This window comes from Ambystoma mexicanum, chromosome 7q (genome assembly GCF_040938575.1).
Source record: "Ambystoma mexicanum isolate Mex_15411 chromosome 7q, UKY_AmexF1_1, whole genome shotgun sequence".
NCBI classification, from domain to species: domain Eukaryota; kingdom Metazoa; phylum Chordata; class Amphibia; order Caudata; family Ambystomatidae; genus Ambystoma; species Ambystoma mexicanum.
In genome coordinates this window covers 715,996,052-716,140,230 of record NC_090941.1, presented here as the reverse complement: position 1 = coordinate 716,140,230, position 144,179 = coordinate 715,996,052, and positions in this window count along the sequence as shown.

Sequence of the window (144,179 nt, the reverse complement as noted above, 5' to 3'; positions counted from 1 at the left end):
AATAAGAGCAAGAGCGGGGACTGTTGGGTTACAGATACAGACCACAAGTGCAGGGGAGCCAAGAGGCAGTGCAGGATTGCCACAGGACAGGCAGGGACTTGGGCCCGAATTCAGAGCTTGACCAGGTGACCAGTGCATAGATTTCTCGAGTCTCCTGTTTGCGGATGTGCTGCCGCTGGCCGAGTGCAAAAAAATGTAAGGGGGCCTCACCAAATGTTTTGGCCCGGGCCTCACCACATTTTCTGACAGCCCTGGCCGCATCAGAACCAATCCATCAGTTTCCTGGTATATTCAAGAGCTCTCTATCAACAAGCAGGAATTTCAATCCCCCCAAGTCCTTACATTTCATATAAAAGATCCTGATATGCGAATCCAAGACTATTTTTTTCACCAGCACATTTATGGCAACCTTTAACAGGAGCAATGCTCTTATCAGAGCACTCAAATACTGCTTGTACTGCAAACCAGAGCCAGAGGTACCAGAATAATGGGAGAGGTCTAAGTCTATTAATATGTTCTTTATCAACAAGATCGATACCATTACGATCCACATGGATGGCTCCAAATCCTCTAACCCCCCTCCAAATATGTACCCATGTGCTATTCAAGCCCAAGCCGACTTCTTTTCCCTGTCACCCGAGAACCCCTCATACATGCTTGCATTCTTAAAACTGACCTCTTCGATCGATGACATCCTCCGGGTCACCATTCTGAAAAGATGTATTGGTCCTACCCATAGTGCTATTCTTAGCATAGTCATCACCTCTCTCATTGAGGGTCCATTCCGAGTCATACCAAAAACAAGGCATATCAGCCCACTCTTGAAAGAACCCATCCTTGGGATAGAAGAACTAGCAAACTACCGGCCAATCACAGACCTTCCCTCTATTGGCAAAACCATCTAGAAAGTAGTTGCTAATGAACTACTTACAGAAATCCAATAACTCAGTTTGCTCCAGGATTACCAATCCGGGTTCTGCCCCAAATGCAGCATTAAAACAGCCTCCATTTAGGTGGTCGACAATGCCCTTCATATTATTGTCAAAGTGGACTTGTGCCTGCTAGTCCTCCTGGAACTCTCTCTTGTGTTTGACTCAGACAACCATTACACACTACTCAGCCTCATATCCTGAAATGGTGCACATTTGACCTATCTGGCGGACCAGGCCTTCTAGATGTGCTCTCTCAGGCCAGAATACTACTATGTCACTTTTGGAGCATCTCAGGGTTCCATCCCCTCTAACATCCTTTTCAACCTCTATATGGAACCACTGGGTTCACTCCTAGAGGACACCAATGTCCCAATACACCAATATGCAGATGATAGACCGTTGTACCTAAAGGCCAAGGGCTCACAATATTTCAATCACTTTTGTTCATCCATGCAACAATGTAATCAGGGGCTACAAGTGCCTACTTAAATCTTAACCCACCAAGATATAAGTCATACTCCTGGGCCACCTCTCCAAGCAGGATCCCACTCAAATGTGGTTGGTTGAAATGTGCATGGATGGGGCCAACCCTCACCTCACCCTCTGAGCAGAATCCTTATGCTTAATTGTGGATAACAATCTATCCATCCAACAACACATCACGAAAAAGTTCAACCGGATTGATATCAGAGCTCTCTACTCCACAAGACCAAAGCCTGCCTCCTGCCAAAGGACTGTTCAACAGTGGTGCAAGCCCTAGTGATCTTGCGACAGGGAAAACCATCCTTGCAGGTCTACTGGCTTCTCACCTGGGCCCCATCCAAGCAGCCCACCATGCTGCAGCTTGTCCAATCACTGGCTCTAGGAAATTTGACCACATTACCCCCACCTTGCACGAATTACACTGGCTCCCCATCTGTGGCCCAAAATCGCTTGCATCCCCTAAAAGGCAACCACCAGTGGTACACCAGCCTAACTGAATTCGAAACTAAAATCAGCACACATTCAACTCACAGTAAGACCACGGCAGACTGGAAACTAGACTTGCTCACAAAGAGAAAACTAGGATACAGCCCATCTCATGCTACGCTCCAGTCGTCTGGATCTCAATCCTGGTGGAACTCTGGACTGCTACAAGTCTCCTTTAGTTTAGGAAAGAACAAAAGCCGGGCTCTTCAAACAACACATTGGTGTAACCTAGTTTCCGGCTATCTTGTGCACACCGCCAACGCATATTGTGATACGATAATTAATACTAATGTTTAAATGATGAATTGTTACATTTTTCTTTTGCAACCTATTTTCATTGCATTTTGTAACAGAACAGTCCACAGTATATACAATACACCCCATGTCACAACATTGCTCATTAGAAATGTCCCCCCACCTTACCCCTTCTCCTTAGCCCCCCACAAAATGGCAGCTGAAAGGCCTAATCAATCCAGGACGAGACACAACAATTTTAATCTATGCCCACCAGTTTTAGTCTATGTGGGCACCATTGAACTCTAAAGTCCACCTTCAAAAAATCCAAGATTTTGTTTTGAAGGGCATAGGTAACCTATTCAAGAGCAACTAATTCCCATATTTTCCTCAGCCAATCTTGGAAGGTTGGCCCGCCCCTTTTCCATCTCTGAGCTATCAGCATTATTGCTGCAATTATCAATACCATTAAAGCTCTATGCCTGGTTTTCGAGACTAGTACCCATGTCTCTCTCCCCAATCCCAACAGAATAACTCAAGGCTCCGGTCTGCAGCTATCCCTGAAAACAGACGACACCGCATCAGCCACTTCCTTCCAACATGCACTAGGTTTAGGGTATTTCCACCATATATGTGACCATGTGCCCTTTTCCCAGCAACCCCTCCAAAACCAATGTGAAGCATTGGGATACATTCTCTGAAGTCTATCTGAGGTATAGTGCCATGTAAACATCAGCTTGTAACACATTGCCTGTATTTGTATGGATTTTGCTAGTCTTGGCATGTCCCTCCAAAGCCTTTGCCCTTCCCCCTGCGCAATTTCTTCCCCAGGGACCTCTTCCAAATGCTGCATATCTGCCTATTTAGTTTGGCTGCCCATGTGAACAAGGATCCGATATAAGGCTGTAGTTCTACTGTCTAAATTTGATGCCCAGTGTCATAGCTGAAAGTACTGCATTTGCTCCCGTTCCCCCAGGGATGCACTTTTCTTAAAGTCCTTGAAAGCCTGGATCTCCTTTTCAATAAACATATCCTTCAGTTTGAGGCATCCCCCTGTTCAGTGGTCGAAGTGGTTGGGAGCGATGCTCCTCTACTTTTATTTTTTTTAGTTTTATGTTTTACTGTTGCTATACTTTTATTTTAAGAATAAACTGTACCGAATGGTTTAAATTGAAAATATAAGTGTATGAAGAAGTTGAAACTTGCAGTTCAGTGCTAAGCACTGAACATTCCCTTAAACAGCAGGTGTGTTTGTTTGGGGGTTTATATTGCATGTGGGAGGGGGGCGTGGTGATGAAGTTTGTGGAGAGCAGGGGTAGACCAGCAGGAAGCATAGTTCCACTACTTCTTTACCACTGCCCCTGTTTGCCATTTTTTTAAGGCCCCCTGCTCCATTCCGGGCGAGAATTGGAGATTATTGAACAACGTTGTGAAGGGACGGGGAAAGGAAGTGGTGCTGTGCTGTACTTCCTGATCAGGCTATCCTAAGTGTCTTCCACCAGCTTAGTAATGTGGATAAGGTCCACCCAGAGAAGCCTCAGCATTTCGTGTAGGGGGTGCTTCACTTATGCTCGATCCATTTTGACACATAGTTTCATATCTTTGCTAAACCATTCACTGATGGTACAAATCAGAAGACACGGAATCCAACATCGCCTTTCTGCTTAGTAGCAGTTAGGATCTTGCACAATATTCATGGTCTCTTATCATTCCACACCTCAGTTATTTTTTGCATTATGGCAAAGAAGGACTTGGGCACAGGCAGAGCTTGAAATATGTAGCGAAACATGGCAGGATCACCATTTTAAGAGTGGCAATGCAGCCCATCCAAGAAATTGTACGCAAAAGGACGTTTTCTGAGTGCACTCTGTCTACTGTAGGGGTGATCATCACCCCCAGCTACTTAATCCCTTTTGAATTCCACAAGAAGGGCGATGATGCTTGGAACTCAGCCTTGAGGGAGCCCTTAACTGACAGGTTCAGAATTTTGGCCTTCCCTATATTAATCTTTAGACCCGCCACCTCCCCAAATTCCTCCAGCTCTGGAAAGACCCCTTGAATCAACCTCAATGGATGAGCTAGCTTCAGGAGCATATCATCCACGAAGGATGCTACTTTGTGTTGCCCATTCCCAAAGGGTTCTCTGATTCCAGTACAACATGGAGCGGAGGTTCTAAATATGTAGCATAAAGTAATGCGGATAATGGGCACCCTTGCTTGGTTCCCCTCTGTAGCTCTAGTCTATCTGAGAAGCCCCCATTAATTTGAAGTCTGGTGGAAAGGCCAGTGTTATTTGCTATTACCATCTGGAGAAAATTCTCCCCCATCCCCATCTTTCTCATGATCGTAAAGAGAAAGGACCATTCCACCCGGTAGAAAGCCTACTAGGCGTCGGACGAGAGAATGATTACCGGCATGCCACTCTTTTGTACTTTCTCCTGTAGATGAGCCACCCTTCTAATACTGTCAAACGTCTGGCGGCCTGAGAGAATGCCTGACTGGGACAGATGGATCAGAATTTGCATTACTGGGTCCAACCTGTTTGATAATGTTTTTGTGAATATTTTAGCATCCACATTTATTAAGTCTATGGGTTGCTGGGAGCCAGACCTCGTAGGATCTTTGTTGAGCTTAGGGGAAGGACACCCTTAGCTTCCTCTTCCGACTGGGTAATTCATCCTTTTGCCCGTAAATGATTAAACAGACTGGTGAGATGTGGGGTTAACACTCGGCTGAAGGTATTGTAAAAACCCGCTGTAAACCCATCTGGTCGTGGGGACTTGTTAATGGGGAATGCCTTGATGACCCTCTGGACCTCTTCTATTATTATTATCTCTCGATCAATCTCTTCAGCTATATCCGCTCCCACCTTTGGCAAATTCATTTTGTTCAGGTAAGCGAATTGCAAACCGTCATTGGGCCCGCTCGAAGAATAGTGTAATTTATAAAACTGCTCAAATTGCATCATCATTTCCTCCAATTGAGTCACCTTGATTGACTGCTCGTTTACAATGGAACGGATCCATTTTGAGCCTGCTTGTTCTCTCAAAGTCCCGGCCAGTATTTTATCCCCATTGTTGGTGCTTATGCAATAATGTTGTCTTGCACGGAGCAGGGCTTTTTCAGCTCCTTTGTATGGAGCAGATGCAACTGCCTCGTTGCCTCCCCATACGCTTTATAAGTCTCTCTAGACGGGGCACTCTGTACCCTATGTCTACAATATTCTACTTTTTCCTAGTTGGGCCTCCAGGGCTCTCAGCTGTTTCCCCCTTTGCGCTTTAAGTACTATCAATTCCCCTCTTATTGTTGCCTTATTTGCATCCCATCTCACCACTTTGGTTGTGGAAAATGTGTCGTTCTTAGCAAAGAAGATGGAAATCCTATTTTCAATCTCTCCGCTATGGATTGAGTCCCTAAATAACTCGACCGGGGCTTTCCATCTCCAAACTAACTGCAACGCTATCGGGAGAAGCGCCCGTATGGAGACATCTGCATGGTCAGCCACCACCACTGGCCCCACCTCTACCCTCTCCACTTTCCCTAGAAGAGATGCTGAGACCCATATATAATCAATTCACGACTGGGATTTGTGGACGTTCGAATAGAAGGTGAAACTGTGTTCCCTCCCTCGTGTTTCCCACCAGACGTCTCTAAAGAACATTTGCTGACATTTTTTATTCAGGGATCTAGACACAACCCCTCATCCCTGAGACCTTTGTTCTTTCAAGCTGTAGGGGCCACTTCAGATTCAAGTACCCCATGCATACCATCTTGCCTACTGCAAAGTCTTCCAAAACCCAAAGGAAATCATTTATAAAGACTTTCTGCCTCATATTTGGGGCATACACTGAGGCGACTGTTCACTTTTGCCCTCTAATAGAACCTCTTATTAGGACATAACGGCCTGCACTATCCCCATGACTACACTCCACTTAGATGTAATTTCCCTCTTTGACTGCCAGCAGAACTCCTGCTGTTTTTGTAGAGGCTGATGCATGAAATATTTGCAGGTAGAACTTTATACGTATTCTACCCTGGTCACATCTTACTAGATGTGTTTCTTGCAATCACGTCTGGGTTCTGAGCTTTGACAAACAGCTCTAGCTCTTCCTCTTTAGAGGGGACTTGAATCCCCTAATATTTTGTGTCAGACACTTGAATGCGCCTCTCTGAGTGCCCACTAGGTTCCCTTCCCTTCTATCTAGTCTATTGATGCTCATCCTTCCACACCACTTCCTTTCTCGCCCCCCACAGGTTGAGCCCCTCCCTGCCTTCTCCCCCTTGCAATTTCCCCGTTAGTTCCCTGATATAACATCCCTACCCATCCCTGTGTACCGCTCCCTCCCCCCGGACCTCAATTAAGCCCCCCGTTCTAAAGGCCTTTTGGCCCTGGTGGTTGGACAAGATAGAGCAGATCCACCCCCGCCCCGCTCCTCTGATACACATTTCGCCACCTATGTCAGCTGCACTGGAAAATAACCTTCATTGTCCCCCCCAACTCCTCCAACACACCTCTCTCTCCTCTGCTAGACATTGCGCCAGAGACCCCCAGATTAATTCTTCTCTCTCCTTCTCAGAGGGGGCCACGCAGCATTCTTCTCTGACCTCACCACTCTACTGTGGACCACTCCCAATTTCTCTCTCTTCTTGTGAGTTCAGTCCAGGGAGGCCTCTCTCCTTGGTGCCCCTCCAAGTCGATCTGTAGCAGGGCGCAGCCTTCTTTAGCAATATTATCCTACATTGTGACCCTTTCCACACAAAGGTAAGGCCGAACAGGAAAGTACATTTGTAACGGATATCTTGTTTGGCCGGTTCCCTTACCACCTCTGCCATTTGCCTCTATTTTAGCAGCATGCTTCCGGCTAGTTCTTGGAACAATTGGGCTATGCTTGCCTTTAAAGTTCAGGGGCTCGTTCTCTTGTGCGGCCTGCAGGATCCACTCCTTCTGGGGATATGAAAAAAGAGCCACCAGCACGTCCCGCGGATGCTGTTCCTGTCCACTGACCTTCCGTCTCATTCTGTGCATTCTGTCAATGGAGATATCATCCTGTTGGATGTTTTCGGGTATTTCTGCAAACAAGGAGTCTGCATAGGGTCCCTTATCTCTTCCGGAAAATTCTTAATTCTGATGTTGGACCTTCTGAATCTGTTCTCGAGGTCCTCAGCTTGAAGTTTGAGATTCTGGGACAACCTACTCAGGTGTTTGAGGAGTTTGCTGTTCTCTTTGACCTCATTGTATGACTCTTGCAGGCCACGCTCTAACGTGTCGGCTCGCTCTCCCAGAGTTGAGATTTCCTTTTTCAGGCCTGAGACCATTGAATTCAGGTCGGCTCCCACTAGTTGAAATTGTGCCTGAAAAGAAGTCATTGGGGACTCTTGGAAGTCTTTGAGACTTTGTTGAAGACCCTGTCTGGTTAGACCTTCTGTTTTAAGGAATTTTCGCTGTTTATTGGATACCACCATTGCCTCTGCTGGATTTCCCCCTCAAGAAGAACCGCCAGGGCTCCAAAGTCACCAAAGGGGACTGGATCCAAGGAATTTGTTCTTCCTACGGTGCCCCCTGCTGGATTAGCACATGGCTCCAGTATCCACTCCCTCTCTGGGCTATTTCTACCACTTTTTCTCGCCGGGCTGTCTCGCCTCTGCAGAGTCAGTCTGTGTCACACCTGACTGCGTCCTGAACCATCGCTGGTTTTGGAAGCACCTCAAGACCTTTGCTTTCCTTCTGACTTCGCCCTTCCTCTTCCCTGTTGATGTTTTCTCTCTCGCCACCGTGCACCTGGCCCACCCTCTGTCTTCCGGGCCCAGGTACCTGCTCACCTTGCCACCAACCCGCACTGCTCACGGGCAATCCCTGCACTGGGGTCTGTATCTGTAACCATACAGCCCCCCTTTTTTTCCTGCACTTATCAGATATACCTTCTCTGCTGCCTCAACACACTTGAGACTTCTCTGGCTGCACTACCAATGTTTGTTGCCTTTATTATTTGTTTGTTTTATTATTTATCTTTTTTCCTTTGCTATGCACTCTCCACTTCTCGCCCCTTCCATGCACTTTTTCTGTTCCTTCTCCCATGCACTTGCACTTTCTCAATGTCACTGGGCCTAGTAATATCATTGCTTTTTATTTGTTATCCCTTGTTCCCCTCCCTTGCCTTGTCACGCTCTGAAATACTTGTGTACGAGCGGAATACTAAATAAATATCATATACCCTTTATCGCGGAGAGTTATATGTGTCATGGGTCCAACCCTGCACGCATCCCGGGGTTATTTCCGCCGGCTTAGATTGTTCGTGCTAATGGGGAACCCAAACTAGGATCTCAGAGTGCCCCTCACCACCTCGTCGATGCTTAGGACACCGCCCGGGCCCCCAGCTCCTCCGTGGGCCAGACCAATCCTCCATCCTCCGCTTATTCTCCACTTCAGTATTTTTGCTGTTCCTTCAGCACTTTTCACCACTGATCCGCCAGTCACCTCTCACCTTGCTCTGTTGGGTTTGCGAGGCTCAGCGCCCCCTTTTATGGGCCAGTTTATTTGTGCTCGGTCTGCACTCTGTTGCTCCATTGCCCATGCTACCTGGGGTCACCCAGGCACTGCCCCACCACTGACAGCTGTGGTAACCCTGGGGTGTCTGCAATCCAGGCTGTGCCATCCTCCGCCCGGGGCCTGTTCTCTGCTCTTACTCCACTATGGGGATCTCCTGGCTTCCACCAAGGGGGCCTCCTCTTGCTAGGGTGGAAGGGTTGGCATTATAGGGACACCTCGGTCCACGTATTGGCTGGAGTCACCTTATCAATTTGGAGGACGTGCAGAGCTCACAGGAACACGTCTACTCTTACCGGCAGCCATCTTGTCTCCAACTTGTTACATTTTGTCGACCAAATGTGCTCTATGACTTGTTCAGCACACCTGTACTGCTGAGTAGGGTTTGCTCTACATAAATATGTAATAATAATATTAATAATGATATTAATAATAATAAAAACAATAAAAACATTCTACCATCCATGGCAAGGTCATTAAGACATGTTCAACTCAAGTGTAATGTAGTTGAAGGAACATGATGCTAATGCCTATGTGTGTCTTGCCTGGACTATATCCAATCTCTCCTCGACCTCTTTGCTTTCAGAAGTAACATTTGAGTGTGGTTTGGTGCTTAGGATGGCACATTTAAATGCATAAATATATAAACATTTGTTTGTGACATAATTGAAGCACAATGGAATTGCCCCATTGCTGATCATTGCATTTAGTTATTGTTGTTTCTCTATGCAATGACCAGCTTAAGTTATCGATTATGATGTTATTTACTGCTTGCTCGTTTTTTGTTCTAGTCAGAGACATATTTAGTGCAAACATACTTTCTATGCTCACTAGTCACCTGCTGCATGGGTCTATACATTACACTTTTTTTAAGAGAAACCTCTACATTACCTGTGTTTCTGGTACTCTGCAGATAGCGTTTCATTGACTTATGTAGCCAAACCTATTTTGGAAGTAGTTCATTCCCTCCTTTCTTCCTTGTCTGGTTCTTGATCTAAAATGGCCTATAATTAATAAAAAGCAAGTCATTGTACACTGACAAAGTGGCTTTTGGAATCTGATGATCACATTTACTAGACACTAAAATGTCTTGTTCAACTGAATGTCAATGTAGCATCTAGCCGTTGCACTTAATTTCACAGTTAAAAGCTTAAGATTTGTCAATAAATGTTAACTTCGACTTCTTGTGCTGTCGTACCAAAGACCAGGCTGCAAGGTACATTTTCCTTGATTATCGCAATACAGTGCATGTAAATTAAATCTTCTTGATGGGCTCCCACAGACCTTCTTTTAAATTGTGCTTTGTGGAACTTGAGTAGACCTGTACCAAATTGGTCAATTTTGCTCCTACAAATTTAAAAATAATTCATGCCAAATTTCTGCAATTTCCTTGCAAAGAAAAGCCCACACAAAATAGTTTTGTCAGATTAAAAATACAGACAAGTAAACAACCATAACCTCACAGCGCAATTGGGAGAAAAGAACATCATCCACAAAAATATTATTTTAGATTTATGTGCAAATTTTATATTTCAAATTGGGTACAAATCGTATTAATTAATGTTGCACATTTTGTTTTGAAGGATTGAAAAACTGAAAAGATTTGAACACCACACTTGTGAAATGGGAAGAAAGAAATCTGCCAAAGTACTGTTTATATATTTTTTTGATAGTTGTGGTCAGCAAATATGTGGAGTGATGACAGTTTCTGAAATGTGGAATCTTGAAGGGCTGTATATTTCAGAATGCAGTGATACTTCAAATCAGAACACTAATATATGGGTAACTGGGATTAACCAATGCAATCATGGCATGCATAGACACACATTCACCATACCCTCAGACATACAAATTACCCACACATGAATACTCATACAAGCACTCACTGTATAGGTAGGATTACAATTATAATACAAAAATGTAACTTGCGAATAAAGAGCATTTTTTACAAGTAGCTTTATTCACACGGTTTTACCAATCATCACAGAACTTTTTTAAATAAATGTATAGACAATTATTTTCATTACTATGTTGACTAGAATAATATTATCAATGTCTTTTTATTGAAACAGCTCTTTTTTAAAATCATTTCACCACTAGCAAATGCTTTGTTTGCAATTATAATACATCAGTGCTGCTGAATATTTTTCTTGTATTTTCTGTTATTGTCATTTATTAAATTGTTGATTTAATTAGCTTGCATTAGGGGAAAACAAAATAAAATATACCTCGCCTTCATAGACCTTGCACCGGCTTTTGATACCATAGACCGTGCTAAATTATGATCTAAACTCAAAGCCTGGGATTGTCCTAAAGACGTTGAGGGAGGCCATTGGCGACTTGTAGCCTGAAACATAACTTTGAGTAAGATTGGATACGAGTGGATTGCTCTCGGACCTTATACCAACTGGAAACGGCCTAAAACAGGAATGCCCTCTCGCCCCGGCACTCTTCAGACTATTCATATTGGTTATTCAGAACACAATGGCTAAGGTTAGAAGTTTTGCCCCAAAAATTGACAGTTGGAGAATAGATTGACTGCTATATGCGGACAATTTGGTTTTAATAGACCAAACTTCCATTGGACTACAAAGACAATTGATTATCTTGCCAGATTATGTCAAATCAAACGGCCTAAAAATCAATATGGAAAAATCCAGAATTTTGGTAATAGACCCATCTAGTTGCATCAAATCGTGCACGCATTCATGGTTCTTGAACAACAACAGACTAGTAAAAGTTAGCTCACTGGTTTACTTGGGGATGGGCCTTAACGCAAGCGTGAGAGATGCTCTGAGAGAATTAAGCCTGCACATTAAGGCAAAAAATCTCGCAGCACAAGGGCAAGTGATACTAAGAAGGTATTGTTGATTTCCAATACTACCATTAATTATCTTTTATCGGATAAAGGTGGTCCCTATCTTCTTTGCACTGTCTGCCCATTTATGATCTGTTCTAGAGGGCATGTTTTGGAAACAAGTCTTCTATATGCCTAAAAGCACGCCGATTCAAGTGATCCGGATGGAACTGGGCCTAATTTCGCTTCATGAAATGGTGGCATGGAAGTCCTTATCCTTATATTGGAAGGCTATTTTACCAAACCCCATCCAAGGCTTTAAAGTGCTAAAAGGTGCGATCAACACAGGTTCTGAATTGGTACTGAAGGAGTGGAAGGACATCTGTGATGCGATCTTACAGAACCCACAGATGTCAGACAACATCTTGGTCACTAACCCACTCTTGGTCAAACTGAAACTTTGGATGCAAGATTGGATTGAAACTCAATCAGAAAGACAATCATGAAAGCTATTTGCGCAGCCTCTCCCTGAAGCCCGAAGTTACAATTCAATGCCTAAATACCTGCAAATGTTCCCAAATAGTCACTATCAAGCTCAGTTTTTGAAATCCGACTAACTCTATTTCCAACTCGCGAAATCTTGGGAGCAAGGGCGAGAATGTCTAAGCCCAATCAAGAATGCAGACTGTGCTGATGGAAAGATTCTATAAAATCCTTGCAGCACTTGGTGCTTCTCTTAACAGAACTCAGAGCGAAGATGTTGGGGAAATTCTTCCATGAGCAATCCTCGTTTTCTGTGGAACATTGGTGGGCCATGCTGATGCAAGGATCACTGACTTTAGCACTGATCACATTTTTAAAGGACATTTTTACATTAATGGGAACATTGAAGCAATCTGAGACATTTATACAAGTGTAATTGCTGGAAGCTGGACTCCAAAATGAACATCAAATTGAGAATTTGGACAATAATGTTTCTGAAAGTCATGGGCCAAAAGGTGTGTTTCAAGCCAAATGCTTTATTAAAAAAACAAAAAAACAATTAGCTTACATTTAATGATTTTTTTACCTTTTTATTTATTTACTTTAAGTTGTTTTTTTCTGCTTAATTGATTAATTTATATTTTAATTGAATATACCAACAATTCACATACATGTTGAACATTCATATAATGGTCTCATCAAAAAAGTATCATCATCAGGTCTTTCGGTTTTGAGCGTTTTGAGGCTATAACATTTTGACTACTGAGCATGAGAATAATACCACCATTGATTTATTAATTCAAAATAAACATTTTGTTTAAATGTAAGGGTTGCCAAGTAGGATCAACTAGTGATGCTTATAAAATACTTAATAAGTAACATTTGGTATTTCAAATGTTTTGCACTGAGATACAACAATTCCAGCATTGTTTTCAACATATCATTAAGGTGTGTTATGTCTTATAACTTTTAAAGAAAGAACATGGCATTTTGCTTCAAATTAAAAGCGTTCAAGTATTATGTTAAAGTGGTAAAACAATTGTTACTGTTAAACATTTTTTTTTTAATTCTCTTTGATTATTATGTAGAAAGGCTTCACTTGGGTTTCCACCTTTTGTTTCTGAAAACTCAATCATCCAAATTAAGTTTTTGCTGTATTGTTTTTGCATTGTTTTCCAGGTTTGCAACTCAGAAATGAATTCACAATTGCACAGTTTCATGAAGTGAAGCACATTGAATTTTGCCAAATTTCGCCCAGCGGAATGTAAGCTTTGCTCACCCCTAAATTCAGCATATGTTAGGAAGTTTCTGGCACCCGCCATCAAGCATTTCCAAATGTTTATTGCTGCTTATTAGACAGAGTTAATGTAATATTACAGCTAAACTAAAAAATGGGGCTGTGCTGGGGTTGCAGTATCACTTTGTCTTGCATGCTCCTGTTGTGATATTCAAATATAAAAACAATCTTGCTGTACCAATGACTTTCACCATATTTTAAGAAATCTACTTGACTTTGAAATTCGATGCATAGCAATGTTATAACACTTAAGATAGTTCATTAGAAAGGCATCAAAACTTCTACAAATTCAACACATTTGAACTGCCACCACCATGGCCAAATGCAGCATAAATGCATCGGGTGTGGCATATCCAATAAAGAAAACAATTAGTGAGCATTTCATCAACTGACAACCATTAAAAACACTCAATTTGATAACATGCAATCTACGTTTATGGCAAACATCCATTATGAACAATTTGGCCAAAATCATATAAAACATTAGGCTGCAAGTTATTGCCATGCTGTTACAGTTTGGGTTATGTTCTGTCCATATTGTAATGTGGAAGGTGAGGTTAGGCCATAGCTATTGGCCCATTTATATGTTAGAATATATAGTGGGCACAGTCAAAGATTGTGGCCACTGGCCAGTATTGTGCTAAAGTCCATGGCTAGTGCTTGTTCCGTGTATATAATATACAATGGACATTGTTGAAAGCTGCATCCACTGGTAAAAGCTCAAATCTATGGTTGGTAGCTTGTTAGTGTTTTAAACTATTCAGTGCATATAGGTGAAAGTTGTGACTACTGTCCATAACTGAAGGCCATGACTAGAACCCATTCATGTGTTAAAATATAGTTGGCCATGCACACTGACCATGACTGAAGGCCATGCTTAATGCCATTTACTGTTGTAATATAATTAGTGATGTCAAAGTTAAGGTGGCTTTAGCTGAATTACCAGGGTTTTGTTGCATTAACTTCATACCTTAACGTCCCTGCAACTAAAGTTTTTCCCTGAATTTCAAAGGCTTTGATACAATGTATTGCTCCGCTTAACGTCGCTGTAACTAAAGGTTTTCCTTGAATTCCAAGGGTTTTGTTGGTCCATACATAATTAACATTAATAATACAGACCTACTCCTTATGTGAAAGAACGCAACACAAAATAGCATTTGACATTTAAAAAAAGTAATGAACAGCAGAATAATAACCCGAGAGGGGAAATGTTCAGAGAAATTGCTGGCAAACTATAAAAAGGCAAACTGCAAACCCAGCAATCTGTTGTGAAATATTCCCTGGAAAACTAAATCCCAATACGAAACAAGTGCTTGTGGTCTTGCGAGTAAGCGTCTGCACTGGGAACATGACAACCTGAGTAAAATCATGGTAGCCAAATACTTGAGCAAGCTGGCCAACCTTAATAAAAACCAAGGGGTTGCGTCCGCCCTCTGAAAAAACGTTATGCTCTTCATCCACATGTGTCCTTTACCTGTGCCCTGAAAAGCAGCCCCAATCAGGGGAAAACAACTGCACCAGTGTTCAGGATTGCAAACTCTATTGCCACATCGTGGGCAAATACTCATGACTTACTTGCCCTCTCACCATTTCCCCTCTTTACCCCCATGTCTGGGTTTCAACAATACTCTGCTTTATAAAGCTAACTTGAAAAGTACACATACCATAGTGTAACTCAAATATATGAATCCTAATAGAACTATATTACGCAAAACGTGTACAATTGTGGCATTATTCCCCCCTGTCTTGACTGTGAGACTACAAATACCAGAATGCAATTCAGCAAAAGGCAACAAAAATTGTTTCTTCTGAGTGCAAAGCTTTCAAGGACTGACAGTAGCCGGTTTAAAAAAAAGAATGCAGATGCCGTGTGTTATGTGATATTTAAAACTTTGAGAACTCCCAATATTTTTAGGCAATGCGCAGTGAAATTAAATTATTTTCCATGGAGCACACACTTTGGTTAAGCAGCGTTCTCCAAGCAGTACACCCCTTTTTGGCGTCATCATTATGGCATGGGCCAATTTGGCATGGGCATTCCGCCACAGCGCCCTTTTCGGTGTGCCTCTTTCAGCGCGAAAGTCATTCCGGCGCCGTTATTTTGGCATGAGAGATGTTTGGACGTGGCTGCAATGTCAGCTGTCAGCCACGTCTTAATGCCCTCATGCTAAATAAGATCACAGGACTGCACTGCAACAAACTGCAACAAACCTCGCCACCTCCCACTTGCGTTGCTTTCCTTTTAATTAAATTAAATTAGTTTAAAAAAACATACAGCCTTGGTGCTTCATGGGGCATACATTTCATACTTAGCCTATAATTTAATATGTTCAATGATAAAAGGCTAGGTATGAAACCTGTGAAAATCCAAACAATTATATAATTGTAGCATAATGGTTAAGTGCTGCGTTTCGAACTCCTTAAGGCCAGGGATCTCTGATAGCAGTGTTCAGCATAAATGTGATTTTTTAAATTTCATTTTTTTGTTTTATAAAGATGCAGATGCCGTGCGTTATGAGATATTTAAAACTAAGAAAACACACGGCATTCAGGACAGGGGACTGTCTGCCATCCAACTGGGACTGACCTGATTAGTTTCAAAGCGAGAAATGTTCCAGCCCCTTTAGGCCATATTTCTATAAGTGTTCTTCTAAGTGGGGAGGAATATATTAGGCACCCCTTCCTCACTTTGAAGAAAAGCAGAGTTTTTCCCAATTACTGCAGGAATGCAATCCCCAGTTTTGCTGTAAAAAGACCTATTTTTTATTATTGACTGGGAGACTACAAATACCACAATGCAATTCGGCAAAAGGCAACAAATTGTCTCTGAGTGCAAAACCTTCAGGTATTGACAGTAGCACTGTTTAAAAAAAGTAAATAATTCAGATGCCCATTTGGTCGTCCATCCATGCAGTAACTGGGACTGACCCTGCGTAGATTCAAATTGGGGCTGACCCTGCTTAGGTTCAAAGCAAGAAAAGGGTCGGCCCATTCCTCTAAGTGGTCTTTAAGTTTGGCTCATTTATCAGGCAACATGGTCTGAGGAGGTTGGCCCCTTCCTCACTCTGAAGCTAAGCAGCATATGTCCTTGTTACTTCATGAATGGGAGACCTGGACGGCAATTGAGTCACTGGCCATGGCCTTTGGCCATAGTCAGTGATTTTGCACCCCCAAAGTCACTATCTAAAAAAGTTTTTTAAATGTAACTGCGGGTACCGAACTACACATACCCGTGATTATCTGTAGTCCTTGGTAACCTCGGAAATAGCCGCGAATATCAGAAAAACAGCCAGAAAAACAAATGCTTCCCTGCCGCCCAGGCCATCACCAAGTGCCCCCCTCATCTGTGCCAGCTCCCCCGACTCCCCAGACGGCCTCCTCATCTCCCTTGCCCTCTCCCTTTCACCCCAGAGCACACACTGCTTCTGTGATGCAGTTTTCTTTCAGATGTCGGCTATTCGCGGCTTTAACCGAGGCTACAGAAAGCTTTGTGTTGCAAGCTTGGCCCCTGGACGCCCTCCAACTCCCAAATTTCACTCAGTGCTTTCTAGCCATCCCCCCACCTCTACCCTGATGGCATTTTTGACCTGCAAATAGTTTTTTTTACTGTGTTTCATTTTCGCATAACCTCGGCTATAGCCGCGAATATCTCTTGCATCGAGAGAAAAACAAGATGGCGGTTTTTTCATTTCTGCAAATCATGATCCTGCAATGCACCATGGGAGATATAACTATATTTTTGGGGGAAAGGGGCACCCCCTTCTCTGTCAAATTTTAAAATAACTACAGCACAGAATAACCCCAAACTATGAATGGATTGCGAGTCAACGCTTCTTGCCCAAGTTGTTTTTGACCTGTTCCAAATACATCCAGCGGTTTAGGCTGTGCGCTTTGGCAAAAACTGTTTTTGACGCCTAATAAAATGTTTTCTTTTTTAACAAATCTTTACGAACATTTGCAGACTGAGGGGCCCTGCAGACTTTTAATCACTTTAGAAATTTCAGTCACATCCGTTACTCGAATCACAAGGTATTAACAATACAATTTGGAGGGGTTCCCATGTGTCTCCGACTGACCTTAACTGTAGTGCAGCGACCGCTGCCTTATAATATATATGTATGTACATAGATGTTTGCATTCATAACTGTTACAGACATATGGATATATATATTCATTGAAAAACATTGTTAAGGGGACGTATGGGTTAGGTTGCACTAATAAAAACCTATGAAATTAATTGAAAATAACTTTGTTAAAGGGGGTGTTATGGTTGCAAGGTAAAATCGGAAAGCCAAAGAAATTTGTCAGTTATGGTAGGCTATTCAACCATAACTCGTGCCACTGCCATGCATTGCTAAGACTAACATCCACGACATCAAAGATGAAATCACAAATGTTCACGGACATTGTAGAAGAAAAAACACCAGATTTGTTGGCTTTTTCTGGACATATCCCATCCCATCCTCAACACTTCTCACCTCCCTTGGGATTGTTTAATTTGTTCGACAAGTGTGATGTTGTGTTTTTGAATGTGTTTTTATCACAATGTTCACTGACTACAGGCGCAGTTCACAAATCCAAAATGGCATCCACTTTAAATGTTTTGACTCACCTCATGTTTCTCAATTGACCGATCAGCGGCTGTGTGCGATGTCCGTGAATATTAGGCGAATCCCTGATTGGCTCAGAGGCATCCGTGGACACCAAATCATGAAGTGAGTCCACAGACCAGATGGAGATATCCCAAATCTTTTTGACTTTCTATTTGGGCATTTTAAAAAAAACTTGAATGGGTGGATTGACACCAAATACGCAAAAGCACACTTTTGGGAGTAGGCTGCCGCTCCACGTGCAAGGTTGGTGCAAATGTGTCCAACGGTTTGGGCTGTAGCCCCGGGCAACATTTCTTTCCATCTACCCGGATTTCAATAGTTTTGGGACTCAACTATAACATTTCCCCTCTTGATGAAACTGCAACAAACTTTGAAAAAAAGTCGGGTCAATACATTTTTGTGCAAAGGTTTGTGCAAATTCATCAAATGGCACCAACGTTAAGCTGCCCAAAAACTGCTCTTCCAATGGGAAGGGCAACTTAACCATAAATACAGGGAAGCTACTGCAGACATTGTAATACACACAAATGGGCCCGATTTACCAAGGAAGATACGAATCGTAAGTCCAATTTACGCTCAAAATCAGTCGCAATTTACAGGGAGGAAAGGACTTGGGACTAAACAACAGAAAGGCAGAAGTCATACATCAATGCAGAACTTCCGTCAAATGCGGAAGTCACACCAATATGAAACCATGTGAACAACATCAAAAACACAGTATATTTAATATCAATGCAAACCAACTACCAGAAAATATCCAACAATACCCACAATCACCACCAAGCCACCAGTGAGGAGACAGGACATGCAAAACACAAAACAAACCCCGTAACACACCAGTGAACACATCAAACACACATACTGCCACATCATGCGTGTAACCAATGCAACCATCTCAAAAATAAACAACTCCCCCATGAAAAACCCCACACAGTGCTAGCAAACAAGACACACCTGAAACCCACACACAAAACCAGCTGCAGAACATACCACGCAAATAAGAACAAACCAACCACTAGAGCGACAATACACATCAGCACGCACAGCATGACGCAACATGTACCCATATACAGGCACACAGCACCACTCCATGCGCCCATCCCAGGAAATGTATCCCTGTGATTTGGGGATAGTGCCCTATGCGTAGCAATGGCACAATGCTGCAGTCGCAGCCACTGCCGCACCCCAGCCGAGGAGGACGAGACAGAGGGAGCGGGTCTTCCGCACAGTGCTCACCCTCTTTGGCATTTCTGATGCTGAGGTCTATGGAAGATATTGCTTCCCTCTGCACGTCATCATGGACATGTTGCAGGAGTGGACGGGTGCTTTGCATCCCACCACCACGTGGCCACATGCCATTGGGGCACATGTGGACCTCCTGGCCACCTTGCACTTTTTTGCCACTGGTTCCTTCCAAAGGGCCAGTGGCATCACTGCAGGCATCTCACAGGCCACTCAGTCATGCACCCTGCACCATGCCGTGGCATGCATCATATTGTTCTGCCAACGCCATGTCCACATGCCTTTGACCCAGGACAAACAGAGACCGGTGGCTTGCTCATTTTATGCAGAGCACCGATTACCTCAGGTCATCAGTGCCATCGACTGCGCCCATGTCGCACTGTACCCTCCACAGGACTTGGCCGACATGTTCTGGAACTGGCACTGATGGCATTTCAACAGCGCCCAACTAGTGTGCAATGCCGCTGGTCTGTTCTTGGACGTGTATGGGTATTTCTCAGGCTCCGTCCATGACAGCCACATATTCAAGGTTTCCAGCATCCATGCACAGTTGGAAGCCAAACACTTCGGGACATGTGGCTGATGGGTAAAAAAAAAACACACACACACACACACACACACACACACACACCCACACACCCACACACCCACACACCCACCCACCCACCCACACACACCCACACACCCCCCCCTCCCCCACCCCCACCCTCCCCCTCCCCCTCCTCCTCCTCCTCCATTGAGCCTTACCTCATGACACCCGACAGGTGGCGTGTCACCATGCAACAGGAAAGCTACAATATGGCAAGCAGGGGCATCGTAGAGCAGTCCATAGGCCTCCTGAAGTGAAGTCATGATTCAGATGCCCAGATATCTAAGGGGTGTATGCCTGTACAGGCCACACACTGTGTGAGATCATACATGTCTGTTGCAACCTGCATAATATTGCAGGTGTACATTCAGACCTAGTTCCTGACCTTAGGCCACATCAAGAAACCAGGCCACCAACCTGTGTGGAGGGGGGGGACACCCAGTGCAACAACAGTGTGAGTGAGGGAACGGCTGGTCAACAGCTTCTTCGCATGAGCACAAGATGGTGCCCATGATGAAAGGATGAAAATTGCCAGCACTGCCTGCCCACACTCACTTGCCTGAGACACCGATGGAAACAGACATACAGCCATGCCAACATATACCAGATCTGCAGGTTTCACACACACAACCCCACACTTCACGTCGACAGAATGGGTACATACATAGAACCATACCTCTGCACCAGTAATGCACATCCCCAGAATCCCATCAATGGAGGCCATGTAGTAAACGGGAATCAACAGCAACATAATTGCAAACATACCACCATGTGGCCATCAGCACCACTTGATCCAGCAACAGCAGCCACACGTACACCCACACCAACACACATCAGCACACATGACATGTCACATATAACCAGTGGTCTGCATGCAGCACCCATAACAATGAACAATTGTGCATGGCACATTGTGACCCCAACACAGTACACTCCAACAGAGCACATACACTCCCCAATGCCGTGGCCAAAATGACACACCAAAGGACCAACATGGACACATTGGTCAACTTGTCATGCCGTGCAGAATGTGGAGTATACCCCATCCCCAGGCGGAACACCTGCCTCCCAAAGGTGCACAATGACCACATGGAACACTGTGTCTGGACCTTGGGAGGCAGACACGATGGAACATGGTCTGGAGAGATGACACCAAGCACACAACGAGATGCAGTAGTGCCACCAAGTACAGAGTGGGGAGGCAGACACATCATCCCTGACAGGCGGGTGGTGGAGGGGGCACACAGGTGAGATGAGTGTGGATTTCAGAAGCCTGTCATGAAGGAGCAGCAGGGGATGCTCAGATGACTTGAGGCCCGGTTACTGCAGGCCACAACAAGCTTGACGTCAGTGAGTATCAACTCATGCAAAAACAGAGTACACACTACTCATGATGAAACTACAATGCTGCCCACAGTGAGGGCCGGCAGATGCACACAGCATACCTATAACACCTGGCATGAGAGAACAGGGGGAGAGGGCACCACCTGGAACAACCTTGACACACCAGAAAGGCCCACCCACCCCAGAGTAACGACTCCACCTGACGCAGATGTGTATGTCCTGTAGCACAACCGCGGATGACGCCACTCCATAAGGGTGCACCTCCCACATCCATCCACCCAACATTACAGCCCATGACCAAGATATTAGACGTGTGAACAGCAGTGCATCTACCCAACAGTTGTAAGACACAGCCCCAGATGACCTGTCGTTGACCTCCATGATACATCAAGCACCACATTATAACATGACTATGTTTTCAGCTACTCTGCACATGAGCTAATCAGCAAGTAGCCACGTGTGCGCAAGAGCAGCAGTATGAGCAACAAGCACCATGTACCACACACCGACAACTTCATTGCACCAATGGGGTTCATACACTTTATTTCAAATCTCGCACAACACATTACAGAGGTAGCACGAGTGTGTCTGTCACCATGCATAACACAGCATGCGGGCATATAAGCTCATTAATGTCACTGCACATGATCAACACAGAGCCACCAAATAGAAGGTGAATGGCTGTCACTTCTCAGAAAAATCTATCTTCAGGGACAAATATGCCACAATGGCTACAGGTTGCAACCCTGCATCGTATCTAGGAACAAAGAGAGGGGAGGCACAGTAATAGGCCAAAATGGGACATGTGATACCATCCCCACCTACAGCCAGCAGCAAGAAACATGCATGGAGCCATACTAGTAAAGAAGTGCGCTTACATCAGATGTAGAGGCTTCGGAGGATAGACTAGTGACGACATCCCTGCTTTCTGCACAGGCCCAATGCTGGCCCTGTAACACATAATGGCATATGTTCATGCAAGTGCTCACAATGCACACAGTACTCTCAATGTACCCACCAGTACTCCAAATTTATCCTGAAGCGGAAAAGCCTGATGTCCACGGTACACCCCTTCCAGATCCTCACTTGGCAAGAAACCGGTTGGATGGGACTGTTTGCACATATTCGTAGGCATCTGTCGAAGGACTCATGACCCTCACACATTCTGAGGAACCACCGAATGCACAATTCCCCACTACTCTAATCAGTAGCGGTAGGCTGCAATGAAAAGCGTGTCCTTCACTGTTTCAGAAGAGCCTTTCAACCCACAAGGTTGCTAGAAACAATGCCCATTCACCTTATCAACACAGCAGGCAAGTACAAGGTCAGTGTCTACCCCCAGGATGTAGGCAAGCCATGGCAGATGTGCACAGGAATGATTTGTTTGATTTGATGCTTTTATAACACGCTCCAAACAGAATTAACTGCATCTAAGCACGGGTGTTCATTAATTTGTATTGACCTAACCATTTGATGCTCTATTCAAGTAGACAGCAAATCATTGATAAATTAAACAAATGGATGTTTAACATTTTCCAAAATAAGGTAAAAAATGCAATGCTTCGAAATATGAAGCGGCAACAGGTTACACAATCTTGTACCATATTTAGAAAAACACCTGTTACCTCTATACACAAATGTAGAAGGTGAGATCACCAGTAATTACTTGTCCTGGGATTACAAATGGCGCTTAGGCTTATAGACAACTTTCTGGTAAGGAAAACAGGAGCCAGGTTATTAACGCACTTAAATACCAAACAGAGTTTTGAATTCAATTCTCTGTTTGACTGGAAGCCAATGTAGAGAGCGACGCAGAGGAGAAATATGGGTTGCTACTCTGAAATTTAGCTGAACAGCCACAGTCTGTGCTTTTAGAAGTCGGTTCATTTGTTCATCAGGTATCCCCAGAAAACGTCTATTTCTACAGTCCAGTTTGGAGTTGACCAATGTGCTTACCACGACTGCATGGTCTTTCTGATTGATAAATGGGAGAACTTGATGTAGCAGCGTGAGGGGAAAATGCGATTGAATCTTAGCTCCTATCTGATCATCGCAGCCCAGATTGGACTGCCATAGACATCCCAGAATCTTACCCTTAGTCAAAAAAGGCATAGATAGTTCCGGTAGACAAGGTGGCAGGGATAGTGAGAATGATTCTCCAACAATTGTTTAGGACCCATTAATAGCAACTCAGTTTTGGTTGGGTTCAGATGAAGTCTATTAGTGGCCATTCACTGGCCCACTTCTTTAATACACTGCATCATTTTTGACAGAGATTCCAGGGTTTTGCTTACTCTCATATATATATGGGTATCATCTGTGTAAGAGTGATAACCCAGATCATATTTTCTAAAAATGCCCATCAATGGTTGTAGGTAGGGACTGAATAGAAGTGGTGACAGTGATGATCCCTGAGGAACCCCACAATCGAGTTGAATCATATTTGAGATATACCGTGCCATTTCAAAGCATTGATGACGATTAGCTAAAAAGGATATAAAAGAAGGTAACGCATGGCTGGAAAATCCAGCCACTGTAGTCAGTCTGGACAATAACATATTATTGCCCACTATGTCAAACGCCGTAGACAGATCAAGCATGACCAGCAATGTGAGATCCCCTTTATCTGCGACTTTAAGTATGTCATCCTACATGGCTACTAGAGCAAACTCTGTGCCATGAAATGGATGGAAACCCGATTGAAAAGTGTCAAGCAAAGAGAACTTTTCAATATGTTCTTGAGTTGGAGGGATACTGTTTTTTCCAGTATTTTTGATGGCAGGAGTATACCACCGGCCTATTATTTGGAGATCATTAGGATTCAAAGATGATTTTTCAATAGTGGAGAAATTGTTGAAATGTTCAAAACGTCACGGAACTATACCTTGCATGAAAGACAGATTAACAAATGTAGTGATGAATTGGATGATATGATGAAATCAGAGTTAACTACTCTTCTGGCTGTGAAATCGCTCCCATTGCACTGTCTGTATACACTGGTGCTTGCCCAATCTTCTTCTGAATATTTTGTATCTTGTTTATAAAAAATTAATTCAATTTGTTCACTTTAAAGGTCAAAGAAGTTATAGGAGAAGAGGCACTCCAAGGAATAATAAAATTGGAGATGGTGGAAAAAAGTTCTCGAGTTTTATTCAAAGAAATTGAGATTTTACTCTGTTATTGGCTTTAGCCTCGAAAATAGCTTTTTTATATAGTTTAATTGCATGTAGCACTTTTTCACAATCGTCAGAAATGTTTGATTTCCTCCATATTCTTTCCTGTTCACAATGTAGTTGTTTCAGATCGGAAAGCGAGGTTGAATACTACAGATTGGACCATTTTATTGGTATTCTTGATTTATTAGGGGAAGAAGAATCACATACTGATTTCAAAATATGTGTACCATTATTAAAGAATTCATCACACCGACATTGATCTCAATTACTGCCAAAGCAGTTGCTCTATCGGGTCCTGGCGTTTTGAGGAGATCTTTCTTACTACAAGTCTTAAATACTTCTTTATCTTGATTAGTAATGAACAAATTCCTAGTAGTAGTAAAAGAGATACATCTAATAAAATGATCTGAGCAGAAGATCGTTTCAGTATTATCTATCTGAATACTTGTGCCATGCATTAGTAGCACATCGAGGTAGTGCCCATGTTCAATTGAAGGCGAGGTAGTTAAGAGGTGTTATTCATCACTATTCATAATTGTCATGGTCATCGGGCCTGGACACAGACCTTACAGGGTCACACACGCAGGGGGCCCGGATGGAGACAGTCCTGGCGCTTTTGGTGCCAGGCTCATAAGGAACAATAAACAAGACATTCATTTGGGTCAAAAAATACCTTTAATATGGACATAGCACTTCATTTTGGGTGCACCGTGTATTTAACATTGGAACTTTCCTCTTTAAAGCAGCTCCACGTGCACACTTGGGTGGGGCTAATTGCTGTTGGGTTGCCTGATATGTGCTGAATCACTAGGAGTGGCAGGCAAGCCAAGCCTAGAGGGTGTGCCCACGAGCACAGCTATATAAGCTGCTCTGATCCCTGAGGCAGACGCTTTGCGTTATTCTGCATTTACACGCAGCATAATGCTCACCGCCGCCTGGGATTCCACTTACCTTTAAGAAGTCCAGTCATCTGCTTCCATACTTACCAAGTGGGGGATCCTGCTCTCACCTGTGTGCGTCTTTGTGGTCATCTGTGCACATCTTCTTCTTGGCACTGCGGCTCACCTTCATCTTCCGGAGCGCAGAGATCATCATTTGGGCATTGCGGCTCACCTTTAAACATCTCCCGGAGCGCAGGCATCATCATCTGGCACCACGGCTCATCTTCCATTCTTCAGGCACGCTAGAATCTTCATCCTGATACCGTAGCACGACACGCTCAACCCGCAACCGCAGCACCTGCAAATAAAACAAAAGGCACGGTTAGACATTTAACAGACATTAAGTTTAAGGTCGCGCTACCATCAAACCACACGATTTTCCTTAAACCATCACTTACCAGTTGTCGGACATTGCGATTTCATCCATATTCATCTCGGCCACATTCCGCATCTCCACAGCTGCTGTTGGGCTGCAATTCCACCTATTTGGAAGAAAGCAGAAGAGAAAATGTTATTCAGGAATTAGCAACATTGAGAGCAACAATACCAAGACAGAAAATAGAAAGAGGAAAAGACAAGAGGCATTAAGAGACACTTACCACCAACCAGGAGGAGCATAGTCGCAGCTGTACTGGACTATACCTATTAGGGATCAGTGAAGCAACTAGATCGCATCCACAAGCCCCCCTGCCAGAAGTAGCAGGACGGAGAGCTCATCCTCCATACTTACCAGGTGAGCAAATTGTATGTGAAACTAAAACCACAGTACAGGGAAAGATCCCCAGGATTTCATAAGTTGACAAGGAACAGAGAGCCACTTACTGGTCTGGAGGATGAGTGGTCACAAAAGACTTGACCTGAATGAGGAACTGTGTCAGTAGTAGCAAAGGTGAAACCCCAGAGGGAAAAGAGCCCCTTTGAAGAATTAAAGGATCTTTTTCACAGAATCACCAAAAGCCATTCCAAGAAAGACTTGCTGAGGCTATAAAATCCTGTCCAGGAGAAGGGAGTCCTTTTCCTGGACCCCTCTTTTTCTTTGAGTCTTTTTGTACAGTGGTAGGGACAAAATAGGGTAGTTTGGGATGGAGGACAGCATATTGCTTTGGACCCTCTTACTGACGACGAGCACCCTAGTTAGATTTGCGTTAGGAAGGGCAAACACTATAGTGTTAGGGATTGACGGACCTTTTTTCTTTATTATTTAAATATAATGTATTGTTAAAATGCCACCAGTGACTCTGTCTCCTTCTTCTGACCTACCACATGTCCAATTAATGTATTTGATAGAATCATCATGGGGGTCCATGGTGTGAAATTGGGGAGAGGGTGCATCATCAAACCAGGTCTCTGTGATGAATAAAGGATCCAAGTTGTGCAATTCCACCAGATCCAGCAGCTCTGGTCCATGAGCTACATCTGATCTAGTATTAATTAGAGCTGACTTTATTTGAGTAAAAGAGATTCCTAATTGGGTGTTTATGGTTACAGATACAAACCTGACATTTTGTTATCCCTGATTTAGTTCAGTGCCCTCAATGAGCTGCAGCCTACATTGTATCTAAGATATACTAGTATATTGCTGGAGTAGCAAATCATAATGTTAAAGGTATAGACACACGCAGGCAGAATTATCTTACCAGATATCTCAATCAATTGCACGGCACCTAATTACCTCATGTTCACACACCATTCCTTCATCCACTTGGAATACCTTGCGTATGACCAGTCCACTTGGGGAACCCACCGTCGCTGCACGTACTGACTCGCCCACGCCTGGACACCACACAAGAAGACGTAGACCTGATGTATGTACCCATCCATTGGCACGACCCCTCCATGCCTGAGCATACCACTTACAAAGGTCACATGGCCTGAAGGGCACATCATCGATGGAGCGGACACACTGCCTCCGGCACAGGACTACTCACCTGATACATGTGGATTCACATGTGCACCATGAAGCAGTCACACAGATGAGCCAAGCGAAGGGGCACACGTCGGGAAATTAACACACATGTCACCCATGTGAATGACTAGTGACGCCATGCCACTGGACACACTTTCCATTATTATGTGCAGAGTCAGGCCCTACATCGTCCCACACACCACAGCCTACATGGCACACACACACACATTACAAACTGGACACAAGTCATGGATAGCACACGGATGAATGTGTATTGTGAGTAACAGCATGGTACATAAAACAATGAGGAGTAAGGTGTACATGGGCAGTGGAAGAATGGATGAAAGGGGAGTGCAGGTAAGTGGAACATTGACAGTGAAAGTGTAGTACGCGAAGGGAGTCTCTGGCACAATCGGTCAACAGAAACGTGGTGTAAAGCAACTAATACACAAAGGATACAGTAGAGGGAGAGTGAAATAGGATGGACATGATCCTGCTGAAGCACTGTCCCCCACGACTAAGCCTCCAACTCCTCTTTCTTCACCTCACCATGCAGGGGCCACTGGCCTGGCGAGATGGAGGAAAATGTGAAAGAGGTACTCGCTGTGTGTCGTCGCTGGCCACCCGAAGGCAAAGGAGGAGTCAGGGCGGTCGAGAGCACTGTGGACCTGTGAGCTGAAGGGGCTGTCTATGTCCATTAGAGATGATGTTGGAGGATGCTTACAGCATCTCTGATTGCCCTCACTTCCCCTCTGTCTGCAAGCAATGCAGCCTTCAGCCTTGCAACCTCCTCCCTCAATGCCCTCTGTTTCTGTGACTGTCTCTCCCCTGCTTTCCTTACCTCCGTTGCCACCTCCTGCAACTCCGCCCTGGTGCCTTGCAGGACCCCCAGAAACTGTTAATTGAAGTCCACACTGGCACCTCCAGGTGTGGGGACCTATGCCATGGTGACATGCGGCTGGTCCTCTGAAGGTGCAGTGGCAGCGGTCGCTGGGGCGGAGACACTGTCCTCCATAGGTGTACGAGCTGCAGCCAGCACTGATGGTCCATGTTGCACAATGGCCAGTGTGTGCATCCCATCAGCACCCCACACAGGGCGGAAGGTGGTAAACACTCCCTGTGCACTTGTGCTGGCCCCAGCACTAGTAGTGGGGCAGGAGTCACAGTGGGACAAGGGTGTGGCACAGTCCAGGCTGGAGAGCTGGGTGGGGGACACATGGATGGGGAGTGGAGGGACAGGTGGAGCAGGAGGAGGCACATGAGCCACAATAGATGGGGCCACCATTGTCCCTCTGGGGTACATGGCCATGGACACTCTGCCTGCTGCCACTCTTGTGCCTCATTTAAGAAAGGCATGGTGTCAAACAGTAAAACAGACACAAGTGATCACAGTTCAATGGTGTTTATTGAACTTCAATTGGGTTTGAAAAAGGCCTATCTAATCCTAAATCTAAAGATGGTGGCAAGCTACGATTATCAAATAATAATAACACAGTCCTAGTCGAGTCTGTCAAAATAAAAAGGGCCTACACTAATAAATAAATGTGTTGCCAATCCTTACTTCTGAATACAAATATGTGTGAAACAATATTATGAAAAAAAGAAGTGTTTAAGAAATGATATGTCAGGATATTCAAGCCATTGGCTTCCCTTCCCCATGTTTTCAGCATGGGACAAGGCAGCACACTCGAGCTTAGCACACTCACTGGCTTCTCTAGCATGAGGATGCAGTTCAAAACATCACCATCAGGGCCTTCTGTGCCAAATTCTCTTTGCCATTCAAAGTCTCTTATTTCAGAGGGCCTGATGTAACACGGCAAACATTAAAGTTCCTTTCTTCTTAGGATTTCATATATACAACTTCTCTGTGATTTACTGTTCACCTCGGGTCCCCCCGCGCCGGGCTCAGACCCACTTTAACACAAAACCCTCAATTGGTCTCCCTCTGCCGGGCTCAGACCAAATTTCTCTACTTCATCAAAATGGAAGACTTTCGACTCTGCGCAGGATTTAGCCTGACCCGTCGCAGGACCACTTTGATTAACAATTACTCATCATTCTCTTATTGATATGACCCTTTTCTCAGTTCACTTTTGCCACCTCTCGGCTGGATACCTTACAGAGATCTTCAATTGAGCACCCACGCAGTGCCAGACCACACTGTCAAATGTATTTTATCTGGTGCTTCTCACCGCTTTCATTATAGACGCGGGAGGGCCCTAGGTATCTCCAATACACAATGCAGGATTCTTCAGCCTGGTCTCCTGGTCTTACACTTTCTATTCTCGAGGCTTCTGGAAAATAATGGTTCCTTATCGGAAAGGGTCAAGGGAACTTCCTTCCTTGCGATCCCCTTCTGCGTTGCCTTCTTCCTTTTCTTGTTCAGCTGCCGCCTCGAAACTGCGGTTTCCTCGTGCTTTGCCTGGCTAAGAGTGTGCTGTTGTGCTCTGCCTTTTATCCATGCCGGGAAGCTTAATGGAAGTCAGGTGTGTGATGGTCAGTAATTGCCAGACCTCGCTTGACCATTGTATTGGGACACGTCAGGTATACTGCTCTGGTGTTAGTCTGTTTTCTCTCATAGAAGGGTGTCCGTGAGAAAGTGTTTGTGTTGTAAAGGTGGAGAGGGGTAGAGTTCCTGAATATCCTACCTGGTAGGGTGGGGTAAAGGTGTTACAGGGAAGGGGATACTGCGTCTCACCATCCGGTGCCCCACTCCCCGAAGACCCCTCACCCAGGTGATCCTCTCGCACTCGTCCACCCCCAGGAACTGGATGCAAAAGTGATGGCAGTGTCCTGGCCAACTGCATGACAGATGCCCGGGGACTAGTCGTTGAGACACCTTCTGCTTTTTCACACTTCTCATGACACACCTGGGATTCTACCCCATACAGCTCCACCGCCTCCATGTACGTCCTGTTCTACTCTGACACACAGTTGTCGTCCTGGGCCCTGGGGTCACTGGCAACAGAGGCTGCAAGAGAGCAGAAAGGGTCACATGAGGCAATGAATGCACTAAGGGACATACAGCACAGGCATGTGGCGCAGGCATGACTACACAGGTAACAGGCAGCAGACACATTGGCACATGTGGATAGAAAGACTACGCTATCCAGCGTGGGGTGTCATGTAGACATGCATGTGCCACACATGTTTGGAGAATGAAGGGCATGTTACTGTAATCATCAACAGGCCATAGTGGGCAATATGGCGGGGTAAACCTACCAGGCATGGGCTGAGGCCTGTTGAGGCACGACAGCCTCTGGTAGAACTCCTGGCAAATCCGGCATAAGACCTTGAGTTCCAGGTGGCTGGTTAGGGCCTGCAGCATGGTCCAGGATGGATAATCTGTGCCCGCCTCTAGCAGCTTCCGCGCCTTGATGGCAGTGACCTGCCTGAGGATGTCTCAGTGCTTCTTCACCTCCTTGGCATTGCGCTGGAAGACCCCAACATTGGTGATGCACCTTGTGGTCTTTTCTCAGGAACTGGCCCATGCTGTTACTTCAGTGCGCAGTGAGCTGTGACCAATGAGGTGCCAATACCTGCTGAGCACCTCTGCCCACAGGACCTGAACCTTCTGTTGGCTGAAGTTGGGGTTTTGCAGAGGAGGGATCATCCCTGGATGGTGAGGAGTCGTCCTGTGATGTGGTGGGGGTTGGGATAGGTGGCGCTGATTGCCTTGTGAAAGCAGTCATGACTGGCAGTACTACTGGGGTGCACTCCTCACTGGGTCCGCCACAGGTTCCATGTAGGAGGAGGTCACTGCTGCCATGGCACCAGGTTGGTCCGGATGTTATGACGTGTTGACAGGCAATCTGCGCCTGACTGTGTGCAACGGCCCCCTTCACTGGTGTACCGGGTGTGGTGCATGCAGGGTGCCTTGATTCACTGACACAAGGACGGTGGCGTGGACCCATGCACACATGCAAAAAGGGGACATGACCACGGTTGGCATGTCTGTCTGCCAGATGTTGCTAATACCTCCCCTAGGCGGCGGCGGTTTGTGTTGTGCATATTGGGCAGGCAGGGCAGTGTCATGAGCTGGGCAACTAGTGCATAATGCCAGAGACAACTTCAACCTCCCAGTGAGGTATTTGATGCATTGTACATGCAGCTTCACCTGTGTGATGCATGTGTGTCATGGAGGTATCTGCATGTGCCATGGGTACCTGTGACTTTTGTCATCAAGCTTCACCTGTTCATGATGAGCGTTGTGCAGCAGACATTGTCCATTAGTGAATATGCCTGGCGTGATTGCCATCACATCCATCTGCGTATGTCATGTACATGATGGCTATGTCATGCAGACTGTCAGATGTATGTACAGATGCCTGAGTTTTCCACTGTGTCTGATCCTATGTTGGTGGGTTTGCTGAGGCCTGGCCTGCTGGATGGCCAATTCCTCTGAAACATTATTGAGAAGATTGCCACCCTTCAGTTCCAGGAACATCTGGACCTTTCTTTTATTTTTCATCTGAGGTAATCTGGCTTTCGTCCGAACCGTGACACTGAGGGCGCTTTATTATATCTGCAGACCCACATGTTGGACATTATGGATAGGGCTAAGACTGCGTTACTGGTGTTGCTAGACTTATTGGCACTGTTGAACCTTCTAGATCACGAGCGCCTCGTGACACTGCTATCACAATGGGAGAATGGTCAGATAATGCTGTGCAATGGATTTGCTCCTTAAATTACAGGAGATCCATAGTACACTGGGGTTACGCTGCTTCAGACTGGCTCCTCAATGTGGAGTTCCCTAGGGTGCATGCTTGTCACCTGCACACTTCAATGTATATATCAAACTGATGTGTGACCTGCTTACTGTGAAGGCATCATGAAGAAGGATACAGACAACAGATTCAGAATTCAAAATAAACACTTTCATTAACTTAAATGTCAGGATGGAAAAAGCCCTAACTTGCCATATGTTCAGGTGGAATCTCCATACCTAAAGAAAACTAAGGAAAGTCTGAGTTAAAGAGTTCAACTGAAGAATCTGTGTCCAAAAACCTTTACTTACCCTGATAACTAAATGTGTACAATGTGTAGGGATGACACCAACCAAAAAGAAAACAGTGTTTAACCCAAAGTTCTGAGCTTTTTCCAGTTTACAGCTTCCTTTCAGCCCCCTTTCCCATGTTTGAAACAGTTCCACAAAAAAGTCTCAAAATGATCTTCCGTAGCCTTAAAAGGAAATAGGACCTGAGGTTTCCTTCCCCAAGATTTCAGTAACAAACTTCAAAAAGCAAGGTATCCTTATTAAAGTTCCAAAGTTCAAGTTGTAAAACATTTTGTTTGTAGATTTCTTAAAGTTACATTTAATTTAGAACTCAACCTGTTGTGGTTTGTTTATTCTTTAAAGTTGTATTCATTCCATTATGGAATATACCATATGTTGTTTAAATTTGATGTTCTGTTTTCTGTTTGACTTCAAAATGTCTTATTTCTGATTAGTAGCAAGGTTTTGATTCAGTTTGGTATTCAATAGTCATTAGTTTGGCGTATTATTCCTTTGCGCTTAGTCTGTTGTTCAATAAGCTTGTATTTCTTTTAAATGGATGGCCCAGTGTTCAGGGACTTTCGAAAATGTGTTTCTAGCTACATGCGATGACTCTGAGACAAAGTATCCTCAGATTTTCCCTGCTTTTCAGTAATTGACAAGGAAGGATCAGAGACTTTCGAAAATGTGCGTATTCAAGGCACGCGACCACTCTAATACATAGTACTCAACATAAGTTCACACATTTGCGCACCGGGTTTTCCATTCATTAGAAACTCACTGGTCACTTTCCCAGTCCTTATTGCAGCATGGATCACACATTCTTCTGCTCACAGACCTTGTTGCAGTGCGGATCACACAGACCTCTGGTTTTCACTGTAGGGCTCCAACTCATGCCCCTGTCTAGGTTCTCTCACAAAAGAAACAAGCATCTCAAGCAACGAAAAAGGGGCAGCCTTTCTGCATGGCTCCCCTCACTGCTCAGCCAGCTCCAGGGAGTCCCAGCTCCCCTGCCACGCTTCCATGGACCACCTCTCTCCTTGGTCCACAGCGTCTCAGCATCCCGCTCCTGATGCTTGCACTGGCCTCCTCGCTGCTCCTGCTGCTGCTCTCGTCGCCCCTGTCGCTCTCTTTTCCACACACCTGCAGCCCCTTGACAGGCTGCATGTGTGAAGCCTCTATTAGCCCTGCCTGACCCCAATTACAGGGACATGCCTGACCTTCACAGATCTTAGCATGCATCTTCCTCGTCCCGGTACCAGAGTGGTAAAAGAGCATAGTCTTCATTACGCTTAGTTGCTTCTTCGTCCCAGTGCTGTCAACTGTCAATTGTGGAGAAAAGAGGCTAACTGGCTTACAACAGCCTATGAAGATTGGGGAAGGGCTGGTTTGGTCATCAAGAAGAAAAGGTTGATACCATGTCTTGTCCAAGGATACCCTATTCTTTCTCATCCTTCTATGTTTTTGAGATTTGTCATTTTTTCCAATGTTATTCTGACCAAAGGCAATAGGGTGACGTTGCTTAATTTGTGCCAGTGTTTGCCGGTGGGCAACATTGGCACTCTTTTTTGGGCACCGGAACTAATCATGCAGGGGCCAGCGCATCTGCAATTTAAATTGTTTCATTTGTTTTTCCACTCTTCCACTTCGTTTTGATCATAAATCATTATTGCAGGCCATGGCTTGGCCTGGGAGGGACCAGAAATAGCAATGCAGCAACAAACTGTTATAAACAGCCAATGAAAACTAACATTCTGTTGTTACTATGCAGTATTTGATAAATTCTGTATAGTAACACAGAATGTGCAGTTTGCATTGCCTGTTTTATCTGAGCCAGTGAAATGACATGGTGACGTGGTGTTGTTGCCACAGGAGGCAGCGCGGCGCCAACTTCATTTCATGAGTTACTGTGAAGGTGTCTAGGCGTGGCGTCGGTCTTCGTGAGAGAGAGCATGCTGCACTGCGTGGTGCGTGCAGCGTAGTTGCTGGGGCCCTGCTTTTTCATTTGTGTGCCAGTTCCACTAAGTACCTACTAAGTGGTGGTGCAGCGTAGTTGCTGGGGCCCTGCTTTTTCATTTGTGTGCCAGTTCCACTAGTACCTACTAAGTGCCAGTGTGCATCGCCCCCCAACCCTGAGGCCCGACAGGAGACAGATTTCCCACCGGTAGCCAACTCCAAATCAGGTAAGTGAGTCACTCTGACCGTAAGCCTGTCACAGTCAAAGTGATTCCAATGCCCAGGATCGGGCTGGGCCCGGGCAACTGCGCAGTCCCCTGGTGATGTCCGGACTCCTGGGCCCTAGCCAGGACCCAGGAGTCAGGACACCACCAGGGTACGATGCCGCCGCCGCGGCCCTGCTGTCTGTGTGACCTGCACTTGCTGCTGATTGCAGTAGTGCCAGACCCAGGCCACCGATTCCGTGACCAGGGCTGGCCATGACCAGGGGCAGACAGAGTCATTACTATGTATAAGGTTTGAATTTTGAACAATGATTATATCAGATCAGATCAGGTATGGTAGGGAGCGCATGGTTAACTCCTACGGTTCTCATTGCAGGGTTTATCGCCCGTGGCTGCACATATCTCCTATATATGCCACCACTTACTTGAGCGCTGTCAGTATTCTGCTCTCAGAGACCCGCGTTATGCGTTCATTTCAGCTAGCGCTTGTGCGTTGTGCCCACCCACACAGCCATATCCTTTCCCAGGCACCACGCACAGAGATTTGAATTTGGTAGGAGCGGCTAAGTGAACGCAAGTGCTTACTACACTTACGGATTACTATGTTCCAACAGTGCATGCTGTTTGCCCTCAGTCCCTGCTGGGCAGTCACAGCCTCAGTGCAATCTCAACACTTCCTTGAGTAAAGCTGCCTGAGAAGGATTATTCCTTGCCCCATTGCCTGCAGTTAGCTGGTAAGGTGAATGTGTTACCCTCCACTTGTTCAGTGAGTCAATGGGCTCTCTTTATCTTTGCTCTTAATATTGTAAAGGTAGAAATTTATTCTAACCATAATACAAAATAAAAAAATTGAATCTCTTATTTTCTATGAATACCTTACACTTGCTGCCTACAAGTAAAGCAGTCTAGATGCCTGGTATCCTCTAAAAAGGTCTGTGTGGCATTACAGTTTAAGACCCTGCTTAGCATCAGCTTTTTTTGGGAGAGGAATGATGTAATACAGGAAAGGAACCGTCCTATATTTCTTTTATATTTGTTGTGTCCCATACTGTAAAAGTTACGGGTTTGATTACCACGCTCCCTACTTGTGAAGCAGACAGACCCACTTCATTAAGGTGAGTGGGTGACGAATATTGGTGTTACCCACTGAGTCAGAGATGGCCCGATGACTCTGCCATGGGCCCGCGGCTTGTGCCCAACCAGAAGTATGTTTTTCTTTTAAAACCTGACCTTCCCTGGGGCCGGTGGCTGGGGCCCTGCCCCACAGAAGGTAGGTTTTAAAATAAATAACTTAGTTTAAGTGGCGGCTGCGGCCCATCACTTGGAATATGATGGGCCCGAGCTGCCCAAAAATAAGTTTTTTCTTTTAAAATCTGAATTTTCGTGGGGCTGCTGTGCCGCACCGCTGCCACGCTGATAATGACAATAAAAACCCATTGGAGCGAGCACCGCTCCACTGGGTATTTTTGTCATCATCAGCATAGCCGTGGCCGCCCCACGGAAGGTAGGTTTTAAATAAGTGGTCAGTGCACATGTGCATACATATTCATTATGCGCCGGTCGGGTGCACACGCACATTCCCAGCCTCGATTAAAAACGTTTCCCTGCAATGTAAGAAGCTGTTACAGCATTTGCAGACAGCTCCTGCGTGAAAAGAATCGGCCCCGATAGCAGAACGTTGCCTGCAAGCAGCCCATCTTCGCAAATGCTCAAGATGCCTGGCGAATATAGTCCCCTTGTGCATCCTCTTCTCAAGAAACACAGCTGATCCTTTTTGTCCGGCCAACTATCGCCCAATTTCCATTACCCCCTTTTTGGGCAAACTCCTTGAAAAGCTGGCTATCTCTCAGCTAAACCTTCATTCCGATTCTGTTGGCTATCTGGCTTCAGAGCTGGCAGAAGCACGGAAACTGCCCTCTTTAACATCCGCGAGGATCTGCTTTCCAACCTTGACTCTAGCATTCCCTCTGTCCTCATCTTACTCAATCTCTCCTCTGCCTTCGACCCGGTCAACCATACCATCTTGCTCAACCATCTCAGTGATAACCTGGGTATCACTGATCAGGCTCTGGCCTGGCTGACCTCTTTCCTCTCTGAGAGATTTGAGATTGTTCATGTTAATAAGCTAAACAACCATAACTCGCGCTACCACTGTGCACTGCAAGGACTAACACCCATGACATCAAAGATGACATCACAAATTTCATTGATGACATGACTGATGATATCACATGTGTGGCTCCCTCTTTTTTTGTTCAGTGACATATGTACACCGGGTGATTTTCTTCACTGGGAGTCAGGAACTAAAAATTGAAAAGGTACTATATTTGTTGAACCTACCCTTCTCATATGGTCTTACACTACTTTCCTTAGGGTTCACGCACATGATATGATACTTATACATAGGAGAAGAAGTAAGCCTGAAACCCAGCAATCATTTCTGTGCATGAAGATAATCAGTTAGGGTATGAACACTTTCTTGTAGTACTGTGTTGCTAACTGTACATTCCTTGTATATGCTCATATTTGTGTGTGTTGTCGTCTCTTTATGTTTTGTGTACAGTAGTACCATTATGTAGTAAGTGAGGCATTCCTAGCTAGTTATTACATGTTGCACAGTACATAAAACTTAGAAACTAAAGCATTCATCATTTCACTATCCAACAGGGGTAGATTTTGAATAGTGTACCTGTATGATGCATGCTGCAGGCAGTGGCTACGTGTCTACATTAGTTGGGTCAAGTACAGGAAAGAACTCTGTAATGCAATGGTGTTTATAGAAATTCATTGGTTAATGAACTGTTTATCTCATAATAGTTCTTCCAATGATCTCTGATAGTTTTCTACCAACATTACAATGCCAATCCCTTGTGGAGGCTTTTCATGAAAACTAAGTACACATGTGATGTCATCAGTCATGTCATCTTTGATGTCATGGGTGTTAGTCCTTGCAGTGCACAGTGGTAGCGTGAGTTATGGTTGCTTAGTTTAGCATAACGGGAACATTTCTGGGGGTTTTCGGTTTTACCTGTAACCATAATGTCCCTGTAGCAACGTTTATCTATTGAATTGCATAGGTTTTTACTAGTGCAACTTAAACATAATGTCCCTTTAACGTTTTTTGTCAGTGAATATGTGTATATGTATATTCCATGACTACGCTGTGGAAACAGCAAAATGTTGGTCTTTCTGTTTGTTCAGTGTTTCAGAGGAAATAGAAATGTCTATTGGGTAACGCCCGGCAACCTGCAAAATTTGCTTGGGAGTGCGCCGCCTATGAGCATAGAATTATGCTAATTTGCTCATTCTTGGTGTGTATATAAAATAAGCACGAAACTGGTATGTAGTTGTCTGCAGCCTTGAGAACTGTTTATTGGATTGAAAATGCTATGTTTAAAATAGGCCTACCCTATAGACAAAGATATTTTTCTGGAGCACAAGCTTGGCATTTGAGGTAGTGTGCATACCCACAATGCATTGCCCATCTTGCTCTGAACTGGAGGACTGTCAGGTCTTGCATGGAGTAATTCAGTCATTCTTGGGTCATTTTACTTGTATGATTTTAGCTTACAAATTTGTTTTGCTGAACAACTTGGGTTTGGTCCTTAACTAAAGGTTTTCAAAGGGAGTTCTTCCCAAACCATCATGGAAGTGAAGAATCTGGTAGCTGATTGGAGAGGATAGAACCCAGCTTCTGATTGGTGAATTAAGGCAACTTGGAATTGGAAATAACATTCTAAACTGCCTTTCATTGTCCTACCTTCAGCAGGAAGGTCCTGTGTCTATCAGCTTTGGTTACAGGCCTAATCTGGAAAAGGAAGTCAAGTTCTTGAGTTAAATATCATTTGGAAGCTGACAAGTCTGAGTGAGACAAGACAAGCAGAGTGTTGGTGGGAGTGCACCCCATGTTTGTGCTTGAAAGTAGTCAGGATATTCAAGTATTCCTGTAAATTGTATTAAAGTTTTAGTCAAAACATTTCTAGATCAGGTATTCAGAGAGTTAATAATAAAGTTAGTTGGAGCGTTAGTTTCATCCGTTTGAGCAGCTGTTTGAGTAAATGATCTTGAATGCGCTCCGCGCACAAGTAACTGAGAAAGAAAATCACATGGACACAGTGCGCATGACCAAGGGAGCACCTATATGTCAGCACTATCTGAACTAATGAAAGGACACATCGGTCTGTAGTACGCAAGCTATTAAAGACGTTGTAATTGTTTGCGCAACCTTTGGAAGAAAGAAAACTGACAGGGCTTTGTTGTGTGCATAGTCAAGGGAGCCGCGTAAATGCCAGCGAAGTTCCAAACATAAGAAGGGACAAGTCAGTCAGCAACGTGCAACCTCTCTAGGTCACGCTAGTCCCCGAGGATCGAGTAGCATTGCCTGGAGGAGAGTAGTGTCTTGCCTGAGACAGTCAAGCAACTGTCCCGTGCATAGGAGAGAAGCGTTTCTAGTTGCTTCGTCGTGCATTACATCATAACTTAGATTCAGATCAGTTAAATTCAGTGGTTGTTCTGATTAATGCAGTTTCAAAAAATAAAACAACGTTGAGTGCAGAACCAAGTTTGAGTCAGCTGATGCTGTAATTACAAGTAAGAGAGAAGAGTTCAATTTACTTAGAGAAAACAGTGAGAGAAAACAGTGGTTTTAAAATACTGGAGATCAGACTATCTTGAGAGGCTCAGTACACAAAGACTAATTTACAGGATGTGTTGCTCCCCCAAAGTTTTGTTATTCAAGATAATTCATTTAACACTTTGAAAAGAAGTAAACCCAGGATCTTTGCTAATCTTTCAGTTCCCTGAAGGACACTTGAAATTCCTCTCAGCTCTTGTAGAGGAGTGCACTGGTATACATTGTTGTCAGTAGGAGTTGGAGGGCTGGGTGTGTAGCGTGATTATAATTTATTTGCTTTCTCACCCTCTGCAGATATTTTCCTGGTGTAAGACAGAAAATATGTTGCTATTTTATTTTATCCACTTCGCCTTTCCCTCTGGGGTGTTTGGATTTCAGCTGTTTTACTATCAGTTGGTGGCCATACATCTTGGGGGGGGGGGGGAACCTATGCGGTTCAGCAGCTCCTGCGGACAAGAAAGAACAGGACCTGACAGAGTGAACTTTCGGCAATGGTTTATGGGTGGCGCTATGCTGTGGGCGACTTTGCCCAAAGGGCTATATATATATATATATATTCAATGAAAAAACGTTGTTAAAGGGACGTTATGGTTACAAGTAAAACTGAAAAACCTCAGAAATTGGTCAGTTATGGTAAGCTAAGCAACCATAACGCGCGCCACCACCGTGCACTGCTAAGATGAACATCCATGACATCAAAGATGACATCACAAATGTCATTGATGACATCACTGACGACATCACATATCTGGGCCACTTGTTTTTGTTCACTGACATATCTAGGCCAGGTGGTTTTGTTCACTGACAGTCAGAATATTAAAATTCAAAAGGTGCTATACATCTAGATGTGAAACGTGTCATATTTTCTTAAAGTACTTTCCTTAGGGTTTGGTCTCAGATCATGGTGCACATACATGGGGCAATAAACATGCCTCAAACACACAATTCATTTGTATACATGAAGATAAAGTTGCAAGTTATTAACATTTTCTGATGATGCTGTTTCATTCTTCTGTACTTTAGTTTCCCTGTATGTCTCTGATTTGTATGCATTGTGGGTCTTCATATGTATTGTTTGTACTAGCACAAGTGTGTAGTAATTCTTGAATTGTTAGCTAGTTATTACACGTTTAACATTAATCAAAACTCTGATAAGGTAGCATTCATTATTGTACTATCCAAAATTACAAGATTATAAATGTTGTACTTCTATGGTGCATGCTGCAGCCGTTGCCTATGTTTATGTATCATTAGGTTCCTGTATTAACAACAATTCTCCAATGCAATGTTTTTTTAAATGCGTGCATTCTTTAATAGATTAAGTAGTTCATGATAGGTCTCCCAATCACACCTGAAGTCTTGTTACTAACATTATAAACACAACCACTTAAAGGGACCTTTCATCAAAATTCATTTCACATGTGATGTCATCAGTGATGTCATCAATGACATTTGATGTCATCTTTGATGTTCTGGGTTTTAGTCTTAGCAGTGCACAGTGGTGGTGTGAGTTATGGTTCCTTAGCTTACCATAAATGGCGCATTTCTGAGTTTTTTTGGTTTTACTTGTAACCATTACGTCCCTTTAACAATGTTTTTTCATTGAATTTCACAGGTTTTTATTAGTGCAACTTAACCATAAGGGCATGGCTACCTCCAAACTCGTAAGGAGGCCCTGTTTCCTTTATTTTGATACCCTATGCCACACTCTTTATGCAAATAGTTGTAAGGAATTGGCAATAGGTTTTTCTTAGTATAGGCCCTTTTATTTCACACAACGCCACTGGGACTGCCTTATTTTTCATTTGATGGTCGACGCTTGCTGCCATCTTAGATTTTGGTTTAGGTTAGGTGTTTTCCCACCCTGCATTTAAAGGTTAATGAACACCCTTGAACTGTGATCACTTGTGTCTGTCTTTACTGTTGCCACCATGAGGTCCTCACAACACCCACACCAGACCTATCTCAGGACTCTGGGTCCCCTCTTCGCTGATTTTCCACGTCACAGAAACAGTCTGGTGTGCATATCTGTGTTTTCATATTGCTGCACACCAAATAGACATCTCCTTAGAGTGGCCATAGTACTTCCAGCTCTACGCTGTTGTCCTCGTCATTCCAGCTGGCATTCTGAACTTTATTGTCATTTCCGTGCCAATTGTCGAGTACTTCTAACTGACTCAACACATCGAACCTTTGGGCACAAGACTCCATTCACCTTTAGATGATTAATGATCATTTCCACCGCTCTCAATCAACTCAGATTGGCATTCCATGGAGAAGATGCTGTCCTGGTTGGTTATCACAATTTCTTATTGCTATGAGTTTCCTCTACCTCATGGACTCCTGCGTGATTGCTTATATTCTCAGATACTGGACTCTCCTTTTCCTTTCCCTCCTGGTCTCCTTCCACACATCTCTCTCTATGTATGTGGCAGTCTGCTATGCTGATCCAGAAGGCAACTTTTTGAACCAGTGTTATCTCCCTGTATACTAGCATTGTGGTGTGCTTCTGCTTCTTCATCATGATTTTCCTAGCCATGTTGCTAATATGCAGTCTTGAGCATGTTACAGTTTCTTTTTCCATCCTCTCTCCAGCTGCCCCAGACATTAATACATACTTAAACATCTCCTGGCAATATGCCAACCTCATTAATGCCTGTGACTGCTACGTAGGTGCACATGTCCGCTGCATGCCTGAGGGGGGATCCCGTTGCTCCCAATTCCATTTCATTGGTCCAATTGATGTTTTCTTCAGAACTTTACTTACGTGTCCTTCACTACATATACGCACCCTTTTCCATACATTGATGCATCACCAACGACACCTGGGCATTTACCCCCAAGATACATACAGCCTACACACCCACTGCTGTCATGTCATTCACAAATAATGGTTCCTTCTCTATGCGAGACACACCCGCCACTTGCAATCACCGGCCTAACACCATGTTGAACACAACTTAATGCAATGCCACCTTCATGAAATTCAGAGGTAACCCCAAGGACGGCTTGGGTGGCATTCGTATCATGCTCAGAGGTACATATTTCCTTAGTGGGTCCTCGGCCTACTAATGGCTCCCCTCCAGCTGTCAGGGGGTTTGCACGAATGGCATTATCAGACCAGATATCAGGCACCCTACTCAGTTTCCTACCACAGTTCAATCTGCCCGGTGCAGTAAACGCTCTTTTGAAAACTGGTTAAAGAGGATTTTAGGTTTTTTCGTGCCATCTATTGGCACAACAATAAATAAGGCTGACCTGCGTGCCCTATCATTGCTCCTTGAGCAGGTAGCAAATAGCACAGCTTCCACTCTTGCAATGCGCACGGCGGAGCAAGTAGCACTCAGGACCGTGGTGCTCCAAAATAGAATTCCCCATGACTACATACTAGTGGCCCAGGGAGGTACCTGCAAAATTATAGGTCAGGAATGTTGCATGTGGTTGCCTGATAGCTCCTAACCAATGGGAGATGTCGTGGCACACCTTCACGATGTTGGTTTCACCCTTCATGGGATTAATGAAGTTAACTCTTGGAAACTCTTTACATGGATTCAGGAGGTTTTTGGCTCACTTGGCTCTTCCATTTTACACAGCATTATAATTATTCTTGTGATTATTGTTGCCCTAGCTACAGGGATGGGACTGGTGACCAAAAGAGGCCCTGCACATTGTTTTCAAAGGGGCCCCATATTGCACATTTTGAGTAAGCCCAACCCTTTTCCTATGAGAACACTTGAAAATAAACTCCAAAAGAGGCCCAAGGTGCAGAGGCCCAGGGGGACATCTCCAGAGTTCCCTGTAGGCACGTCCAGGTCTGCCTAGCTAGGTTTGGCTGCCTCATATGCTGCCTGCTTGCCTTCTGTGCCAAACAGGCTTCATGCATGCCCACAGACACAACGTTACTGGCCCTGGCAATTCAAACTAACCATATGATGATGAGCTTGCTAAGGAAATAGAATTGCATGACATATCTGGCCTTATGTCTCTTAATTTGGATGATGATCCCCATGTATATGATAAGATATTGGGTCTCATTACAAGTCCGGTGGTAACCGTGCCGATAAAACCGGCAGGTTGCCGCCGGACCTGTACATTTTACCGGCACCTGGCTTGCTGGAAACTCTGGGGCATTACAACCCGAGCGTTCCAGGAAGTTAGGCACTGGTAACTGTAATTCCCCATTCCCATTTGACTCCATAGGAATGGGGACCACAGAAGCACGGGCACTGTAATAACGGTGCCAGTGCTTCCGTGAAAGTCTGCGGGCAGGTGTCGTTCCGCACGCCAGATCTGACCCCGTTGGGCGGAACAGCACCCGCCCGCAGAGTCGTACTGTGCCTATCCAGCAACAACGGTGCTGGGACACTTACCGGCACAATTGTTACCATACCGGCGTAGTTATAATGATGCACATTGTGTGGTACTACATATATTGCATGTATGTTTCTCTCTCACAATTGTGTGATAACAATTTTATGGGGTATATTAACGGATTGTTTTTGCTGTCTTCATGTTCCTGAGTCCTGTGGTCTAAACTATGTCTCAGGGATGACCAAATGTGGGGTGGGGGAGTTTGGGGGGGGGTGATGTGGCAGAATACTTATGCTACGCCATTTATAGTAACCTAGGTCCCGGCTATACTATCACAGCCCATTCATCGTCCTCACACTGCACACGGCACACATGACATGTCCAGGCCCTGTTTGGCAGATCTCACCTGCCCCAGCAACACCAACAAAGACACGTCACATCCACCGGTGCCTACTTCTTTTTAATCCACTCTTCTCGCTATTAACATATATATATAGAATGTAACGGTTGTTTCTCATATGCTGCTCATCTCTGTTTCAACAGAATGTACTCATGATCCAGCTGTCAGTTACTGCAGGAGTTCTGTATACTTATGGAAAGTACCAACAGGATCCGTGCCAAGGTGATAAGACATTACTGATGTGCCTTTATAAGATGCACTCTGGGCCAAGAACCTCAGAGCACCTTCTGACAACTACTGTAACTTATCACCATGTGCTAAACGAAGCTTAGCTGACTTTTTGGTGTATTCTGTCTATCCTGTGCATAACAAGAAACCTGTTTATTCATCAGCTTGGCTCCTGTGTGTGTTATTGCTGCTGAGTCCTACCGAGGACCCCTGAGCTGCCGTAGGCCTCAACAGAACCTTTTTGCTCTTGTCGTCCTTCATGTCCTCTTCGCTCTCAGTCACCGTTTTTGGTACCTGTTTCACGTCCTCCTTGTGAGCAATCATGTTTCGTTATTTTCCCAAAACTGTGGTCCTATAATTTTTTTTTCTCTTTTCGCACACATCTCAAAACTTATCTTTTTTTTTCACTGTAAAATTGGATAGCATCATGTTTCATTGTTTACATTTAATGTGCACCTTTTTTAAACCTATTTTCAGTGCTTTGGCGATAAGTGCTATATAAGCACAAATAAATAACGAATACTTTTAAAAAAACAAAGACGAGGGGCATGAATTATTTGATCGTCATGATGCAGGAGCCGTAGTGGGGAAGCAAACAGTCAGACAAAGTAGGGATGGGGCGAGGGTGATGCAGCTTGAGGAATTCCCAAATGATTGCACCAGAGGAGAGGCGCACATGGCCATCGTGAGCGTGCGCAGTCGTTGGCAGTTATCACCTGCATTTCGCCACATCTGATTAGCCCGCGCCTCTCCCTGTGTGCTAATACCTGATCAAACTCTACATGTTGAAATCAGACAAGAGAAATGACAGAAAAGAGACAGCGATTCACCCAGGTTGAGCAGAGGGACACCGATATTGTCCGGCTCTTCAGTCCTCTGGATTCTCCTTTGCCGCTTCAAGCGTCGTGGTGAGATGTCTGGATCCAGCCAAGGAGACAGACTTTCCGCGAAAGGTCCTAGAATGACCGCAGAGGGCCTGTGGATGTCCAGAAAGCTGGACAAATCTGTAGAGGCTGCGTGGAGACTCCAGATGCAGATAGGTTCACCAAGCTGCCGAAAAGAAATGACCGAAGTTAGATACATTTTGGCGACATAAAGTACAAACTCTCTGCTTTCCAAATGATGATGCTAAAATCCAAGAAACAGTTCATCTACACAGCAGTCAGGTTTCACACTTTTCAGGTTTTGATTGCTTTTTGGGGTAGTTATGAGAACAACCTTAACTAATGTATATCCTCCGACATACTTTCTCAAAAAACTGTTGTTTCATTTTTAAATTATCTGCCACCAATTGAAAGTGAGCCAACGATTGTTATGGAGAAGGTATAGTAAGACATTTAGTCAGTATCCCAGCGGGTGAATGCTGTCTGTAAAATACTGCTGGCATTATTCCCATTTAACACTCAACACAGTGGGTGGGGGATACAGAAAGATTTTAGATGCTGGGGGAAGAATCCACAAAGGAGGAATTTGTGGGGATTCCGGTTCCCATTTTTTAAAAAAAGAGAATGTCGCCTGCAGAATTTGATATAATTCATGCACAATCCTTTTCATATAAACTGGCTATTTTGCTTGCAATTATACTGTGTCCATTAGGGTAATGCAGTGGCACACAGCTGTTGAACTGTTATTGATTTTCTATTTGTTCAGAATATGTGGAACCTTCATTATGATGGTATCTTCCGCCACCTTTGATTGGGTCAGCATGTCACCAATACAGTTAAGCTTTAAGGATGTAACTATCTTGGATCAATGGCCCTCATTACAAGTTTGCTGGTCCGGAAACAACGGTGCCAGTAAGCTTCCCGGCACTGTTGTTTCTGGACTGACAAACTACGAGTCTGCGGCGGGGTGCCATACCACCCGTCAGTGTCAGACCTGGCGGGTGTAACGGCACCCACCCGCAGACTTTCACGGAAGAACCAGCACCGTTATTAATGGTGCCGGGGCTTCCATAACCCCTATTCCGATTGAGTAATCCCCTGTTGACTCATTATGGGTCTGGCGGCTACCTTCCGGTTTTACCGGCACGGTTTCCGCTGGACCCGTAATGAAGGCCAATGTCTTTTGCTGAGCAGCTGGGTGGTTTTCCAATCTTATGCCAGGCAGATCCTATCTATCTATCTATATATTCAGTGAAAAAACTTTGTTAAAGCAGAAGTAGTAGCAGAAAGAGTTCATAACCTAACTGATTGTCTTTTTGCAGAGAAACTATTGCTCTGTTTCAAAGCTGCTACTTACCATATGTATGTGTATCACATGATCTGACTGCACCCAAAGGAAAGGAGAGTGAGTATAATGTATACAAATATGAGCATATACAGGGAAGGTAGAGTCATAAAAATAAAACTATGAGAAAGTGCTGATAACCCTAATGATTATCTTCATGCACAGAAAGGATTGCTCTCTTTCAAGCCTGTGTCTTCCGCTATGTATATGTTTCATATGATTTGACTTGACCCTAAGTCTACAAATATAGTACCTTTTCAATTTTTACTTCCTGACTGTTACTGAAGAAAACTATGTGGCTTAGATATGTCAGTAAACGAAAAAAAGGGAGAGCCAGCCATGTGATGTCATCAGTGATGTCATCAATGCCATTTGTGATGTCATCTTTGATGTCCTGGGTGTATGTGTTAACAGTGCACAGTGGTGCGAGTTATGGTTGCTTATCTTACCATAACTGCCGAATTTCAGGGGTTTTTCGGTTTTACTTTGAACCATAACGTCCCTTTAACAAAGTTTTTTCACTGGATTTCATAGGTTTTTAGTAGCACAACTTAACCATAATATCCCTGACTTCATATACATGTAACATAGAACATACTGAACCCCCACATAGTGATTTTGATGTCCGCGGACTACCACCATGTCCGCGGACATATCGAGAATCTGAGCGTGATGAATGTAAATTTAAATAGTGTGCCCCATTTCCCCTTTGAAGTTGGCTCTGAAAAGAGCCTTTTTTTTGCTTTTTTACAGATGCTTGACAGACACCTGTTATTTTGTATTTTTTTTCTTGTTTTTTTTTCTTACTTTACTCCTAAAATCTTCACATAACCTTCTCCAAAGCAACCCTTACTTCCAAAATAGAAAGGCATTTCACGTAAAAGATAAAGAGATACCATCTTCTTTAAAATTAACAGTACTAGTGGCATCAATATTCTCATTATTACAGAAGAACATACCAGCTCTAAGCATGAAGGCACACATGCCTCGGTTGATGACACACCTAGCAATGTTTTGCTGAGGACAAAAAACTGAACTATTGTCCCATATTGCCCTAGGTAGTAATCCAGAAAAAATTACTTTTGCATTTGGAAGGATCTTCATTACGGCTTGAACCAAGCGGTCCAAATCAGCCAACAAAGTAGGGGCACTGATGTTGCCCAAATGGAAAGCACCATAGTGCAAAACTACCACATGCGGACTGTTCATCGTGGCCATATCCTCACAAACTTGTACAATTCCCTGTACATTGCAATCAGGCACAGTGCTCCACACCACCTCCACTCCTTTCACATCAACATGCCTGCATCGAGCGTATTGTTGTAAACCATGCACAAACATATCTCCAAGCACCAACACCCTGACTTTCTCTACTTCTGCCATCTTCACCACACACAGTCTCTTTCAACACAAATCCACAACCTCGACATCTGATTGACTAATCCGTACAGTCTTCTTTCCATGTTGGATTTGCTGGAAAACCCCGGATGAAGCACGCTCTGTCCACGGACAGCCGCAGTGTCCGCGGACCGCGTAACTCTTCAACACCCCTTCTACCATTTCCACTTTACTCTCTGTGCCATTCCCTCATTGCATACAGCTAAGCAGTCACACAATACGAAGAACGTCCTCAGAACACCCCGATTTCTTTTATTTTCAAACATTTCAGGACAATTATCATTTCATTATTTAACATATTAACATTACAAATATTATACTTTCATCTTGTACGCTGCACACAATGCTATGTTTCTCCATTAGTAGCTCAGTATACTAGATAGAACCCCATAATACAGTGCTATTTATATCAATGCATCGTTCAAAGCACTAATTACGGTATGATATTTATTGCAATGATCCTTGACACTTTTTTCGCAACATTATAATAAAAATACCTAGTACACAAATTTCATGAAAAGTAAATGCACATGTGATGTCATCAGTGATGTCATCAATGACATTTGCGATGTCATCTTTTATTTCCTGGGTGTTAGTCTTAGCAGTGCACGGTGGTGGCGCGAGTTATGCTTGCTTAGCTTACCATAACTGGCGAATTTCAGGGGTTTTTCGGCTTTACTTTGAACCATAACGTCCCTTAAACAAACTTTTTTTATTAGCACGCAAACAATATACAAAGATGTAGTGTAAACAGCAAGTTCTCACAGATGGCTTTACACAGAATGTTGCAAAGTAAGCATTTATGCTCGTTCACAGTGAAGGTCAGCTGCTTCCATTTTTTTCTCGCAGCCCGGAGAGGCCCACGACTCCCAGTATAAGCTTCTATTTTTTTTTACCATGACAGACAGAGATTGTGCTGAAAGACTTCTTTTGAAGAAGTGTAGCAAAAACATAAGACACGATAAAGATGAAATTTCTGAAACGAAACCACTTTTGTATGTTATATCACTTTGAGAAATATCGTTGGCACACGCGGAGTCGTATTTTGGGACTGCACTACACTTGGACAATGGAAAATGTAATTATAATGTAAGTAACCCTTTAGATTATTTTATACCGGAATATTATAACAATAGCGTGGCATTAAAGCCCGGTCAAGTTGTACTTGTTCGTTCAATGTGACATATTGTTTTCTACCGCGCACTATCACCGCCGAATTGATCCCCTGTCATTTAGAGGCCTCTGAAAAAGGCAGACGACACAGGGCGGGTTAATAGAAATAATTTAGCCGGTCAAGCGCTCCAACCGCTGTGCAACTTCACTGTAGCCGGTCAAGTGGCACAGCGAGTAGTGCGCTCGCTTTGACATCCGTGCACAGCTTGCTAACGCAGGTTTGAATCCCAGCACGGCCAAACTCAGCCTTTCATCCTTCCGTGGTTGATAAATGAGCACCACACACCGTGGGTAATAATAAGCAGCGCTGAGATACCTGACGGTTCTTAGCGCTATATAAATGCGAAAATATTTTTATTTTATTATTAACATACTCCGTTGCACTATCTTTGCTAGGAAATAGTTTCACGCCCTAATAAATAAAATGAATATTTTTAATAAAGATCGGCTGGTGAGACTAATTTATGTTTTTTAAAACAGGTATGTTGCCCCATTTTGCCAATGTCATGATTTTCAGACTCCAGCGGATGGATATTTCAACTGCCAGGTGCAGCTCCATGTAAGCAACTTCATGACCCTCACCATTTTATGGGACAATCGCCAAGGACCAATATGCCCTTACGCAGTACTAACGGCTAGAAGCAACATACCAACCATTATGGTGGTCTAATGCCTCGTTGTTGGATCAACCTTCCGATTATCAGTGTGACCATTTACTGCTTTTATCACAAACCAACAGCCTATCTACCGCAAAGGAACAGCGCGTGGCTCAAAATAAACTTTTGCTGATCGACAGCAGAGACAATTGAAAATTGCTGAATATTCACTAAACATTTCATGTGAAATAAATGTACTTTACCAAATATACAATCCTGCTGTTTACTTTTAAACCACACTTTCATATTCCGAATTGTGGCGCACTGTGTTCTAAGCTGATCTAACACCCTCTGTACCGCAAAGGAACATCGCGTGGCTCAACATGAACTTTTGCGGATCGACAACAAAGACAAATGCAAATCGCTGAATATTCTCTAAACATTTGATGTCAAATAAATGTACTTTACAAAATTTACAATCTTGCTGTTTGTTTTTAAATCACAGTTTCATATTCCGAATTGTGGCACGCTGTGTTGTGACATAATGTGTGTTGTCTTCCGGGTTCTGTGTAAAGTCGCGTAGGACTGGAGACGACTGGGCGCGTTTGATGATGCACCCTGTAACGTCACAGAGAGAGGCGGGGAATATGAATGCTTTCATAATGTTAGGCTTAGGGGCGGGAGATATGATTTAGTGTCACAAACGCAAGTCAGCCAGGTCAATAGCGCCAGTCATAGGATTATCACATAATGTCAGCGCACACCAGCCTGATTTATCGTTTCTTTAGTGGACAAAAAGTCGGGTGAAGCCCATAGGAAATTGTACTATCAGCGGACAAAAGGAGGGTTCGTAGAACACTTTCAACCTGACAACAAACAATACAAACAACGTTCTCAGAACACCCCCATTTTGTGTAATTGCAACCATTTCGGGACACCGCGAGTGTTCTTAGAACACATTCAACTTAACAGATTACAATACAGACAGCGTCCTCAGGACACCCCCAGTTTGTGTATTTACAAACATTTAAATACACTGCGAGTGTTTTAAGCTCAATTTTACCTTCCTTGCGAACAAAAAGGACACATACTCTGTCCTCTGAACACCCCACCATTTAGTTTATTTACAAAATGTCAGAACAGCCGTGTTCTCCGCGGACAAATCGAACACAACAAAAGCGTATAGCACATAAAAAACAAAACATTGAACCTATCTCATACTCCCCCACCCTCCCCAAACACTCTTACACACCAACACACTCCACTTAATACAATTTTTAATCCAAGTTTCACTGCGCTGTACGCGGTCGACGGCGAATACAAGATGGCGGGCACCACAGAAAATCTGACGCGCTCCACGCCCCACGCCGTCCAATCAGCAAACACGTTGCATGTCCGCGGACATGACGCAAGCCCATGGGCCAATCGGGGTGCTGTCCGTGGAGCGAACAGGGAAGGCCGTCCGCGAAGCGAACACAGATATCGTTAATTTTTTTGCCTTACATTTTGGTCATTTTTTTAAAAACTACTGGACGGATTTACACCAAATTTTCAAAAGCATGCTTTTGGGACCAAGCCGCCGCTCCTGCCACAAATTTGGTGTAAATCCGTCCAGCGGATCGGGCTGTAGCTGTGCGCAAACTATTTTCCCATTATGTCTCTATGAAAAAACAAAAGTTTTGGGACCCCCCCTATAACTTTGCCCCCCCTGGACCAAACCTCTCCAAACTTTGCAGAAAAATTCAGAGTGGGCCATATACCTGTTATGTAAAGTTTGGTGAGGATTGAGGATTCATCCAGAGGGAGCGAAGTTATAAGACACCCAAAAAGTGCTCTTCCTATGGAAACACCAACTTAACCATAACTAAATGGACGCTACTGCGTCCATGTAATATTTTCAGTTAAAAAAACTTTGTTAAAGGGACATTATGGTTAAGTTGCATTAATAAAAACATGAAATTCAGTGAAAAAATGGTGTTAAAGGGTCGTTATGGTTACAAGTAAAACCGAAAAACCGCAGAAATTCGGCAGTTATGGTAAGCTAAGCAACCATAACTCGCACCACCACTGTGGACTGCTAGATCTGGATCAGGCTAAGGTATCTGTGTGCCTGTACAAGTGCCTGACTGCCGTTGGGGATGGGTCACAACTGGCTGAAACTGAACGGGGACAAAACTGAGGTGTTGTGGTGGGTTCTCCCCCTGACCCTTCACTCTGAATTTCCTCTTTCTGGCCTTCTTCTCTGGGTCCTCTTCCGGTACCGTCTCTGAAGGTAAAAAATCTTGGAGTGATTATGTCAGCTGATCTCCCCCTGGCGGTCCAAGGGTCCTCGGTATGTCAGCAGGGGCACTTTCAACGCAAAATCCTAAGGAAAGTGCTCAATTTGATCCCAGTAACACTGCGTGAACCGGTAGTAGCAGCTATGATTCTGAGTATTCTGGATTACTGCAACTCCCTGTATCTGGCACAACCCAAGGGACTTGTCAGTAGGTTACAGCGCCTCCAGAATCTGGCACCTAGGGTGGCAACAGGCACCCCTTATGGATCTCATATATACCCCCTGTACTGCGCTCCCTCCACTGGCTTCCTGTAGTACAACATAATCAGTTTAAAGCCCTCTGTATTGTGCACAGGGCTCTGCATGGTCAAGGTGCAGAGTATTTATGTGTCAAATTTGAGAGCTATGTTCCCATCCGCCTATTGCGGTCAGCGTCTGCTGGCAGGCTGTGCGTACCCTCCTTCCGCCGTTCCTGGCTGGGGGGGGCGTGCTTTTTCTATCACAGCAGCACAGTTATTGAACAGTCTCCCATCTGCTATGAAACTACTGTCCAATCATCTTGCTTTTCGTAATGCCTTGAAAACCCATCTTTTCTGATGCATTTGCTTGGGTCTGTCTTTTGTCTACATGTTCTTGTGGCTCTTTACCTCTCCAGCGCCACGATACCTCTGGGTGACTGTGCGCTATATAAATAGCCATAACATAACATAACATAACATAACATAAGATTAACACCCAGGACATCATAGATGAGATCACAAATGTAATTTTATTCCATTGTGTCTATGAGGATTTTGGGGCCTGAAGCTAATACAGTTGGGCCCACCACAGTGTCATTGACATCTGTAAATTCCCACACAGCGCTGCTGATTGGGCATTTACCAAATTTGAGTTGGCATTGCCCGCTCAGGCCCTATCCTGTCTATGGCTCTGCCCCCCTATAACTTTGCCCACCCCTGGACAAAATCGCACCAAACTTCTCAGAATCATTCCGAGGTGGCCGAATACATTTTTACAAAGTTTTTGTGAGGATTCATCCATGGACAACGTTTTTTTTAAAAACCTTTATTTTTGGTAATTTTTTAAACTATTACGAACCAAAATACAGACCTGCGCTACGTGGTCCCCGATTCCCGCCTGCCCCCAGTATGTATATTGAAATTTTTGTCAAGCATACATTCATGTTACATTTTAGTGTTCGGTGTTTACATCCGAACAGAGGGTTCCAGACCCAGAATGTTTGGCTCGGGGATAGTTCTACAGGGTTCTGTCTGGCGTCAACAACAGGTGGCTGACATAGGGCCTCCATACGTGCGGTGGACTTGCGTGTAGGGGTAACATTTTAATGAAGCTTGATTCCATGTAGTGGCAGTCTGTTACATCTTGCAGCCATTGTTGTGTTGTAGAGGGGTGCCCTTTTCACCAAGCCATAGCGATACGTCTCCGTGCCAGAACTAGCAGGAGGCCAGTTAGTCTTCTCACTGAGGATTGTAAGTTTTTAGTGCACACTAGGAGTGCGACTTTGGGACTTTGATCGAGTTGTTCGCCTATTATTGCTGAAGTCTTGTGTAGCACCTCCGTCCAGAATCGTTCAATGTTCGGGCATTCCCAGGCCAGATGCAGGAATCCTGCCTGGTTGCTCCACACCTCTCGCAGGTGGCCACAATCGACGGTTGTCGTCTGTGCAGTCTGGCTGGTGTGTGATAAACCGGATGAATAAAGTTGAAATGGATTAGTTTATATCTCGAGTGTAAGGACACTTTCAGCGTTTACTTTAATATGTACGACTAGTCTTCGTCATCAATCGTGTCTCCAAGTGTTCTTTCCCATCTCAGTTTCGGGTTAGGCATCTGGCTAGTGGTGATCTGCAGTAGGTCTCTGTAGATGCTGGATACTAGTCTCCCCGATCCCTGTGCCTGAATCACTCTGTGCAGGAGTAGCCATGTAGGTGGTTGAGCCAGGAGCGAAGGGAACAAGGATTGAAGCATATTTCGGAGGCGGAAGTACACAAACATGTCCAGTGGGGAGTCGGCCCCCCGTTCTCGGGTTTGTTGGATCGTCAGGAAGTGACCGTCTACAAACCAGTCTTGAAGTGTGTCGATCTTTCGCTTATCTGCCCGTTGGTATACTTTCTCCGACGTGAGGGGTATTCCAGGGATGAATCTGGAAGGAAGGAGGGGGAGAATCAACTGTGATGTTGCTTTTAAGTGCAATCCTTTTCCATATCTTTTCCATGGTTAGAACCACGTTTAGGGTTCTTGGTGGAACTCAAAGTTTGCCTATAATGGTGGCTCATAGAAGAATGGGAGTTACCAGGGACCGTTCGATTTGGGTGTGTGGGAGGACAGGATGGGTGGCATACCAGTGACTTAGAAATTGTGCTTGTGCAGCCCAGTAATCGCATTCAAGGTCGGACAGTGCCAAACCGCCCTTTGCGATACGTTGAGCAAGTATCTTGTGGGCTACTCTTGCTGGTTTACCGGCCCATATGAGCTCGAATACCAGGCTGCGTAGGTGTTGGAAGAAGCTCTGCGTTAGTAGAAGTGGAATGTTCATGAACAAATGTAGAAGTTTGGGCATTTTTACGATTATGATCCGGCCCCACAATGTGAGTGGTAGGTGTCTCCATCTTGAGATTTTGTCTCTGAGGGCCTCTAGCACACACCCGTAGTTATCTCGGAACATATTTTCATAATTTATGGACAATAGTATTCCCAAGTACCTGACCCCTGAGGATTTCCACTTGAACTCAAAGTCATCTCTGAATTCCACTGTTTCTGGGGTTAGGGGGACACGACTGATTTGTTATGGTTAATTTTTAGTCTGGAGAAGGCTCCAAACTTGAGTACCTTCCTCGTTACCGGGTTCATGTTTATTGCTGGGTCGCCTATAAAGAGAGCCACATCATCTGCGTATAGGGATAGGATCAGTTTATGGGGCCCTATAGTGAGGCCTTTTTCCAGTAGTTTACCCCTGAGGCCTGCAGCCAGCAGCTCCAGTGGAAGTGCGAACAGCACGGCCGACAGGGGAGATCCTTGTCTGGTCCCTCTCTTTAGTTCTATGGGTGCTGATTTAGTTTTCCCCAGGGTGATCCTGGTCATAGGATGTGTGTAGAGGAGTGAAACCAGTTTCAGGAAGTGGTTACCCAGGCCAAGATGGTTTAGCACAGCAAAGAGATATGCCACTCGACCTGGTCGAAGGCCTGCTCTGAGTCCAGCAGGACTTCCACAGCCTGATCCGAGGGGTCTAGTGCTTCCATGATCCCGAAGAGCCACCTGATTCCGAATGTCGTGTTCCACCCTGGTATGAACATCACCTGGTCTGCCACTACTAGCCCGGGCATCAGAGGGAGCAATCTATTAGTTAGGATTTTAGCAAGGATTTTGTTGTCAACATTTATTAGTGAAATCGGCCTATAGGAGGCACATACTTTGGGATGTTTCCCTGCTTTATGGAGCAGGATGACATTGGCTTCGCACAAAGTGGGAGGCAGGCACCCCTTCTCCAGTGCTTCTTCGTATACTGATCGAAGGATTGGTGCGAGGGCCGGGGGAAATGCCTTGTAAAATTTACCTGTCATGCTGTGAGGGTCTGATGATTTAGTCCCCAGTAGTTCTTTTATGATGGCTGATATCTCCTCGAGTGTGATTGGTTTATTTAAGGATTCTCTTATTTCACCTTCCACCCAGAATAGTTCAATTTCCTTTAGGTATTCTTAGAGGGTTTCTGGGTTATTTGGGGCCTTGGAGCTGTATAGGTCTTGATAAAAGGTACGAAATGTTTCCACTATTTGGCCTTTGGTGTGGACTAGGTTCCCTTGGGGGATGCGGACAGTGTCCAACTGTAGGGGTCTTCTGTCTGCCGCCAACAGCCTCTCCAAGAGGGCTCCCGGGTTTCTGGCTTTTGCCGTGCTCTCGTACCTGGTGACCGCGAGCCATGAACCGGCTCTCGCGGTCGGTGTTTCTGAACTTCTCTAGTTCTTCCTTGAGGAGTGCTAGCGATTGAGGGTCTTGTGAGGTGGTGTAGGTCTGCTCAAGTTCTTTCAGGTGGGTCTCGTTGTTGGTTAGTTCCCTCCGGATTGTTTTCAGGATCCCATTTTCTTTGGCCATACATATTCCCTTGATGTAGCACTTTAGCGTCTCCCACAGGATCCCACTCGACGCCACAGAATCTTGATTGATGGCAAGAAAGTATCTAATCTCTGTAAGGCGTTCCTGTGCGAATATACTGGGTCTTGGAGTGCTCCTGACTTGAATCTCCAGCTGGGACTTTTCTTTATGTCATCAGCGGGGATGCACTCTAGGGTAACTGGGGAGTGGTCAGAGAGAGTTCTTGGGAGGATCAAACATTTGCCCCACTAGAATCCTCCTACGCGGGACACCAGCAGGTAATCCAGTCGTGAGCTTGTGCCATGGATCCAGGAGTGAAAAGTATATTCACGGGTGTCGCTGTGGCCGAGTCGCCACACGCCGATCAGGTTGTAAGCTTTGCAGATTTCCCGAATTTGAAGGCTTGCTTTGGTGGCGTATTGGTAAGAGAGAGTGATTTGTCCATTGCGGGATCTAAGGTGGTGTTCAGGTCGCCTCACCAGATGGTTGTGGCCGCATTGATACCCGCCAAATGTGTCATCACCCAGTCGAAAGAGTTGGTGCCGTCAGAATTTGGACCATATGTGCCCTACGGCACCCCGTGGACCAGTAGCGCTCTGCCCTCTTCATCTCGCTGCATCAACAGCAACCTGAACTCCTTGGTCTTATTGATCAGTATGGCTACCCCTCTTCCATAAAATGAGAAGGAAGACTGATATCTGTGGCATCCCCATGTTGTGTGTGGCCCATCGATTTTCAGAGGATGGGAGGAGGTGGGTCTCTGGAATTAAGGCGATGTCTCTTGAGGTAGTATAGTATCCTCCTAGTTTTAGCTGGATTATTTCCCCCTCTAATGTTCCACGTCACCAGCTTGAATGGTCCAGGGTTGTTCTATGTTTATTCAGGGTATGGTCATCTTTTTTGGCTGTTGTGTTACGGGTGAGTGCATGCTTCTTTTGAGTATTTAGGACTGGCAGTGGGGTCTGTCGGTGGTGACCGGGACCACCGTTGGTGCATTCTGTTGAACTATTCCCATTTTCCAACTGGAGGGTTCCACCCTGGTTAACTTGTAGTGGAGATTCCTTCTCTGTCCCATTCCCGCGGGCAACCCCGAAATCGCCTGTCGATTGTTCCCTCCCCCCGAACCAATAACTTTGCAACATTGCTGAGCACGGGGTTCTAGTGCACAGCCAAGTTCCGTATCTCCCCTCTGTGCTACATAGTCGGTTTTCTCCTGGGTTGCCTTTGGATCATGTGACGAAGTGTTGAAGGTGAGTCATTTTATGGGTATTTGTGAGCGGGTTTTTTAATCAGTGCCGTGGGGTGCAGCATGCATTGCATTTTCAGAAACGTACATACCGAGGGAGCTCAGCTGGGGCATCTCCTATCCTGGTCATCCTTCGCTGGCCTCGGTTTGTTATTAGGGGGTCGGCAGCCAGTTTCGTCTAGGAAGCTGCTCACGGCCTCGGGTGAGATGAAGAACTGTGCCTTTCCAGCGTGTTGGATTCAGAGTTTCACCGGGAAGAGCATGGAGTATTGGATTTGATTGCCTCTCAGTCGTTTCTTCACCCCTGCAAAGGATTTTCACGATGCTTGGACTGCTTGAGAAAAGCCACGGAAGATTTGGATCCGGTCGCCGTCGTGGTGCAATTCTCCTTTCTCCCTGGCGAGGCGCAGGATCGTGTCACGATCATTGTAATTGATTAGGCATGCTAGCATGGTTTGTGGGGGCGCGCCGGCAGTTGGCTGGGACCTGGTGTGCTCTCTCGACCACGAAGAGGTGGGACAAGGCTACTGCTCTGAACAGTTCTTTGCATATAACTTTGACAAATTTCTCCATCTTCTGCAGAGTTTGTTGCTCCCTCACCCCTAAAAGGCAAATGTTGTTGCACCGGCTTCGTCCCTCCAAGTCCTTGGTCTTGGCGGACACTGCTTTCAGTTGCACTTCCAGTGCTGAGACTCTGGCTGTTAGTGCCGCGCTTCCATCGTCCATGTCGGACACTCTCCGTTCAGCCGTATCCAGCCTATCCCCATCCTTGTCCAGCCGGTGTTGGAGCTGGTCCACTTTTGAGGACAGGTTATTTTGCTTGGAATATAGGTTCCTGATGCCGGCTTTGAGGTCCAGTAGTATTTCACAAATGTCTATATCTGGAGTAGGGTGTGCGCTGTTGTTCTGTTCGCTGCTTGTTGACAGCGGTTCTGGTATGTGTTGGTAACAGGGGTCCTGCCGGTTGGGCCTGACTCAAAATTCTGTTTTCTTTGTGACTTGTTGTTCATCCCCATTTTTGGGTGTTTGTTGTCACTCGGACTCGAGTGTCTCTATTGGGATTCTCAGGCCGTGATGTCAATGGATTGACTTATTATGCCAGGGAGGGAGCTGGACGACGGTTTTCAGCAGGCCCCACAGTGTTTCCCCAGCTCCTGGATGGGCGCTTGCGGCCTGATCGGGCAGGTTTGTAATGCCGCCTGTGCATGGATCTTCTATGGTTGTGCTGTTTGTTGGTGCCGGTGTTGGCTGGTTGTTGGGTTCAGTTCCTGTTCAGTGCCACTCTGGTACTGATATCAGGGTTGTCAGTTCTTGGAGATGAATCTTCTTCTCCCCGGTGTTTGGGTCGGGCTGCCAGGTGTTGTGGTAAAGGGGTGGCGGCTTTGTGAGGGGATAGAATGTGGTCAGTTGAGGCGACACTTTATTCAGACCATTCCTTACTTGTGGCTTGTATGGCAACGTGGTTGCGAGGTGTCTCATCTGGTGTTCCTTTAGCTGTTTTCCAGTAAAAATGTCATTAGCACGATCAGCTGGAGCACAAGGGAACGCACCTTGGTGGCCCTGTTTTATATGGGTGCGGGACTGGCGTGGTGACAGCGCCATGCGTGAGGATCGCTGGTGTCGTATCAGAGCATCCCGACTGGGGCTGCGGGAATGGTGAGGCCCCGCTGGGACTGGATTTGGCTGTGCTGCCTGGGGGTCCGTTGATGCGCTACAGTCCAGGATAGTGTGGTGTGTTGGCGTATGAGGGGCTGGTGGTCTCTGATTGCAGTCTTGGTCTGGGCAAAGGTCTCGGGGCCTTGCGTAAGATTACCTCCCTGCGCCGTTCATCAGGGGCCATCTCACACAGACCAGGAGTGTGGATCTTGGTAGCGGAGCCACCTCAAGCCAGGAGCCTCCGGGTTCTCACTATATTTGGGCTGGTCCACCCAGCGAGCTCCGCTAGATTGACAGAGCAGGCTCCGTCTTTGCAGATTATCAAGGGGAGGGAGCGGAGCTAGGCTGGACGGGTTTACTCCCCCAGTAATCCCCAGTGTTGGTCGATTCGGGGGAGCAGGTGTTGCGGACCTGTATCCCTGCCTGCACTCACCGGACTGGCCTCTGTCCCCGTCCAATGTCTCTTGGGAGCGTGGGTGCAGGAGGTCAGGAGTCGGTCCACTTCCTGGTGTCACGTCGGGCGAGGTTGCGGTTTGCCCAGGGTGGGGTGTCCCGGACAATGGCTCCAGCTATACTCCGGTGAGAGGCAGACCACTGGGCTGCTGTTGGCTGGGTTGCTCGTCCGGCAGCTCACTGGTGGTTGGGCACTTGTGAGGGTCGGCAGAGTTCTGCCACGCCACTAATTCTCTGCACAGGAGGGGGGTTAGTGCCTGGCATCTTGTACAGCAGCTTGTAAAGCACTTTTGCCGCTGTCGTGGGTTGTTCCAGGCAATACAGTCGCCGGTGTATGTTTCCTGAACTCACTGTGCTTGTGGTTTCTCCAGTCCTGAGCCTGTTTACACTTTATACGGCGAGCCGTGTTAACTGAAGTTTGGTGCCTCTCGTTGCTGCGGTATTCTGCTGGCGCTCTGTTGGTGTGACGGCAGGGCTCCCGCACGAGCACCGCTACTGCAAATTGGAAGATGCGGTTCCTCTTTCGCCTTCTCACCGGTCGCTTTGTAGTCAGGGGTGCTTGGAGGGAATTTCAATTTGAGTTTTCGTGGGCACCCAGGGCAGGAATTTCAACAGGAATTTCGGGAGCTTCGCTGGGAGCTCACTTAGGAGCCGCAATCTTGATTGGGCTCTCTAGCGCCCTCCATCCATGTACAAAGTTAGAACCCGCCCAAAAAGTGCTCTTTCTATGAGTTGAGCAACTTAACCATGTATGTATGTTCGAGGTTGGCTCCAGCCCCATAACAGCTGGTGGGCTGAAATCTTGGGCCAAAGTCGGCATACCAGTCTGGGGTGTACTGGTGATAGTGAAATTTGACCAACCCTACCCATTCGCCCTGCATAGGGCGGGGTCCGGCCCTGTGCTATAAGTATAGGCTTTATCAGGAGATTGCCGATTTTGCGACTTTTCCAAAAATAGGAAGTTAGGACACAAGATCGGCATACCAGTCTGGGGTGTCCTGGTGATAGAGAAATGTGAAGAACCCACCCACCCACTCGCCCTGCACAGGGCTGGAGTGGGGTCCGGCCCTATGCTATCAGTATAGGTCATTTTGGAAGGTTGCCGATTTTGAGATTGTTCAAAAATAGGAAGTTATGACACAATGAAACATACACAAGGCTATAGCAGACCCCCATGTGCATGTCAGCTACAGACCTGTGAAATGCTGGGTGGTAACGCTAGTATATATATATTATTCTGTTCAACCCCAAATGTATCTGTGATAATGTCAAACCAAATATCTGCTGCCCACATATTTGTTTGTTAGCGATGTTGTGAATGCAATTCACTTTACCTCCCAAAAAAATGATCACTTCGAATAGCTGGTGCAGTGCATCACTCACTCTTGCCCTATAGAAAAAACTGACTTTTTCCTCAAGTATGAATGTTGCCCCTAGTGTTTGGTGGTTTGACGCCTATCTATGAAAGTGGATAGAAGAAAAAAAACGAGTCCTTAACATTATGCATACGCGTCTGACAAAACTTTGCTTATCCAAACCCAAAAAGACTGAAAATGTAAATGTCAATTTTAGACTTTAAAGAAAGCTGTGGGGGAGACTGCTAGGGGACGCGGACAGTAACGGTTGCATAGTCGTTGTGCTGCCAACCCAGCTCGCATAAATTGCAGCTCCATCGCAGCGTTGGGTCCTTCTGCTGGGCTAGGCCCGAGCTTTATATGATTTAGAAGCATGTGGATGTGGAGGTTGCTGCACCTGGGCCCAGGGACTTACTGCAGAGGGTGCAGAGTCAGTGACTTGTGGAGAGGCCGGTGGCATTGTGTGACTAGGCCAATGAGCCTTGGGTGCAATTGGAGGAAGTAGGGAACTATCACCGCTACAGTGGTGGCCGCAGGTCAATCTGTGCCGGTGAGTCCGAGGTGCTTCCCTGCCGCTGCCAACCACTGCACTCCCTACATTGAGAGGTGGTCCCGGTGTTGGTAGCGGCGGGCCCTGAGCTGGCAGTCGGCCTTGCCCGGTGAGGCCTTGTGTTGATGGGGACCCTCAAGATCCACTCTGGTCGGTGTGGCAACAGAGATATGAGAGGAACCTGCGAAAGTCACAAGATAAAGCCAAGGTGGGGGGCTTCAAAAGCAGTGCTTGACACAGGGGTGATTATCACAGATGCCTGACCCGAGAGATTCGCTTCTGACTATACAGTGGTGCCGAAACCTGGTGAGGTTTTGCCCACCATTAAGCAGGACTTGAGGGCCCCATATATTGATGGGGGATGTGGAGGAGGCTTCCAGTGGGGTTGACCTGAGTGGAGCCACAGACACCCTATGACAGCCACTTGTCCTGATACCCTCCTCATCTTACCCTGGTTTGGCACTGGGGGCACAGGGAATCGCCAAGTGTGGAGACAATATGTTTGGGCATTGGGGGTTGCAGATGGCTGGGGGCTGTAGGTAATTGAATGGTCACCTACAAGCGTTGCCGATTCATGGCCCTGCGAGATAAGATCTGGGTGGATGCTCAAGCCTTCTGATTGCCCCTAGTGAGGGAAAACTGTCCAGCAAGGATTCTTCGGGGCCCCTGTCTGCCACAAATAGAAGAGAGGGGGTGTTGGGCTATGCGCAGAGGACAGTAGACTGCGGTTGAAGACACACCTTGCCTTGGATCTGGTAAGGCTGAAGCCCTGCTAATTGGTGAGACCCTTGTTAATCCCCATTTAAGAGACTGGTTCCCACTAATTTGGAGGGGGTATTCTGATGTAAGTGGCACCTGGAGATAGATTAGATTCAGATGTGGCGGCAACGTCTATGCTAAGAGAGTTCTATCTGGACTCCTGCAGGAGAGCAACGCAGATGGAAGTGAGGCCTAAATCCACAGTGGGAGAAATGGGGGGTCTACAACATGGTTGGTATACATGCAATCTTTATGGAATTGAAAGCTTTTAGGGCTAAGGTGCAGACCTTGATGGGGGTCATCAGGGAACGGGTGGAGAAAGTTGAAGACAGATTGGAGGCCCTGAAAAACAATCAGCTAACGGTGGAAGTCCTGGAGGCTAAGTTGGAGACACAGATCAAGAACTTGGAACATAAGGATAAGGAGAGAGAGACAAGGAATAAGATGAATGATATTGAAAACAGAGAGCGAAGGAACAAACTAAGATTACGGGGGCTCCTGGAGATGGAGGGTGAAGTTCAGAGAGATCTTGAGCTGAGTGTGGTACAACTAGTAAGGGGACTCTTGGGCCCAAAAGACCAGAGGGAAATAGTCTTTGATAGGGTCCACTGTGGGGCTGGTTCGGGGTTGGGTGCAGAAATTGGTTGTTGCCAAGTGCGAACAAATAGAAATTAAAAGAAAATGTAGGCTTTTGATGACATGACTCTGGGTGGAAGGGATACACTATTGATGGAGGTACCCATTTTCCTTGTCCTTTGAGTTTCATGGTGAACATTATGAGGTGAAACAAGGTGAAATGGCTGAGCAACTCCTTCATGAGATACAGGGAGAGAGGGTACCTTTGTCACAAGACGGCCAGCATCAGATTAGAGAACGATTGAAGAAGGCTTTTGCCCAACCCGGGGTGCACAAGAAAGTGAGTGGAGCCAGAAAGTTCAGCAAAATTACTTGCCAAAGAACTCAGGATGAGGTCAGACTGTGATTATTGAAGCAACGGAGTGATGTAATTATTAAGACTATTTAATTTTCTTAAAAGGCGAACAAGCTGGAAGGGATGGGAGTCTGTGATCCTAGTGGCCCAGCGATAGCTGTGCCTCTCAAACTTGTTTGGTTGTTGATTGGTTTTGTTGTTACAATTGGTGGAAATAAAGGGTTTAGGGGTTCTAACTAGGAGGTGGGGGTAAATGGGAGGGATGAATGTTTCTATTCCACGCATACCTGTTGAGCTAACGTTTAGGGCAAGATGGGAGAGCATGAGATGGTTACGATTGGAGAGCTTTACTGGGTAATATGGAGGTGATCAAAGTAGAGACTCTAAATGTACAAGGGCCAAACTCCCCCCATAATTGTACCTTTCAATTCTCTTTGTGCAGGAGACACACTTTAAACAGGGGGAAGAAACAAGATTGGGTGGTATGGAAATTGGGCAAGCATTTTGGGCCTCACATAAAGAGAAGAGGGGAGGAGTGGGTATTGTTTTGGAAAAAGCCATACAGATGAAAGAAAGCCAAGCGCTCGATGGGAGGCTTCTTAGGGAGAATGGGTACCTGGGGGAGTCTGGCTACTCTTTACACCCCCAACACAGGCTGGATTGCAATTTTTAAGTCAGTCTTTAATATGTTGGAACACTGGGATGAGGGATTTATGACAGTAGGTGGAGATTTGAATATGATCATTGACCCCAACATGGATTGGAAAACTGGTAGATGGGATGCCCAGAGGGAGTGAAGTAATGAAAGTGGAGTGTTCTCTCGCATCCTGGGAGATCATTTTTGGGCAGATGTCTGGAGCATCAGAACCGGTCAACCAGGGGGGTATATGCTCTTTTCGCCCCTGCACTATACCTATACGAGGATAGACTTCCTTCTGGTCCCACAAGACCAACAGCATTATATAGGGTCCACGGGGATAGTAACAATAGGTTGGTCGGACCATGACATGGAAACTAGATAGGCAGTGGAATACTAGTTCACGCAGGTGATGCAATGATTTTCTCCTTAGGGACTTTGCCTTTTTGGAATTAATTGAAAAGGAAATATAGAGTTCATTTGAGGTTAATGACACAGGGGAGTTAGCTATGAGATATGTATGGGATGTTGCAAAGGCGCCGATCAGGGGGCTCATCATTGCGCACTGAGCAAGGAATAAAAGGGAGAGGGGCCTAATGGAAATGGGACTGAAGGAGTAAATACGCCTGTTGAGAGCCAAGTTATACGACAGTGGGTGTAATGTGGAAACATCCACGAGTTCCATGAGAGAAAAGAGCCAGGAATTACACTCCCTTCTTCTAGGTGAAGTGCTCTGAAAAATGAGATATACTAAACAAAAATATTATGACAAGGGCAGTCAGGTGGGGACAATTTTGGTCAATAGGTTACGTGCAATGACAGTGTATAGGAAGGTGGAACAGGTCAGAGATAAGGGAAGAAGATAGGAGGCAACCCATGAGGGGATTGTTTGGTGGTTTGCAGAGTTTTATGAAGATCTGCATAGCACTGAGTGAGGGTTTGACAAGGCCGAGATTGCAGGGTATTTGTGAGGATTGCCTTTGCGTCGTTAACCACATCTGAGAGGGAGAGGCTAGAAGCAGACATTACAGCCTTAAAGTTAATGAAGGCTATCAAGCATATCAAACCAGGGAAGGCCCCAGGTGAGGATGACTTCACCACAGGCTTTTATAAACCATTCCAAGACATTTGGCTCCCCATATGCTAATGTTTTCAATGCTATTAGAGACACGGGAGATGTGCCTCCCTCCTTCCTGGCCACCTTGATAAAAGTGATCCCCAACCCAACAGGCCGATATCGCTGCTAATATTGATGCCAAACTGTTCATGCAAATTCTGGCATCCAGACTGGAGGTGGTCCTCCCAAAACTGATTCATCCGCAACAGGCAGGGTTTTTGCAAAATAGACAAGGCTCAGACAACATTAGAAAGACGCTGAATCTGCTCTCCCCCTCGGAGGTGGCGCAGAAGGGAGTGAACTGGAGCCTTGAGATGGATGGTGATGCAGAAGTTACTCAAATATCAATAATCGAAACGACTCAGGTAGTTGGCAAAAGGATAACTGTTTTATTATTAAATATCTAAAACAGGGAGTACAACTGACATCAACGGATGTCTCAGCGTAAGATCTCTCAATGCATCTTAAAAAAAGCATTATTTTATAGAATAAAATTGTCAGCGGCGATGTCAACCTATGTATTACTGACGTCATCCTACGTGGCAAACTACAAAAACCTAGGGGCAATTGTGATAGGTTCTTAAGGAACCTCTAAGTATCCGATCCATACTTGTCTAAGAGAGTGAAGAACAGTGATAGGTTTCTCAACATCAGGTGGGGCAACTAAGACCTCCCCTTAAACAGGTCACTACGAACGCCATTGGCTACACAAACTATAGGACCCTTAATCACGTGGCCCCCTACCATTGGTTGGCACTCTAACCTCCATCAATACTTTTCCACCTACGTTAGCAGCACACAGACTGGGCTTCCAGGTGCTGGTGAGCTAGTCTTTAACCATAGCTTCCCACCAATCAGCATATTCATCTATCATCACCTCAGTGGACTGCTGTCAATTACGGCCTTCAACGTGTCCTTGGGAGTGTTCTTTTGCTCTGGAGAATTCAGGGGAGTGAAGGCACGCTAATGCGTAGGTGTGACCATTGTGTTCGTCCAACTTCATCTTTCCACGTGACTGAAGACCACAAAAACGAGCTTCTGGTGCATTAAAATACTATTTTCTACTAGACCTCTGACGCCTTCCTTGTTTTGTCCATGCCTTCTGAACAGGAGCTTTGTTCTTTCACACGGTTTGTATCCAATGTCTGCTCACCCCAGCCTGATATGGCCATGGCTTCTTGGCTCATCCAGTCTCGCCTTTCTGAGTTTAACTTCGTAATTCACTTGTTTTCTATCTGCGACCCAGTGGAAAAGAGGCCTTCCTTTTTTAGCCCAGCTCTGCTATAAAACGTAGTGGAAACATCCATTCTTTACTTATTTATATATATATATATTCAGTGAAAAAAACTTTGTTAAAGGGACGTTATGGCTCGAAGTAAAACCGAAAAACCCCAGAAATTAGCCAGTTATGGTAAGCTAAGCAACCATATCTCGCGCTACCACCGTGCACTGCTAAAACTAACACCCAGGACATCACTGATGACATCACATGTCTGGCTCACTCTTTTTTCCTTTACTGACATATCTAGGCCAGTAACAGTGAGGAACTAAAAATTCATATACTCATAATTCATATTCAAGTACTATATTTGTAGACTTATACTTCAAATATGTTCTTATAGTAATTCACTTGGGGTTCACTCACAGCGTATGAAACATATACATAGGGGAAAACACAGATTTGGAAAACAGCAATGCTTTGTGTGTATGAAGATAAGCACTAAGGTTATCAACACTTTCTATAGTTCTGCCTTTTTTTATTACTTTACTTTCCTGGATATGGTCATATTTGTATACACTGTATGCACACTACTTTCCTTAGGGTCCAGTCACATTATATGATAGTTATACATAGCGAAGTAGTAGCTTTGAAGCAAAGCGATCATTTCTGTGTATAAAATTAATCAGTTGGGGTATGAAGATTGGTTGGTAATACAGTTGTTTACTTCGTTTTCCCTGTATATGCTCATATTTGTATGTGTTGTTGTCTATTTGTGTTTTGTTTCGAATAATGCAATTATGTAGTAAGTGGGTTTTATTAGCTTGTTATTAAATGTTGCACAGTAGACAAAACTGTAATAAAAAGCATTTATCATTTTACTATTCAACATGGTAAGATTAATAATATTGCACATCCATCATGTATGTTGCACACAATGCCTATGTTTCTACATGAGTAGCTTAGTATACTGGAAAGAACCTGATAATAGAATGGCATTTGTATCACTGCATTACTTAATGCACTACGTACCTCATGATATTTATTCCAATAATCCTTCACACTTTTTTATCAACATTACTATAAGAATCCCTTGTATAGACTTTTCATGAAAAGTAAATGCACATGTGATGTCATCAGTGATATTTGTGATGTCATCTTTGATGTCCTGGGTGTTAGTCTTAGCAGTGCACAGTAGTCGCGTGAGTTATGGTTGCTTAGCATACCATAACGGGCACATTTCTGGGGGTTTTCGGTTTTACTTCGAACCATAACGTCCCTTTAGCAACGTTTTTTTTACTGATTTTCATAGGTTTTTAGTAGCGCAACTTAACCATAACATCCCTTTAACAATGTTTTTTTCACTGAATTTTATAGGTTTTTAGTAGCGCAACTTAACCATAACGTCCCTTTAAGGAAGTTTCTTTCACTGATTTTATATATTTATAAACTTTCTGTATTAGGTACAGTAAAAATAATATATATATATTTCTTTTTACACGGACGCCTGTGGCATAGGAGTAAAACGCTGTGGGGTGACTCGGGATGTAGCACCAGACAACACGTGTGTCTGGGGAGCCGGACTGGGTCCCCGTCAAGTTGAACCTGCCTAGTCACTCGTCTCGTAGCACTTAACTTAGATCTCTGTGCCTTCTAGAATATGTACTATCATGCATGTATAACCGGAATTGAAAACCCTAAGAACCTCAATTTAAACTTATAGGATTTAAGAAAATAACCATTTGCTGAACGTCTCACTACTGTGGCCACCATGAGGTGTTCTCAGAAATAAGGGACAGTCTTCTTAAAAATATAGGGCGCGCACATGCTTTAGTTTACCTAAAAACCCAGTTGTGGTAACACTTCTGCTACATGAGCATTTAAAAGCACATGACTGGGCATGGCAGAGTGTGAAGAGCATTCGCAAAACCTGCCGGGTGCGTGGTTTTTGATTAACACTTGCATAGCTGTCAAGTGCTCCCATATCATGCCCGATAACACAAGCCTGTTCTTGCTTTTGACTTTACATGCTGGAATTTGTAGGCCCATACTTAGCACGGGAAACATGAAACTACAAATCCAATCATGCAACGAGCAAAGCCAAGAATGGGTCTTGGTGACTCACATGGCAGCTATGCACTTGGACATCAAGTAGTGGCAGGGAGTTTTGAAATGCAAGCAAGGCTCAAAAGTGCACTGACTGAACAGCAGGATATGAAGACGACCATTAAATGTAGCGTGAAGTATATCAGACTGAAACCAATATTTGGCAGACTAGTTACTGATACAGTGATTGGAAGCATGTGTGTATTTATGCATTGAAACAACTTCCTTTATAGCACAGAAATCCTCCTCCTTCGTCGTGTTTGAAAATGCCAACATAGTCAGTTGTATACAACCTCTTAGCATAAGTCTGCTAAGTAGGTTCACAGTGTGCACCCCCTCAACTGACAACTCAGTGGCATTCCTTTTGCAAATGCCTGTGCATTGTAAAGGTATGTAGACATTGGACCCATCAAACACCTGCGATGACACTTGTATCACAGTATTGCCAAGCATTATGATTTACCCATACCTTTTACCTCTCTCCATCTTACTTACCTTACATTTAGTTGGTGCAAGATCCACATTTGTATAGTGAACTGTAGAATTGAAGTTATACTAACATGCCTCTTTATATAACCAGTTTTCAAGAGAATGGATAACATATTTATGTTGGTGAATAATGCATTGTAAAATGGGAATATTCTGCAGAGAAGATCATGCAGGTGTAATTAGTTTATTAATTCTAAACATAGCCCACCCTGAATCACGCCCCCAAAATACTATAGTAAGAGGGTCTGTGCTCATCTGCACCCAACTTATGTTGTCATTTTTTGTTGCGGTGAGGGGCGCCAATGATGCTTCCTGCCTGGGGTACACTCAGGTGTTAGACCGTCCCTCCTAATGGAACACACCACACTTCTCTATGTAAACAAATTATTAGCCATTACTTTATGTGTACTTTCCAAAAAAATAATTTTTTAAACACACCATACAGGCATTAAAAATAATACAGAAACAGACCTTAGACAATCATCTGCAGCGAATGCAGCAAAAAATTGATCTATTAAAATAATAGTGCACTCAGAAATATTATTTTCCCAAGTGTTTTGGGCATGTACTTCTAAGCATACATTGATCGATCGTACATACATTTCCTATGCACCTTAACGTAATTTTGCTCTTTTTTACACATGCGAAATCAGGCAGCAGGGTGCGGCCATCTTGTGATAATCTTATTTGTTCCTGCATCGCCCACGGTGGACTGCCCTGGCGGCACTAATGCATATGCCCCGCCCCTGAGTCTAACATCACCAAACCTAGTGATATGCTCCACCTATCTCCAGAACATTACTAAACAGCGTAGTAAAACGCACCCAATCATCACTTACGTGATAACGTTACTTGACACAGAACCCGGAATATCAACACACATCATCTCACAACACAGCGCGTCCCAATTTTGAATATAAACCATACTTTTAAAGGAAATACCAAATTGTACAATTTGTAAAGTACTTTTATTTCACAATAAATGCTCCGAGAACATCCGGAGACTTACATATGCAAGCAAATAGGTCATTGTTTTCTTCGTTCTCAATCCACAAATGTTTATCGTGAGTCACGCGGTATTCCTTTTGGATTTAAAAATGGATTGGACGCACTGTGAAGACTTTGGCATGAACTTCCGCTAGGTCACCACAAATGATATGAAGTTGCTCCTTATCGCTGGTATGGCGTACGGGCATATGGTCCTGTGTCGATCATCCCAAAAAAGCGTCGATGTAATCAAACCACTGACATATATCTGTAGCTGAAGGTTAAAAAAAAACGTCAGTTGGTATCTGGAATCCATGACAATCGCAGAAAGTCAAGATGTAGCTGTTTAAAAAAAAGATAACAGAAATATGTCTCAGTAACAAATCTTATTACAGTTTATCATTTTAACCATCAATTTGGGCCCCTGTTATAACTGTTGATAAACACGGACATCAAACAATGATAACTCAAACAAAAGAACGTGCAAATTACTCCTCAGTTTGCTGTACACGTTACTGCTACGGAGTATGGTGAGCTCGAAATGGGATGCTAACGCTGACGTTTCAATCAGAGAGCTAAATAAAACCAAAAAGAACAGATACACGGAATTTTAATTAAATATTAGCGTTCAATTACGCATTTGTGAACCTGGGGTAACCCACTACTGCACTACACCCATCTCGATGCTGCACTGCCCATATCCCCACGACAAAACAAACTACACACACAAGTTCTAATTGCGTGTCATTGAATATAGCACACACAACACAAAATACAATGTACCCTAACAATATTGTCACCGAATTATAATTTGACTAGTTCGTGTATAAAATCGTCCAAAGTAAAACTTACATAATATTTAGCATTTCCATTCTATCGGCGTAAAACAAGCACTCCGTCCACTTCAACAAATTTTCATGAAATGAAATTATATGTTCCTTTTTCCAATTTGTGAATGGTGAACATTATCATATTTGGAAGTCTTACATCTCTCCCTTCATGTATTCCGTTCGCAATCCTCCGTTTGTTTCAAGGTCAAAAAACAATTGAACCTTATACTCTGTACCATGCGTGGCTGTGCTCAGCTAGGAAACAAAAATTCAACGGCGCTGACCTTCACTCAGAATGGAAACCGATAGCGCTTCACAGCACAGAGGCATTACAAATATTTTTGAAAAACATATTAATTGTTTGCTACCATTCACCAATGCGGCTGACATTTCTACAGATTTATTTTGTTCCTCTGGAGAACTTTGCAGTCTCCCAGCGACTCCCACAGTCAGGCCTCACCACCTGTCAGATCAGCCCATCTCCTGTTCAAAAACAACATCATACTAAAATGAAATAGCCAGTATGCATTGATTATATCCACGGACAACCACTACAACCGCAGACAAAGCGAACACATCAGGGGCACCTGTCACCTAAACAAATACAGTATTTGACCCATCTCTTACTCCCCAACCCTCCCCAGGCACTTCTGCACACCAACACACTCCTCAAAATTGCTTTTTGCCTCTGTTCGCCGCCGCGCTGTCAGTACACCTTCAACAAAAACAGCAAAATTAACTCCCTCTAAATTAGTGAAAGGCATTTGTAGCAAAGTAGTTTGTTTACGATTAGATCTCAAAGAAAATGTACACAATTATACACCACAATCCAAAATAATTACTTCCAAAGGTATCTTATATTGCCGTCCTATTACAAACTCTACAATCTTAACTGCATAGCCTAGCCAAAACTTCACATACAAACTCTACAAATGAAACAGTACACAAACCTGTGCATTCTGGATATTTGATGGGTGTTTGATTCTATGGATGTGTTATGCTGCGGTGGTTGTGTCCAGGGTGTAGAGTCTTGGGTGCATGGCCTACGGCCTACGGCCTTCGGCCATGCACCCAAGACTCTACGCCTTGGCCAGAACAACCGCAGCATAACACATCTATAATACCAATCATTTTGACTGTGGTATGTAGACTGCTTATAGAGGATATTAATTACAATCAATCCTCTACTAACAACCCAAAACCAACATCATACTAAAGTAAAATAGCCAGTAGTGCATTGACTATATCCGCAGACAACCGCAAAGACTGCAGACATGATGAACACATCAGGGACACCTGCCACCTAAACAAATACAGTATTTCACCCATCTCTTACTCCCCAAGCACTTCTGCACACCAACACACTCCCCAAAATTGCATTTTGTCTCTGTTCGCCACCACGCTGTTGGCGGATCCAAGATAGTGGGCGCATCGAAACAATGTGATGCACCTCACGCCTCACCCCAGCCAATCAGAGAACACGTTGCCTGTCTGTGGACATGGCGCAAGCAAAGTAGCCAATCGGTTTCTTGTCCGTGGAGCGAACAGGGAAGTGTGTCCGCGGAGCGGACATAGATATCACTAATTGATTTGCCTTACATTTCGTCCATTTAAAAAAAAAAAAAACTACTGGACGGATTTACACCAAATTAACAAAAGCAAGCTTTCATGGCCAAGCCGCCGCTCCTGCCGCAAATTTGGTGAAAATCCATCCAGCGGTTTGGGCTGTAGGCGTCAGCAAAGTTTTTTCCCATTATGTTTATGTGAAAAACAGAAGTTTTGCGACCCCCCCCTACAACTTTGACCCCCCCGGACCAAACCTCACCAAAACCATATCATTTTTTTGTAAAGTTTGGTGAGAATTCATCCAGGGGGAGCAAAGTTATAAGCCACCCAAAAAGTGCTCTTCCTACGGGATTAGCAACTTAACCATAACTACACAGCCACTAGTGTGGCTGTGTAATATGTTGCCGCATGCCGCAATCTATTCACTACTTAGCTAGTCTCAAGAATACTTCATCTGTTTGGGTTTCTTTGCATATGTACACGTGTAAAATGACTTGATATCTTCATAATTTCTGTAGCATAAGTTTCTTCATCTTGATCCCAAGATGCCACTACTTTCTTGATGCTTTCTCTAATCTCTGCATCTCTTCTATGTGCGTCAGCTCGGCTCTGTGTCATGTCACCATTCTCCTTTGCCATTCATTGGTCCTGCTTCTTCCGGGATTTCATTCAAATGGCCATCATACTGTCTCATATGCAGGTATGGTTTTCTCAATGGGAACCTTGCCTCCAGGATTCTCCTTGGTATCGGTATGTTCACTGGTACTGCACATGTCTCACACTCTGGTTCCCAACATATAGGCAATATGGGCGAAGTGGTTGAGCTGGGGGTACTTGGCTCCTTCTCTACACTCCCCCCTCTGGGCGATGCATCAACCTCTCTCCCATCATCCTTCATGTCTAGACATCCTTGTCTGAAGAAAAGCTTCTTTGGAATCCATATCTTTCTGACTCCCTTCAGGCATCCAGCTGATTTCACATGCTCATCCTTGTTCCAAGTTATGGGCATGCACTGTCTACTTGGGCTGCAATAGATCCACTTTCCCACATACTACTTATAGTTTTTTGGATACAGGAATTTTGTTCCCTCAGGTGCATGGATGCTGGCCCTCACAAAGTCTCTGATTTCTTCATCTGTCAAGTCTCTGGCCTTCCATCCTAATTCAACATTGATCATGATTTTCATCCCTATGGCTTTCTTTGCTGTCTTCTTGCATTGTGTGATTATTATCTTGAACACACAGAATCCAAGCAATACCAACACGATCAGGGCTCCAAGGAACTTGAACATGTCTGCCATCCATTGTGAAACCCAAAGAAAAGTGATCCAAACCAGCTGTCATCAGCAATGTCTTCCACTTCGTCTATCATCTGGACGTGTAGCTTCGTTAGCATTTCTATGGCCTCTGTCAAGGTGACATTCTCGTCATCGTGAGAAAGAATGAACATGCAACATGATTCTCCAATTTTTGCACAAACACCTCCGTCCATAGCTGTAATCATGTGCAGGATGTATCTATTCTGAAGAGTCATCAGTGGTATGGCTCTCATCTCTTCTCTAATAGCATTGAATCCCTTCATGATTGTGTTGATCGTCTGCAGCAATTCCCATCTGGTAATCTGCAGCCATTTGGTATTTGCTCCAACCTGGGCAGTCGGCATAAAGATCATTGTGAATACCGGTGAAGTCTGACTGAACAGTCTGTGCTCATAAGGAATGGAGTCAATAGCTTCTATTGACTTGGCAGAGAAATAGTTCTCCCTCTTCATTTGATTAATCAGCTCCATAGATCTCTTCTTCCTCAGGTGAGCATCTGCTTTCGGGAAACTGTCAAGGTTCAAATCACTTTTAGGAATCACCAATGCTGGAACATGAACATTCACTAGTGAGCATCGTCCTCCCCAATCCTTGGGTAGCCTCATATATGCTCTGGATCCACATGCCCAATAGTGATCCATGATCACTGCTGTTCCAAATTTCATTCCTGGTACATCAAAGATTCGACCACAGTTCTGATTCTCTTCAACTTTTCTTGTGCCATTATTTCTGAAGCACAGCTTTGTACTCTCCAAAGGCACTATCTGCAAGGGTCCTCCTCTATCTTCGACCCAGGTCAGTAACTTAGCAAGTGTTGGCCATAGAGGTTTGCAGCTATTCTGCACTATGTCAATGGCTGATTGATAACAACCAATGACCACCCAGGCTCTGCAGATCACCACTCCTTCTTCCCATCAATCTGGGGATTGCACTGATCCCCAAATCTGCATCTGGTCTCTGTTCTTCCATCTACAAATTTCTTCTGCAGATTTTCCTGTACTCTCAAGTCTTCTGTTTACTTCCCATCTGATTCCAGCTCCTTTCAATCCAGGCTTTTCGTATCTGATCACGTGATTCTTAGTATGTGCCCTATTTCTTGTCTTTGTGTCCTGAATGTAGTCATCTTCATCTGGATCTGTCAATTCAGTTTCCCATTTGAGATAGGCATCTCGACCCATGAACTGGTCTCTTGTACGGCAGAGAGCTCTATGTGAAAGACAAGTTGCTGTCTGTATGTCTATTTCAATGGCTATGAAGATCTTGGACTTCCCCATGCTATAGTGCAGGAGTGCACATACACAGCATTCCTCCTTTGAGGTACTCCTTCCCACTTCTTTCATATGCTGATACCATATGTTATTCCCCAAGGGTGCAATTATTACCATATGTTATTCCCCAAGAATTCTCACCAAACTTTACAAAAAAATGATATGGTTTTGGTGAGGTTTGGTCCGGGGGGGCAAAGTTGTAGGGGGTGTAGTGCTATCCAGGTAATCATTCAGCTCATGATCATCCTCCCTAGCACTTCTCTTAGATCTCGTTCTTTTCTTACAAGCTCCTTTAACCATCTCATTCAATATGTCAGCAAGTTTCTTCTTACTGGACCAACCATAGAAACATTTGTCAGCGGACTGGGTGTTTTTACATGTACTACCTGTGTAGGAGAAAGATCTAAAAGCCTTTTCCTATCTCTATGGCATTTGTTAGCAGCGGTGTATGACGGCCATAGAGAGTCTGCTATAACCTCCATACGTGACCTCTCTTCACAAGGTAACTCAGGTTTATCCATTATAGGACCAGGTGCTCTTGTGTGTATCTCTAGAGTAAGAACAATCACATAAGGTCTCGGCTGCCTAGTAGTTGCCACATCTGTACTCTCCTTCTGTACAGGAAGATGCACAAGAGACTTTGCTCCATTTATGTCTATATAGTAAGCAGTGTGTACTGTGAGTGCAGTATCACTATGCACAGAATGCAAGAATAAATGACATACAGTCCATTTGCAGCAATAGCTTCTTGCACAATGTGGATGTCTCTCAGGATCTGCCATAATAATATTACTATTGATGCTGCCAATTTTACTACTTAAGGAAGTAAAATCAAATGTTTAATCGGGCAACATCATGCACTACTTCTGGAAGCTGCTGAATCGGCTCCACACGTTCCCTCGATCAGCTACAGCTGGTTATAAGATGATGAACAAAAGGGCCCAGTGAATGCCACAAATTGGCCTTTTACCAGACGACATGAAGATTCTCCCTCAGCATGAAACAAAGGTCCTCAACCAGTAGAATTTTGGATCTTCTCCCTTGAAAGTCTAATTCATTTCTCAGGTTTCTCTCAGAGTACCTGTTTATTTATTTGTACATTTGTAGAGCGCTCAAAGCCCAAAAGCAACTAGGCGCTAGCACTTAAGAAGATGGTTACAAAATTAATCAGGCTTACATGACAGAAAATGCATTTACAAAGTAGTGAAATCATCCGTTACACATCCAAGACATACAATCAGTGGATAGCTACAGTTACATTAGTTAAGTATGATTGGTGTTTGTCACAGTGGTACAGGGAGGTCTGTGCTGAATAGGAAGGTTTTAATTTTTAAAGACCTATAAGACGTGTCATTTCTGAGTTGCATGGGGAGTGCGTTCCACAGTTTGGGTGCAATTACCGGAAAGCTTGAGCTTCCCGCTTTCTGCCTTCTATATCTAGGTGTGATGAGCAGGTTAGTGTAAAAACACCAGGTGGGTCTATTGGATTGAGTTTTGCAGATCAAGTTACTCAGATAGGCCGGCGCATTGTTAGAGATACATTTGTGTGTGAGCATGAGCATTTTAAATTTTATTCTGTCAAGGACTGTGAGACAGTGGATGTTCCTCCTAGTGGACGAGATGTGTTCGTTGAGGGGGATGTACAGGGCTGCTCTGATGGCGTTGTTTTGTATGGTTTGTAGTTTTTTTTATATTTCTAGTGCTCATTCCAGCAAATAGTGAGTTACAGTAATCAATCCTGGAGAGTATCAAGGCTCTAGCCAGGGTGATAGAGTTATGCGGGGAGAGGAATGGTCTCCTGGCTCTAACCAGTTTAGCTGTGTATACAGCAGAGGGGACTATGGCGTTGACCTGTCTGTTTAAAGTGAGGGAGGAGTTAATGTAGACCCCAAGTGTTTTTATTTCATTAGCGACTACGATGGTATTTCCATCGATGTTGAATGATTTATACTCTTGTGGGAGATTGCATAGTTTGGTTTTGTTTCCTATTAGAATCAGCTTGGTCTTGTCATCGTTAAGACACAATCCGTTGAGAGACATCCAGGCTTGGATTGCAAGGTATATTTTGTTTAAATTTTTTTAATCAGTGTCGTAACATCCAGTAATTGGAATGAGAATGTGTGTATCATCCGCATAATTTGTATACATGATACCCATGTTGTCAAGCTTGACAAATAATAGCTTAGTGAATGCATCGCATAGTGTCAGTGACACACAGGATCCTTGTGGGACACCACATGTCACAGAGACAGGGGGGGCTGCTGACGTATCCGAGAAGACCCGTTCACTTGTATTATGATGTCTCCCAGTAAGTCATTGAGCATTGCATTGTTCCTCGGGTCCCTCACGAAGGTTCTGACATCAGTTTGTCTCCCAACAAGATGCAGGCATTCCTCAATCAGATAGTAGAACACCAAACTGACCAGTCTATGCGCATTATCCGGTGATATGGGCATTTGCGTTTTCCCCACTGAACTCAGGAAACTGAAGAATTTGCTCAATGATAGCGCGAGCAATCTACTTACGATTGGACCATTCTTAGGATCTTGCACGAACAGATGAACGCTAGTAGTTCTCCCCACAAGCGCAGGGTAAGCACGCAAAATGAACATAAAAACTGCAGGAACGATTCATGAAACGTTGTCATTGGGCACCACCATAGGCACCTCCGAAAAGAAATTCAGTGAGAAAGGAATCGGGGAACTGCTCCCTCTTACAGTCGATGAAAAGGAACTCCAAATCTGGCATGCTCGCCTTTATGATCAAGACTTAAAGCATGTCTCAGTCCAATGTCAACAAACTCCTGTGGCTAAAGAACAAATAACTTCCCTTAACTCCTTTTTAGTGACTAAAAAGAGTGTCCTGAAATAAGCCACAGTCCAATATACTCTTTGGCTTTATTTGACAGCTTCTGCGTCGCCACAATGCTTCAGAGGGGTTTAAAGAACACCCTATCCGTGTCCACAAGTCTTTCTCATGTTGAGGTGCTTCCCTTTGGATCTCTGCTAGCTGAGTCCTAGACAAGTTATTATAACATTCAAGCTCACTCATCATCGCTACCATGCTGTCATTGACATCAGGCGTATCAAATGACATAATAATTTCTGAACATGCAATTCGCTTGGCTTCCTCGTCTGCTTTTTGATTTCCACGTGAGATAAAATCTGCTCTTTTAGTATGTGCTGCGCATTTAACTACTGCAATGGCTACTGGGAGTTGTAGTGCTTGAATGAGTCTGTTCAATAAAGCTGCGTATTTCACTGGAGTGCTGTCCGCTCGGAGGTAGCCCCTCCTTTTCCAACGTGCTAGCCCTGTGTGCACTGTTGACGTCACATAGGCGGAGTCACTGTACACGGTTACTTCCTGGTCTGCGTGTCTCCCGAGCCCAATAATCAGCTCCAGTAATTCTGCAGCCTGTGCCAAAAAGTGAGATGGTAGTCGTGCACTTATTAATACTTCAAACTCTCCATTGGCGTGTGCTTCACCACAGCGGCACCTGTATATCTTTGTCCATCACTTCGATCGATTCTTGAAGAACCGTCAATAAAGAGAATCTCCTGCGCTGCCAGCGCATTTTCCTTCACCCTCAGGAGTTCATCATAAAATTCCTCATAGTTCGAGCAATCATGTACATGCTAGCCCTCTGCCAGTGGTTCTGCTACAAACATGACAGGATTCACTATTCTGCATCCTTCTCAATGGCAAACGCCGCGGCCGCCAAAGACTATTCACATGGAAGGTGACGTTCCATTACTGGGTCTAGAATGCAACTAGAATATGCAAGGGGCTTGTACCCCAACGTGGTTCTCTGCGTAGGTACAGCTGTCATAACACTGCCATTCGTGTGTGAAAACAAAAAGAATTCCTCAGCATAATTGGGTAGCCCTAAAACTGGAGCTGTGCAAATTGCCTTTTTTAACTCGTCAAACCCTTCTTCCATTTCCTCAGTCCAAATAATGTTTTCCTGATTTACCTGTGCTTTCTTCAGAGATTGCAACAAGGGCCTTATATATGAACTGTAATCAAAGACCCATGCTCTTACATAGTTAAACAGTGCCTAAAATCTCTGCATGTGCTTTATCGTGAGTGGCTTTGCTGTTTTCAAAATAGCCTCAGCCCTTTTCGGAGTAACTTTCTTTCCTTCACACAAAATTAGCTGGCCTATGTACAGCACTTCTTCTTGACAGTACTCCCATTTCTCCTTGTCTACTTTATATCCTTTCTCTGCAAGGATAATCATCAGACGAACTGAATCATGTCTGCACTCTTCCTCTGAGGTGCTACAGACCAATATGTCATCCACGTACTGCAACACAACACTTTCCAAATCAATATTGCTTAAGTCCTTCTGCAGGACTCTATTGAAAATTGATGGGGATTCACAGTACCCCTGGGGTAAACTAGTGCTTTTCAGATGTCTTTGTCTCTGTTAGGGAGAATTCTCAAAATTTGCTAATTCTCCTTACCTTTTGAGACCCCCAGCAACTTTGCTGGATTTCTAGGATTTGATTTTTCTACCTGGGAAGAGTGTGAGCTTTTTTTCCCACTCTTTCCTGTATTTTGATGTGTGTTTTACTTTTGTGTTCTTTGGTTATGGAGTTTTGAAACAAAACAACTCCATAGGCATCATCTTTTTCTGTGTGTCACACAGCACCTTCAGTGCAGTGACACAGGGATGTCTTTCAGACTTCCCAAGGTTTAACTACCTTCTTTGGGACTGACTACTGTCTCCCAGAGCATGTAAAGTCAAATTGACTTTACTAGTCTCTTTAAATTTACTGACCCAGCACACACTTCCTATAGAGTGCTGGAGGGGTTGCCTAGCTTCCTCTAAGTCAAAACACTCATCTAACAGTCAAATATTACCCTTTCCTACTTTAAATGGCTGGAGGCAGTGGTTTAGATCAAACTACCATGATTTTTCCTGACCGCAAAAAACGGTAGCTAAAAATCGGGTCAGCCATGTTTTTCAATATGGCGCCCCAGACCTATCTGTAAAAACAGACTCCGGTCAACTTTTTTTTCCATTTCTTTTAGGAAATGTCCTTCTTGTGTTTGTCTCTGTGTGCCAAACCAGGTTTGTTCCCTTTGTTCATAGGTCTTTGGCGGGCTTCAGTGCTGAATCCCTCCTCTGGCGCCTGAGTGTCTCGGGTGGACAGGATGTGAGGGAGGTGCCCGAAAATCTCCCTGTGCTTAGCCTCCTAGGAGACCTGAATGTACTCTGGCGTGATTGGCCGGCTGGCAGTCCTGCAAGGACAGCCACCCAGCTGTGTGAGTGACAGCCAGGCTGGAATGAATGGGGGAAAACTGTTGAACAGCAGGTCTCTGGGACTTGGAAAGCAGAGTCGACTACTGGAATGAAAGAACCGAAGACGAGCTGAAGGAAGAGGACTGCTGCAACTCCTGGATGACCGGTGAAGCCCTGCTGCAGGTCCGAATTGCCTGAAACTCCATCGACAGAGAAGCCCTTCAAGGTTAACTTCTTCCCTTCAGTTTGGTGGGAACAACCAACTCGCAAGCCACCAGGACACCGTCCCCATCTGGTTGAATTTTCATTAGAGTGCTGTTGGAAACTGGATAGCCAGAGGGAAGAAAATCAGCTTGTGGACTTTAAGGAACTCACACCTTAAACCAACGTCTTGCTAAAGCTTTTGGCCTCATCCCTGGGCAGTGCAGGAACCTGCCAATGTCCTGCTTCTTGTCTCCATGACTGAAGCTCAGGAACAGCGAGATCTGCTCGAACTGCCAGGTACAACTGCCTCAGCAACAGCTCTTCTTCAATACAAAGGTACTGTGCAAAACGCGGTCCGGAAATCTTTTCGGCCATTACGAAAGTTCATGGAAACTTTCTCAACTTCGAAGGCTTGTCCTTCCCCAAACATTTGTCAAACTTTTTGCCTAGCCAAATTGTTCTAAACTCTGTGGCAAAGACTTAACAGTTTACTACCAGAACTGTGCTATCCTATACAAAGACTCTGAACCATTGACTTTGGCCCAGGCCTATGAAATGAATTGCTGGTTGTAGTTTACTGAAGCCCTTTGCCCTGCCTATGCAAGTATTTGTGCTGTCTGTTCTTATAACCTTGTCTTTTTACCTCTTTTTAAAATATCTGAAGTGCCATTTTGCTCCCACTTCAGGGAAGCTGAACTTGTTCATTTACTTACCGGTGTGTAATTGTGGTTTATTAGTGTGTGATATTGAGCTGCTCTTGCTAGTGTAATGTTTTCAAACTGACTGTGTACATAAATGAAAATTCTATTACCAAGAAACCTTGCATAAGTGTTTGTTTGAATCACTGTAATTGTGGGTCCTTTGTAGGACTTGTTCTACTGCTCACTTTACTCTTGAGATAAGTCTGGCTGCTCAACCATTGCTACCACTTTACTGTGTAGTACAGGCTTGTACGAAAGGTGAAATTGTACTTACACTTGAAGTCTTAATTGTGTGTAGTGTTCCCAAAGGGTACTGCACATAATTCTGCCTAACAGTCTCAATGTAAATGATGTCAGATCTTGTGAGTCTTTATGCAATGGGATTGTGAAAAACACATTTTTCAAGTCAATCACAGTAAAATATCGTGCCTCAACAGGAATATTACATAAGATCGTCGCAGGATTAGGAACTAGAGGGAACTCGGCCTCTACAATCTGGTTAATCGGGCTAAGATCTTGAATTAAACGTCACGACCCCCCCTTACCCTTTTTTAATTGGATAAATCGCGCTATTACCGGTGACTCTGACGTCACTAAGATGCCCTGTTCCATCATGGCGGATCTCGTCTTAAAATTACCTTCATCTGCCTCTTGAGACATGGAATAATGTTGTGCTCGAGGTAAAATTGCTCCTGGTTTCAATTTAATCTTCACTTCCTCAGCTCCCTTCAATAGGCCTACGTCATAGGGGCCTGTTGTCCATAACGCGACTGGCACTTTCGCCATTTCGTCATCAAAATATTTGAGGCGCTTCCATGCTAACATCATTTTCTGAGGAACTTCACGTTTAATTGCTCTCGCCCAAGAAGTAATACGCATCTCAAATATTACTTCGTCATCTGATGGATGATCTCTAAACATATCCTCATCAGTGACATCAGTCAATCTGTAACCTTCCCCAAAGGCAATCACTGTGCACCATCATCTGCCGTCATGATCATTTCCATCAAGCAAAGCCATTTCACCTCACACTATGGCTGCTTGCAATTCTAAAGGAAAGATTCTCCCTTCCTCTTCATCCATAGGTAGCTTTGTCCTGAATAAAAATTCATCAGGTATTCTCATAGTTCTACCCACTAAACCTGGCAACTACGTTAGCAAAATGCGTACCCCATAATGAAAAATATCTGGTTCTAAAGATACTCCTCGCATGACCACTTGTCCTGCAAACACCATAATAAATTCATTCACGTTTAAATAATGCATTCCTGGCGTTGAACACACTATGCCTTCATCAGTGAACAAAATCATCACGTTCAATTTGGTCACTAAATCTCGACCTAATATATTGGCAGGTGTCTGTCTTGAATATAACAATGGCACAGGCATGTCACACACCCCTATAGAGAATGGCAATGCATCAGTAAAGGAACTCTTCTTGTAGCTCCTGTGAAACCTTGAGTATTCATCGCATTTCCAGACATCAAAAACTTCTCCCCTCTCGTATACATGAGCGTGTTGCACCTGTGTCTACTGAAAACAAAAAAGATTTGCCTCCTATATTAATGTCAACTCTCAGTTCCTCTTGAGGATGAGGCATCACAGATAGTATTGAACACATCAGGACTCCCAGTGAGCCGTCCTATTGTGGATACATTCTCATCCCCGTACCTGTGAAACGGTTCCCTCCATCAACAGTGACACCCCCTATTCTAGGAGTCATCAATTGTCCCGTGTTTGTGCTTTGCTGTATCTACATGGGTGACTGCTGTGACTGCCCTTGTGGCGGATTCATTGGTGCTTGCTGCGTTTGAAAGTCTTGCTGCATTCTCGGCGCTTGTGTCTGCTGCACTGTTTAATGCTGAGCAAACCCATCTCCTTTCTGATGCGAATATGCAGGCGGGTTTGTAGTCTCCCCTCTTGAGAATAGCCCATTCTGCACGAATCCTTGACTTCTACATGTGCAAGCAAAGTGCCCTGACATACCACATGTCCAGCATACAGGAGGAGGTCTCCTAATTTGCCCTTTCTGCATGCCCTGACTATCGTTCTGCGTGTTTTGAAACCCACCTTGATTATTCTGGAAATGTCCCTGATTATTCTGGAAGCCTCTACATCGAAAGCCTCCCCTTCCCTGTGGTAGAAATCCATTATTACCTTGATCGAACTGCCTTTGGTTATTTACCTGTGGCATGTTTGCTGCTTGCTGTGAACCCGACCCGTCTCCACTAGTCAACATTGCCCCTTCAATGGCGTACTTTGACAGTTTCTTCTGCACTAACTTTGCCTCTTCACCTTTCCTAGCATTGTCTGTCTTTCGATTCTTCTCTTGCAAAAGCCAGCAATAATGCGTAATGGTCAACTGTATTTCAGACCACGCCTTCGCTTTCATACTCACCAATTTCTTGAGCTGCTTCTCTACTAACTCTGGCAGCCCTTGGCACAATATATGATAAAATACAGGTATAGATTCCCCCCAAGATTCCCGTGTCTCCAAGGCCCACTGCTCTTGGAAATTATGAATGTAAACAAGAGGATCACCCCTTCCTGCATCTTTCTTGCCATTATAGCTCCCATATCTGACGTGTCCGCATACAGTACTCTAAGCGTTTTCCAGACCCCCACCCTACAGTTATTGAAAGGTGTTCCATTGTGAGCAGTGTTTATTGTAGTAACACTAGAATACCCTGCTTTTGACCAAGCGTCATCAGCCCTTTCCCCAAGGATAGCAATCAGGAGACCTTTAATACCCCCTATAGCTAACGTGTTTCCTCCTGTCATTTTCTCTAACTCATCTATCCATTTCCCAGCGAAGTTAAACTCGGAGTTTACGCCTTAAATTGTTCTTATCCATCTGTGACCAAGGTATATACTGTGGCCTAGCTCCTCCCTTTTCTAACAAAGGAAACTGTGATATCCCAAACTCACATTCGTCTGCCATCGTCTGTCTGTCCATAACAGGGACAATGGTTCCGCTCCACCTTCTACCTGGCAGTGACCTGAATCTGCTCACATAAGGTGGCGAGTTCCCCTCTGACCATGGGATTGCCTCTTAGGTTGATCTAGCCGCCCACATGATTCTGACACCCTAGATTTGGGTAGGTCTAGATCCGACCATATTACTTCCTAATCCATTAAAAAACACCTCTCAGGGCCACATGTGTCACCTCCCTCTTCCCCACAGAAGGTTGCTCTGTCCTCGTCTGACATATCCTGTTCCCAACTCGTGTGACTTCTCTCCTCTTCGTCTCTATTCAGAGTCAGTCTTTCTAAAGAAAGCTCTTTGGGCTCAAAACTACAGGAGCCTCCCTCTTTATCGTATAGCTGCGTACTCTTGAGTCAATCATTTTTACCCTTATCTTGCAGCACTATCTAAGTCCTCATGTCATGATAGATGTTATCAATAGCATCCCCAATGCTTCTTGAGTCAAACTCATCCTCTAGATTTGCTCTAGACGGACCTGCTATTGGCTCATGTGCTGGGAATAACTATTCTATGTCTTTCCATGCCACTACTGGATTAGGATCCATTACTTCCTTTTCCATATGATCAATATTGCGTGCTCTTTGCCTTCTCTTTCTTCATAGCTCATCATCAAATTCTCTTCGTTTTCTTGTTTCCTCCCTTACCCTTTTTCCACTTTTCTTTTTATGTCGCTTCTTTCATTTGCCCTTCGTATCTCTTCATCTCTACGTCTTTGCATTCTTTTATCCCTTAATTTCTGTTCCTCTTCCTCCATTCTTTTCCATTGTAGTCTTTCTCGTTCTTTCATTACCCTCTGTCTGTTATCATATTTTCTCTGCTCTTTCCTGCTTTGTCTTTTGCTCATCTTGACACAACTGTTCCCGTCTATGCCTATCCTTTCTTTTCGTACCATCTTCTTTCAATCTTTCATATCTTTCTTTATCCTTTTTATCTTGCTCATCTCGATCTTCCCTTTGCTCACGTCCTCGATGATCTTACCATCAAGTTTGAACAAAATCTGACCACCCATCCATTCGTTCTGTATAAGCGCTAACTCATCAGTCTTATCTTTTTCTCCTTTCCATCTCTTTATTTCTTGCCCTATATCTAAGGATGTACTTGGTAGTTCACTTCTCTCCTTATCGCGTCTCTGCGTCGCTTTGCGCAGGCGACTCATATGGCGGGTTACTAAACCCTGTTGCTGCCTTGAGCTCCCTTAATGGGTACAGCCACCATCTTTTTTATATCGCTGTCTGCTTCAGGCACAGCGGGTGGAGCAGAAGGCTCCTCACTCCCCTCTGTGCATATATTGAGCAACCAATCTACAGGAGGTGGCTCTTCTCTCTCCTCCTGGTACATCTTCCAGAGCTCTAAGCTTGCTAATCGTTTGTCTAACATTTTTCCTTTATATGCAGCATGCAAATATGTCATCATATGTTGCAAAACTGCCTTCAATAGTGATCCCCCTTGTGGCCATGGCATGAACTTTTTGTCTGATGTGCCCTTAACCCACTCTGCACTGTACTGTCTAAGCTTAGGTGCATGCTTGGGTAGCTGCTTGCAGAGGTGTATAAGTGGAGTAATATCCTCTATTTTGACTAGTCACACTTGACTGCCAATGCTCACCGTTATACTTTGCAGATTTTAAAATTACGTTTCAGAAAAACAAAACAATACGAGCGTGCACCAATTGTTGCAGGCTCCAAACCCTCTAGATCACGTTTTTTACTTTAATCTATGTTTTCACTAAACACTATCAGTTCAAATGCCAACAAATAAATAATGAATTCACAATTCTCGTGTCTTCTTTTTTCGCATCTATCAATTCCTCTATTGTTTTTATACCATATACAGTCACATAAAACGAACAGACAAACAGACATACTCGACCGGCCACATATAGCTCTGTCTCCTCTTTAAGACCTGTCCTACCCCTAAAAATACCCCAATTTGGGGAGTGAATCGTCCTCTTCAAACTTATATTTAATTGAGTTTGTCACCTACGTCACCCGTAAATAGGGCTCTAGGTACAATTCCTTCTGTTCCATTCTTTAAAATGCAGAAATCCTGGGCGTACTCTTTGTCGTGGTCTCTCCTTACGATACGTCTTCATTGCTTGGCCTCTCCTCAAGACAATTTATTTAATATTCAATGCTAATCATTCTCAAGTTACTTTGCCCCAACCTCCCTCCGTTATTCGTTTTCCCCTTATCACTTTCTTCACCCGCTGCCCATTCACACTTTTGCCCCCTCACTCAGTTTTACTCACCATTCACGTTTTCACCTTCCGACTCTCGGGATCGTACGCCTACTTAGTAGCCTCTTCAACTTTCCATCCATTCTGATTCCCGTAGATGCTGCGAGGGGATTCTGTAGAAACCAGGGGACCCGTCTCACCCTTGCTTGCAAGTCTAAAGTTTCAAAACTGATACCACTATCATTAGGGAGCTTCACGTCCTTTCAGCTAAATGACAGAGGTCGTGCACTATTTCCAGGACCCCAAAAGCCTGCTCTCGATGGATATCTAGCCATCCTCTCAGCTACCACGTGAATACCCTTGAGATGGATGGGGATGAAGAAGTTACTCAAACATCAATAATCAAAACGACTCAGGTAGTTGGCAAAAGGATAACTGTTTTAATATCAATTATCTTAAACAGGGAGTGCAACGGAAATCAACGGACGTCTCAGCGTAAGATCTTTCAATGCATCTTAAAGAACAGCATTCTTTTATAGCAAAAAATCATCATAGTTGGCGTCAACCTATGTATTACTAATGTCATCCTACGTGGCAAACTACAAAAACCTAGTGGCAATTGTGGTTCCACACTCATCTAAGAGAGTGAAGAACAGTGATGGGTGTCGTAAGATCAGGTGGGGCAACTAAGCCCTACCCTTAAACAGGTCACTACGAACATCACTAAATGCACAACGTCCCATTGGCTACACAAACTATAGGACCCTTAATCACGTGCCCTCCTACCATTGGTTGACACCCTAACCTCGGTCAGTAGTTTTCCACCTAAATTAGCAGCAGGCAGACTGGGCATCCAGGTGCTGTTGAACTAGTCTTTAACCATAGCTTCCCACCAATTAGTATATTCATCTATCATCACCTCAGTGGTCTGCTGTCAATTAGGGCTTTGGACTTGTCCTTGTGAGTGTTCTTTTGCTGTGGGGAATTCAGGGGAGTGAAGGCACACTCTGCCCTCATGCATAGGTGTGACCATCCTGTTCGTCCAACTTCATCCTTCCACGTGACTGAAGACCACAAAATCGAGCTTCTGGTGCATTAAAATACTCTTGTCTACTAGACCTCTGACGTCTTCCTTGTTTTTGTTCATGCCTTCTAAACAGAAGCTTCGTTCTTTCACACGATTTGTATCCAATGTCTGCTCACCCCAGCCTGATATGACCTTGGCTTCTTTGCTCATCCAGTCTCGCCTTTCTGAGTTTCACTTCGTAATTCACTTGTTTTCTGTCTGGGACACACTGGAAAAGAGGCCTTCCTTTTTTAGCCCAGCTCTGCTATAAAACATAGTGGAAACATCCATTCTTTGCTGTATATATGCATATATGTTGGCGCATGCACTACTTAGCTAGCCTCAAGAATACTTCATCTGCTTACGTTTCTTTGCATATGTACAAGTGTAAAATGACTTGATATCTTCATCATTTCTCTAGCATAAGTTTCTTAATCTTGATCCCAAGATGCCACTTATCTTCGATACTTTCTTGATGCCTTATACAATATATGCATTCTCTAGTCTCTGCATCTCTTCTATGTGCGTCAGCTTGGCTCTGTGAGACATCATCATTCTCCTTTGCCATTCATTGGTCCTGCTTCTTCCAGGATCTCATTCAAATGGCCATCATACCGTCTCGTATGCAGGTATGGTTTTCTCAATGGGAACCTTGCATCCAGGTTTCTCCTTGGTATCTTATTTTCATTGGTACTGCACATGTCTCACACGCTGGTTCCCAACATATAGGCAATATGGGCGAAGTGGTTAAGGTGGGGTTACTTGTCTCCTTCTCTACAGGGGCATTAATATTGTCCCTGGATGCCAAAAAAGGCATTCAATCTTGTTAGTTGGTCATTAATGCAGGCAGTCCTTACAAAAACAGGAATGGCGCAAAGTGGATGAGATGGATTGAGGCTCTGTATTCGGCTCCCACGGCTAGGGCACTGGTAAACAGGTTGGCGTCATCAGTCTTCCCCTTAAGGAGAGGGACTAGACTGGCCTGCCCCATGTACCCACTCTTTTATGTGTTAGTAATGGAACCAGCGGTGATGGAAGTATGAGGGGATCAAGGGATCCAGGGCATATCAGGGGAATGGAATACAAGTTGAGTCTCTTTGCTGGTGCTGCATTATTATATGTATCAAAACCACAGGATTGATCCTGCAACTGCTCCAAGGGTGATCCTGGTATGGGAGGTTGTTGGGGTTCTAATTAAACCTACATACCAATTCAGAAATCTCCAATGGATACAAAACTCTGCATTTAGGCTCCTCCTCGCGCACTCCCCATGAGAACACATCTCCCCACACTCAGGACACTTCACTGGCTGCCCATCACCCAACGGGCCTCCTTCAAAGCCATGTGCATTGCTAACCATGCCATTTACAAGAAAGGCCTGAGAATTCTTGCAAAACAAGCTCACACAATACTGCCCCACCAGAATCCTAAGATCAGCCTCTGCACACCTACTGGTAGTCCCTCATTTCAAGTTCGCCAGATTAGGAGGTGCCTGTTTCTCTGTCCTCACACCCACTCCATAGAACTCCCTGCCCCTCACTCTCTGCCTCATAGAGGATCACCTGGCTTTCAGGAAAGCTGTCAAAACCTGGCTGTTCCCCCAACTTCCTGATACCCCGCTTCCCAGCACCCACTCCCCGCTACTTGCATGCTTGTTTCATCCAGCAGTCCCCCTCCCACACTCCTCCTACCTGTCCCTCTGTCAGCTACTAGCCTCTTCTTTACTTTCAACCACTTTTCTCTGCTACCCCAGCCCCTCTTTGTGGGCCACCAACAACACATAGACGACTCATGTAGTCATTCCAGTAACTTAGACTTGGAACAAATCCTGACAGTGGGCTGGGCATTGCACTAATGTGGGCTTGGAGGGTTCACCACTTAGCAAGCCCCACCCACCTGGTGCCTTCCTGCTTGCAGATCTTTTCCCTACTTAAGGAGCCCACCAGCCTCTTTTCCTTTGCAGCTGGGGAGCAGGTGTAAGTGGATCTAGGTCACATGGCCTAAGCCCCGCCCACCTGGTGCCTTCCTGGTTGCCGCTCTTTTTCACCACTTAGCAAGCCCCGCCCACCTGGTGCCTTCCTGCTTGCTGCTCTTTTACCTACTTAAGGAGCCCTCCAGCCTCTTTTCCTTTGCAGCTGGGGAGCAGGTGTAAGTGGATCTAGGTCACATGGCCTAAGCCCCGCCCACCTGGTGCCTTCCTGGTTGCCGCTCTTTTTCACCACTTAGCAAGCCCCACCCACCTGGTGCCTTCCTGCTTGCTGCTCTTTTACCTCCTTAAGGAGCCCTACAGCCTCTTTTCCTTTGCAGCTGGGGAGCAGGTGTAAGTGGATTTGGGTCACCTGGCCTAAGCACCACCCACCTTCTTAGCCCTGCCTCTTCCTTCCTGCTCTTAACTCTTAGATCAAGGGTGTCTCTCACCCGGGCGTCCAAAGCGGAGGGCAGTCAAAGAAAAGGGCCATTCCTGTTTGGAGCTGTTCAGACCAGGAGGACCCAGGGTCCGACCCTCTGCTAAGACAGCAGGTAAACATGCACCAACATGTGTTTACACCCTCTGTCCCCACAGGCCATCCCCACCCTCTCTGGCCCCCCCGTGTTGTTCCCTTGTGCCATTCCTTCCCGCACACAGGAGTCTGTCCTGATACATTCTGGTTTCACCATCACCGTCTTGTGGCCAATGCTGGATTTTACTTTTATGGACTTCATTGATTCACGGTGAGTCACCCTTTCTCAACTCTCATGCTGGACCTCCTTTGCATCTTGTACTCATGGTGGCCCTGAATCATGCTGTTCCCATCTTCATCTTGTATCTTGACTTGCACCATGATGTGTTACTACTGACTTCTGCAATTGTATTCGCTCTCTCCTCTTTCTTCTCCACTCTTTTTGACAGCTTACTTTCTGTTCTCTCCTCGCCTTCCCTCTCCCTTTTAATATCTCCTCCCCTCCTCCCCTTACTTTCTTCTATGCACTTACTCTATCAGAATTATCACTGGACCTAGTATGATAGCAACCTCGTCTGTCGCTCCCCCATCCCCTTACTGCCCCCCCCCCGCCCTCCAGTATTATCTGAAACGTTGTCAGACCTAGTACAATAGTCACTTGTTTTGTTCCTCCCCTCCTTTTCTGCACCCTTCTCCCTCACCTTTTGTTTTTCTCCGGCTCTACCAGAAATGCCGTCAGGCCTAGTACGGTAGTCGCCCATCTGTTTCCATTTCCTTCCCACTCTCCACCTCCCTTCCTTATCTATGTCTTAGCTCTTGCACTATCTGAAATGTCGTCAGGCCGAGTATGATAGTTAATTTCACATCCTTACTGTTTATGGCCAGTAAGAATGTCATTGTATTTTCCATTGTTCCCTCCCTTTCCTTGAAGCGCTTTGAAAAACATTGTGTATAGGCGCTATATAAATAAAATAGCATATATCATGCATCGCACTTAAAATGCACCCTGGGAAAATCATGCTGATTATCCTGGAGGAAGACAATCAGGCACCTCCGACCCCTCACTCGTGGTTGGAACTGGAAGAAACTCTAAAGCACAGGAGGGTGGGCCATGCCGCCGCATGTAATCAGGAATGGGGACCTTGTTTTGCACTCTAATATCCTCTCAGCGGGTGAGTATTATGCATTCAATTCGCACTTAGATTGCCTGTGAAACATAGCACTGCTCCTTGAACATACATGGAACCCAGGAAGTAGACATTGTTGTTTGTACAGCTAACCCATGTCTCCTCTCGCACAATGCACCTTTGCAACTTAGCGGAAGGCACCGGCTCACTCCACAGACCCTTCAATTGCATATAACACAAACACTATTGCACAACACCTCTGCCATAAGAATGAAGCTACTTTTAATGACAAAAATTCAAATTGTAGCTTCCCACATAACTCTCTATCTCCTTAAACACAATCCTCCCCCTTTAGTTCATAGTATGCCTCTGCTGTGCCCATAAGCACTCCATTTGGACATGGGTGACTAGCAGGGTCTTGGCCACCATCACATAACTTTAATGGCTGAAAGGCACACACGCATAAAAGCACCTCCCAATTCTCCCACAGCGTTCAACCAAAAGCATGCTGAGACCATAATTATGCTGAAAAGTGCTATACAAATGAGAAAATGAATTAATGGATAAATCAGTGGTCTTCCCAGCAGTGCCGCTACAGGGTGAAGAATTAGACTATATCAGAGGGCTTATATTTTTCTGGTACGAGAAGATGGGTTTAGATATCTGGAGATACAGGTCCCTAAGGTCCTGAGCTGTTTATTTGAAGATAAGCTCCTCCCCCTTTGGGCTAAAGTCAAGCTAGTTATAGACAAATGGGGGAGACCATATCTGTTCTGGATGGCTAGCTTGAATAGTATCAAAATGACTATAATCCTTAAATTCTCATTTTCCTCCTGTTCTTTTAGAAGTAAAAAAGGCTCTGCTTAAATTTCTCTGGGGGGGAACAAATCCCAGGATTGCCTATGGTACCCTTATCCTCCTCAGAGATATGGGGGGTGGGGAGATTTCCTGATGTTATGTTATATTTTAAAGAAGCACTATTGTGAGTGCTGGTTGATCATCTAGACCCACAAACAACCAAGAAATGTGTAGCGCCTGAATACGCACTCCTAGCACTGGTGTTGCTGAGTGACTAGTTATGGATTCCACAGAATGGAATCCCCAGAAGGGTGATTGAGCACCCCGGCTTGGGAGTAATGTGGACTATGTGGAAGGAGGGGAGTGGTACCCGATGGCTCATGTTGTGGCCCTCACCCTTGAGCTGTATTTGGCCCCCCACTGAGAGACCACATTGAGAAGCCACTTAATTTTCTATCCTGGTATGAGGCTGGGTTGGAGAAGATGGAACTGCTCTGGGAGGTAGGAAGGTTGATGTCCTCTGACCGGTTGCGGGAAGGTCTCCAGATTGGGACACTCCATATGTTTTGATATTTGTAGTTGAAAGGGACACTGTGGGACCCAAGGTGGGGTGAAAACCTTTGTAGAGGATTGACATCCTTTGAGATTACCTTGATCCAAAGGATGGGAACAAAGGGACTCAAGGTTACGCTGTACAAGGAGTAATTTGTGAAGCCAATTGGTCAAATCACTGCAGTGGGCCAGGTATCTTAACATGGAAATTTCAGATGGGCTCTGGTCAAAGATTTGTTGAAAGGTATCATACTCCCCAGTATCTTTGCAATACAGGATGCAAGCAGTAAAGCTGTTACATAGATGGCATTACTCACCCAACAAATTAGTTAGAATGTACTCGTAAGTAAATTCTCATTGTTTGAAATGTGGGCAGGAAGAGGGTGATTATTGGCATCTGTGGTGGAAGAGTTGGCACATGCAGACATTCTGCATGAAGGTTTTATCCTGGATAAAGGAATTGGGTGGGATTTCTAGGACATGCTCACCATTACTGATATTATTGGGGGTGAGTGACAAAGAGGATGAGGAGCAGGACCTGAACCAAATATTGCTTGTCCCATTAATAGCTACCAGGAGTTGTGTGGTACAGTTGAAGAACAGAGCCAGGGCCCTTACGAAAAGAGAGTGGATCCAGAGAGTGAGACACATTTATAGTATGGAATAACCTACATACCTACTCAGTGAAACCAGGGGTAATATAGAAATAGTTTGGCTCCCCTTCTTTCTCAAATATGAGAAGTAGCCCCAAAATAAGGTCGATTGGAATAACCAACTGTGCTCCATGAAGGGTTTTGTCCATTGTTTATGCATTGCATCAAATGGAGAGGGGCCAGAGAGGGGAGATGTGGGTGGGAGGCCATTATTATGGGAGAGTTATATTAATACTGTGTTGGAATATGTATTTCTGTGTTCTGTACATGTATTATTTCCCTTGGAAACTGCAATAAACTTTGATTTTGAAAAAAAAGCTGAGACATGAAACAATAATTTAAATAAAATATCGTTGTAGAGGCCACCATGTTTGGATAAAATTCTCAAGGGTATCTCTATTAATAGTGATGAAGGGTTGGAGCTTTTAGGAACTGTGGATCTCTTTGCTATTGTTTAGATTGCTCTGGAGCTTGTATGAACTTCCTCTGTTGCCAGTCTGCCGCCTGTATCGGGATCTCAGAGGGACACAGCTCCTGCTGTCCCAGTGTTTGCGGACACTTGTTTTGGTAACTGAGATCCAAAAGTGATACTCAGGCGCTGACCAAGTGATACTTGATATTTAATAAGTTTTAATTTCCACACTTGGTAAGTGTTTGCAATAAATATAGATTTATTGTTTGTCATGTGCTTCATATAGTGGTTGTCATTCTTGTGACATACATTCTAGTTGGTGATGATAATTGTCAATGTAAGCACATAGCTTACTAATAGCAGATCACTGCGAGACCAGGGACCACACACACACCCATCCAAGAAGAGGTACTATCCAGTACACATGCTTACATTGACAATTATCATCACCCATCCGGACCACGCATCCAACTTACTTGCCTTGAGAAAAACCTTAAGGTTGAAACACGTGTCGGCACTAGTGAAACCCAGGCAATTGCTTTTTTGGTATACTATGGATGTCTGGACCAACTAGAATGTATGTCACAAGAATGACAACCACTGTATTAAGCACATGACAAATAAATATCAAGTATCACTTGGTCAGCGCCTGAGTATGACTTTTGAATCTCAATTACCAAAACAAGTATCTCTATTAATGTCAGATATCCCTATGTTGTCATATTGCCGATCGGTTTAAGCAACATAAAGCTATAGGGCCGCTTTCTTCAGAACGGCTAAGACCTTGTTTGTGGCAGAAAGACATTTTCTTCGCCACACAGCCAAGGACCAGAATGGATAGCGCTTCTTTAAGGTAATGATTCATACACCTGATTTACAATATATATCTGCTTAATAACACCCAGGAATTCCTAGGTAGGCAGGATGTTTAAATGTAATCTTAGAAACATATTTCTAATCCAACTGCTGGGAGATTTTCATAAATAAGCAGGCAATATGTTATTTTATTTTCTCTAGCCTAACAAAATGTGTTTTTAGTGGGAGATAGACTCTCTCATTATACGCCAATCAAAATCCCAGAGTGTATTTTTTTTAGAAATCACATTTTATTAGGTTTCGCACATGTGTTACAATAATGCAGAACATATTTAAACATAGATAAACAGGAAACCAGTTATAACCCATTGCAACCCACTACTTCCCACCCCTCCACCCCCCACCAGTTCAAGTTCTCAGTAGTTGCATATTTGACGGGTTCCGAAAAGAGCGTGGCAATGCCTACATGATGTGCACTTAGCACGTCAAAGTCGTGGGCCGAGCTTTGAAGGACTCGAAGTTGGACCAGTGAACGATTGCCCGAGGCCCCCAGGGGGGAGTGCTCCGGGTCCGGTGCTTAAGATTATACTGAGCGTCCGTATTTTTCAAAGAAGGGGAGCCATATTTCCTCGATGTTGGATCTAGATTCGTCAAGTAAATGCGTGAGGAATTCCATGTCGTAAATGGCCCGTACCTTGGTTACCCATGCTTTTTCCCCGGGCATTCCGGGGTTCTTCCATTTTTGTGCCAGGTAGCACCTGGCCGCCACCACCATAACCTGCAGCATGTGGTCATGGGTATTTTCATGATCGTCCCCAATGTCAATTCCGAAAAGGAGAAGCCAGGGGCAGGAAGGCTGCTCCACCCCATCTATCCCCTTAATCCATGACAATACCTCCACCCAGTACCTTTGGACCACCGGGCACCTCCACCACATGTGAATATAATCCCCCCTTTCGGTCCTACACTTCCAGCAATGTGGGTCGTACCCTGGCCTCATTCTAGCAATCCTCTGCGGGGGTTAGTGCCAGCGATGCAACACCTTGAGGGTCTGGTGGCGATACTGGAGTGAGGCCGTGGAGCGATTGGCCTGCCTACACATCTCCCCCCACCTCTCATCGTCGATCTCCTCACCCAGGTCCTTTCCCCATTGCGTGCGTGCAGGTGGAGGGTCTCGTGGGACAGAAAAGAGGAAGAGCTTGTGGAGACGGGATATTATTCCCTTTGAGCCCCTCGCCGAAAGGAGGAGTTTTTCAAAGTCAGTGAGGTCTCTCCTAAGGGTGTCCCCCCAGGATGGTTTGGTTAGGACTCCCGTAAGCTGGAGATAGTGAAAGGATGACAAGATGCCTATCCCCAGGGTCTCTTCCAGATATTTCAGGGGTAAGAAAGAGCCCCCCACCCACAGGTGACCTGTCCTGCTAAGGCCTGCCTCGAACCACGTCTGGTACGCCGCTGGCTCTGCTATCTTGGCTAGGAAGGGAGGGCCCAAATGCAGCTCAATGGGGAGGGCCAGGTTGTGAGCCAGCGGTAGTAACCCCCTCCCTCCCTCCATAGGGACCACAGCACTTTTAGGACTGGGTGATACAAGACACTTCTAGGGATCTTCTTCCTCGGGACCCAGAGTCATTCCTCTATGGTGACAGGCGTGAGTGGCCCGTTGTCCATGGCTACCCATTGTTTTTTCGTACCCGGGGCAAAGTGGTTGACCAGGACCCTCAGTTGGGAGGCCCTATGGTATGTTTCAAGGTCAGGGTATCCCACCCCTCCATCCTCCTTCGGTCTGGTCAGCACTTCGTAGGAGATTCTATGTTTCTTGCTTGACCAAAGAAAGTTGAGGCGGACTCGCTTCGTTTCCTTGAAAACTGTTTTGGGGATCAGCACCGGGAGCATTTGAAAGAGAAATAGAAACTCGGGAAGGATTACCATTTTTATGAGGTTGAGACGTGCTATCCAGGAGAGCCCCGACCCTGACCATCGTTCTGTGTCTTTCCGGATTGCTGACCAGACGGGGGGGAAATTGGCCGGGTATAAGCCCTCGGGATCACGGGTGACCTGGACTCCGAGGTACCGGGATCTGTCTTCTCTCAGCCTAAAGGGGAGCCTGTTAACAAAAGCCATCTCTGAGTCTGGTAAATTACCCCCTACGAACGCCACCGATTTCTCCAGATTAACTTTGTACCCCGATAGGACCCCATAGCGCGAGAGGCCCTGCAGAATTCGGGGGACTGTTTGGGATGGGTTTGTGATATAGGGCAGTGCATCGTCTGCAAAAAGGCAGATTTTGCACTGCATCTCTCCGACCTGTACTCCTCTGATGGCCGCATCGTTACGGATTGAGATTGCTCATGGTTCCATCACGAGTGCGTAGATTAGTGGGGACAAAGGGCATCCCTGCCGTGTACCACGCTCGAGGGGGAATGTCCTTGACTCGGTCCCATTTGCCACCACTCTAGCGGAGGGGGAGGAGTAGAGCGCGGAGATCCAACCCAGCCACCTCGGGCCCATACCCAGGGTCGTGAATACCTCCCCCATAAAGGCCCAGTTGACCCTGTCGAAGGACCTTCTCCGCATCAAGGGCCAGCAGGAGCGCGCCTTCGTGCGGACCCCTCTCGAGGCAAGCACATGGAGCGTCTTCCGCATATTATCGGAACCCTGCCTGTTCAAGACAAATCCTGCTTGGTCGGGGTGTACCAGGCGCGGAAGGCAGCCCTCGAGTCTGGTGGCCAAGATTTTGGCAAAGATCTTAGCGTCCAGGGTAAGGAGTGAGATGGGTCTATAAGACCCGCATTCCATCTGGTCCTTGCCGGGTTTGGGTATAACAGTGATGAGGGCCTGTAAAAATGTCGGTGGGATGGACTCCCGATTCCTGATCTGGTTAAACAATTTGGCCAGGGGCTTCAGCAGGACGGGTTGGGTCTGCTTGTAAAAATCGGCTGTATAGCCGTCTTCTCCCGGTGCCTTTCCCGCCTTCAGTCTTTTGATGGCACCCTCCACCTCCTCCTCCGATATCTCTCTCTCCAGGACCTCTAGCTCCACGTCGGACAGCCTAGGCAGATGGTGTTCTGCCAGGTAGGCGCGGATGTCCTCCAGTGATTCACCTGCCTTTTTGGAATAGAGTTTGCTGTAATAGTCAGCGAAACACTCCACTATTTCCTCACGGCCTCTGTGAATGCCGCCCACTCCACCCCTGAGACGAGTGACTTCTCTCTCAACCCTGCAGCCCTGTGCCCTCTGCGCCAGTAGGGTCCCCACCTTATCTCCCCGTTCGTAGTACCTCTGCTTGGTGTATCTCAATTTTTTGATAACTTCCCCTATGAGAGGACCGAATGGAGTTCCTGTCTTTCACCCTGCATCTCCTCCAAGAGAGCCCCTTGATCAACCCCCGGGAGGCCCAGTCTGGCTCGCAGAGTGCCCAGCTCTGCACGGAGTTTACCCTCAATTAGGCCCCTCTCCCATTTACATCTCGAGCCCTCCGCTATGACAAGGCCCCTGAAAGTGGCTTTCGCTGCATCCCACACCATGGACATATCCGTCTCACCGGTGTCGTTCGTCTCAAAGTAGGCTGACATTTCCTGTCTCATGAAATCTCGAAATACCGGGTCCCTGAGAAGTGTATCATTACAACGCCATCGGGAAGATCTTGGGGAGATGGCCAGTGACCAATTTGCTATGAGCAGTTTGTGGTCCGATCAAGTTATGGCTTCCACCTTCGGCTGTTGTGCCACCCCGTTCCCTTCTTCCGAGATTAACAAAAGGTCAATTCTGGTGTAGGTGCAATGAGGGGGCGAAAAAAAGGTGTACCCACCCTGGCTCAGGTTTGCGTTTCGCCAAACGTCCACCCAATAATGCTCTCTCAGCAGGAGCCTGCAGGGCCAGATTGTCCTTGGAGATGCCCCTGGGTGTCCCCCCTCTCGCGGACCACCCGTCAAGCCTCGGGTCCATTATAAGGTTGAAGTCCCCCCCCAGTATCATGGCTCCCTCTGCCCACTCATCCATGACATGAAAGACCTGGGTGAGGAAGTGTATTTGTTTTGAGTTGGGCGCGTATAGAGTGGCCAGGGTAAAGTGCTCTCCCTCACAGGTTCCCTTAATGGCCAGGAAACGACCACCAAAACCCCTCTTGGTTTCTATATCTGTAAAACGGAAAGCCCTGCTCAGGAGGATTCCCACCCCTTCCTTCTTAGAACTTCTATGTGAGGCCCAGTAATTGCACCCAATGTCTTTCCCCTTGATCTTCGATTCCCTGCCTTGCCTATAATGCGTCTCCTGTAGGAAGAGAACCGTTAGGTGTTGCTTACAGAACATATTACTCGTGAGAGATCTCTTATTCTGGGAGTTGAGGCCCTTGTCATTCAACGTGCCTATTTTTGCTTCAATCATTGTCAGTTTTCGTTATGCGCACTGATATCACCTCTAAGTGACTGCTACTCGGAGCACGTTGTAAAGAAAGTGTTCATAGTTTGAGCTGGTTTCCCCTTTCCCCTTGAGCCCCACGAGGGGCACCCCCTCTCTAGTCCCCCCCGCCCCCTTACCCATTTTGTGGGGCGTTCGCCGCCGGGTCCCCGGGTGGGGATGTGACTGGCAACGAACCACCAGGGTTGCTTCCCTGGCCCTGGGAAAATTTTTTCTTGGGTGTAGCGCTTTCCAACATGCCTCTCTTCATTAAGTACTGGCCCTTTCTGATCCGCAGTGGGGAACTGGCTGTAGTGTCTCCCGAGCCAGGCACCCCCCGGCCTTAGTACCTCATCGTATCCCTTCGCCCCTGACGGGGCGTGTCACGGCATGGCGCCTGGGCAACACTTCAACCCTGACCGAAGTCAATTGAACAGAGAACTCCCCACTGGCCGTGGGAAAAACACACTATGACCGACGGGCTCCATGAATCGTCGTGTGCTCCCGTGGGGTGTGGATCGGGCCTTCTTTGCAGAAAGGTGAGCCTTGGTTGTTGCTTGTGCGCTCATATGGGGTCTCCTCGGTCTGTGGGTGGATGTTTGGTTTTTCGAAATTTACGTGAGCCTTTGACCTTTAGCTTCCGTTGGGAGAGGTCTGGGCCTTGAGGGGCACGAGGGCGGTCTCCGTTGGTTTTGTTCCGATTTTCTGATGGTCCAGCGACGTCACCTGTGAGATCCTTGGTGGCCCTTCGGATTTCCGCCTCCGTGACTAGTTGGTACCTCTGGCCCTGGTATTCAAATGCTATGTGGAGTGGGTGGCCCAAGCGATAGCGTGTCCCCTTTTCTTGTAGCCACCTGGTGATAGTGCCGCATTTTTTTCGCATCTGAAGAGTGAGGGACGAGAGATCCTGGTAAATCATCACCCTGGAGTTACCATGTTGAATATCCTGTAATGTTCTCGCCCTCTCCAACACCCTAGCCTTGTCCTTGTAGTAGTGAAATCTTGCAAGCACTGAGCGTGGGCCTCTACCCCCCCCCCGCCAGCCTGATGGACCCTGTCAAGTAGGAGAGTCTCCCCAGAGTCCGACCCCAGGACAATTCTGATGATGTCTTGGATTTTGCTTTCAAGTCCAACCGGGGTCTCTCCCTCCGTCTCCTCAAGGCCAAAAATTCTCAAGTTGTTTCTTCTCTCCCGGTTCTCCATGTCGTCGACCTTGAGCCGGAGGTCCTCCTAGTGGCGTTGCAGTTCCTGAAATCTAGTTTCCATTTGCGCCTCAAGGATGTCCGTCGATACTTGGTTGCAATCGACCCCTTCTACCTGATCCTCCAACGTGAAACCTTGGCCGCGAGGTCCGCCAATTTGGCCCCCATGTCTGTCCTCATACCCCTAATCTCTTCTAGGATCGTTTGGATGTTGTTCTGTATGGCATTCATGTCCGGGGGTTACGAGGCTGCAGGGCCGGTCTCCATGTCGTGGGACCCAGGCGTGTATTGATATTGCGCAAGGGTCTCCCTCCAGTTCATGGGGTATCGATCGCACCAAGCTATAGGGTTCTCCTGAGGTGTCTTCCGGGTGGCGGGTGGCGGAGTGGCCCAGGCGCGCTCCCGCGACGGCCTGAACCTTCTCCGGTGGTCGCCTCTGCCACTAGTCCGGAGCCCCGTGGGGGCCGTGGGGAGGTAGGCCGTTGGGGCGATGGTCAGGCGTGGAAATGTGGGCCGTTGAGATGGTTCCGAGGCGCACCACCGTGCTGAGAGCGGTGGGGGGAGCACAGGCCCCCCTGGAGCCCGGACCGGGGCAGGTATAGCGGTGGTTCCTCCATATCTTCTGTGATGGGGGCAGGTCACTGTCCAGTAATGGATGAGCCGGTCGCCGGCAGCTGTTAGGGCTTCTCAGAAGGCCCGCCCGGCGTTGGGCCATGTATGCTAGTCGCGCGGGCCGTTCCTCCTCTCTGGTGGGGTCGGATGACCCGCCGCATCTGCCGTGGGGGCTCCTCTGGGATGTCCGGAGAGGCGGGGGCCGTCAGCCGTGGGGCCTAAGCCGCTGATGGGGATCTCTGCAGGGCCCGCCTGAGCCGTCGACAGCACCTCAGGCCTCGGTGCACGAGTCAGAGCGGGTGGGGAAATCGACGACTCCCACCACTACGCGGCCAGGCGATGCACGGCTCCCACCCGGGGCCTTCCCTCAGGCGCAGGGGGGTCACCGTTCACGGGTCGCTATCTGGGGAACGGGGGCATCTCCGAAGTCCGGACAAGCTTCAGGGTAGTCCACAGCGGTTCCCCTCCTCAACGATTGCTGGTAGATGGGGTTAAAAAGCACTTAAGGCATGTTTATCCGTGGGTTTTCCAGGGCCATACGGGGAGCTTGAGATTCAGGGGGCCATCTTGCCCGCGCCCCCTGGTGGCCCGCCCAGAGTGTATTTTTAACCAAATTTGTATTCTAATTTGGAGTCACCTAGGACAGATTTAAACTGTTTAATATGGCTTTGTAGTCTTTTTCCCAGTTCTTAAAAACTCCTTGTTTACCCTAACACATGACTTAATTAAAAATAAAAAAGTTGGGTAGAGGATCTAAAATCTTCTCAAATAAACGTAACATTTTCTAGCTGATTTTGGATTCAATCGATTGGAGACAAAGTTTGTATCTTAGAACAGAAATATGGACGCCTTGGGGAAGTGATACAGTTTTCCTCCAAGTGAGACCTTTAAGCACCAATTAGCATTTAAAATGATGAATAGAAAATAATCCCACTCCATGTAACAAACACGGAATCACTTTAGCATGATAGAATTTAAAAACTGGTCAAATAGAAAACTTCCCAAATCGTGGCCAAATTCTCTTCATTTGTGCCACATGTTGTATTGCTCTTGCTCCAGGATTGTCAAATTGCAAATTTCTTCTGCTATCCTTGAAAATGTTGAAACACAAATACCCAAAAGAATCCATCTTTTCTCATTTACATTGCCTGATATGCCAGCTATGACAGCTCTTGATCCTAGTAGAGGAAAACATCATGACATTTGTTTTCGAATTGCTAATAGATAAGTTATTAGCTGACATATTGTCATCTACATCAGTTAAGTCCCTTTGCGCCCAATTTTGCACATTCAGGGATTTAAGAAAAAAGCACTAGGTCCACAGGTCGAGTGACTTAATAAAGTTACTACATCCATGAGTTCAAAGCGACCTCCTTTTTGCTAAAGTTGGAGTAAGATCCAAGTGCCTGCAACTAAAAAGTACTTTTTGTGTTCAAGGACTGTCAGTTTAATTTCACAAAGTTAGTGTGTATTGCTTTTTCATCCGCTAATTCTAGGCACAAATTAGGCAACATTACTCTGTAATTTGCAATGCAGAAGAATGAGGTTGCTAATTTCTTGGGCTTGTTTAGTGCTTGCAGCGCTTAGAGTCCGCTATCCAAAGAAAAGGGAGCTCAAGGTGTCACCTGTTCCTCCTCCCCTCAGTGATCTTTCCCCTGTCCCATCCTTTAGGTCCCAGCACGTGCAGGCAGGGGTGGCAGGCGTGAGCTGGTGGAGAGGGCAGCAGTACTCATTTCCCATTCAATCAGAGTGATAGAGACAGGTGAGTTCATTAACTTTGTTTGAGAGGAAGTATTGAAATGACATCCATGCACATTCCGTCATATGAAGCCCCTATTTGATTGGTTTATCTTTTTGGCCATAAAAACAGACATTAAACGGACATGCAGTGGAGGAAGGCTTTGAAAGCGCCATGGCGTTTTCCATTCTAATGTTCCGATGGCCACTTTTAAATTACGATTATGTTATGCACATATCACTACCAACATATATTTGGAAAGTATGGATAAACAGACCTATCTAGGAATACTGTTATTAGGTTTTCATGCCAGACTCCTTACACTTGCAAATACTGTAATGAGAACTATATTAATTGCTCAATGTATCAACCTTGGGAGGATGAAGGGTTGAGTTAGCAGGCTCAGGGCTCGAGCCTGTGAAGAGTAGTCTTGGCTCACGCATAGGTATTTTTTATTTGGATTTATTTGGTAGATGATATCAAAGTGTCATGCATAGCAACAATAGGCAGCAGAGGCAGCCACACATTCTGGGTGCATTAACAGTGCTGCACGTGTGTGTGTGATTGGTTTAGCTCATGTCCATGCCTGCTTTAAGGCCATACATCCTGCCTTGTTACCAGATCAGCTTGTACTAGTAGTTTATGCCTGGGTCGCATTTTGCTGCTCAATAAATACCACATGTTTCCAGTGACATTAAAAATGATAATCTGGTATAACTAATATGATTTGCAGGGCAAAGGCTTCTCCACTAACTGGCCAAAATGCATTCTTCTTTAAAAAGGTAAAAAAGACACTGAATAAATCATTCAAATACAGGTCGCTGAAAGCATACTTTTGCCGTCAACAGACTGGCCCCGAAAAAATCCATGCAATAACGAGAAGGGTCACACATGCAGCACTGTTAAGCCCACAGTACACACCGCCTCATCACAGTTTTAGAATGAGGACATTGGTTAGCACAACGAGTTCGCCCTGTGGTCAGATTTGGAACTGCGCCTCTAAAGTCAACAGGCCTAATTAATTCTGCAAGGACAGGCTAGCAATGCATATCTGTGGTACAAAGAGGGTAACTCCTGCATTAGTGTCATGTAGAGTAGAAAAAGGCAGAGTGGGAGCAACAATTTGGACTTGAGTGATACTCTATTAGTGAGTTCTGAAAAAGTCTGAACCCTTATATACTGGAAGCCTACAGGTACATGTGTGTTAATGTACATCGTCCCTTGCCCGCAGCACAAACATGCGCAGGAAAGTAGCCCTGAGACATCCGTGGGCTAGCCACATCATGGATGCAGTTATCAGGATGGGTTTGGGAGCTGCCCCGTGCAGTAACAGTGTGTCCTAACAAATTGCTGTGTATATACAGCCATCAACTACATTACTCTAGGGGACACACTATAACAATCAGCTCCAACTCACTTTACATACTGGGTAGACAGAAATCACTCACTGAAAAGTACAAATCCACAATTTTGCAAGAGACAAACAGAAAAAAGCCTGCAGGTGCCCCAAATCTGTATTTCTAAACAACACACACTGACCCCTCATACACGGCATGGTGCCTGTCAGCGCAGGGGCGAAGAGAGTTGTGAATGGACGAGAGCAAAGGAGCAGTTATATACTACTGTACCATTGGTGGTCTCAGAATTGGCTTTGCCGTTGGGCACTAAATCAGTGAGTTATTCGTATTATGTCTGCCTTTGCCCAAGGTCAAAGGACCTCAGCATTATGGTGTATGGAAGGACTCCACTTGTCCACTGTGTGTACATCTAAATTTCTAAGCAGCTATCTGCCTACAACAAGCCTCCAGTTTTACAGCAAGATCATGGAGAAGGATGTTCCCAGGCCACGATTTGCCTATTTGGATTAATCTAATCGTATCCGCTCTTACCATCTGGTCTGTGTAGTCCATTTAGTACAGAATCTGCAACCATTCAAATAATGCTTAGGCATTGAAGGTAACCAATACAGGGGGTGTCTGTGCGACTCTGTTCCTCAACCTCTCTAAGGCATTGGAGACAGTGAGCCGGAAAGCTCTGCTTGTCCACTTCACCCCCGTATGGGAACTAGCAGGCAGCCCCGGAACTGGTTTCATTATTTTTCTTTCTTTTAAGGCCAAGCGATGCAGTTGGATCTGGAAGGTCAACCTCCTTGCCTATGTAATGGGGCATCACTTCACTTTGGCATCCATCTTATCACTTATTCTTTACAGTATGTAGGTGGAACCCTTCAGAGATCCTATGGATAGTTTTGGAGTCATTATATACCAGTATGCTGATGATACTTAGCTATATCTCAACTTGTCATTAACTGAAGATGTGCAAAGAGTGAACTGCCTGGCCGGCTGAGATTAAGGGTTGGATGGTGGGTGACTATTTAAAGTTAATTTCAGTCAAAATTGAGTTTACCCTTTTCCCCCTATGGGGAAAGAGGAAATGAACCATCCATGGTTGCCATGGTTGCGACTACACTGGCTCCCAGGGCCAACTCTCTGGGATTCTGGGTGGACAATTCATCCTCTAAGAGGAAATATATTGCAAAGAATGCTCAGATAATTGTCTGCAGTCCTTACTGAGGAAGAACAACCATTTGTACCCATTGACCGTTTTGAAACAGTGGGACAAGCAGTGGCCTATTGATGGGTACAAAGCAGTTTTATGGCAGTAACTAAATGTCCTTTGCGTCCTCTTAGATGTGTCTTGCATACTGCAGCTCGACTGGCCATGGCTAAGAAGACGTACACTCATATTAACTGATTCTAAGGTTCACAGGGTCGGCTTTTAGAGGCTTGAACTCGTTTTAAAATGGGATATATAGGCTTAGAATACCCCATACCTTGCTAACAAACTGCAGATTGCTGGTGGCTCCCGATCCACGAGGAGTAAGGGCCTTCTGCGATTAACATTGCTAAAGTGTCTAAATCTCTTACTGCCAGTCAATCCTTCTCTGCGGCCATTCCCTGCTTTTGGAGTTCCTAACAACCCAATTGTGGTTTTCCCACTCCTATGTGCTTTTCGATAGTTAACAAAGACCTTCTTTGTCCCAAAATGGAGGCGCTATTGACTGTATCCCTTAGGACCAGTATTGAGACAATCATTTTGCTCATGTGGATTTCTTTTGTATCTTTATTTTTCATTGTTGTTCTGCATTGCACTGACTTTGGGTTGGGCGCCTACTTTATCAAATGTTTAAAATGAAATAAATAATAAAATAACACCACAGCTACCGAGACACGGGGCATATATTAGCTTCATCCGCATATTTTATATTACACCATTACAATATTGAGAAGTGCCATGGCCAAAACACAACCAAAACTTCGAAGGGAAGACATTGAAAAAAAGGTGACCCAAACTTTGGCACCAATTTCAACAAAGAAGCACACTTATCTGTAATTCTGTAGTTCTGTGATTAAAAAGTGTAACTATTTGCTGAGAAGGAACCAAAAAGCGACATTGGATGGCAAGTGTTTCTAAACCTGTGCATTTTGACCCACGAGGCTAATTGCTGATAAAATAATACCTATGTTTTGAAACAATATTTCCTACATTATCTATGATTTTGATACATTTTTCAACAGGTAAATAAAAGAAACAAAATTAAAAAAAAACAAAGGCCAATTCAAAAAGGCTATAAATGAGGTGGGACGCGCATCTAGCATCCATGGCTGTTCCTTAATTGGAAGCAAGTGTCCAAACCACTTAACTACCAATGAAGCCTGTAGAAGCATAGCTAAATGCTAACACAGCCCCATATCTTACCATGCATTCCGCTCGGACAAAACCTAGCACATTGGCAGCACAGCTTCCATCTGTCACCACCCAATGGAAGAGTGGGTAGGCGCCATTAGTTAGTTTCTCTTTAGACCCAGTGGCAATTAAAAAATGAAATAAATCAACCAGATTTGTGCTGGTCAATATTTCAAATTATGTTGAATACTTCTTATTTTGTTTGCATTGAACTTGCGGTAATCTAGGCCTTTGGTTTTCTCATTCTATTAGCATGTGCCTGCATTAATAGAGTTATACATACAGTGCTAGACATCGACAGTTGTAATATCGACCTAAAGACAATGCACGCTTTTCACCATTGTCGGTATGCCCAGGGCCATCTTAAGCACTTTTGTGGCCCTGGGCACGGATTTCTTTGGGGCCCCCCTCCACCAAACCAAAGGAATGAAGTGATCAAGAATATCTGCCCCTCCCGCTGCAATCACAGCCCATGGGTTGATATGCTGCCTCACAGCATTAAAATAAGGATGTTTACTCCCTTTAAGTCCCCTTACCCTCTTCATTCTTGCTCTAATCAGAATGATAATGTTGGCCTTCAAATGCTACTTGTTTATCAGTCTACGAAGAGGTTACTTCTGTTGTAGCATAGATACAGGAGACTTTATATCAATAGAATCCAGGAAGGTAAGCAGCCTGTAGTATTAATGCAGGACTGTATTTAAAAGGTACATGTAATCCAGAATAGACGGAGATCTCACTTTTGCTGCCTCACAGAATGCAAACGTGCTCAAGCATGGATGGAGCAGACCAATTGGTAGGAGGGAGAAAGCTACAAGTACCATAGCATGGATAGTGGATGTAGATTAGAAGCTACCATGAAGGTGTCTGTATCCAGACAGACTGAGATTATAAGTGGGACATCGTTTTCAAGTGGTGTTGCCATTCGAAATCCTGTGCCTGTGGTGTGCAATATATCAATTCTCACTATTATAGTGGAAGCAACACTATAGTCAGTGAAACCATGAATTGGGCTTTTGTGAAGATCATACCCTGAGAAGGAAATCACTCTGAATGGGTGACAATTTTGAAAGGTTTAGGGACTGACAGCTGGGATGCGTGCCAAATCTGCAACTTCTGCATTTGAACACTTTCGTTACCAGTTCTTACAAGTTCTTATCATGAACTAAAATAATCTAATTTTATAAAACTGACTTTGAAAGTACACACAGCACATTACCAAACATGACCATTTTTAATAACAACACATTATAGAAGGGTGTAACACAGAATGATTCTAGCTTAATTGTCTCCATCATCAAGAGGCGTAGTACCAGCATACTAAACAGTGTGATTTAACAGATTTCCACTCAAATGGCCTACATAAGAAGAAAGATCAAGTAAAGGGCTAAACAATGCCACCAGCATGCGAGGAGGCAAACTTCACAGAAGACAGTACAATAATGTTTGAGATATAAAATGATTGCTAGGATCACTGTATAGTCTTCTGGCAAAGCCAGGATACAAGCATGAATGCTTTGGTTGCAAATTCTGATACTTATTCATCTCTTGGACTAATAGTTTATGCTCATCGTTGGAGGCTATTGCCTAGATTTTACAACACCCCATCTGAGCACACCAATTTCTAGACCTTCACCATAAGGATGACATGTCTGTTTTTATAGCAACCCCTTTCTGGTGCAAGTATATTACTGATAATAGCACCTGTTGTGCTGCAAGACCAAGTACATATGCAGGCAGGTTTATAAACTTCAGACATAGGAAAGGCTCAGCCAGTCTTCTTTCCTAGGAACACATATCACTGCAATGAGTGTTTAACACACTGAGCTAACTTCTGAACCATTGTGGCACTCAATTTACCAGTATGCATTTCAAATGTGGCTATTGCACGTGATCAACATAATTCCCACAGGAAGGAAAGAATGCTACAGGAGTTGTGCCGCAAGGAACACACAAACTATATATACCACAGTGAACACAGAAAGCATTACATGATGACTTGGTTGAGGTAAATGTTCTTTCCAAAACAGACAGGCAATAGGTTTAGAGCTTCAGCAACATGAAATACAATATCCTTGTGTGTGCTATTTAAGTCTGGTGAACAAAGGAATCTTATTTCTTTAGATCAGCCAGCCTTGTGGGGCCCCCTCCAAGGTGGGGGCCCTGGGCAAGTGCCCCTTTTGCCCTCCCATAAAAACGTCCCTGGGTATGCCTAAAGAGAAAGGCAGAGAAAGGCAGCAGTGTCCTGTCCACTGACCTGCTAGCTGAGGATAGTCTCTTCAAATATTGAAATGCCCAGGACGGATTATAATAAGCTGTACAGGGACCAAGTTTAACAGGTTTAGACCCACTTAACAACCTATGTAATATTTGGGTAAAATAATATTATTCACAATGGTGTCTCTTTACCATGAGATCTTTTTGTAAATGTGTGCCACTGTATTGGCCACATTTTTTAATTTCTTACTTTTCGAACAGTACCTTTGAATGTTTGGTTTTGGTGGCTGTGGGATTAAGATACACCACTCATACAGAAATGTCAACCTACTGAAGAGTGTTTGATACGCCTCTGCCCGCCTGCAAGTTATCTGCACCACGGGATCCTGTTGCTGTCAGGTGTCAACATCTGGGAGAAGGGAGGGGAGCAATGGGTAGGGAGGTTGAGCTTGAGCTGAACAATACTGTTATGTAAAGAGGGATTTGAAATTCAGAATCATTAGAAATTGATTTAATAAATTACAATAAGTAAATAACCAGATATAACATTTCAGAATTTGTAGTTTAATCTAATAACATTTTTTCTGTTTCTCTTGTGTTTTTTCCTCCGTTGTTTATTTGATTATATTCGTTAACCTTTGAAATCTCATTGATTTAATTAGTAATGATGTATATATGTGCATATTAGAAAGAGTCGACTATTCGCCTTGAAGAAAAAAAGGGCTTAGGAGTGAAACAAGTTTAGGCTGTTCATGTGTTCGAGAAGTAGATGTTAATTTACTCGAGAAATGATAACACTGAAGAATATCTGTTCAGCAACTAGAACACATTTATTTTCTGTGTGCGGCTAAATATTGGAAATTAATATTAATTTAGTTGTTTGATTTTGGATCAAAACAAAATCCTGTTTTTGTTTTGGATGAAATTGAACTATTGAAATGTCAAGAACATTTTTTGAGATGATATTTGATGAACTTTGTGATGGATTAAATGGATCCAACCCTATTGAAATATAGTCTTCATTAATTATTATTAAAAAAAATACACAGCACATAGCAGCAATTCACTTTCAATATTAATGTTTAAATGATAGGCACATACAGGTGGAGTGTCTGAATCTGTCCTATGCAGCAGAGTAAGAGTTCTATATTTAGGAACTGATAAAACATTTTTGAGTTTTTTTGAAAAATCAGTGCAACCAGGATCCGTTTAGGCACCTGTCTGATATACATAAAACTAAATAAATGCGAAATGTTTAAAATGTACGATTTACTTAGCACATTAAAATTAAAAACAGTGGGGCAGTCAAATCGTGGGACCCAGTTAATTTAAAGATCACTGATTTGATTTGGTGTTGTTGAGACTCACATCAAGTTCACACTAAGTTCGAACCCTGGTCCCCAATCTATCAGAGGTGCAACTGTGTAGGCACTGCTTCTGCAGACAGCGACATGAGTCTGAATATCTATGTTCTTGAAAGGACACCTATGCCCCACTCGCACCACGCGTGTGGCCCGTGCCGGCGCCGGAAGGTGTGGGTTCTTCCACATTCATTGAATGTCAAGAAGCCATGTAGTGGTGAGAAGATAAGCACTGTCTCAAGAGGCTGTGGACCGAAGATACATTAGGACCAAACCAGCATCACGATGTGTGGGAGATGTCGCTGAATGAACCGATAAGATAAAAGTGATATGTACAAATGTTGTACTTGTTAAATAACCCTGACAATTTAAGAATGTCTTTTTTTATTTTGACATTGCTCATCAAATATATAGAACCCTGTTTACTGAGTGAAAACGTGATTCTAGACCCTCCTGAGTAGGAACCAAGGCACAGAGCAGGTTATTTGGCCGTGTTTGTTCTCAGTCAAGCGGCTCCCACATTTTCCTATAAAGAGGTGTGAAGGGAAATATCACCGGTGGTGTTTTTTTGCCAGCTGCATCTGAACATTGGCACAGTGTCACTGTACAAAAGAAAACAAAGGAGTCAACATGCCATCACCAACTTCCTTAAAATGTTTGAGAGGCCAACAGCAGGCCTATTTTGTTTGAGTTTCAGCAAGACTGCTGCTCTGTGTGATGATTTTATGGTTTCAAGTATATGTTTGATCAACTTGCTAGACGTAGATAAACATACCAGTGCAAGTCTGATTACTGGTTAGAACTGCATTGCTGTTTTTCTACATCAGGGGTTCTATTTGCTGTTTTACTTTGTGAAACCTGGTGACACATGCCCATTGTAATAGCCGCCCAGCTGTAACTGGCATTGCGCTTTAGTGTACCTATCACAGGGTGTACGTGTTGGTTCTGGCCGGTATAGTGCTACACCTTTTTTGCATTGCTGAGTTGTAGGCACCATTTGGTAAATGTCCTGTTTCTGTTACACCTGTAACACCACATGTGCTATTAATTCCTGCTAGCATTCCTTCTCATTAAGTGCAATCACCAATCTTTTTCTGGTCATGCATATCATGGGCATAGCTGTATATCGTGCTCACATTGATAATCACCAACCCAGTTGTGAAGCCAATGTTGCATGGGAAGGACATGTGGTAGTAGCGGCATGTAGGCAATTCTGAAAAACCCACAACAAGCCTTACACAGAGCAGCCCCATAGGCTAAGAATGTAGATGCTTAGTATGACAGGTGAGCAGGCCTTACAGGGCTACAGGATTGATAGACAACCCATATCCAATACATTTGGAAATGTTAAGCTGAACTGGTGTTGCACAGAAGCATTCCTACTACTTTACCTTCTTTAGTTAATTTCCTAGCTGTGCTCCGTGGTCATGCTACTAATTAATTATTTGCAGTCTGTGTGGCAATAGCTGAATGCATATCTCAAACATGTCTAACCACATCTGACAGTATCATTCATGTCATGTTATATATTGTGGAGTTTATTTATTTTCCAAAATATTACACCAATCTGAAGAGACTTGAAAGTGTTTTGTACAATATTGTTTGGTGTGTGAAGGTTGTTGGGGCAATTGATTGCACCCATGTTAATTTAAGACCCCAGTGGGATTGTGAACAGAGATTGTCCAGTAGCAAAATGCATTCTACTGTACATGGGCAAATGATTTGTAACATACACTGAGTGCAGTGCAACATCTGCCCCTTTGTTCTGTTACAAGAGAACATGCCCATTCCTTTACTGGATGTCTGCTGACCCATAGTCCGTGAATATTCAACAGGGCAAACGAAAAGCACAATTTGGCCCATGTTTGCACACACAGTGCAATCTAAATTGTGTTGGAATGGCTCCATTGATTCAATGACTGCATGTTTCAGGAACAGAATAATTGCATGCCCCTCTAAGGGTCTGTAAAGTGATAATAAAGTAATGTATCATCCACGACTTAGCTCCTCGAAGTCAGATTTCTTTGCCATCAGAAGGAAATCTATTAGTAGAAGAGCCATGAAACACAGGAAAACATAGCAACACCAAGAATAACACAGAATAACCGACATAGTAAAGGCAACCGATATGTTGCAAAAGCCCTTAACTGTTACCTTGCTCTTTATCTGTCAACTATATGACTTTCAAAATGTGCAAACAGAAATGCATAACACTTCGTGAAAGATATAGCAAATCCAGCAGAGTTTGTGGACATAGGAACTTTGCTTATTTTATATACCATGTTGTAAACTTTTTCCAACATAGTTGATGTGTGTTTTGCATGAAGTGTTTATCAAGGCCCAAATTTCTTACAAGATAAACAAAAACAAAAGGCAAAACAAAGAAACACAAAACTTGTATTCATGGTCAATTGGACTTTATGAAATGACTGATTAAGTCACGAAGTTCATTTAATTTGTGTGAAAACAATAGCATAAATAAAGCTTTGAATTTCGTCGACCAATTATAATGGATTTACTGTATCTTTCACAATGTGTTATGTTCTTGGGAATTGGGACACAATATCATCAGTGACATTCCTTTCTAAAGCCGGCAGCTTTCGACGTTCGAGTTTACACTTGGTGTAGCCCACTGCTGTAAGAAAAGGAAGTGTTGGGAGTATTATAATATAAGGTAAATATAAACACGCTCAAAACGATAGTGCTACCAAAAACAAATCCAACTAATACAAATGAAAGTAGATACACACAAATGGTAGACACTTTCCTTGGACTGTTGTGCCTCAGACCTCAATTTGGAAAATGCCCTAATTCCAGTGTCTCTCCTGCATCTCTTAAGGCAAGTAGCACTGGTGGCTTCATCAAGATTCACAGTGGAAAGACTGGTATCAACTGCTGAATTCACACATGAAGTAGTAGTAAGGCAAACGGCGGTTCTATCAAACATACCTCATAGTAAAAATGAAGAAGTGACAATGAAAATGTACAAAATCCATTTTTATATTAAAAGCAATGTAGGCAGTAATAATAAAGAAAGTAAAAAGAAAGAAAGCAAAAATATTGAAATTAGCCATAATATTTAATTTTTAAAATGTATTTCTGTGTAACGCATTAGGTTTATAAAAAGTGAACATATCCGCTATAAAACGGCGGACCCCCATGCCCAGTACCCTAAACAACTCATTGTCATGCAATATTCTGTTACTATAAATTGTGTTGAAACCATTATATAATTTTCTTCAAATAACACTGACACATTTATTTTAAACCCCTCTTTTTCTAGTGCTAAGCTTAATAAACAGATGCCTTTACCCTGTTTCCTGCGTGTGATGTCTTCAAATGTCAAATTGTAAATTCTGTTATTTATGACCTTTGAAATGGACCTGTGCCTGATCTGTGTCGTTATTTTTAGATAATGTCATTTTCAGTCTGCATTCTTCATGTTTATTGTCTTCATTTTAAATGAACATCATATATAAAATACTTGTTTTAGTGTTGGTTATTAGGTGGAGTTAAAGCATAAACCTATAAGCTGATTGATTTTATTATACTTTTGGCTGGTTAGGCCTTTCATGTTGGAAATAAAGTAATGAAACACTTGCACATACAATATATATCCAAGTTGTAAGAAAAATACAACTTCCTAAGTACAAAATACAATATTCTAAAATTCAGTTAAACATATAGCTCGTCCACCATATATTATAACATTGTCAGAATCAGAGTTAAAACAATCCTCCCCTGTGTCAGTAAATCTGTTGTAAGGATGAACTAAATGAACAGTATATGCTGCAGGGGAGAGGTAGGAATAGAAAGGTACAAAACATTTAAGTTTAAGCATCAACACTTGCAGTGCCTAGGGAGTAAAATCTTTAAACGCCCGGTAGACCGTGACCACCATCTTGCCAATTCACTGTCTGCAGGTCCCATATATGAAACCTGCAGTTAATTCAGTGATGCCACTGTCACAATCCCCTAAAGGAAAGGATATTGCTGCATTTACGCTGCCTAAACGACCTTCCTTACTTAATAAGGGAAAAATACATCTTGACCTTAATTGGTCATAGACCGGGCAAATGAGAGAAAGTGATAGATTTTCCACATGGCACTGTTCACTTTTCCATGTTTTCAGATTGCACGCAGTGGTAGAGTCTCAGCTCTGGCAAGGGTGAAAAGGCGTCTGATTTGAGGTTTCGCAAAGTTTTTCAGATGGGTTTGATAAATGCCAGCCCACCCTAAATGTGCTAAAAAGACCAGTTCACCCTCCTCTGTCAAGCTTGCATTTGTGAGCTGTCTGTTTTTAAGCATAGTCAAAAGCAGTGAGAGTCCATGGGATAGAGCACAGTGTTCAGAACACATTCTAGACCCATTGCAGTGAGGCCTTGGGACAGCTGCTTCGTATAAGTCAGATGAAGGGTTGGCTAAAATGTTCATGCCTGGCTATGTCTACCAGTTGTCATTCTTTTGACAGCATACCTGGCTGGTACATCCAACATCCTCCTCTGTTCATTAAAAAAGCCCACCTGAGTATGCAAGGTCACAGGTTGCAACCCATGCAGTAAATATAGGAGCTGTTTCCAAAATTGGTGTACGCTATGCCCACTCTGTCTACATTTTCAAGTCCCAAATGTCTGCACCATAAGCAACCGTGTCACCAGACTTCCCACAGAAAAACCTTTTATTTTCAGCCCCATAATTATCCATGTGTTTACACACACGATTGTTGATGGCTTTCCCTGCAACTACCGCTTTCCTGGTTGCAAACTCTGTGTGTGGATTCCAGGGTAAATTAGAAGATATGCACACCATGCGATAGGTAAAACAATCAACAACCTCTATAGGTTCACCCTCCATCCTAAACATGCTTATTGTTTCTTACCATGGTTGATGTTAATAGCCATGATTTTGGATTTCCTTTTGTTCAACATTAAATTATTTAGTTTACTGTGGATCACCACTGCCTGTGATTGAGCTCTAAGGGCATTGGCATCATAGCTGGTGTATCGTTACAGGCTTCTTAAACTTGTTTTGACATATCTTTTTTTTTTTTTTATTGTTATAGCTGAACTGAATCAACTTTACAATATTTCATTGATATTCCATTTTCATTCATATTTATAAAATTATAGAATTGTATTTAAAAAAGTACACATAAAAAGTACACATAAAAAGTACACATAGAAATACACACATAAAAATACACATAAAAAAAGTACACATATACATACATATCCATACATATGTATCACCCTGTAAGCTGAACAGAAAAGGAGAAAAGAAAACACACCCACTGGGCTTAACAACAAAATAAACAGAATAGCAAGATAAACAAAATAAACAAAGTAAACAGCATAGATTTCAATCATTACAGTAAAACAGAGCATCAGTATCTTCTATCACTTAAGCAACCAACATCAACTCTACTTGCTCCTTTCAACTATCAGTACACTTCTTAAAAGTTTGCTCATCATTATCCATGCAGTTTCATTCCTAACAAACTTCCTAATATTCTGCTCAGAAAATTTTAATTTACTCATAACCGAGTTCTAACACAGGTATGTATATATGTACTTAGCATTTCAGCTATATATAAAAACTGACTAAACATTCATCAGTATTAATAAGTGCACTCTTTTATCTCAGTATTTGTACATATTTGCTTATCCATGTTGTACTATGTTAACCAAGACACATCTAATCTTACTCTTCTCTCAATATCCCTCACTAATGGTTACCATAATGGTTATATCTTGGGTTCTGTCAGTTCTTGATCAGTATCCAATCTCAAATCCTTCACAAGAGCAATGGTAGCAAGCCTTAGAGGGGTGGTATGCCCGCAATAAATCAACCACCAAAGAGATTCTGTTGTAATTTGGGTGTTTTCATATAACAGTGGTTTAAAATAGAGCTCCTGTTTCTGTTTAAGGGTTTGACATTCTGTAAGGAGATGCCGTAAAGTTTAAGGTTGATCATTTATCTTACAGAAGCGGCATAAATTATCTTCCTTCATTATCATTTTCCTTTTAGCTTTCAGATCCCTCGTCTCACATAGGTTAAACCGTATTCTTAAAAATTGTTTTCTGTGATCAGTTGAAGGTGATCTAAATAGATATGGTTCCACTATACTATACCTTTTATGCAGGTATGCATTTTTGGGGAAATCATGATACTTCAAACATATCTCCCTCGTACGTAACCAGTCATGCTGAAATATCTTAGTTTTGGCTCTATCCGGATTTGTAAGGAGGTCATCAAGGGAAAGATCCGCTTCAGCCAAAGCTTCAATTATAGTGTGCCGCCATTTCACCATGTATTGATCATTAGTTGTAAACACGTAATCAGCAAGTGTATTAATTAGTTTATGCCTACCAGAAGCCAAAATACATTTTCTGTACAATGATATCATTTGCCAGATGTAGCGTGCATGCAGTGGTATTAACCCCAATTCATACCTAACCCAAGCCATAGGTGCACATTTTGGTAAACCCAGGATGCATTTCCAAAATTTGCTCTCGAAACGTAACCATGTATTTCCCATTATACATGGTTTTGTTTCCGCTCCATAGAGTAGTACCGGGACCACTTTCTGTTTGAAGTATGTTATGGCAGGTGTAATAGTGAATTTACCATATTTGGCTTGGATAATTAAGGCTTGTGAGATCATCATATTCAGCTTCTGGTTGAGGCTTAGTAGGAATGCTTTATTACTTGCTCCATCAATAATAACTCCTAAATATGTATATTGTGGAACTATCTCTAATGTATGCTCTTGTAAACACCACCTTAATGCTTTTTGTTTCTTGTTTAGGGTACCACTTGGATTCGGGTTACAGACCATTATCTTTGTTTTGTTCATATTCACGGTTAACTTATTCTCAGTGACATATCTGGCAAGTGCATCAAGCAGGTTTTGAAGGCCACGGGGAGTTTTCGAAATCAGTACCAAATCGTCAGCATATAGCAGAGCTGCAAGCGCTTTGCCTGCTAATTTCGCTGCATCAGAAATAACCTCTTTGAAGGCTTTGCATATATTGGCGATGAAAAAATTAAACAAAGTTGCCGCAAGTATGAAGCCTTGTCTGAGACCTCTATAAGTTGGAATATTCGTGGTTAGTAAGCCTTGTAGATTTAGCCTCACTCGTATGCTGGTCTCTGAGTGTAACATAATTAGCAAATTAATTAAGTATGTAGGGCACTTTTCTCGGGCTAATTTGTCAAATAATATTGATCTAACCACTGAGTCAAACGCCGCTCTAAAATCGACGAGCACAAAAAATAATGGTTGTTTCAGGAGGTTATGATGCTGTATTAAAGCTGTTATTGATAACAAATTTATAGAAGTTCCCATGCCAGGTATAAACCCTGTTTGATGCGGATCTTGCTTGTCACAAGTTCTTACCCAATTGTTAAAGTCCCGTAAAATGAACCTGCAAAAGATTTTCCCAGGTATATCCAAGAGTGCGATCGGTCTATAGTTCGCCGGTTTAGACCTGTCACCTTTTTTAAAGATGGGCACTACCACAGAGGATTTCCAAGTCTTTGGGATACTGTTAGATTGTAGGACATGGGTAAAGATGTTATACAGAATCAGAGCCCATTGTTCCAGATGCTGCTTCATCATATAGTTGGTTAACCCATCAGGTCCTGGGGCCCTTGAGTTAGACGCTCTAAGGATATATCCTAGTATATCTTCTCTAGATGTTTGTAATAGTTCCATGCTGTTACATAGTATCACAGGGCTATTTTGTCTGACTTCAGGGTCAGCATATAGTTCTGTATAATAGTCGATCCATAGTGTTTCAGTTACACCGTTTATCTGGACCGGGCCCTGTTCCAAATGGTTAGCATCATTAAGCAAAGCCCGAATTTGGGCTGTGTTTTTTGACATAATCACCTTGAGCATTTCTTCACCATCAGACTGGTATAGAATACATCGACGAGTACGAATCCAAGCCGTATATGCACGTTGAAGAGAACGAATGACCTCAAACCTGATATTCACCGGCAATGATAATGCCATTCTCTTTTCTCGTCTCAGTAAGGTTTTACGTTTTTGAACCTGATCGTCAGCATTGTGTCTAGGTGCAAAGTACACATGAGTTTGTGTTGAAGAGTGCAGTTTGAACATTTGGAGTGTGACGTTGTACGGTTCTTCTACCCCACCATTCCCCATCTGTTCACCCAGCAACTCTTCATTCAACTCATTCAGGGTAGATTAATTCCACCTAAACCTTATTCTTGAGTTATTTGTTATCAAATTGGTTGTGTACCGCTCTTTTTCTAGATTTTGTGGTTCTTTATAACAGTTCCATTTCAAGGTTAGCATATGATGATCGCTCACAGTCTGTGTTATCACTTTAAATGAAGCAATGTTTTGGAACATTGCTTTGTCCGTATAAATATAATCAATTGTAGAGCTACTGAGTCCTCTACGCCACGTCTCACTAGCGGGTGTGTCTCCGGGTATCGCACCATTAAGCATCAGCATATTACGATCGCACATCACATCCGCCCATATTTCATTTATGCGGCCCTTTTGCGTTTTTTTGTCTTTCAGACATTGCATATTCAGATCTCCCACAAGAATAACATTCGTTATTTCGGGGGTCATAAGAATCATGTTGAAGAAATTCTCCAGTTCTTTAATGAAAATTTTATCTGAAATAGCCATCGGGTTACGATAGATATTAATTAGAGCCAAACATCCTCCAGGGTAGAGGATTTTAACTAATTGCATGAATATATTCGGGGTTGCCCAAGGCCTAATTGACAAGCCCCTCCCCATTTTGGTGGCAATTAGTAACCCAGAGGATGGACGTCCTTTCTTATTTGATGTGGCTGCCAGAAATGCTATTTCATGATTATTCCATACCGGGCAATCCACCAGCCACGTCTCTTGTAGGGCAACTACATCATAGCTGTTAAGATCATTGCTATCTTTTGCAGAGAGATGGCCATGACCACAGGTATTCCAACTCACCAAGGTCAGTGTGTCCTCCCGCCACTCTTTGTATTATGATCTTTTATCACTCGGTCTGTATTCATTTTTCCCCAAATCTCCTACTAATTTATTTTGATCTAGTAAGTTTTGTTTATGATATATGTTTAGGGATCTAGCAGTCACGTTATCATTTGGGTCCTGTAATGGTTCGTAGTTAATATAAGTTGGTGAAATTCTCGGATCAACTGCTAGCAAAAAACCCATTGTGAACAATTCCATCCTAGCTTGCCATATAATATTTCTGACAAGGTTGGATGAAATCCACAATCGGACAACGTCAAGCCTCTCCTCATTTAAGAATTCAACTTGTTGGATATCAGTTGAAGAGATATCTCTTAACTCTTCAATATCTTCAAATATCATTAGCACACTTGTTCTATTTAGGTCATAGGATATATGGGGAGCAGGGTGGCATTTCAGAATAAATCTGTGATATAGTTTCAGATCTAGGGCATGTTTTAATTTCTTTCCTGTACCCCCACCCAACCGTTCCATCTCAAATCGTTGGTTTGGTTCCGAATTTCTCTCAATATTTTGTATTGTATCGGATGAATACATTGTAGTTTTACTGTTAAATGACACTTTACCTCTCTCCACTACAGTGTTTGTCGCGAGGGTCTGATCTTGTTTCCATCTTAGATACTCATCAACCGAGTTCTGTATGGTCTCTCTAATGTCTTTTAGTATGTCCAGTGAAGGTTCTCTCGCTAGAGGAGGGTTCACGCTTGTAGTATTTGTTATAACATCATTCTTTGGATGGTTTGTCACAATGGTACTAGCCAATGGGATGCAAGGTGTTTCATGGGTTGTGATGTTAACAGCAGCTCGTTGCAGCCGCAATTGATCCTCTGAACCTTTTTTTGCAAGCAGAGCCACTAGATCATCTAGTGGAACATAGTCGTTGTGGGATACACCATTCAGAGATTGACTAGCTACCAGTTCTCTAGCCTGTCTTAAGTTAGTATAATTAACTTGTAATCCTCCTCCCACAACCGCTTTACTTTTGGAAGTAATTTGCAATCGTTTTAGGAATTGATTAGTAGCGGCCTTTGTTGGTCGCAGGGCCTGCTTCTGATTCTTAGTTTTCTTTTTAGTTATTGTGTTAGCTTTGGATCTTACATTGGTTCTTGAGTCAAACATATTACACACCAAAGTCATTCCCTCGGTTATCTACAACAGTTTTATCTGCATTCACCTTAACAGAGGTGCAACTTTCCACTGTCACTATCTCGCTACTAGAGGGACTACAGTGCACTTCATCCTCACTGGATGTGACAGGGCATATAATAAGCTCAAAAGCAGGTAAAGTCGATACAACATTCTCAACCTCGCTCTTCTCCTTTACATCGGATGACATTTGTGCAGAGTCTCTATTTTTAATATCTTTCGTTGTCTTTGGTGGCTTATTATCACCCATGTCAATGTACCTAGATATTTTGTCTAGGTTCTGAGTAATCAGTTCAATCTGCACAGCTTGTCGGCTTATCTTAGCATCCAAGGTCTCAAACAATTTAAAAAGGGACATAATCGAGATATTTATGGCATTCAGCGTTATTTCCACCAATGAGCCATGTACAATTTGTCCACCATTACCATCTGTGATTCCCACACTCGGAACAATTTTTTTGTGTGGTGCACGTGGTGTAGGATAGACAAAAGAAGATGTCAAGTCTCTAGGGCATTGTGTATGGTGATCAAAAAGGCTTGGAGAGCCATATAAACTGCCATCATTACCCTTAGTTCTATCATTGGGAATTGGGGATTCAGACAAAGCAGGGTCATCTACCACAACCTTATTAATAGAATCGTCCAGATTAGATTTGTTTGTAACAGTTATATTTTCCATCTCCTCCTGCATATCTTTATTCTCACCCTCATTAGCCGCTTCATCATTAATATAATTTAGGTTGTTTTTACATGATAATACAGGATTTTGTGTAGTTAAATCGATTAGAGGGCACTCCTCAGTTCTCTCTGAGTCGCGTTGTGTTGAGCATATCTCATTTACAATAATAGTGTCCGAAATCGACACATTTGAATTCACGGAAACCACATGCGGTGCAAGTTTCCCTCCTCCCATATTTACCGGGCTCGAAGGTTGATTTTCAACACATGTGGGAAAAAGTAAATCTGAATCACCCCTTAGCGTGCAAAATCCTCGTATGTCACTAGTAGAGTTCTTTCTCACGGGAGTCACAATAGGTGAACCTCCTAATTTTTTTTTTTTAGGAATCGTAATGGGGGAGGCTTTAGGGGTTGCAGGCTTAAGGTTCACAGAGGCTCTTGTAATTACGATGTTTGCTGGCATCCCAGACGTCAGCGTATATGTAATACCTTTCATTCGGCACGTTTAACAAACAGATGGTTAACAATGCAACAAATTGAATATAAGTGAAAAAGTCTTACTCCACAGTCCACTATCCGCTATAACCGCTATAACAGCGGTAACAGCAACCTTTCCAAAGCAAACTTGCAAAGCGCGCGCGCAAAGTGCGTGCATTTGATGTAAATAGTTTCCTGTTAGCTGGGGCGGGATTTCACCGCGGCACGTCCTATGGGTGAAGAGAAGACAAACTACCGTGAGTGCACTGATAGAGTTCGCCTAAGCAGTTGCTTAAGCAGTTGCTCAGACAGTTGCCTTGTGCAACCTTAGTTTGTAACAGTCACAAAAGTTCACAAGAGTTCTCACTTGGTGGAGGCAACGGTCAATCACACTTCCTCACTTCGTCGGCGAGTGCAATAAATCCAGTAGAGAAGCGCCTCGCAGCGGTAACAGCAACCTTTCCAAAGCAAACTTGCAAAGCGCGCGCGCAAAGCGCGTGCATTTGATGTAAATAGTTTCCTGTTAGCTGGGGGCGGGATTTCACTGCGGCACGTCTTGGTGGAGGCAACGGTCAATCACACTTCGTCGGCGAGTGCAATAAATCCAGTAGCGAAGCGTCTCGCAGCGGTAACAGCAACCTTTCCAAAGCAAACTTGCAAATACTTGTTCAGGTAATATATTGGCTAGGAATTGGAGTGCGTGCCTCGCCCCTGCTTTTTTGAACAATTAACTTGTGGAGATCCGGACTCCAGAGGCTGCAGCACCAGGGTTATTTTGCCCTACACTGGAGAGCCATAATCATTAATGAAATACGTATAATAGTTGGTCATGATGCACATAGGGGGGCTTTGAATCTTGATCTTTCCAGACTTCACGCATAAGGATGACCAAGATTTAGCTGCAGACTGGGAGGCCAATATCACGGCTAGCTCAGAAAACATGATGAAGATCCTAATAATATATGCTAAACGAGAGCATGCTAGAGTCACAGAAGAAATTGATAAAATCAAAAAAGATATTGAAGAAATGAAAAATCCTATTGCTTCTAAAGAGAAAAACTTTGAAAAAATGTATACTATTTTAGGAGAATACCAAGATGAAATCAAATTATGAAAATTCAGAAAATTCTATCGAGATGAAAAAGACTACCTGAATGACCGAGTTTATACCTTTCAACCCAAATCTGATGGTGACATGTCTCAAGTTAAAACACCAACTGTCATCCCAACTACATCAGATGCTGATTCTGAATCTGAGACTGCCAACCCAGCAATAGCAGATCAGAAACCACAATCTGCCCTAGAAACTGCACGACATCAAGGAAGAGGTTTTCTAGCAGAAATTAAAAGGTACAAAAAGGGCAACCAATCAAGCTATAATTTAAGTCACAAACAAGTCCGGTTCCAAACAAGTGCCCCTTTAGGGCAAATTACGCCAACTACTCCCACCACCTCAGAGGAAGGAGAGGAAGAGGAGCAAGACACAGGGGATGCCAACGATACAAACAAAAGATTCACAAGATCAAGTCTAAAAAATCCCAGGAGCAAACCGATTATCAAAACCTAGTAATCAATTTATCTGACAAGATACTTTCGGCACAACAACTGTCTGTTTTAAACTATGGCCTTTCCTTTGCCCAAGTGCAACTTCCAACATGACAGATGTTATGCCCTGTAGAGGCTTTATCTTGACTCAATACAACAACATTACATCTGTTATTTATTTGGTAGACACGGTTGAAATACTGACTGACCAAACGGAACGTGTGAACCACAAACGTGGATCTATATCAATTTTTCTATATTTACGAGCAACAATTGTTCTGGCTTCGCTGAATCATGAGACAGGTAAACAATTTATGTTCCATTTGAACTATTTAGACCTTTATGAACATAATGATTTTACTGTAGATGTTTCTGCTAAATCTGTTCAAGTGGCTAAATAGATTGTGAAGGTCTGGGTGCAAAAGTGTCTTTTGTGCAGAATCCACCTTTACTTTTTATATATGCATACTACTTAAATACGACCAGGCTATGTTCCACAGATTTGCAACAATGGAAGTTTTTATATACTAAAATTCATCTACACATTACTATGGGATTCTGAATGATCAGGACAGCACCATATATGCATCATGACCAACTATTATACGTATTTCATTAACTCTCTCCTCTCTCTTCTTTTCTCTCCTTCCTTTTTCCTTTTTGTCCCCTTTGTCTTCCCTTCTTCCCCTCTGGCCTTGTCTTTTCTATCATTTCTTTGTACTTTTGTTTTGTCCTGTTTTTTTTTAACATTGTTATCGGTTTATTATGTTTCCTTCATGTATACAAATGTCACTCCTTTTTTGACAATATTTCGTTTCTAAAGGTTTAGAAATGAAATGTTATAGTGCTAACAGTATCAAACTTTACGTCCTGATGATGACCGCAAAGGGTTGAAACACATGTAGGTGTGCTTTGTTATTCTATGGTTTTGGATATGATGATTCTCATGTGTTTAAGAGAATACCAATTCAGTGTTAAAGAGAACACCAACTAAAACTTGTAATTTCTCCATTCAGAGTATGTGAAGATAACATATGCATATATTATTTTCCATTAAATTAAGCCGTTTGGCACATACTAACAATGATTGAATATAAAAATTGGTCCAAATTTATGCCACCACCAACAGGTGACAATGCCATTGAAATCTTTTACAGATCTATCACAAATGAAATACATAAACATATTGATGAACACCACAAAAGCTTTACAAGCAAAAGAAGCAATTTAACTAAATCAGCGTGCTTAGCACTTCAAGACCTATCAGATGATAATTCAATCATCATAAAGGAAGTCGATAAGGGTGGCAATATTGTAGTTCTCAATAAAACAGACTACATTGATATGGCTCAGGAACATCTTTCAACACCAAATTGCTATCAGAAATTGGATGGAAACCCTACTGTGCAATCAGTTAATGAATTGCAAACCCTAATACTTTTTTGGTACAATAAAGGACTACTTACAGATGATGAGAATAATTTCTCATCAAACAAAGGCCACGCATGCCAACTTTGTACCTCTTGCCAAAGGTACATAAACCTTTCCTACACTTACCATCTGTACGTCCAGTTATGAGTGGACAAGGAGGGTCCACAGAAGGACTGGCAGAGTATACTGATTCAGGAATCAAACACCTAGTGCGTACAATACCAGCATTTCTAAAGGACACTACCCACACTTTACAAGTCCTAAATGAAATCTCCTGGGAATCGCACTATTTTCTAGCTACTTTTGATGTATCTGCCTTATATACGTCAATTCCACACAACTTAGCTGTTGAAACAATTGATTATAGTTTTAGGACATTCTCGGCTTCACATTCCATGCATGTGCAAATGCTGAAAAGCTTTTTGGAATTTACTCTGATACATAATCATTTTATTTTTAATGACAACTATTACTCTCAAACTAAAGGGATCGCAATGGGGGCGAAATATGCCCCCACCTTAGCTAATCTCTTCATGGCCTACTATGAAGATCAAAACATCTTTCAAAACAATCCCTTTCAGCATCACATAAAGACTTGGAAAGGATACATTGATGACATTTTTGTCATCTGGTCTGGGAATCAGGAAAGCTTTAGCAATTTCCTACAGCATTTGAATCAAAACAGCTTTGGCATTCAATTCACAGGACACATATATGCCACGGAGATTGTATTCCTAGACCTACAAATCAATATTGTATCCAATACTATTCAGACGCGTACATACCGCAAAGAAGCAGCGGTAAACACCATTTTACATGCAGCTAGTAGTCACAGAAAGAGTGTTATTGACAATATCTCTAGAGGGGAATTTCTACGATCGAGACGGAATTGTACACAAGATGAAATATTTATTGCAGAATGTGAGTTGATTGGAGACAGATTTAGAGAAAGAGGGTACCAAATGCATACTGCAAAAAAAGCAGTTAAAAGCATAGAGAAAGTAGATTGTTCACACCTAGTATCCCAGAAGGCTAAAACCAAAAATAAAGACTTTCCAGAACATGTGAGCTTTATAACCAAATACTCACAAGATTGCAAGTTTCTGTTCTATATTCTCCAAAAACTTGGCATATTTTTCAATTGGATCCTGATCTGGAACAATATATCTCAGCTAAACCGAATATTATCTTTACCAAATCATCTACTCTGAGGAATCTCCTCAGTCCCTCTTTCTTGAAATCTGAACCCATCAGGCAGCATAAATGGATGTCTCCCTTCACCGAATCAATTGGATTTTTATAAATGTGGTGCATGTACCTTTTGCTAATTCGCAATGTCCCAGACAAAGGTTTTCACATGTCATGGGGGCTTACAAGTCAAGATCACAGACTTTATCAACTGTCGCTCTAAATTTATTATTTATGGAATTCAATGTGTTTGCAAAAAGATTTACATAGGTAGCACAATCTGGGAGCTGCGCATCAGAATTCCTGAACACCTTTCTAACTTGAACAGCCAGGACCCGGAACTTCCATTTGTCACCCAATGGCAAGCACAGCATCAATCAGACCATTGCAGGGACATCAGATTTATTGGATTGCAACAAATCAAGCAACATGCCAGGGGAGGTAACAGGCAATTTATGTTAAGAAAACAAGAGGCACGCATTATATGCAAATTGCATTGTTTAGGGACTTAACCAAGAACATGGGCTCAGTGTATTTTTATAATTTCTAAGCACCTGTCACCTGTCTCTCACTCTCTCCTGATTTGAAATTAATATTTGTCTTGAATTCCTCTATCAGAACTTTCTGGGACTCACCCTTTATATTCATACATACCACCACCCCCAATTTTATGACAAATGATTTCAGTCAACAGACACAATATCAAACCGAATATAGTTGTACATGTGATTTGGAGGGTAGAAAATCCCCCCTTTTTTTGCATTTCCAGTCGATTTATATTGGCACTGGAGGGAAAAAAATGTGAGGTCTGGTGAAGCCATGTCCTCTCATTTTAACACTGTGGTTTGACTAGCAAAAATAGGATTATGTCATGAACATCTTGATTAGTAAATTACGAACCTACAACAGAAACAGGTGCACCTTAATCATACTAAATCAGCATTTAAACGTGCTGTCTCCTGAAGCCATGTCTTCTTATCTTAATAAAGTGGTCAGACCATTCAAAATAGATAGTGTAATATTTCTTAGGTCAGTAACACCCGTATTGGAAAATCACGATTCTGAAACCAAAAACAGGTGTATTTTAAAAAAACATTCTCACCCAGACTCAAATGATTCAGGAAAATATGGCACCCGGTTTCTAATCACAACCCAGTAGCCTAATATAGTAAATAACGGATATGGCGGTCTAACTAAAATATAGCAAAAACTGGATCTGTTTTACTAAAAATAGACGTTCTCTCAGAATCTATGTGAAGTTTTAAGGGTTGCCATGGTGACAGGCGCCCATCATGTGACGATTTCACGTGACCGGCAAGAGGTCCTGCACATCAGGCAAAGGCAGCAGACGCCTGTACCCCCTGTGCACAAGCTGAACGGCACTTGAACACTGCATTCAAGCAGTATTAACAAAATGGTGAGTAATGCTTTCATGTGCGAACGGACAGCTGCAAAGCAATACGGCATTCTTAGCATTTAAAATCAGTGCCTCAATAAACTGTTTATGAGAACAATCCGAACATGCCATTTTTGTGCCTCTTGCAAATAGCAAGGTAAGATACTCAAACTTGCAAATAATGTAAATAAGACAAACGTTATGCCCTGTAGAGGCTTTATCTTGACTCAATACAACAACATTACGTCTGTTAATTATTTGGTAGACACGGTTGAAATACTGACTGAACAAACAGAACGTGTGGACCACAAACGTGGATCTATATCCATTTTTCTATATTTACGAGCAACAATTGTTCTGGCTTCGCTGAATCATGAGGCAGGTAAACAATTTATGTTCCATTTGAACTATTTAGACCTTTATGAAAATAATGATCTTAACTAGATGTTTCTGCTAAATCTGTTCAAGTGGCTAAATAGATTGTGAAGGTCTGAGTGAAAATATGTCTTTTGTGCAGAATCCACCTTTACTTTTTATATTGGCATACTACTTAAATATCACAAGGCTATGTTCCACAGATTTGCAACACATGGAGTTTTTATATACTAAAATTCATCTATACATTACTATGGGATTCTGAATTATCAGGACAGCACCATGTATGCATCATGACCAACTATTATACGTATTTCATTAACTCTCTCCTCTCTCTTCTTTTCTCTCCTTCCTTTTGCCTTTTTGTTCCCTTTCTCTTCCCCTCTTCCCCTCTGGCCTTGTCTTTTCTATCATTCTTTGGACCTTTGTTTTGTCCTGTTTTTTAACATTGTTATCGGTTTATTATGTTTTCTTCATGTATACAAATGTCACTCCTTTTTTGACAATGTTTCATTTCTAAAGGTTCAGAAATGAAATGTTATAGTGCGAACAGTATCAAACTTTACGTCCTGATGACGACCCTAAAGGGCTGAAACACATGTAGGTGTGCTTTTGTTATTCTATGGTTTTGGAATATGATGATTCTCACGTGTTTAAGAGAACACCAATTCAGTGTTAAAGAGAACACCAACTAAAATTAGTAATTTCTCCGTTCAGAGTATGTGAAGATAACATATGCATATATTATTTTCCATTAAATTAAGCCGTTTGGCACATACTAACTAAATTGGTCCAACATTCTTTAAGTCTCTGTGAGCGTTAACATGATGTGACTCCACTGTTTAACTGAAGATGGAATAACCTTACCTTTGTAAAATATTAATGAAAGGTATAAGAGTCCAATTATAATATAGATTTCTTTCAATTGAGCTACCAAATGGGCTTGCTTTGTTTTTAGTCTAACAAATACATCTGTTATCCTAACTTTATGATAAAGTGGAAAACCCAAATATACCAAGTGATGAGATACTGCTAAGCGTTCAATATACATTTAACAATTATGTGGCATAACTTTCCTATCATGCTTGAACATTATGTATAATTTTACAGTATTCATTAATACATTATTATTACATTAGCATAGGACTCCTTACCAGACAAGAAAAGCTAGAGTCTGAGTGTTGTCAAATAGCATGATGTAATCTGCAAATGCTAGTGTCACAATATGTATGTGGCTTATTTTGGGAGGAACAGCTCAAAAATGTCTAATCCCCGTATATAAATCTGAAACATATTCATTAAATAGACAGTGTGCCAAAGCAGAACATTGTCATAAGCCAATGAATGTGTATTTTTCTTTTTTTTTTTTTATTGTGCACATAGTGTATTTAAACTTTTTTGCATGTTTACAAAAATAAACAGGAGAAAGCATAAATCAACTTTACAGGATACAAATTACAAATCAGTTCATCAGTAAAACAATAACATAATTAGAACAGAATAATACCCAATAAACTGAATCATTAAAATAATAATTAAACTAGTTTATCACTTCTCTTGAAATCTATTTCTTATCAAGAACATAAAAACATATCTATTAGAAAGCACAAGGTTCTACTAGGTCTCTCATAGCTCGCTTCCATATATAGAAAGCCGCTGCATTCATAACAACTGATTCTGCCCCCATCAAACTCGACCAGAATTGGTCAACCGTTTTTTTGTCAGGGTGGCTGACAAAGACTCCATACCCTCTTATATAGAGATTTGTCAACACTATGCAGGCGGTCAGTATATGTCTAGTCATCTCAATTGCAGCTGAGCAATGTCTGCAGATCTTATCATGATTTTCTATGTTCCTACATCTACTAGTGAGTTTCTTAGTTTGCAATATATTCATGCAGAGCTGCATTATAAATCTCCTAAACTCTGGGTTTGACCATTTAGTTAAGTAGTTAAGTAACTACGTAATTGACCACGCTTGAAACCCTGAGAAGAAAATTCCCTGTATTTCTTTATATAGTTTGTCGATACACATGACCAGATCCAGTTCTTGTGCCTTTCTCTTTAAAATTATTTCAAGATCGGGTCGCCCTTCCATCGTTTCCAAATGAAGGCCCAATTCGGTCAAATATTATTTAGTAAATGCATGAAGGTTCTTAACAGCATGGTACTGGGGGATTGTCTGCTGTTCTTTACCGAGCGGCTGTAGTAGATTATTAAATCTGCTGCGTGCTTTACCCATTTTGAAGTGCAACAGCGCCTTCTTTACCAACCACACTGAGGATAATGATTGCAACCCGTATTCTAATCTCAGGGCTTACACTGGGACACCCTGAGGAAGGTTAATAATGGAGCGGAGTAACTTGCCCTTGAGCTTATCCAGCCACCTCATAAGTGCAGATAGAAGAACCTCTAATGCGTACAGAATTTTGCGTACTATGCTGGCTTTATAGATCTGAACGAAACCTTCGACATTTCGTCCAACATGATGATCAATATAGGCTTTTATTGCTGACCATCTTTTCCAGATGCATGGGTATATTAAGTCCTCGTAATGAGATGTCAAAGGTTTTACTCATATAGAGAAGCCTAAATAAACCACTTTCTTGACATTTTCAAGAGCAGTTTTATCTATGCACCACTTAGGTTTTCTGGTCGCCCCCAAGCACATCGTTTTTGTTTTCATTTTGTCTATAACCATCAAGTTTTCTTTTGCATATATGGTTAGTGCATCCAACGTACGCTGTAGACCAATTTCTATCTGATCAAATATTATGATGTCATCAGCGTATGTCATGCATGTGATTTTAACCCCATTCATATTGGGGGGGAATTTCTAATAAGCTTGAAAGCCAATTCCACATCTGCTGTGTACAGGTTGTATAGTACTGGATCGAGAACACATCCCTGTTTTAAGCCCTGACTAGTCGGGATGTATTCTGAAAGATAACCTTCTGAGCTTAAACGTACTGCCACTGATGTATTTGTGTACAAGGATTGAATATGAAACAGGAGTTCGGGATTCATGCCCCAACTTTTCAGTTTCCTCCAAAGTCTTACTCTGGACACAAGATCTAAGGCTTTAGAAAAGTCAACATAACAACAGTATTATCTATTTTTCCACTTAGGTCTTAACTCCCTCAAAAATTGTACTGTCATGATGTTAGATGTGGTACTGTTTTTATTTCTAAAGCCTGTTTGGAATGTACTTAAGATGTTATTCCCTTCCTACCAGGCATTTAGACGTTCCACTAGAATAGCGAACAATTTCTGGCGTGAATCCATTATCACCAATAGACAGTAATGAGATGATATTAATCTATCTCCTTTTTAAAAATTCGGGACTAGTATGGATTGGCGCCAGCTGTCTGGTATTTTACCAGTCTTGATTATATGGCTAAAGTAAATTTCTAGCAACCTTCCCCACACATTCGGGTTGTCTTTATATACCAGATTGGGGATGCCGTCGGGCCCGGGAGCTTGTGATGCTTTTGATTGCACAATTAATCGCTCCAGATTAGCCTCGTCTATCTCTGCTTCTAAGGTACCCGCCCAAGGCTTCTCCTCCAATACACCCTCCACATACTCTGGGATCTCACATTGTGGTATTAGATTTACGAGGGGGGGAGGTGTTGGATGTATAGTGACCAACTAGTCTGTGAGACCAGATTAATTTCCGTAAGGAAAAGGGATTTACTGAAACTATTTAAGTTGCACCAGAATCTAGACGTATTGTTAATTGTTAGCCACAAGAATAGCTTACGGCAAGCAATGCTTCTTAATGAGGACTTGTGCATTTTTTTACCAATTCCTTTACCTTGTAGCCAGGTTTGTTATACTTTTCTGTCTGGTACATGCAGACAATATAGCATTTTTTTAATCGCTGTCTTGTCCTTACGGTATTGCTTATTTTTTTTCCAAAATAACATGTTCAAAGGGTTTGGAGCAATTGCTGTTCCGTCATTTCCGTTCCATTTCTTATTGTTTATGGAAGCAGGAATAAGGCATTTTAATATTTTACTCACGTCCCGATTGGCCGCCCTTAACAAATGCTCCAAATCGTGGAAGTACAGGTTTAAGGACCCATTCAGCTTTTTCATGTTCTTGTTATCCCATTGGATTCTGTTACCAGCAAAGTTCGTCGTTGTTTTTGCACATTTCACTTCCAATTTTCTCTAGTTTTTTACCTCAGTAGACCAGCATAGTGCACCGTGATCTCTCATCTTGTTGTGCACAATTGTAATTGAGCTACCATCGGTGCTCAGTTCCACATCAACTATGACATAGTCTATATATGAAGACACAACCCTGTTGGACCAAGTGTATTGTGGTTTAGTATCATTCCTTGGGACAGTTTTGAGGAATTCCAGGTCGTAAAAGTCAATTAGTTTTGACCAGGAGCTATTTCTCCCAGCCCTGCTCGATTCACATAGATGTAATGATCTCCTATTGAGATCGCCGGCCAGTATAACGTGCCCATATGGAGATCTCTTAGGCGAATGTGAGATTGTGGTTATTAGTATATTATTTATTGTCAAGTTCTGGGAGCCACCCGGTGGGTCATACACGTTAACGACCAAGATTTACTCCGATAGAAGCAAAGAAGGCTGTATTATTCCCATTAGGACATTTGGTGACCTCTTCGAAACAAGGAATGGGGTCAAGCCCAAATGTGCCTTTACTCCTATTGTGAGGCCACCATTTGCAATACCCTTCTTCGCCTGGGTAGCATAGTTGGTCAATATTTGCTAGCCGTCCATTGAGATAGACTTAGTGCACCAGGTCTCTTGGAGTAGGAATATGTCAGCCTCCTTCAATAGGATCTGGCCTTTCGGATGAACAAGAAAAGAGCGGTAGCCTCGCGTATTCCACGATAGCCAGGCCAAACTTGATCTGTTTTTCCTTTGCACCATTGTGTGAGCATCGTGGCATCCAGAGGTCAGTGGTTGATCACTTTTCCTGCGCTTGTCAGTTTTGACTTTGTAAAGCTCTTAGCACAGCTCTCTCTGACGTTTGGGTGAGGATAGTACACCCTGTTGCTGATGCCTATTTATTTTCTTCTTGCTTCTGGCCAGTGATTTTCCGACAGGCAATTAGAATGTAACCGGCTTGCAACAAAATCTCTGCGTAGGTTTTCAGCATTGCCACAATCAGCAGTGATACAAACTCTACTAAGGCCCAATTTGTGCTGCTATTCCAGAGAGGCAACTCAATTTTCAAAATATCAGATGACTGAATAACTTCTAAGTAAGGAAGATTTTTGAAAATGGATAGGAGGATGGATCTATTTAGAAATGGGCTTAGCGATGTGGGCTCATTCTCTTCCAAAGTGCCTGTGGGGCTGATTCATGGAATTTGTGCATGGAAAAACAGGGATTTGTGCGCCATTCTGCCCGCAAATCCCTGTTTAACAAATGGGGATTTGCGGGTAGAATGGCGCACAAATCCCTGTTTTTCGGCGCACAAATTCCATGAATCAGTCCCTCTGTCTTTTAGAGCAGTAGGGTGTATAACAGGGGGTGCAACCTTTGGTTCCGTAGTCTGAGGAGGATAGGGTTTGTTTTTTCCTTTCTCTGAACTATCTCCCCCCGACTGATTACTTACTTATGGGGGGAGGAATAATTGGTGGTGCTTATCTAGGATTGCATAGAGGCCCTTTTTCCGCCACAGTTTTGTTGGTTTACCATCACTTTGCTAATTCCATTTCCTGTAGGGCCCTGCAAGTATGCCTGCCGTATTAAGCCAGCCAAAGCACGGTTTTCAAACCAAGAACCTTTGCATACACATAGACACTTTTCTTTCTGGACAGTTTTAAGGGTTTGTTTTGGTTGTGCCACAAAGGGCTTAATCAGTGTAGGTGGTGTGTATGAGATTGGTGCTGAGTGTTTATTTTTTTGCGCTTTTTTAATTCATTTGAGGGGGGTGTACACTTCTTTAAAGTCCCAACTTGTGGTGGACTTTTAAGTATACCTTCCCATTGGTGTTGCCTGTTTGGCAGCCAATGTTTCTTTCTTCGCTGGAGCTTTAGGCAAGGCTTAGTCCAATCCTTTATTTTCTTACCCATTTTTTGACCCAATGCCCTGTTGTTTGCCATCCGACGTGGTTTTCAGTTCAATGATTTCTGTTAGGAAAACCACATGGTCAAGCAGTTTCTGGGTGAAGGTTTTGCAAACAATGAGGTTTTCAATGATAGCAGCAAGCATATTAGTTTGATTATCGATCTTGCTCTTCATTATGAGCAGATAGCCCATTAACCCAACCTGATCGCCCTCTGTAGTTTTGGTAGCTAACGACTCATTTACACCATCTGATTCCGTTGTATTTGAGGAGTCTGAGTGCGAGGCAAAAACTGTCATATCCAGGGTACAGGTTAGAATAATTATTGCAGCGTCTTCCAGGCAAATTGTATCCAGCAGTAAATGCCACCCCCTCCATAGAAGCCCTTTTGAAATTAGTGACCAAGTTTAGCAATGAGTTGTTATTATAACAAGTTTGTGCCAAAATGGACTCATTCATCTCTTCATGTGTTTTTGAAGAATGTTGAGACCCTGCGCCATCTTTGGCGTCAAGAAATGCTGTCATTGGGGGCGTGGCCAACTGCGCAATGCAGTAGACGTGTGCCTCTGGAGCTCCCGCTGCCGCGGCCTAACATCCTGTTATAAACGACTACTTAAAACCATCTGGTGACCCCCAAAATACGCTCTCCGGTGCGTGATACCCCACTGCACATCTGGGGTGAATTCCAGCCTGAAACGCGCCGGGGTTGCAGAGGTGGGAGCCCGGGAAGGAGACGCTGGTGAGGCCCGACGACGAACCAAGATGGCCACCGGAGCGCTCGGCGCGCTTTGAGCGGGGACCGGACCATCCACACACCCTGTGGTGGTTGCCAGCCTGAGTCGGGGACGGAGCTCCTGAGGACTGGCGGGGGCCGGGAGTGAAGGCGAGGCCCCATCCCCGACTGGAGGAATCGGTTTGCCGGACTCTGAGCCGCCCCGCCCGGACGAGGAGAGATGGGCGCAGCCAGTTGGTCGCCGCGACGAAGACCCGTACACAGCGGTGAGTGCCCGGCAACGGACATGGGGAAAGACAAAGCTAGATGGCCCACCATGCAAAACAGAATCGAACAGTACACGCTCCCTCCATCGCAACCCCCCCGATTCCCAACCGTTACCATCGGTAGAGGAGGACTCGGCACCCGGACTCTCCTTGAGGGACGTCATGGCGGCTATAGCAGACTCCCGCACATCGATGGAGCAGAAGATGGACGGAATCAGCCTGGATGTGTCCCTCCTCCGACACGACTTGCAGAAATTGTCAGCACGAACGGGTGAGGCGGAACAGCGTATTTCCAACTCGGAGGACGGGTTGCACGCGGTGCAACAACAGCTTCAAGGGGTCACCGCCAAACTCAAAACTCTGGAAGCCAGAGTCGAAGAAGGAGAGGGCAGGTCCAGGCGCAATAACATTCAGATTCTGGGTATTCCCGAGAAGGCTGAAGGCCCCTGTATGGTGCTCTTCTTGGAACAGTGGCTGATGGACCTGTTCGACCAGCAATCCTTTTCCAAATTCTTTTCTATAGAGAGGGCACACCGAATGCCCACTGGTAGGCCAGTGCCTGGTGCTCCCCCGCGAACGGTGATAGCAAGATTATTGAACTATCGGGATCGAGACACGCTGTTGCACCTTGCACGAACCAAAGGCACGATCACCTTTAACGGCTCCAAGGTAGCCTTCTTCCCGGACTACACGCGGGAGGTCCAGAAAGCACGGCAATCCTTAGAAAAACTTAAAAGACAGTTGCAAGCGATGGGAGTCAAATACAGCCTGCTCTTCCCGGCTCAGCTGAAAATCTATCTATCACAAGGGCACAACGGCCCACTTCAACAACCCAAAGGAGGCCTGGCGCTGGGCAGAGCAGCATATCGAGGGAGACTGGTCGGCACCTCGAACCAACAGGGACACAAATCCCAGGCCACCGGCGGGCCACCCTCTGGAGCTGGACCAGCCACCCTCACCGAACCAACCGGCGGAGGCTGGGGACTGACTCTGGCGGGCCCCCCGCAGTGGGGTCTGATCCCACAAGCGGGTGTAAGACCGAATTGATACTACTGACTATGCTGGGTGTTGCCACAAAACTGTTGTAAGTCGTTTACGTCATTAATACTGTGGCTAGCGGTGGCGTACCTCCATCGCACCTGGTAGAAGGCTACGGGCCCCCCCCCTAACTTCTTTAGTTTTAACCTGAACGAGGGTTCGCAAGGTTGACACCCTACCTTTTTTGAGTGTCAGCGATGTTGGGGCTACAGGTACTTCGTGTTGGGGTGGAGTATGGGGAGGGGGAGGGAAGGGAAAGTTATAGGGAGTTTTTTGTTACCCTGGGAGCAACGTGTCACTGCAAGCTCCAAGGTTTGTTGAGGTTCATGGTAAGACGAGGCCACAGATGGTCCAGACAGTACAATACTATTTACTCCGGGCAAGCACTGCAATACATCACCATTGACGGGGACACCCTCCTTGTGAATCACCCGTCCAATCCTTTACCCCGATTCTTGGATGGCATCCATACAACCCCAGTCGATCCCGACTGAACGCCCCAAGTCTTTTAAGGTGCTCACCTGGAATGTAAATGGGATGGGCTCTGCGATCAAAAGGCGCTTGATTAAGCAATTACTCAGTAGACACTCCCCCGACGTGGCCCTGCTATCCGAAACACACCTAGCGGGATCAAACTGTGCTCATTTCCAACGCACAAACTATAGGGCTGCCTTCCATGCGGGATACACAATGGGATCCAGGGGTACTCTCATTCTTGTACACAAGCACATTCCTTTTTCCATTCAAAGCCTGGAACAAGACCCTAGGGGCCGCTATGTGCTGATCCTGGTAACGCTTTGGGAGGAGAGGGTCGCTTTTGCTTCAGTGTACTCCCCATCCGGACTGGGACAGGAACTGCTGGAGGATTTGACTGCCCTCATTGGTAAACACCAACCTGATAGGCTGTTTCTGGGGGGAGATTTTAATGATGTCATGTGCAATACCACTGACCGTACACATCTCAGACACCGCAACCCGGACACCCCTACGACACTGTTTAACTTTGCATCTGCTTTGGGTTTGGGTGATGTATGGCGAGACTTACACCCAGACACCAAGGGGTACTCCTTCCACTCTGGAGCCCACTGCTCCCTCTCCAGGATTGACTATCTCTTTGTCCCACACACAGATCTCTATAGGGCACGGGCGGCCGACTTCCTTCCCCGGGGCATCTCAGACACTCACCCCTACTTGTGGAAATTCGCACACAGGGTCCCCCCCCCTAGAACTTGGAGATTGAACAATTACTACCTGGGTTTCCCCAAGCTAGTTGACCACCTTACGGAAGTCTTCACCGAGTACTTCGAATTTAATGACTATGGAGAACAGGACCCGGTGGTGGTCTGGGAGGCCTCTAAAACAGTCTTACAGGGTGCTTTCATCTCCTGGGTGGCGAACAGGAGGCGGGAGAGACTCCAAGACATAGCAACAGCGGAGGGCGAACTGACCCAACGCGAGAACGAACACATCCTTGACCCATCCCCACAGACCCAGCTCTCCCTTAAACGAGCCACTGAGCGGCTCTGAAACCTTTTATTGGACAGTGCTAAACAAGCCCATTGGGACTCTCGAGCCAAAGTATATGAACATGGCGACAAAGCCGGCAGAATGCTAGCTTGGCTGGAGAAAAGGGATGAGGGACAACACTGCGTTCGTGAGATTGTCACCTCACGGGGTGAAAGGTGCACATCGGACGCTGAGATAGCCGAGGCCTTTGCCCAATTCTATGAAACACTCTATAGGGCTCCGACCCCGTGGCTGGACCCAACCCTCCTTAATGACATACTACTCCCAACTCTCTCAGTACAGCAATGGGCGAGTCTCGACTCTGCCCTCTCGGAGACCGAGGTAGCCGAAGCACTAGCCCAACTGCAGACCGGGAAAACACCGGGCCCGAATGGGTTCCCAGCTGAAACCTGGCGGAAGCTGGGGGGGGGGGGGCAACATTACATCTTCCCTCCATAAAATGTTCTTGACGGCCCAGGAACAGGGGACCCTCCCGCAGGACCTCTGTAAGGCCACCATTGTGGTCATCCCTAAATCTGATAAGCCCCAGGAGCAGTGCGTCTCCTATAGGCCAATTTCGCTAATCAATGGCGAGGCTAAGGTCCTCGCCAAACTCCTAGCCAACAGGTTACAACCGGTGGCTGATGCCCTACTACACCCGGATCAATGTGGCTTTATGCCACACAAATCGACCCGTATGAATCTGCGTCAACTTCACTTGGCGCTAGAGAGGGCTCCCACCATTAACAACCCGCTTGCTCTTCTAGCGATCGACTTTAAGAAAGCCTTCAACTCGGTCCGTTGGGATGGCCTCTGGGAGATCATGGAATGCATGGGCTTCGGGGAGGGGTTCCTGGGATGGGTGAAACTGCTGTACACAAATATCCAGGCGGAGGTCAGGGTGAATGGGTGGACCTCTTGCTCTTTCCGATTGGGCAGGGGTACAAGGCAGGGGTGCCCTCTTTCCCCCTTCTCTTCACTCTCGCGATAGAGCCGTTGGCCATCTGGCTTCGCCAGAGCACATCCTGGATGGGATTCAGATGGCCAGAGGGACACGAAGACCGGATATCCCTATACGCGGACAACCTCCTGATTTACCTGGGAGAGCCTGTCCGAACCTGCCCCGTGGTGACCCGGATGCTTGTCCAATACGGGGAATTTAGCGGTCTAAAGATCAATTGGAAGAAATCTGTTTTCTTCCTGGTGAAGGGAGGGGGTCAGCCCGACCCATCTGACTGTCCATACCACATATAACAGTTTGGTTTCCGATACCTAGGGATCTGGATAACAACAGATCTTACCAGTTATACCATGCACAATCTTAAACCGATCGTGGACCGATTATCCAATGATGTACAACATTGGAAGCTTCTCCCCTGACCCTCGTGGGTAGAGCCGCCCTTTTTAAAATGTTAGCTCTCCCGCGATTCCTTTATGTCCTTCAAAACACCCCGTTGCAGATCCTGGGGGCTGAATTTGGCCGGGTGGAAACCCTCCTTAGGGAGCTCCTATGGGGCGGAGGACAAGCACGTATAGCCCTGGCCACACTTCAGAGGTCGATCTGGGAGGGTGGGATCGGAGTGCCCCACCTTCAGACCTACTATTGGGCCTCCCAATTGGTGGTGGTCAATGACCTACTGCACGGAGACCGGGAACTACCCCATATCAAAGCCGAGGTGGGAACTATGCACGACACCGATCCATTGCAGCTATTGTACCAAACCCCCCCTAGATCTTCCCCACTAACGGTGAAGGCACAGATTATTACCACCTGGAGGAACGTACGCAAGTTTGTGGGGTGGGGGTACAGACTATCTGCAGCGCAACCCTATGGCGAAACGCCAATCTGAAGGAAATTACGAAACTAAAGCCTTGGCCGTGCTGGGTGAGGGCTGGGATCCAGAAGGTGGGGAATGTCTTGAAAGATGGGAATCTTGGCCCGTTTGCGGACCTACAATGCAGGTTCCAGCTCCCAGACACTGAGAGATACCATCACATGCAAATGCCCCACGCCCTAAGAGTCCGCATATCGACAGAGGACAATATCCCGGAATGCTCACCTATAGAACGCAACATTTTGCCTGAATATATCCCATCCAAATGCATATCCATTCGCTATAATGCCATCACTTCCTTCGCGACTCCTGAGTTGACCAGTCTAAAGGCCAAGTGGGAAATAGATGTAGGGGAGATCGACCCTGAGGAATGGATCCAGGTACTAATGCACCCACGGGAAGCTGCCATTTCCTCGAGACTCAGACTGGTGCAATTTAAAATACTGCATAGAGTGTATTATCCTAGAACTGGTCTGTTTGGGTGGGGGAAAGCAACAAACCCGAACTGTCTCAGATGTGGGGATGAGGAGGGGACCTTCTTTCACATTCTGTGGTCCTGTCCCCGCATCCAAACTTTCTGGGAGGCCTGTTGTCGGGAACTGGCCCGGATACTCTCCAAAACTACAGAAATGGACCCGAAGGTCCTAATCCTGGGAGCACCGGGGGAGCACGAATTGAATAAATGGGAAGTACTGCTATTGCATACAGCAGCCGCCCTAATCAAGCGCAATATTGCACAAAAATGGGGAGCCCCGGACTCTCCGACACTGGAGAAATGGGCATTGGACATGGACATATGTGCTATGATTGAAAGAAGGATCTATAACGCAAGAGGCTGTCCCAACAAAGCCTCCAAAATATGGGCGTTATGGGAGGAGGAAGGGCCCTGAAGTATAGGGATATTACTCTGAACACTTATACGGTGAACTGTGATCGTACTCCACGAAAATGGTGATGCAAGACAAATTACTACTGTAAGACGGGCCGTGTAGGCCCCCTTGGATGTAGCTGCCTCGACTCTCTCTTGTTCCTCCCTTTTTGGTTTTGGTTGTTTTGTTTATGTTGTAATCAAATGATAATAAAAAATGTTTTATAAAAAAAAGGAAATGCTGTCATTTGTGCCTGAGATGGTAGCTCTTGTTTTTGGGCTGTTGGCCATCTCGTGTTTTCTTATAGAGCGCAGGTTATCATGTTTCTGTTGGACACCTATATATAGGATAAACCGAGGTGGCTGAGCTTTCAGAGAGGCTATGTGATGCATCAAGTTTCCTTGAGTGGGCTGGGACCCCACGCCCCACTACCTCTGGCCGCGAGGAACCAGTCACTCAGCGCTTACTCTGATGCTCTAGCACTGCTTCTGGGATCAAAGGGTAAAAACCCCAGAGTCTCCCAGCAGCGCCCAGTGTTACCTGGCAATTAAATAACTGGTTAGTTACATTTTGCTACAGTTGCAAGCGGCCAGTGGCACAACAAGATATGTAGAGTTTTTGACCGGTTATGTAGAAATCAGTGTAGCATTTACCTGCTCGGCGTTGTACTTACAGGTTCAAAGTTCCTGATGTAGTATCCTGCTGAATAAGGAGAAGGAGGAGAGAATATGTCCTTGCCGTTTCTGTTGTCGCACACCGCAAACAGCCAACAGCCTCCACTTTTCAGCCACTTCGCTGCCACATTCACGGTCCGGAAGTGGTTTTAATTAGTGAAAGGGGGGTGGAGCATGTCTGCTCTCACAGTGCCCCCTGCAACAATTAAAGGTGTTAGCACTTAGTTCTTTTTCAGAGCAGTTTGCAGAAATGTGTGGACAATTCACAAAACACGAAGGAAATGCACTGGCTCCCACAGAGAAAGCAATTCCCAGCCAACAGCCTCCACTTTTCAGTTACTTCGCTCTGTTGCATTGGTGCTTGTCTTTAATAAAGCAGTGTGATTTAAAATGAGGAACTCAAAACTCCAGAGCTGTGAGAGGCACAGAACACACTCGCATAACTGCATTCCGCTCTCCCCGCTTGCTCTATGCGCGTATCTCTCTCTAGAAAATGTCTCTGATGTATTAATTCATATTTTTATAGTTGTTCTCGTATGAAGCTCAATTATCATTTCCAGAAGCCCCTCTGGAGTTCCCAAGTTTCAAAGTTTGTTCCATTGCCCCTGACTATCGAGACGGTTAAAAACTGAAGTTAAATCTACAGTGGCTATGTCTGGGTACATTGCCATTTGTCCATACCTAAGCTTGGAGTAAGTTTCACACTAAACCATTCAGTGATGTACTTATTTCTTTCCTGAATCCTGTTTGGAACCTGGTCAGTCTTTCTAGGTTAATTGCACATTGTTCTAAATCTGTGAGTGACAAGGGTGCAAAAATGTTACTCATGATATCTGGTCAGTAATTCTGGGGATTTAAATGGGCCTCCTTTTTATACATTGGGATGACATAACTTCTATGCCAAGTGCTATGTCATTTAGATTTAATAGTGATGTCATTAAACACATATATAACATTTCTACCCACATAGAAGGCTCCAATTTTAACACAAAGTCAAAAAGACCATCTCATCTCAACGATTTTGAACTCTTTGATATCAATATGTTATGTTCTATATTAGCTCTATAAAACAAACCCTTGCAGAAAGATAGGGCCTTCCATTCAAATTTTTCCTTTGTCTCTGGATCAGTTCCACATTTATCAGAGAAACTAGCTGGTGTACCTGGCGTTGCCCGTGTCCTGATCGAGTGGTGTCTCATGTGCCCTGTCGGATGTTGCTCTTGTCCTCTTGTCTGCAAGTCTTGCTTCATTTTGCTCTGGTGTCTCATGTACCCTGGAGTGTGTTGCTCTTGTCCTCGTGTCAGCAAGTCTTGCTTCAGTTTGCTCTGCCATCTCATTTGCCCTGGAGAAAGTTGCTCTTGTCCTTTGGTCGGCAAGTCGTGCTGCTGTTTGTTGTTGTTTTTTCAGAGGCTTTTGATATTGATTTTCGCTTTGCATCAGATGGAGTTTTTCCAAGTGACGTTTTTATGCAGCAGGTTTCAGTCGCACAATGGGGGTCATTACGACCCTGGCGTTAAGGGTTTAACGGCGCCGTAAAAGGTGTTGGCGCCGTTAAACCCTTAACGCATGATTACGAGGTCCCTTTGCGGGACCCGACCTTAATGGCTGGTTTTACCAGCCATTAAAGTAGGGTGCCGCAAAGGGACCTTGGTGCTAATTACAGTACCGCAATTTGCAGTACCGTACTTAGCGCCTTCCCCAGTCCCATTCAGCCCTATGGGACGAAAATGGGAATGGGGAAGGGCCATGGTGAAATGGGGAAATACCATCCCGCCAACCTTGGAATGGGGCGTATTTCCCCATTCCACCATGGCGGACTCGTTACAGCACCGGCACCAACCATGGTGCTAATAGCGCCATGGTTTAGCACCAGGGTTGTAATGAGGGCCAATGGCTTCTGCACATTTGGGAACATGTCCAAGAAAGATTGATTGATTGTGTTCTCTTCTCATGAATGAACTTAAGTAAACTGTAACCTTGCAGTTTCCCATATTTGGAGTGGCATGATAAAAGAAAAGTAATTTTTTTTTATTCCATTTAAAACTGCTTTAATTAACCAGTTTTGAACTGTATACAGTAGTAACACATTTTAAAGGAATAACCAACATATCGAACATTTAGCTTCAGACACTTTTCCAAATTTTGCCTCCTTCTAGTACCTACTGTAGTGAATCGGAATGAGCATCAGTAAATGAGGGTGCCTACCGAGTACATTTTTTGCATCTAAACATAGAGTACGATCTTGCCCCAGACAAAAGAGTAATCCATGTATAATTTGGTAGACGGGGGCTCAACAGTGTGGATTTGTATAGCTGGACAAACATACACACATACATAAATTCACCTTTATAAAGATTTGGGTACCTAAGTTAGTTACACACTTCCAAAAGTTATATGAGTGTTTAGTATTTATATTTCTCAACTGAAGTTCGCTATCTCACCAATTAATTACAATTATATGAGCTTTTATCCAATGTTTGTACCTTTGCTTATATCTTTGCTTCATTTGAATCAAATAATCACTGGAAATGCAAGACTCCCTCTTGAAATTCCTGACTGATTTTGGTATTCCCTTTTCATATGCAAGACTTCCAAATCAAGTGCTTGTGAGATAATAAATCCCATTTTATTACTGTTTATGTTCTTTGGTGCACATATCGTAAATGTTTGATCAATCAGTTCTTTAAATTTGCTCCCCAGCCTTAACCCTAGCCATACCACACAAATACTCCATCTATAGGAAAGATAGACCTGACAGCAGAGGAGAGGGTTGCATTCATAGCTAAAGAGACCCTAGGTCCCAGAGAAATCACTAACACTGCCTTCCCTACTGGTGAACTTATATCAACCAAATTAAAGCTATCCCACACCTCTACTATGACATCTGATTTATTGGGTTCCTGCCCCCCAATTCGAAGAGAACATACTGCACCTCCTGTCCAACACCAAGCCATTATCACAGACGTTACTGCTTGGAGACTTCAACATTGGCTTGAATGATGCCACTGACACCAATGCCTTATCCCTAACAATTTGCCTCAGGAGCTTAGCTTCCTACAGTGAGTTGTCCATCCCACACATGACAAAGGCTGCATTCTTGACTGGCTTGCCGACTTAAACTGCAATACCACCACCACTTCCAGCAAGCCTTGCCCGTGGACTGATCACAACATTATCATGTTCACCATAACCTCTGCCAACACACCTTCCACCGCCACCCCTCTCCTACCTTCTATTGCGGCAAGGAGCTCTTGTAACATTACCTTCACCAGCATCCTGTCACTATTGAAAGAGTTAATTACACCACAGTAATTTTCTAGTGATCCGACTACCTTAATCGACAATTACAATAGCGTACTAACACAGGCGATAAACACTGTAGCTCCTCTCAAATTAAGGAGCCCCAAAGCTGCTACACACTGCAACTCCTGGTTCTCCCCCGACCTCAAAGCACTCTGGCTGCTTAAACAAGAAGCTGAAACAAAATGGAACAATAACCTGAACCCGCCAAACAAATAGTCTTTCTCTCTTGCCTCTAGCATTTATAAAACAGCTATTTTACTAGAAGAAAGCTTGACATACAATGCCAAATAAATAACGCCAATTCAACCACAAAGGAGCTCTTCGCCATATTGTGAGAACTAGAATCTCCCACTCCACCATCCACAAACTGCTCTCAGAACCTTGAATGGTGCTCCAATATCCAAAGTGCTTTGATACAGAAAATCAACACCTTACAAAAAGATCCTCACCAAGAAAGCATCTCTGAACATTACGAGCACTTCACTCACTTCACCTGAGTTCCAGTCTAGCACGTTCTTCAATCACAATCACGCACTCTTCAAATTCAACCCAGTCTCCGAAACAGACGTCCTAAAAATAATCAAGGGTCTGAAACCTTTGTGCTGCCATGGTGACATTTTTCCTGCTGCAATCATCAAAGCCTGTGCCCACACACTGGCTCTGTTAATCTCTTCACTTATTAATGCCTCATTCTCCACTGGCACCATTCTCGCCAGCCTCAAGATGCCTGGGTCCTCCCTCTACTAAAAAAAACAACCTCGATCCATTTATCCCGACCAACTATCGATCCATCACCACTGTCCCTTTTTTACTCAAAATCTTGGACCGTGCATTTTACCTGCAGATCCAGTCCTTCCTGGAAGCCAACAATCTACTGGGATCTCGTCAATAAGGCACCCGTCCGGGCTGTACCACTGAATCGGCCTTGCTAGATCTCAGAACCAATTGGACAACATTAAAGACTCAGGTCACTCAGCCCTACTGCTCCTACTCGACTTTTCGGCATCCTTTGACCTGGTCGACAATCCAATCCTATGACAGCACCTTGAATGAGCAGCAGACTTCTCACCTGAAGCCATCACATGGATCAATTCCTTCCTCTCAGAAAAAAGCATGAGAGTGTTCTCCCCAACCGATGCAGCCCCTCAGCCCCGGTCACTTGTGGAGTCCTGCAAGGATCTTGTGTCTCACCAACTCTGTACAACATATTTACTAAACCCCTCTTTGACCTGCTTGACGCCAAAGGTATCTCCTTTACCAACTACGCGGACAATACTCTGATTCTCCTGAACCTCACAGGCAACTATGAAAATGATACAAAAAATGTACACTCACATCGTTCAGTCTTGGATGGCTTCCATCCACCTCTGTCTTAATGACGTTTTTTTGTAGGGTTTTTTCCGCACATTTGTTATCGTAAAAAAAACCCATCATATTTTTTTGCGGGGTTTTAAAAAATTATATATATAGGATGTGGGCTTTTGGTAATAGATATAAACTGAAAGGGAATGGGTGGTTGGGAGGGACCCTCACAAAATAAATGTAAAAAAAATTCAATGGGTTTTTTCGATAAAAAATGCGATGGTCCTAATCCTGGGAGCACCGGGGGAGCACGAATTGAGTAAATGGGAAGAACTGCTATTGCATACAGCGGCCACCCTAATCAAGCGCAATATTGCACAAAAATGGGGAGCCCCGGACTCTCCGACACTGGAGAAATGGGCATTGGACATGGACACATGTGCTATGATTGAAAGAAGGATCTATAACGGAAGAGGCTGTCCCAACAAAGCCTCCAAAATATGGGCGGCATGGGAGGAGGGAAGGCCCTGAAGTATAAGGATATTACTCTGAACACTTATAAGGTGAACTGTGATCGTACTCCACGAAAATGGTGATGCAAGACAAATTACTACTGTAAGACGGGCCGTGTCGGCCCCCTTGGATGTAGCTGCCTCGTCTCTCTCTTGTTCCTCCCTTTTTGGTTTTGGTTGTTTTGTTTATGTTGTAATCAAATGATAATAAAAAATGTTTTATAAAAAAAAAGAAATGCTGTCATTTGTGCCTGAGATGGTAGCTCTTGTTTTTGGGCTTTTGGCCATC